Genomic DNA, 143,863 nt, shown 5'->3' with positions numbered 1-143,863 from the left:
CCATGTATAAATTTATAATCACATGAAACTTGAAACCTTGAGTTCAACACTAAGAATGGTTGAGAATCAGTTAGATAAGAGTTTAAAAACTCTAAGAACTGACCGAGGACAAGAATATCTCTCTGATCAATTTAAAAAGCTCTATGATGAAAAAGGAATCAAAAGACCGTTAACGATGCCGAGTACGCCACAACAAAATGGTGTGGCGGAAAGGAGAAATCGAACACAGCTTGAGATGGTTAGGTTAATGATGGTGCAAACAAACCTACCAATTTCTTTTTGGGGGGATGCACTTTTGACTGCAGCCTACATTCTTAACCGAGTGCCTTCCAAATCAGTAATTTCCACCCCATATGAACTATGGACCGACGAGAAACCCAATTTGAGTAACTTGCGGCCATGGGGTTCAACGGGTTTTGTTCATGATCTTTCTCATAAGTATGGGAAATTAAGCCTTAGATAGAAGAAGTGTATCTTTATAAGGTACTCAGAACACTCTAAAGGGGTATGTGTTAATAGGTGAACAAACTGATGGAAGTATAATTGAAATTGAATTACGAGATGTGGACTTCATTGAAAATGAATTGCCAAGTAGAGGTGAGGTTGATAGGAGTTTAGAACTTCATGAGATTGTGGAACAAGAGGAAAGTGCTCCAAGGAATTTAGTTGAGAATGAGGAAGAAATTCTTCAAGCTCTTACAAATGATAAAAGGGACTTAAATTCAAGTTGGAGCACACCGCTTGTCAATCAATCACAACAATCTCAACCGCGTAGAAGCATACGTGAAAGTATTCCCCGTCGTCGTTTTGAGATTGAAGGGGAAGCTTTTATGGTAACTCTGCATGATAATGATGAGCCTAGGACAATTCATGAGGCTCTCTCATCTTCTACTAAAGATGAGTGGATGAAAGCTTTTAATGATGAAATTAAGTCTATGAAGACAAACCAGGTCTGGGATCTGGTTGATCTACCGACAGGGCGTAAGACTATTGAGAACAAATGGGTTCTTAAAGTCAAACGCAAGTCGAATGGATCGATAGATAAGTACAAAACTCGCTTAGTGGCGAAAGGATATACCCAGCAGGAGGGTATAGACTATGTGGAAACCTTTTCACCAGTTGTGAGATTTGCTTCAATTCGCCTGATTCTAGCTATAATAGCAAACATGGATTTGGGACTCTACCAAATGGATGTTAAGACAACATTTCTCAATGGAGAACTAGATGAGGAGATCTATATGGATCAACCAATAGGTTTTGTGGTCAAAGGTCAAGAGCGCAAAGTGTGCAAGTTCAAACGATCAATATATGGCCTAAAACAATCATCTAGGCAATGGTACCTCAGATTCCATCGAGCCGTTCTTTCGAATGGGTTTACGATGATCACAGAGGACCATTGTGTCTATGTCAAAAGGTCCAAGAAGAGTTTCATTATGTTGTCATTATATGTTGACGACATACTACTAGCTGGAAATGATAAAGGGTTGATAGTCACCACAAAAGAGTGGTTATCCTTCAATTTTGAGATGAAGGATATGGGTGAAGCAGAATACATTTTGGGAGTTAAGATCTACAAAGATCGCTCAAAGAGACTTTTGTGTTTGTCCCAACAGACTTACATAAAGAAAGTCCTCGAGCGTTTCCTAATGAATGAATGTAAACCCATTGACACCCCTGTTGCAAAAAGCGAGAACATATCTAAAGAGTTGTGTCCTAAGACTCAAATAGAAAAGGAAAAGATAGCCCGTGTCCCTTATGCTAATGCTGTGAGTAGTCTGATGTACGCAATGATGTGTACTCGGCCTAACATATGCTATGCAGTTGGCTTAGTGAGTAGATTCCAATCTAACCCCAGACTAACTCACTGGAAAGTAGTCAAGAGGATTATGCGATATCTCAAGGGAACTGCAGACTATGCGATGTGCTATCAAGGTTCAGATTTGCAGCTAAAAGGTTACAGCGATGCCGACTGGGGCAGTGACCTAGATGAGCGTAAATCAACCACTGGATATGCCTTTCTGCTCAATAATGGCGCCATTACATGGAGCAGCAAGAAACAACCCTGTATAGCTTTTTCCACCATAGAGGCAGAATACATAGCTTGTTCTGCAGCGGTTCAAGAAGCTGTTTGGTTACGGAGATTCCTCAAGCATTTAGACATTGGCACGGATTCTTCAGATCCGGTGACAATATTCTGCGATAGCATAATTGCTCTCGCATATGCTAAGGACTCTAAGTACCATGGAAAAACCAAACACATAGATATCAAATATCACTACATCAGAGACATGGTAGCGCAAAAGGAAGTGGTTCTAAAACACCTTTCTACAAGTCGCATGGTTGCTGATCCCTTAACGAAGCCCATAGCAAGATATGCCTTTGAGGCTCATATTAGGAATCTAGGACTGTGTAGACTGTAAATGTATTTTGTGTTTCAAATGACATTAAGATGTAACATTTCCTTTGGGATATTAATACAATATGATTTAGTTATTGTCTTTATCGTATTGTCTTTCTAATTCACACACAATATATGTCAACAGGTTTAGATCGGCTCACTCACATGAGTGATCGCCTCTAGCGCTTGAGAAGCGAGTAGAGATGGGACATTGTGTTCTTACATACTTGTCCAAATGGATAAGTTAGTTGACACAAAGATATGTCGTTTTAGTGGGAGCTAAGATCAGGTCCAATGAGAGGACTATGCATGGGTTACCCCACGACCTATGTAGCCTGTAGTTAGCCAAATGTGAGATCCTCTTTGACACATCGAAGGCGAGCAAATAGAGGAACTCGGATTAGACTCTTAAAGAGCGGCTAGACTAAGATCTGTATGGTATTGATTAAGACATATGCTCTTTAAAAAAGAGAAATCTACTGTAGTATGTGTTTCATACTATATGTGCTTATTCGACCAAATGAGTAAGTGAGTAAATGGTTATCCTCTTTCTCACTGTGTGAGTCTTATTTTTTTTAAGTGTCCTTTACTTTTGACTATGTCACAAGATGAAGGTTATAATGTCTGCTACTTTGGCATGTTGTCTATGGCCATGATTAATACGATCTAAAGAGGCATTGCTGGGAAAGCGGTTTAACCAAAATTGAATTATATGAGTGCAAATGGAAGATTCTTCGATATCGTATCTTCGATAGTATTTGCTAACATCAAACTATGACGCTACATACTGGTAGCGACTAAGGTTGTGAACATATTGAAATGATTTAGAGATAGTCAAGCATTGTTCTGAGTTTTCTGGAACTTAAGAGGTTTTCGAAAATGTTTGAACTGATGCGATCAAATAAGTCTAAGATATAACCAAACACTTTAGGGATGTTACTATGCTAGTCTTCTTTGAGAGAGATTTAATATATGTACTCCCACCTTTCTATAGATATGCTTGGTGGTCGCACGACTTATTTACTTATATGAACAAAATTGAGAACATTAGAGAGATGCTGACTTGGAGTCATGCCCACTGTGTGCGAGTGAGAGATGTTAATTGGAGGGACGCCCATATGGGGCAGACCCCTCCTTTACTCTGCCTAACGCATGGCTTAAAGCCATGTGTTATTTGCTATAGCGCATGGCTTAAAGCCATGAGTTTCTACCAAATAAATTGCAGATTAAGGCTGGCCTTTAAGGCCAACCGTATAGGGGGTTATATATAGCCCCCCTCTTTTGATTCTGGGTAATGATCAGAAAAAGTAAAAATCTCTATCTCTTTTGTTCTTTTTTAAGATAATATTTAGGTTGTGGATTGTTAAAGCGTGACTCTAGTAGTACGCTTTACTACTAAGTGAAAATTTTTGTCGATTTGGAGAAATTTGTAGAGCAACTTTATAAGCTAAGCTTAAGGTATTTTCTGTTGTGCATTCTAACAATTATATTTTTAAAAATTGTGGTTAACCTTTTTACAAATATTGGGCGGACTTATGTATTTAAGATTTGAACAGCCAGTAGAGAGTGTCGGCCGAGACCTGTTGTTGCCGTGTCTTGGGGCTGACAAGTTGGGGCCTGTGTGAATGGGTCTTATTCAAATAGTTCAAAACAAGTGGATAAATTTAGGGGTGGGCAGCGGGGCCCCGCACCCCGCTACCCCGCCCTCGTTCGCCCCGCCCCCGCACGACGGGGCGGGGTACACCGCCCCGCATGGGCCGGGGCGGGGGCCCCCGCCCCGCATCTAGTCCCCCTAGCGGGGGCGGGGAGGGCCCAACCCCGCCCCTCATTTCCCCTGCCCCGCCCTCACCTATATATATATATTATATATATAAACATAAATATTTATATATACAAAAACATAAATATATGTTTATATATATAAATATATATTTATATTTTACAAATTGTGTACATATAAATATATATATTATAATTTGTTAGACTTGTTCACAAATTATGCATTAGCAAATTTAAAAACTATATAGTTTAAAAACTACTACACTACAACTTACACAAAATATGCATTAGTAAATTTAAAAATTACATCATTTTTAAATTATAGTCATATTTACAAAATTTAAATTTACAATTTAGATCTAAAAATATATTTTTTATCACTTTTAGATCTAGAAATAATTTTTTAAAATAATAAAATATAGTTAATATTTTAAGTGAAAATAAGGCGGGGCGGATTGGGTATCCGCCCCGCACCCCGCCTAGCGGGGCGGGGTACCCCGCCCCGGGGATGCGGGAGCAGGTGGCGGGGAGGAAAATCCCACCCCCGCATAGTGCGGGGCGGGGTGCGGGGAGGGGGCTACCCCGCACCGTATGGTGCGGGTAGCACCCCTAGATAAATTAGGCCGAATAAATCTACACTCTCGAATCACGATCGGGTCCCGATGTAATATATTTTTTTAAAAGTGATTAACAAAGTATTTTCTAAATAATGTTGTATTTAAAATATATATATATATATACAGTTTTTAATATATAACTTATCACAGCCATCCTCGTGCTATACCCATGTAGCACGGCTCAATTAGGCCGGGTAGATCCAAGTAGTACATATCCAGCTTCTGCCGCTAGCGGCTCAGCTGGGTTTACAGATTCGTTTTTCCAGTCCGTAACTCCATTTAATAGCATTCCTATCCGACTCCCATTTCTTACCATCTTCAAAATCATAAATGTTACTTACAATTATAAACTACAGAATTATCGCATAATTCTTTTATAAAAACTAAATAAATATGAGATATATAAGAAAATAAAAATTAATTTTTTTAGTAATATACGATATTTTTATATTCCACAACTATATATAATATTATTCTTGTAAAATATAGTATATATTTTGAAAAAATGGTCCATTCCACCCTCATATATAGCTAAACAAATTAGTGTTTGGTTATGAGGATGCTACAATAGAACTCCATATTTCAATAATCTAATTATTACCTAATAATTATAATTTTTGTAAACTTTTAAATGAAACATAAAAAGTAATTTAACATTTTCAAAATTTTAAAATAAGAATAGTATTAAAAAATTATATTTAATTTTTTAAAATTTTATAATATCTCTATTCAATTTGTTTCTACTATTTTTCTAATATTTAATAAAATAATTTAATTTAAATTATTTTATTATTATTTATAAACAATTTTATTATTATACACAAATATTTTAAGAGGTCAATTTTATATATAATCAATCGAAAAGGCAATAGTGCTTTTGGTCCCATTTTTGCTTTCCATTTCTGTCCCTCAATTTTTCTCTTATTTACTTTGTGCCCTTGTTTGTTGATTTGTCTTCCCGTTTCTCTACTCTGTGTCTTGCATTTTTACGTTTCTACCCTTGTTTGATTGCCTGTGTACATTTTTGCCCTTGCTTGGTTGATTTTCGCTTTCTTTCTTTGTCCTTTTGTTTGCCGCTTTTGTACTTTTTTGCCCCTATTTTGTTTTTATTTTGTACTTTTCTCCCCAATTTTGATTTCATTCGTACGTTTTCCATTGGTTTTTGGTTTTGAATTTCCTTCTTTTATGTTTCGCTTGTTCTGACAGAGTGTAGCTTCTATGTTTTTTTTTTTTTTCTTTTTTTTCCTTCTCTTTTGTTCTGGTCGATCGGTTTTATTTTTTGTTTCATTGAGAATGAAATTGGTATATTTTGCATTTGGTTTTACACTTTTGGTTCTTGCACAATGGATTGGTGGGATGTGTTGTTAGGAGAGTATCTTTATTAGCCGACTGATGGGAGGGTTGAAGGCTACTCTTTTCGAGCTTTAGTTTTTGCTGGCAATAAGAGGAACATCGAAGGTGAAGCACTAAAAAAAAGCTTTTATTTGTTTCTGAGTACTTTCTATACATTCATGTTTTCTCTCATTTTATTGTGTTTTTATTCTTCATGTTTATCATTCTCTTTATATTGTTTCTTTTTCCATTTTCCTATTTTTCATTTTTTTTTTTATGTTGGTCGTGTTGAAGAATCTTGAAAGTGAAGTGCAGAAGAATCAAAGGTGAAGTGCCGAAGAAAAACTTTCATTTGTTTTTGGGTATTTCCTATACCTTCATGCTTTTTCGCATTTTATTATATTTTTGTTCTTCGTTTTTGCCATTCTCTTTGTCGCCGTTTCTTTTTCCATTTTTTTTTCTTTTTCTATGTTGGTTATGTCGAGGAATCTCAAAGGTGAAGCGTAGAAAAGGAATCTCAGAGGTTAGGATTTTCGATTTTCAGTTTTTACCATCGATCAGAAGAATCTCAAAGGTGAAGCATCGAAAAGAATCTTCCATTTACTGTAGGATATATGCTCTTTGGTCTTTGTGGTGCCATGTTGTTATGCCCCTTTTTATTCATTTTTTTTGCTTTCTACGTAATATGAATCTAACGGGTACTTCACTTACATTGCTAGGTGGTTTGAGATTTTTTGTGCTTTTATTCCATTTTTCTTCTTCAATTTTTGTGTTTTGTCTATCGCTTTTCCTTTGTTCATTTCTAATGCTGGATAGAATAGAGATTAATTATGATAGGTAGTTTTAATAAATAATCGAGACGAGGAAGACGAGAATTTACCCAAAACATAGAGGAACAATTCTGATGTTCAATTCAAAATTATTAAATCTAAGAATGTCGAAAATCAGCTCACAAGTCGGGGATGTAATAGTTGAAAATCATCCACATCAAAATTTTTCAAAAAATAACAAAATTTCAATAATCATGTCAAAATTAAATGCGTAATAAAATAAATAATTTGCCAAAAATTTAGCCTAAATCAGATTCAGATTTCCTAAATGATAAATGAAATATTATTATAAAAGAAAAAAATAACTAAAATTAGAGATTCGAAATGGAAAACAATGAATTTTTACTTCGAAAAACATGCACACCAAGCATAGCTAGAGGACACGTGTGTGTATAAAGAAAAGCTTTTCAAATTAGGATCAAATGTGCAGTTCTAGTACTTGTAGTCAAAGTTATGACCAAAATAACGAAATGTACCAAAAACTCTCTCAATTATGTGAAGATCATGGTTTCTGTCATCTTTACACTAATCTGCCAACTCAAAGTATCTTATTGCCATCAATGTGCTATCTAACAACTTAGCATCATCTGACTCGAATCATCCTGGGCCGATTTCTCTGTTTTGCATTTATTTTTTTTCATGTTGATTGTGTTGAAAGTAGTTGAGTGTGAGGGTACCTAAAATTTTTTATTTCTGTTTCTTGTATGTCAATATTATGTTTTGACTTGATTATGAATTTATATGGTGGGTCGTTAGGATTTTATTGAATTTCATTGTCTGTTTAATTTTTTTGAATTTTTATTTTTTCTCATTTGGGTGTCACATTTTCATTCTTTTGAATGTCGATAAGTGCAAGTTTGGGACCTCATATTATATACAAAATTTTTATTTAATCACATTTCATTACATCTCATCTTATTTTTAAATAAATAAAAATTTTTTAAACTAATCATTACAAAATTTTCAAACTTTTAAATTAAAATAAAAAACAATTCTAACATTTTAAAATTTACAAACAAAATTGTTTTATAAATTCTAACTTTATAAAACTATGTTCCTACAATGTTTTAATTTTATAATATTTTTTCTTTAACTTTTTGTTAAACCTAAGATTTTAAATTTCATATAATTATATATCGACACATTGATTTTGATTATAACAAATGAATTTAAAGAATAAAGGAGTTTCAAACTCGAGTTGTCTACACAATGGAGTCAAGTATATTAAGGAATCAAGTATGAGCAAGAAGAGAACAAATTTATATTAAAACTCAAAGAATAATTCTGTAAATCTCTTAAAAATTTGAAATTAGAATTAAGGTTCAAAATTAATGTTTTATCATAAAACATTAAATTTTTCACATGTGAATGATATTTTGAAAAATATTTGATTGTCATTTTTCATATGTGCATGACATGATTAAATGTTTGAATTTTGAAAATATTAAAAATAATTGATTGCCATTTTTCAAATGTGTATGCTTTATTTAAATATTTTTAAAAGTGATTAATTTTTTTTTACTTATGCTAAAAGTAGATAATTTTGTTTGAAAATTTTGAAAATATTAAAGATGATTGATTGTCATCTTTCACATGTGCATATTTTATTTGAATATTTTCAAAAGTAACTGATGTTCTTTTTAACTTAAGCAAAAGGTAGATGATTTTGTTTAAAAAAATTAAAAAATAAAATGTACTCCTTTTGTCATATGTAAAAAGTAAAAAGATTATATTTGAAATTTTTGAAAAGTGAATTATGTTGTTATTGACAAATGAAAAAGAAGAAACTTTTATTTGAATTTTTTGAAAAATGAATGATGTTGTCTTTGACATGTGAATTTTTTTAAATTTGAATATAAAGTCTCATATGCCTATAAATAGATCATTTAAAAGTTTCAAATTTACAACATCAAGAGCATACAATATTCATTCAAAACTTTTATTCTCTCTTCTCTAAGCATTGAGCCTTAAACCTTATTCATTTTGAGAGAGATATACTTTGCGCTGTATTATTTTTATTTCACTCATTGAGAAGTGTTTTCTAATAACATACTCACTATCAGCTATTGTATCAATAAAATGATGTGTATAACGCTTGTGCATGTAGAAAATGTTCTACATACGGAATAGTTGAATCACTACGTGTGAGGTGATTGCAAGTGTAGAGGGTATTCTACACGGATCATTTGTAGTGGTGTTGTTTAAATATGTAATAGATTTCTATCTCCACCTGAATGAGGTTAAATAGTGAATTTAGAGATCCTCAAGGGATAACTTAAGACGAGGACGTAGGCAGTGGGGCTAAACTTCGTTAACATACTGAGTTTGCTTCTCTCTTACCCTTACTCTTTATATTTATTACTGCTTCATATTTTGTTTATATTTTATATTGTGTATTTAATTTATAATTGTTAATTTTTTAAATATAACACAATTCACCCCCTCTTATATTAGTCATCTGGGCAACAATTGGTATCAGAGTAAGGGCTCTGTTATAAGATTAACTATCTTTTGAATTAAGATCTTATGGCTAACATTCCAGCCTCATTTGGTGAATATCAATCTAGCAGTCGGCCTTCACTCTTTTGTGGAGACAATTACTCATTCTGAAAAGTTAGAATGTAAATATTCCTTCAGGTACAAGGTCGAGAAATCTAGAAATGCATTGTTAATGGACCTTATATTTCAACAAAAGTGGTTGATTGAGTAAAAGTCAAAAAGAAAGAAGAAGAGTTTGATCGTGAAGACGATAAACTTTATACATTGAATTTAACTGTTATGAATTTATTATATAATTCTCTCAATGGAAATGAGTTTAATAAAATAATGACTTGCGCTACAACAAAAGAAATTTGGAATAACTTGACATTTATTTTACGAAGGCATTTCGTAAGTCAATGAATAAAAAATTTATATTCTTACTCATAAATATTAAATGCTTAATGTCAATAATGATAAATCTATTTCTAATATGTATATTCGTTTTACTAACATCATAAACAGTTTGACAGCTCTTGACAAAATTTATTCCAAGGTAGAAATAGTAAGAAAAATTCTTAACTCTCTACCAAAACTTTATAAATCAAAAGTGACAGTGATTTTTGAAATTATAGACCTCAAGAAGTTCAAAATGAATGAACTCATCGGATCACTTACCACCCATGAGTACACATTGAAAAGAGGAGAAGAAGAAGAAAAGCTTGACACATAAAAATATTCCTCATACAAGTGAAAGTGATGAAAATGAGAAAAATGAGGATAAAAATGAAGAAGTTGCGATGATAACAAGAAGAATTAAAAGGTTATTAAAGAAAAATAAAACTCATCCAAGGAAATTATTGAAAAAGTTTTCCAATAAAGATTCAGGTAAAAATGACACTTTAATTTGTTATAAATGTAATAAGTCTAAACATATCAAACCAGATTGTCATCTGTTAAAGAAAGATCGAAATAATGACAAGAAAGTAATGAAAACTATATGAGATGATGATTCAAGTAACTCAGATAGTGAAGTAAGCAATTAAGAATCAGCAAATCTTTGTCTTATAGCTAAAAATGATATTGAGGTAACAAATCTTGTTATTATTGAAGATCATTTATATCAAAAATTGAAAAATATTTTAGAAGATGTATATGAGGAACTTGAAAAACTGGGTATCAAGTATACTGCTTTGACAAAGAAAAATATTCTTTAACAATCGAAATTAATGTTTTCAGAAAAGAAAACATCATTTTGAAAGAAGAAAATATTGAGTTGAAGAAGAAGAAAACTGATTTATAAAATATTGTTGAAAACTTTACGAATGGAAAAGGAAATTTTGAAAAATTTCTTGGTAGTGAAAGATGTTTTTTTGACAAGGCAGCCAAAACAAAAATACAAATCTTATAAAAAATTTTTTGATAATATTTCTACATCAAAATCCAGTATTCAAAATTCTTATCATAAAAATAATTTTATCAAAGAAAAATACTACTATAATCACTTAAGTTTTTTATATATATCACATGCTATTTGTAATTTTTATAATAGAAATGATCATAATTATCATAGTTGTTCTATTAGAAGAAATCATACAATAACTATTAGGGTCATTTGGGTACCTAAACATTTTATTTCTTCTAATATTAATAAATAAATGATCCAAAAAATTTGGGTATTAAAAAAAATCATTTTAATTGTTTTTATAGGTATGCATAAAATCATCCACACACAAAAACAAGTAGTTTTTAGATAATAGATATTCAAGACACATGACGGGAGACAAGACTAAGTTTTTTTTATCTTAGATCTAAATAAAAAGAACACGTGATATTTAAAGACAACTTGAAATGGAAGATCGTGGAAATAGGTAAAATTAGTAATGAATCTTCTCTCATAATTGAAGATATTTACCTGTTAAAGGTCTAAAGTATAATCTTTTGATTATAAGTTAATTATATAATAAAGGATTTACAGTTACTTTCAAAATGGATAAGTGCATTATTTTGAATGATCATGATTGTAATGTTTGCTTTATTATTTTCAAAAGTAACAATGTTTATACAATTAATTTTGAAGAAATTACTTTACAAGTTATCATTTGTTTTTTAGCTCAAAGTGAAACATAGTTGGCTATGGCATAGAAGACTAGGTCATGCTAATATGGAACTTATTTTCAAACTTTCAAAAAATGATCTTGTGAGAGATTTACCAAAAGAAAATTTTCTTAAATACAAAATTTGTGATGCATGCCAATTTGGTAAACAAACAAAAACTTCATTTAAAATCAAGAAACATATTTTCACTACTGGACTACTGCAACTGATACACATGAATTTTTTTGGACCAAATAGAATTGCAAGTTTAGGAAGAAAATATTATGCATTCGTTATTGTTGATGATTTCTCTAAATATACTTGGGTCATTTTTTTTGCTCATAAAGATGAGGCACATAATGCTTTTACCAAGTTATGCAAAAGAATTCAAAATGAAAATAGTTATACTATTTCAAGTATCCGAAATGATAGGGGAAAATAATTTGTTAATAAAAATATTGAAACTTTTTGTTATGAAAATGATTTATACATAATTTCTCTGTTCTTCGAACTCCTCAACAAAATGGGATAGTTGTCAAATGGATTGAATAACTTCTAAGTAAATAAATATATACAAGTGTCTAAAGATAAATAAGGAAACATAGAGCATATCACGCTAACATCCCCCCTCAAATTGATGCTGGGCGGTCAAGAAGCATCAATTTGCTGACAAGAAACTGATGATGCTGTCGTGTCATGGCCTTTGTAAACACATCGGTGATCTGGAGATTAGTAGAAACATGAGGAAGCGTAATTATATGAGAGTCCAAGATTTCCCGAATGAAATGACAATCCACCTCAATATGTTTGGTACGTTCATGAAACACAGGATTGGCAGCAATCTGAATGGCACTAGTATTGTCAGCATGGAGAGGGGTAGGAGAGGACTGAACACAACCAATTTCAGCAAGTAGACCCCGAAGCCAGAGAATCTCAGAACACGCAGCGGACATTGCACGGTATTCAGACTCAGTAGAAGATTTGGAGACATGATCCTGTTTCTTACTTTTCCAAGAGAGTAAGGAGTCACCAAGAAACATGTACCAACCTGTAACAGATCGGCGCGTATCAGGACAACCTGCCCAATCAGCATCACTGTAAGCCACAAGACGAAGAGGAGTGCCAGTAGGAAAGAACAAGCCACGACTAGGGGAACCTCGAAGATATCGAATAATACGACGAACAGCAGCCAAGTGGAGATGACGTGGAGCCTGCATGAACTGACTAACCTGCTGGACAGCAAAGGAAATATCAGGGCGAGTAATAGTCAAATAATTCAGACTCCCCACTAACTGTCTATAGAGAGTGGGGTCAGAGAGTAGATCACCCTCTTCCCGACGATACTTCGTATTCACTTCCAGAGGAGTATCCACAGAAGAAGTATCCTGAAGGCCAGCCAAAGTAATCAGATCCTGAGTGTATTTATGCTGATTCAAAAAAATGCCAGAAGGATCAGTATGGACTTCCAACCCCAAGAAGTAAGTAAGAGGACCAAGATCCTTCATATGAAAGGAGGCTTGGAGATGATGCTGCAATTGGGTGATCAAAGCAGAGTCCATCCCAGTAATAACAATATCATCAACATAAACCAGAAGAAGAACAATGCCAAGAGATGTCTTGCAGAAAAATAAAGAAGAATCATAGGCACTCTGCTTAAAAGAAAATTGAAGCAAAGTGGAGCGAAATTTATCAAACCATGCTCGGGGAGCATGTTTCAGTCCATACAACGATCTTTTCAATTTACAGACATCTGAGGAGGAAGATGAGGACAAACCAGCGGGAAGGGTCATGTAGATTTCTTCTTTGAGATCACCATGAAGAAATGCATTTTTGACATCCATCTGATGAAGAGGCCAGCCTTGAGAGGCAGCAACCGAGAGAATAGTCCGAACTGTAGTCATCTTGGCAACCGGAGCAAAAGTCTCCTCATAGTCCACCCCATATTCTTGCCGATTACCAAGTGCAACCAACCGGGCCTTATACCGATCTAGAGTCCCATCAGAATGTAGCTTGATGGAATAAACTCATTTACAACCAATGGCTTTCACCTGAGCAGGACAAGGAACAACATCCCATGTATGATTATCTTGAAGAGCTTGGAGTTCCTCGGCCATCGCCGCCCACCAACAGTCATGTTTAGCTACCTCAGAGTAACCTGACGGGATGGGAATGGAGGACAAAGTAGCATGAAGAGAGGTATGAGAAAAACCATACCGGTCGGGTGGGCGAGATACTCTGGTTGAACGACGAGGAACTATGGTAGTAGGCAGATCACCAATAGAGGATGCATGCTGAACAGGCTCAGATGGCGGACCAGGCTCAGGAAGGGGAAAAGGAGGACGTCGTCTTTCATATACAAGTCCAGATTTGAAATGATCAGGAAAAGAAACCGGGTCATCAAAATTAGGCAAAGCATGTATCTCAGGTAAAGACTCAACAGAAGAAGGAAAGAAGAACTGATTCTCAAAGAACACAACATGACGAGAAATACGAAATCTGTTAGAGCAGGAATCAAAGCAAACATAGCCTTTGTGAGAAGCACTATAACCCATAAAAGCGCAGTGAACAGATTGAGCAGATAACTTATGTCGTTCATGAGAAGGCAAATGAACAAAGCAGACACAACCAAAAGTATGCATATCAATATAGGTAGGATGTCGATGATACAAACGAAAGTAAGGACTTTCAAAATTCAAAACATTGGATGGCAATCTATTAATTAAGTAAACTGCCGTAGATAAGGCTTCGACCCAGAATTGAGGTGGAACAGAGGATTGGAGTAGTAACGTACGAACAACATCCAACAAATGTCTATTTTTCCGTTCAGCAACACCATTTTGTTGAGGTGTATACGGACAAGAACGTTGAGAAACAATGCCTTCTTGATTAAGAAAATCATGAAATTCACGAGACATGTATTCACCACCCGAATCAGATCTCAAAATTTTAATGCGAGAAGAAAATTGAGTTTCAACATAAGCAGTAAATTGTTGAAAGATAGAAAAGACCTCAGATTTTGAGCGAAGAAAATAAATCCAAGTATACTTCGTATAATCATCAATGAACGTAACAAAGTATTTATAATTTGCATGAGAGATAACAGGAGAAATGCCCCACACATCACTATGAATCAAATCAAAACAACGTTCAGCATGAGTACTATGAGAAGGAAAAGCAAGAGACTTACTTTTGCCTAATTTACATGTGGAACAATCAAAAGAGAGAGAAGAAAATTGATCTTTATTGCCCAACAAACCAGAGTTTATGACATGAGATAAAATAACAGAATTAGGATGACCTAACCGTTTGTGCCACACTTCACACTTATTGTTCACAGTGTTACAAGCAAATGAAATGACATCAGGAATGGAAAAATGTAAAGGAAATAAACGTCCAACTTTAGGCCCCCTCGCGAGTATCTTGCCCGACACCTGATCCTGCACAAGACAACCATCACGAGAAAAACGAACATCACAGTTGTTATCAACTAGTTGATCCACGGAAATAAGACTAGTAAAAAGCTGAGGAGATACAAAAACATACCTAACAGTGGAATCCATATCCCCAATAGCATGAATAGGTAACTGACTACCGTTAGCAATCCGAATGTGTGTAGATCCAGTATAAGGCCGAATATTGCTAAGCGTATCAGAAGAACTAGTCATGTGATTAGATGCACCCCGAATCAACAAGCCATGAGAGAGATAGGGAACCGTTACCTTGCAGCCCTAAGGCTGAAAAAGCTGAAAGAATCATCTGCTGAACCTTCTCAGTAGTAAGAGTAGATGAGTCATTAACAGGAGTAGAAGAAGCGGAACCCACCGTAGCCTGATAAGAATGAGCCTGACGATTTTGGGGACGTGTAGGACAATCTTTGATAATATGTCCAGGCTTCTTATAGTAGTTGCAAGATTTCCGTGCACAATTATTAGCAATATGTCCGTATTCTTTGCAACTGAAACATTGAACTGTTCGCATGTCTCGTCCCTTGCCTTTTCTGTGAGCAGCATAAGCAACAACAATGGGTATCATTGTGTCGTGCTGATAAGTAGCCTGAGTGGCAAGTCGCTGCTCCTCACGAAGTAATTCTCCAAAACAAATATCCAAATACGGCACAGGAGCACGATTCATCAAATTAGAGCGAGTGACCTCAAATTCAGGACGTAACTTCATTAAAAATTGATCGCGCTTGCTTTGCTCATGAATTTCCTGCACAACAAAGAGAGACTCTTCTGGTACAGTGGCATAAATTATGTCAGTAAATTCTCCCCAAAGATTATTAAATCCAGAAAAATAATCCTAAATGGAGAGATTGCCCTGAGTGTAACTGGCAATTTCATACTCTAACTGAGACCGTCGAGCCGTATGGTCTTGATTATACACCTTTTTCAAATATTCCCACATAGATTTAGCAGTTTTATAAGGCCTCAAATTGAGAACAATGAGAGGATCAACCGATGCTAAAATTCATGTCATCACCCTAGCATCTTTGATCTACCACTGAGCTAATTTAGGAAGCTCAGTAGGAGCCGGATTACTCTCATCAATATGATCCCATAACTCCTTTCTCATAACAAATAAACAGAATTGAAATTTCCATGCAGAATAATTTTTACCCGTAAATTTTACGGTAAAAGACTCGGAAGACATGAGACTCGTAAAAAATAAGCACACGCCGAATTAAAAATAATACCTGACCAACCAAAAAACTGCCGACAATCCAAAGAAATAAAGAAGCTGCCGAAAGCTCCAGAAACAACTGCTGCCGAGACCAAAAAAAATGACAAGCGCTACTGCCGATACCCAACCCACGAAGCCGAAATGGAAAGAGGCAGCAGAAAAACACAAACTAGCAACGGAAAAGGCAACAGAAAATGCCGACTAGAAGCCTGGAACCAGAGCCACGCAAAAGACTGCTGAAAGCCACAGGAAAACCCGTAACCCACAACCAGACTGCACCGAAAATCACCCAAGGAGGACCAGACTGCACCGAAAATCACACAGAGAGGACCGAAACACCAGAACACATGGAACCCATAGCCAAAAACCACCCAGAGAGGACCGAATCACCAGACCAGCACCGAAAGACAGCACAGATGCCGCCGAGAACACCAAAAAGAAAGACCCGAAGGAAAAAAAAAACGTAAGACTAGTAACCTGCTCTTGATACCATGTCAAATGGATTGAATAACTAGCCCTCTGTACAAATTCTAAGTAAATAAATATATACAAGTGTCTAAAGATAAATAAGGAAACACAGAGCATATCACGCTAACAATAGTAGAGAAGAAAAATAAATATCTTCAAGAGATGGCAAGAATAATGTTCAATAAGAACAACTTACCTAGTTATTTTTTGGTCAAAACGGTAAGTACTGTATGTTATGTTATAAATAGAGTTATACTAAGGTCTAAATTAGATAAAACCCCTTATGAGTTTTGGAATAAGAAAAAGTTCAACATTGGTTATTTTTATGTATCTGGATGCGAATATTTTATTTTTAATGACAGAGATAATTTAGGTAAGTTTGATATAAAATTTGATGAATGTATCTTTCTCGAGTATTCTACTAATAGTAAAACTTATAGAGTATTCAATAAAAAGATTTTGACTGTATAAGAATCTATGCATGTAGTATTTGATGAATCTAATTCTCTAATTTCCAAGAAATCCGTTGATGAAAAAATAAGATGTATAAATAACACGGAAAGTCTCGATCTCAACAAATAAAACACAATAGAGGAAGTTTAACATTGAGATATCATGAAAAATTATCAAAATTTAATACAAGATACAACTAAATAGTGAAAATTTATGAATGATCATCCAGTGGAACAAATTCTGGGAGAACTTTCACGAAGTGTAAGTACTTGGTCATCTCTTAGAAATATTTGCAATCATACTGCTTTTTTATCTCAGATTGAATGTAAAAATATTGATGAAACACTTCTTGATTAATTTTGGATTCTAGATATGCAAGAAGAGCTGAATCAATTTGAAAGAAATGATGTTTGGACACTTGTTCCTATACCCAAAAATCATACTTATTATTGGAACAAAATGGATTTTTAGAAACAAGAAAGATGAGTCTGGAGTCATTACTAGAAATAAGGCTCGACTTATAGCTCAAGGTTTCAATCAAAAATAAGGAATCGATTGTGATGAGACAGATACACCAATCGCAAAATTAGAACCTATTTGAATGCTACTTGAATATGCTTGTTATAAAAATTTCAAACTTTCTCAAATTGAAGTTAAAAATGCTTTCTTAAATGGTTTTATAAATGAAAATGTATATGTTGAACAACTTCCTGGTTTCGAAAATTATATTTTTCTAAATCATGTTTTCAAATTCACAAAAGTACTATATGGACTCAAACAAGTCCCTAGAGTTTGTTACGAGAGACTCAGTGGTTTCTTGATTGAAAATAATTTTTCTAAAAAAAAATCGACACAACTCTTTTAATCAAACATGAAAATGATGATATTCTTTTGATTCAAATTTATGTTGATAATATAATATTCGGTGTTACTAATAAAAATATGTGTCAAGTTTTTGCTAAGAGTATGATGAAAGAATTTAAAATGAGCAGGATGTGAGAACTTACATTATTTATTGGATTGTAAATCAAGCAAGCAAAAAGTAGAATATTCATCAATCAATCAAAATATATTAAGAAATTATTCAAGAAATTTGGGATAGAAGGTGCTAAGGAAATTGAAACACTAATGAGCCTATCCACTAAATTTGATAAAGATGAAACTGGTAAGTCAGTTGACTCAAAAGTATATCAAGATATAATTGATAATTTATTATATTTGACAGCTAGTAGATAAAATATTATGGTCAGTGTGTGCTTATGTGCACGCTTTCAATAATTTCTAAAAGAATCTCATTTAATTGCAGTTAAGCGCATTTTTAGATATTTTAGTGGTACAATTGACCTAAGGATTATGGTACCGTAAGCACACATATTTCGATCTAATCAGCTACACAGATGCAGATTATGCTGGTTGCAAAATTGATTGAAAAAACACTAGTGGAGTATGTCATTTCTTAGGTCGTGCATTAGTTTCCTGATTTAGTAAAAAGTAAAATTCTATTACATTATCTACTGCTAAGACAGAATATATTACTGCGGGTAGTTGTTGTGCTCAAGTTCTTTACATGAAGCAACCTTGAAGATTTTAAACTCATGTATAATTGCATTCCAATCAAATGTAATAATATAAGTGCTATAAATCTTTTAAAGGATTCAATACAACATTCTAGAACTAAGCATATTGAAATAAAATATCATTTTCTTCGAAATCATGTACAGAAATCCAATATAGTACTAGAGTTCACAAATACACACTATCAGTTAGCAAATATTTTCACAAAACCTTTACTAGAAGATAGATTATGTATGATTAGAAGATAAATATGTATGATGTATGTTATGAAGATCTCTTAAAAGACAGACCAGAGTCAATACAAACAGAGAGAGCATTTTTATAAATACTTTTGTACAAATTTGAGGTTCTTAGCCTCATGTTTGAGACGCTCATTCTCTTAATATAATATTATGTTATCCCTATCCATGGGAACTGGCAAGCAGAATTAAGAATCTAATAGAGATTTCAAATATTTGTTCTTCTGCTGAAGGATTCCTTCCCTTGTGTGAGACTCTTGAACAATTTGCTGAAATACAACAATTTATTTTTTAAACTTTTCAACATCATGATTTTTGGTTTGTGGCCGTTGGGAAAGAGCAACTATAGAGCAGGAGTAGCGGGTCCCGAGACTCACCAAGTCGTAGATAACATTAGAATCTGACTTATTAGTAAAATTATTATTCTCTTGTTGCAACATAACACTAATGGTAGCTGTAGAAAGAACAAGAGATTGAAGTGCAGAATAACTCATGGATGAATCCAGATGAATATTAGAGGAATGAGCAATTGAGAAAAGAATTGAAAGCTCAAAATAAGAACATTGAAGGAATACAGATGAGTTATCGAGATGGGAAGAAAATTTGATGCGGATTGGATAAACTTTAAAACTGATTTTATAAAAATAGCATAAAGAACAAGACAAGCTATCATCCAAGTCAAAGAGTAATGTGATTTCTTTTTGGTATCCAATGGATAAAAATGATAATTTTTTCAACAACATCAGGAGATTTTTAAAATGTACAGCCACACTAAATTCATAGAGTCAGTCCTCAAGGCTTTGCAGTACTTGTCGAGTTACGAACGGTTCTAATTTTTTAATTATCTATAATTTCTACTAATACATCGTTTTCCTCAGTCCATTTACTTGCTGCATATCATTTTTTAATGATGGCAAAATGGGGAGCAGTTTTAGATTAGAACATTAACATTATTTGAATTGTTAAACTTGTTATATATGCTTGAAGTATATTTATACTTTTGCTTGAAAAACTAACGCACATTCTCAGGGGGAGTTTAGGTATTAATATAGGTTTCAGCTTTTACCAAGTATTTGTCATCATAAAAAATGCAAAAATTGTTGAACCCAAGGTTTCAAGTTTCGTATAATTATATATTTACACATTGATTTTGATGATAACAAATAAATTAAAAAAATAAAGGAGTTTTGAGTTCAAGTTGTCTACAAAACAGAGTCAAGCATATCAATAAACCAAGCATGAGAAAGAATGGAACAAATTCACACTAAAACTTATAAAGCAATATTGTAAATATCTTAAAAATTTAAAATTAGGATTAAGACTCAAAATTAATATTTTATCATAAAGCATTAAAATACATTTTTCACATGTGCATGAATATTTTAAAAATTAAATTTTAAAATTTTAAAGATTGTCATCTTTTACATGTGCATGACATGATTAAAGGTTTGAATTTTGAAAATATTCAAAATGATTTTGATTGTCATTTTTCACATGTGCATGATTTATTTAAATATTTTCAAAAGTAATTGATGCTCTTTTTGACTTATGTAAAAGGTAGATAATTTTGTTTGAAAATTTTAAAAATATGAAACATGATTAATTGTCATCTTTCACATGTACATGCTTTATTATAATATTTCCAAAAGTGATTGATACTCTTTTTAACTTATGCAAAAGGTAAATGATTTTGTTTAAAAATTTTAAAAAGTAAAGTGTACTCATTTTTTCATATGCAAAAAATAAAAAGATTATGTTTGAAATTTTTGAAAAGTGAATGATGTTGTATTTAACAAATGAAAAAGAAGAAACTTTTATTTAAATTTTTTGAAAAGTGAATAATATTGTCTTTGATATGTGAATCTTTTTAAATTTAAATATGAAGTCTCATATGCCTATAAATGGATCATTTGAGAGTTTCAAATTTACAACACTAAGAACATACAACATTCATTTAAAGTTTTCATTCTCTCTTCTCTGAACATTGAGTTTTAAACCTTATTCATTTTGAGAGATATGCAGTTTGCACTGTATTATTCTTATTTCACTCATTGATGAATGTTTTCTGATAATTTACCCATTATCAGCTCTTATATCAGTAAAATGGTTTGTATAACCCTTATGCATGTAGAAAGTGTTCTACAGAGGGAATAGTTGAATCACCACGTGTAAGATGATTGCAAGTTTAGAGGGTGTTCTAGACGGATCATTTGTAGCGGTATTGTTCAAAAGTGTAAGAGGTTTCTATCTCCACCTAAATGAGATTGAATAGTGAATTTAGGGATCCTCAAGGAGTAGCTTGAAGCAATGATGTAGATAATGGGGCCGAATCTCGTTAACATATTGAGTTTGCTTATCTCTTACCCTTACTCTTTATATTTATTGATGTTTCGTAATTTGTTTATATTTTATATTATATATTTGATTTATAATTATTAAGTTTTTAAATATAATCTAATTCACTCCTCTTTTATGTTAGTCATCTAAGCAATACTTTCTCTATCTCTTCTTTTAAACTTAAAAAATAATCAACTCAAACTATCCCTCTACTATATATAAACTATTTTACTACTATTTATAAAATTATTATCTCATCTTATTCTCTAAAGTAAGAGTTTTGTTACATACAAGTACAGTCGCGCACTAATTTATGTACCAATACTAATCTATTCATACTTAAAATTTAAATTAATACTGTTTTTAATAAAATTTATTTTTTGACCAATTACATCATATTGATATATAGATTAATACATAATTATATTTCCAACTATATTTTTTCCTAAAGTAAACCTACTTGTTTTGAATTAAAGACTTTGGTCAAGAAAGAAAAAACATATTTTTGACTGCTACTCTTCACCCGTCGTATTCATTAACCGATTGATATTCAATTCAATCAATTTCAGATTTTTATACCAAGTTTTTATCCTACCATTCTTTATCCTATTTTCAGCTACACTTTATTTACTGTTTATAGATAATATTTCGAGGATTTTTTCAATGAACTGAAAAAAGTGCCTTGCACGTCGCTCCATCTAACTGGTTATAAAGTATACGTACGAATATGAGTTTCTCATTTAAAAACTAAAAACAAAAAAATAAAAAACTTGAAAAGGCATGCATATATCACAGTTGCCACGTGTACGTATCTTGACACGTGTTCGGCTAAAGCTGAACTTCATTTAGGGCGAAGCTATTCTCTCTGCAGCCGGCAACAATTTAGTTGGCTAGTCGATAATAACGATGGGCATTTAATAGCAGCCCAACTACCCATATGGGCCTCCATTTAAACCTATACTCAGGAATCAGCCACCCTGTTTCATTTACTGGACGAGTCCGTCTTTATCTGAACCGTCCAATGGGAATAGAAGATGACGTGTGCGGTCCAGATGCAATTAAGACCCCTGCTTTACTCTCCTGTCATTCAGTACTGAATTGCCAGCCCATTAATACCCCGAGTTCTCCTCCCTCGGTTTTCACATCCATCACTCATGTCCATTGTTATATAGCACAGCAAAGCTTTTATTGAAAAAAGTTTCAGCTCATTTTCGACCGTGTGTTCATACCTAACGCAAAGAAACCCCGAGAGGATTTAAAAAAAAAATAAAAAAATGAAAGCTCAATCTCATATCGTAACCCTCTTCTCGTTTTTGTTTTTCTTGTTGTTCTGCGGTTTAGTTTGTAAGGTTGGAGCGGCTGATTTGGTCAGCAAGTGTACCCAGGATTTCACTAAGGTGACGCCGTGCCTGAACTACGTGACGGGAAAAGCAGGGACGCCGACGAAGGACTGCTGCTCTTCGGTGAAGGAAATAAGGGACAGTACCCCGGAGTGCTTGTGTTACTTTATCCAGCTGACTCACAATGGTAGCGAGCAGGTCAAGAGTTTGGGCATCCAAGAGACTAAGCTGCTCCAGCTTCCTACTGCATGCAACTTGAAAAACGCAAGCATTAGTAATTGCCCCAGTGAGTTCTCTCTCTCTTTCTCTCTCTCTGGTTCTGCAGTACATGAGATATATACTGTTATGGATAGTGTTATGAATAGTTTCTATGCATAGTCTCGTTTGCCTTCTCAACATCACGATCGGACTTGTTAATTACTGCCTCTTGCAGGCGGTTTTGTTAAGTTGTTATATTTTTGTTTTACCATAGATGCAACACATATTAGTCTGCAATTTAAAAATATGGAAGTAATCTTGTTGTAAAACCAATCTTAGTTTCTCACTAAAATAGATAGTCTAGTTGATGTCAGATCGATTACGCCGCTATGGCGGCAACTAATTCTCTGTCCAAAACTAAAATACCTAAGTACAGACTCGTTGAAATCTTTGGAGGAAAAAAAAAAAAAAAATCTTTGGAGAAATTATCTTTGATCGGCCCATTCACTACCTGACTAGGCTATTTAATTACCCCTTCAACTGTGTGGTTGAAGATATAGTTCACCACAGCACTGCATGGCTGTGGTTGTGCAGAGAGTTTCTACTCTTTTTACTAGAAAATTGGAGGAAGTGGGAGCAGTTGATCTTCCACAATCATAATGTTCTCAACTACATATTTCGTTTCCCATTCTTCTGGGTCAAGATTAATCACTCGACAGTGGGTAGACGGCATTACTCGATCTAAATTATGAGCTGGGCCGTAATTCTTAAATGCCCACCAGCCGACCCTCTATGGAATGCGGAAATGTCAGTGGAAAATTAAATACCTGAAGTGATGGAAAATAATAGGGTCTTCTTGAATGAGAATAAATGTTGACCTCACCATAAATCTAATGCAGATATATTTTTTTAAAGAATGCATGGGCCACCAGAAATAGAGAGGGACCCATAACTTCACCTATTTAATTAGTTTTCGCTTACTTCATTTGAGCAGGAAAAAGAGCATTGCTTGCTCGGTGTTTTTGGACTTTAGTGGCAGTTGCAATAGCTTAATGCCTAAGTTAGAAGCAATTCCTTTACTTTCATTCACTTTTTAGGCCTTAAATAAATGATAAAACCACAAGCATTGGATCACACAGTTCCAATACCAACTTTGAGTTTTGTAGTTGTTCATGCTTTATCTTTATTAAAGCAGTTAGAAAGAAGAAAGATGCTCTTTTGAGTTGCAATCCAGAGAGAGTCAGGTGTCCACACTTTGCATTTAATAGATCTGGAGACTTTAATGATAAATTCTCTTTTCTAAGTTTTAAACATGATGAAATAACTGTTGCTAATTATTTACAACTTTGCATGCATCTGCCCTAATTGATTTGTACAGAGCTGCTTGGACTATCACCTACCTCCCCAGACGCTGCAATCTTTTCATCAAATGCTTCAACAGCGACGCCCACTACTACTCCATCGACAGGCACACCAACGTCGGCCAATGATGCGAATGTTGGAGACAGGCTTGAACCCCACTTGGTTGGCTTGGTGGTGATGGCTTTTATAACCATCTTTCTCTTTGCATTAATCCCAGTTGGGTCTGCCTCCTCCCCTTTTATTCACTCACGAGGATGAAGGGTTATGCTATCTAGCTAACACGAGCGACACTGAGCTTGCAATAAGCTCCATTGTCTCTGTTGTTTTGCTCCACCCTTTTAGAAGTTGGGACCTTGATTTGTCTTTTGCATCTTCTTCTTCTTCTTCTTGTGTTCTGGCTCGTAAGCACCTCTATCTTAATTTTGCTGTGTGTACCGTTCCGTAATTATCAAACCTTTTTTTTTGTTGACATTTGTAGCAACTGTGTTCTGTTGCATTGTCGCTCTGGTCTTTATTTTGATCTTCACTGCTTAAGGATGTTAGGCTTGCAAAAATCTATGTTGGAGATGAGGTCTGGCCCACAATTTTCTACCAAGAATTGGGCCCTATGGCCCACGATCTTCCAATAAATTCAAGATCGTCGAGATTGGTGGTTGTTAAATTATTAATTGGTCGCACAAATCTAAATTGCTCAAAGAAAAATTTCTCTCTCTGATTATTATAATTTTTTTAAATTTTAAAATAATAATATTAAAAAATAATATTTTATTTAATTTATAATTTTTATTTTATCTCAACTCAATATTTAAACTGCACATTAATCTTGTAAATCAGATTAGGTGGACCGGTTAACTTAGGAAACACAGGTAATTAACGCCAAGGACAATATTATTGTGCTGTCTAATTTATATTACTTACTCGACGGTATCATATTGCTTTCTGTATTTAAATTAGGAGACATGACATCATTTTTCTTTAACACTATAACTATAAATAGATTGCCGCACTCCGGTAGAAGCCAACCGGTTATGGGTGCTACCATATCAGGTACCCACCGCAGGGCACAGAAACTGGGTACCTGGGATGCTTGTCCAGGTACTTTGTTCTGTTTGTGGCTATTGATCGATGAAAACGTGCAGTAGGAGAAGCTATTTCAGCTTTTCAACCTTTGATAAATTGTGAGTTTTAGGTCATGCTTGAACGTTGGGATGATTTCAACCGATTTATAAATAATAATAAAAATAATAATAAATAGTAGCGAATCATTAATGCATGGTAAACCAAATACAGCTTGACTAGTTTGAATATTCTACTATAATTTATTATTTTATTATTATTTTTTTATCTATTTTATATTATTATTTTTTATTATATAATATTTATTATTTATTACTATTTATAGAATATCTAAACAATCTTATCTAGTATCCTCATCTGGTTTCCTAAAACACCGTATTTTTCATAATTTGGAATTTATTTTGGGGTTTTGATCAAAATATTACCCACATCCAGATCTTTATTTTAGGAAAAAGGTTTAGGGATTAAATAGTAAGTCCCCATATTTTTATCAAATATTTTATTCTAATATATCAAATAAATAATTTTTATTTATCATCTACACTATCAATAATTTAGGGACTTACTATTCATTCCTTAAATTATTTTTATCAATATTTTATTCTAATATATCAAATAAATAATTTTTCAATCACCTACACTTTCTCTCATACTCATATTTATTATAGTTTTAAATAATAGTTTTAAAAATAATTTAATTAATTACGAAAATATAAAAAAATTAATTTTAAAAATATTCTCATATTCACAAAAAAATAATTTAAATTTTTGTTTAAAATATTCACTAGAGTAATAGTTCAAAAATAAGAAAAAATATTGAGAAGTTAAATTTATAAATAAAAGTGAAAGAAAAAAGTAATAAAAAAGAATAAAAAATATTATTTAATAGAATAGAGATATGGATAAAGAATGAGATGTAGGAAGTTTTTGAAAAATGAATAAAATTTAAAAAAAATTTAAAAAAAAATAATTTTGAGTTAAATTATAAGAATAGGATAAAAAATGAGACGTGATACTGAAACCACCTTATCATCAAAAGCAATTGCCAACTGCCAACTAGCGTCCGGCTAGAGTCCTGCTGGATTCCAACAATTGCCAACTGGAGTCGACAGATTTCAATGGTCTCCATAGTCCATCTTGAGCGATAATTAGATTGATGGTGCTTATTTTAGGTAATGCCAGGGTTATGGCTGTAGGTGGTTTAGAGATCTTACACTCAATTAGTTACACAGATGAAATATTTTAAATAATAATAAATAAAATATTATTATAATAATTTTTTTTAATATTAATTTTATATTAAAATTTAAAAAAATTAAATTATTTATTATATTTTATATAGAGATTTAAAAAAATTATAATGATAAATTGAGATAAGATTTTTAATTTTGTGTAATCAATTAGGTTAGAGTTTATGTTTTTATATTCTATTGCTTCCATTTAGATTTAAATAATTACATGCGATTTGAAAGTAACTTTTAAACGATTTTAGAAATTTTTTAATTTATGTTTTGAAAAATTGTGCATGTCTATAAGATTTTTTTCGTTTGTGTTACAATTTACAAGTCGATCAGCGCAAGAAAGGGCATTCCCAATGTGTTTTTAAGTACAAATACAATTTCTCATACCCCTTTGGATGCTGAGGTATGCATTTTTTTTTTTAAATCTGATTTATTAATATAGATATTGGCCTATTGAGTGTAAATAAAATATTAAAATATACCAATTCACATATTATAAGTCCAATTTATTAATGTGTTAAAAGCATAGAACAAATAAAAAAGAGGAAAGTAAGGGTGAAACCAAACAACTGACAATGCATAAAATTAAGAATGACATATTATGAAAAGAGTAATTTTATATATAATTGTAAAATGTATAAACATCACATAATCTCTTTGTATGCCATTTTCTTCAATATTTTCTCCATTATCACTGTAATAGAGATCATAAAATCTTATTAGAGTATGTATGATCACCATGAATTAAGACTTCATCTTAAAAAACACAGACAATATGTCAAACCGCGTCATTCTCGCCGCCTTCCTCTCTTTTTATTTTTTTTGCACTTATTTATTTTACGAGCTATAGATGAGCAGTCTAAGCAACACCACCCTCCGAGTATCACTGTGGATAATTTGACATCTTGCTAGTAACCATAGACTATAGTTAACAAGGAAATGTATCAACACTAAATAATGATATACTTAATTTTATTTTATAATTTGACAATCAATTTACTCACTCACTTTATAAGCTTATTGAGCTTCTAATTTTTGATATTTTTAATATATTTCATATAAAGTTATGAAACATATTAAAAAAAGTATTAATGTTACGAAAAAATCTTATACTACGTACCTTTATTTAATTAATATATAATTTATTATTTTTGTTATTATATTTTAATATATACATATTTAACTAATTAAATTGTTTTACTCGTTATCTATATATCATTTATTTGTTATAAAAATAAGAAAAAAAATTAAAATATATATAATGAGGGATATACGGGATGATAAATAGAATTATTTTTTAAATTTCTCTAATTTCCCACTCGCATATCCCAAGTTCCTCCGGGCGAAACGCACTAACGGTGCGCCTCGTGTATCGGACTCGGACCCAAGTAATCACTTTTGCCCAAACCGTCTTTGCCTTGGCTTCCTAGGGCGAATTCTGTCGCGCTCGAATCCTGAGCAAGTTCCGTTCTTGAGCAAGATTTCCGTTCTTGAGCAAGATCTCACGCCCTCCTCACTATGTCTCAGGTTATTCTTGCCTAAATTCGTCCATTTGCTTTTCGTTTCTTCGTTTTATTTATATAATTCGAAGGATGAACAACGTGATACTTGATAGAATAATGAAAATTAGTATATTGTAATGAGATCGTATTTTTAAACCATTTGAACGCTTTGTGAGTAAAATTAAGATTGATATTCTTCTTGGATGTTATAAAAATCTTAGGCAGAATCACTATTCATTTGAAATGTAAAGCTTCTGGCTTCTCTCGAATTGATGCCTCTATTTTCGGTTACACGTCCCTGTGGACGTGTAAACCAAATTCTCAGGGTTTGAGTACTGAACCGAGCTACTCTCCGCAATCTACTGCATGTAAATAATTGATTTTTTGGGTGCTTCAGGTAGATAGCAGAAATTCATCAGCAGCCAAGCGTGCCAGAACTGATGGTAAGCTCTGTTTTTATGTGGTTGTTCAACCGTTCAATTTTGGTGTTAAAATATGATGTTACCATTGAATTAGGCTAATGATTATTTGTGCGTTGCATGCAATGTACTGCCTTTTCTATTTATATTATGGTATTCAATACCAATTAGAGTATAGGATTTGTAAGTAATGCATGGAATTGGCTGGATACATCAACCAAATGTGATTTGATGGGTCTACTATAGATCTTTGTCAAGTACAGTCCAAAAGCTCAAGTTGAAAGGTGTGGCTTGTCGCTAGGATGTAGACCACCACTCACAGTGATGGTTAAAGTTATTGGAATTTGGATCGGGTCATATATCTGATTTACATCTAGATTGTAATTAAATCAGAGGAATGGTATGTATCCTCGAAGAAATTATATACTGCAACATAAGCATGTTCAGTATAGATGGGTTCACTGACTAGATCAATTGAATGAATGAAAAACACAAAACCTGGATGTATATGAGAATTGACTTTGAAGTATGGGAATCGGCAAAAAAAAAAACCTTTGGATTTTTTATATAGTACATATAGTATCATAAATTAGTTAGATTCATGCTTGGTAGCAATAAGCTGTACTGTTCTGTCAAACCGTAATTGAATATTTTTTTTTTTCTTTTTTAATTTTGCTGTGCTAGGTATGCATCTTTGTTCACACACACCAATAGCAGCTGCAGTAAATCTGGTTCTGGTGACATTTCTTGTTTAGGTGGATTTATAAAAAAAATAAATATATTTCTTAGTTAAGTGGTTACTGATAAAATGTTACTCATGCAATTGTGAGAGCCATAACATTTATTATTTAGCTTAGGTGATGATATTTCTTGCTTTTGGTACTGATAATGGGATGCATCCATTAATGTGTGTTTTTCAGGTAGTCGTAGGGAAGATGATTGGACCTGCCCTAGCTGTGGCAATGTCAATTTTTCATTCAGGACAACTTGCAATATGCGTAATTGCACTCAACCAAGGCCTGCTGATCATAACTCAGTAAGATATAAACTAAAGCTGCAAGATTTTATCTAGAGTGAATGGTTGCTTGATTGTGTCATTACACTGATGATTTGCTGAGAGTTTGGCTTATTAGGTTAGAGCTACATAATGTTTCTTGTGTTATTTTTCATACAGGATATGTTATTGTGTTTCTTAATTGTCTTCTTCAAGCTACATAGGTGCTGATTTTATTTAAGATCATCACAAGCGTGCTATATACTATATATGTTTGATTGTATGTGTATTTACTGTGAATTATACCTCATCAGATCATAAATTCAAATTAGTAGATTGTTTTTTGGTTCCTAGGTATCGTGATTTGGCTTTGGATTCAGGTTGTTTCTTTTAACAGTATTTCAGTTATAATTGATAACTTATAAAAAAAAAAAGTTATAATTGATAGAGTTTTTTTTTATAAGTATAATTGATAGAGTTAATATGAAATTTCGGTTTCAGATCATGTCGAGACACTTTATTTTTTGTCAAGATTTCAGAGATTAAAAGTAGCTGCAACCATTTCAGAAAGTGAAAATTTGAGAAAGTGACAAGTTAGATTCTTGGAAGTGCTCGTTTTTGTTCTTTTGAAGTGCTCATTTATGTATGATTTTTTATATGGATTTTAAGTATGTTACTTGTAAAATTTTCTTTTCTTGTACTGCTTATAGCCTTCATTGTAATGTATGATATTGAAGGCACCCTATGATTTTGTTGATTAGGTTGCCATGAAGTATTTCATGGCTGTCTCTCTATGTGTCTCTTTTGTTTCACCTTTCCCACCTTGCTTTTTCCTGAATTGTGTTTAACCCAGTTCAATTGTCTTATATTCTAAAAGTTGCCTATAAAAAAATCATATATATATATATATTGTAATAAATGCTCTCCCTTTCTAGAAATCTGCTGCCAAGCCTGTGCAAGCCCTGCAGGGTTACTCATCCTCAGCTCCTTACATAGCTTCTGGTGCGCCCTCTTCAATGTATCTAACGGTGCCTCCCTACGGTTCTTCTATTTTCAATGGATCGTCTATGCATCCGTATGATGTACCCTATTCTGGGGCTACAGCATATCACTACAACTACGGAAGCCGCCTTTCTGCTGGCAGCCCTTACAGACCGCTACATTTGTCTGGACCAACACCTTACTCAAGTGGATCCATGATGGGAAATGGTATCTTCTGCTACATACGTTCTGCCATGATTGTTCACAGTCACCCTTTCCCAAAAGAATAAATAAATTGAAGTTCTCTCTATATTATTGTTTATGACTCCTATTTTGCCCATGTTGCTATTGATTTATGTGCATTAAGTTTTAATTATATCTGAGATACTGCCATTGCTCTTTTCTATAGTTAGTGATGTTTGTGTATGTGTAATTGTGGGAAGCTCTTGTATAAGCTATATTTATCCAAACGGAGCCTGAAACTGGTCTCAGAATTCCTGAACTCGCTTTCAGGCAGACTACCATTAACAGAGAAGACTATAAGAAGGCATGTTTTCAATCTGTAGGACATCATCCATAAGAAGTTCGCTTTTCAGTTGAGTCCAAGTGGACTTTAGAACATCCTATACAATTACACACTGTAGTCAGAATCACTCAGTATAAAGTCCCATAAAATTAATTTCATATATATAAAATATATGACAAAATCATCATAGTAAAACTTAGAATAAAGCAAATATGAATGTTGTAAGCATAAATAAAAAGGAAAGCATGGTTTCCTCACATTGAACTCCATGTATGTAGCATTTCTATCGAGCCATTGCTTGTCCATTAGTGTTTTAATCAATGTTTCAGTTCCTTTTAAATCCTGACTTCCATTTCTTTCCATGTATTGACACAGGAAATGTATTTCATTTGTATGTTAGATGGTTTCATCTTTCAAAATTTGGAGGGCATGATGTGAATATCATTTAGTTATTATTATGCACCGGTTTTTACTTACCAAAAAAAAATGAAGAAGACCTCTAATATTTTTTTATCTCTTTGCGTTTAGGCCTTGCATCTGTTCATAATCATGTCTATTTTATTTCTTTTCTTCATGACCCTTTTCAGGTGGGATGTATGGTATGCCCCCTCTGATGGATTGTTATGGCTTGGGTATGCCCATGGGCCTTGGTACTATGGTATGTTGCAAAGATTAATCAATTGTTAGGATTGGGAACTGAGGATTCATATGCTACAGTTTTCCCTATCTGATAAGTTTATTAGAATCTCATATCTTCTGCCATAATTTGTTTGCATGTGCAATCGGTTAAATTTATGCTTGCTATGATAAGTACTGTAATGCACTTTTGTGGTGCTTCTGATAAGTGGCCTTCGAATCCATCTCCCTTTCTGTGTTTTGCTCACACCCTTTTGCTAGAATAAGGCAACAAATCTCGGGGTATTCGCTTCTTTAATGGAGCATATTTGATTTGGCTGAAATTTGTGTGAACTGAATGTTATGGAGGTGTGGTTTAGAACTAATGAGCATCTTTGTTTGCCCAGGGGCCAAGGCCTGGATTTTTTCCAGTGGATAAATATCAAAAGAAGAGTGCAGGTTTGTCAGCTTTAGGCTGTTGATAATTAGAGTACCTTGGCAGCTTCCCTGTGGACTAACTTTGTCTTTCTCCCCCACTTTAAATGCACCTCTAGATGCAACACGTGATAATGACTGGACATGCCCAAAATGTGGAAATATTAACTTTTCATTTAGAACAGTTTGTAACATGAGAAAGTGCAACACACCAAAGCCTGGATCCCAGGTATGTGCCGACATTACCATACCGTGTCTTGGTTCTTATTTTAAGCCTTTCATTGTCAATTGGCACCATAGTTTACATTTTTTGTGAGCATACTTCCCTTTTTCAAAAATATTTTTTCTTCTCTATTTATTTATAATGTATTTGATGTGTAAGCATGTTCTCTTGCATATGCAGGCTGCAAAATCTGACAAGAATTCTAGTAAGTTGACAGAATGCATCTCGGCACATCAAATACCGTTACCTTCTTTTAGACCGACTAATGTTGGTGGTATCATGCTGTAAATTTGCTACTAATATATGTTTTGTCTTTCAGAACAAAAGATGCCTGATGGAAGCTGGAAGTGCGAGAAATGTAATAATGTAAACTATCCATTCAGAACCAAGTGCAACAGACAGAATTGTGGGGCTGACAAACCAGTTGAGTCAAACAAGTCCCCTTCACCAACCCCAGATGAAAATAACCAGGTTTGTTTGACATTTTCTTTGCGTCTCCACTTGTTTGACACTGTCACCAAGTTTGATAATATTTGTGTACACAACAAATGTGTTGAACTTACAATTCTACATTTTATTGGATCCCTTACATGGGCTCTCTCTCTCTCTCTCTCTCTCGGAAAATTTTCAACTGATCTTCCATTTTTATTGCATTGGTTAATTTGCAATTGTCTAATGTTCCAGTGAGTACTAGTACATATTTGGGTTGAGAAGGTCCACAGTTGTCGTCCAGCATTGCTCATATGGGTGTCTGAAAGTCAGTCTTGTCGTCCTCATGTTGCTGCGGTTGTCGAGTTACTCTACCTTCTCACGACCCGTGTCAAGTTGTATTAGCTGGAATGGTATCTATGGTCTCCATGAATGGTTCTGATTCATTATGTGTCAGCCAGCTTGATCTGGCAAGGATTTACAGGATGGTTCTGGTTTCTGTAGTTAGGATTTTTTTCATGTGGATTCAGTTCATCTATCCCAGTGGGTATGACTAGATAGTTATTAGCGGTATAAGGTTACTGCAGGCTGTGATTTCTAGCTTTTATTTCGTTCTACATTGTCTGTGTCGTTGAAGTAACTTTGGTTTTACAGATGCTTCTGTTTAGAAGCTTATGACATTCCCAAGTTCTAAAGATCACGTTGAAAATGGGGGACTAGAAAATGTGTCTTGTAACTTGTCTGTCGCTTTCTGATATTTACGTATAGGCTGTTTCTTTCCCAGAGGTGGCACTGGCACTATAATGGTGCCTCCATGTGTCTCCAAAGGTTCTGGTGTCACGCTTGACTACCAAAGATGTGGTCTGTTTCGTTGGTATTTGCCATCAGACTCATATATGGGTGGGTTCAGAGTGACTCACTATCCTGTTATGACGTCAGGCCGCGCCCTTGTGTTTTCCCAACGCCCGTCTCTTTCCTTCCATTACGTTAGGACTTCGTACCTGCGTTGGCTTTTGGGTTTTTGTGGGTGAAAGCCCATTCGTACCTCCTTGACTCTTTTAAGTCGACAGTTTGAAGTGTGAAATGCTGCGTATTGATGTGCACCAGATTCTTGTTGAAGTCAGCTTTCCGGCTTGAAGTTTTTTTCAGAAGGATAATTACTGTTTCCTGACTTTTCGGTAGGATTATATTTATCAATGCATCGTGTATATATATATATATATTTATATAATAAAAGATTATACACAAAGTAAGTCTATAAACTGACGTGGATTCATAAAATTCATTATATCTATTTTATAATAAAAATAGTTTTAAAATTTGACATCATATTAAGTTATATTAATTTATGAGTTTATTTTTATTTAATTTTTTTTATAGTTAAAGTATTTATATATATATTTGGCTGTTCCTTAGTCCCAACCCGAACATTTCGGTTCGGGCGAAACTTCAGCAATTTTAACTTCTTGCGAGGACTGAAACGATTGGATCTAAGGCCCGGTTTCCCCTGCCTGGCCTGGTGCGGTTTCAGCAATTTTAAATATGGTTTTAAAGTGACTTTTAAGATAGTCGTCCTTGACATTCGCTGTTTGGTGGTTGTCTTGCCCTGTAAATAAATTAAGAGAAATTCTATTTATAGTTTTGAGCGAGCGAGCGAGTGCGTGTGTAGTTTTATAGTTTTATTGATGAATGAGTGTAAAAAGAAAAAAAATTATTTTAAAAAAGATATTATTATAATTTAAATTTTTTTTAAATATAACTGTAAGAGTTTACATGAGCAGTCTTCACAATTAAGGAGACTGCAGGTAGACTAACTCATAAAAGTTTGAAAATAAAATTCTAGTAACCACTCATTATAGAAGAAGAGCTTGGGAAAAGGTGCGAGTGGTTACTTTAGCTGAGGTTTATTATTTTAGAATTTGAGAAAGTTAAATTATTTATTATATTTTATGTGAAAATTGATAAAGTTATAATAATTAGATAAGTTGAAGTGAGTTGAGGATCAATCTGGTTGAGCAACCAACCCTTCTCAAAAGAGATGCTAATTGTGGCTCTTTTTCGTCTCTCTTTTTATATTAAAATGAAAGTGATGTACATGTGACAAAGTCGCGTAAATATATAAATCTTTTGTACGTTTTTTGTGCATACAGGTAGCATTACTTTTTAAAAAATAAAATAAAAGGTTAACGTCTTATTTCGATTTTATTAATATAAATATTTTTTATATTATAATGAAAGTGATGTACATGTGAAAAAAGTCACGTAGATATATAAATTTTTTTGTACGTTTTTTGTGCATACAGTTAGCATTACTCTTAAAAAAATAAAATAAAAGGATTGGGTGCTGCTACGTACGGGCACACGCAGCCCTATGATGTGGCAACACATTAAGTCAACATTTATTTTATTAAAAAAAAAAAGCAAAACAGAGGAAGAAGTAAAGGGAAAACTTTTAAGAAATACTTTAAACCAGAGACTCCTATAAGTGGAGAACAACAGAGACCAATTGGTCTGTGCCACATAAGCGTTAAAATTTAAACTTGCTGTGCTGCAATGCAGGAAAAAATTCATGCTGAGAACAATGGATCACACCCATTTACTCTCTCTGTCTTGAATTGAAATCCTCTCTCTCTCTCTCTCTCTCTCTCTCTCTCCCTCCCTGCCCTTCACGAACTAGTATACAAATTCATCTACTAAATCTGAATGTTCCAAGCTGGCCATAGAGTATTGCAAGCAAGCAACACCTAGAGACCAAATTCCTGGGACCCCAAGCTCGTCAAGGTAGACCACCATTTTTTATTATTTTGGTCCGTATCATTTTCTCCTCATTTTCCCAAGATCAATATATCCAATATCAAGACAATTACCTTTAGTCTTATGGGGGAAGCCAATTTTTTTTTTCCTTTTACAGTGAGGTAATTTAAAACCGAAATGGAAAGATTTAGAACAAGAACTTATCTGCATGCTGTATTTACTCTGTTTTGTTTGATTTGTTCTTCGAAAGAATTGAGGAAGAGTTAGGGTTTTATGGGTTTTGGTTTCACACAAGAGGGAGGGAGGGAGGGACGTAAATGAGTTAAGAGTTTTATGGGTTTCGATTTTATGGTGGAGGGAGGGATAGGATAACACTTTTTTATGGGTTTCGGTTTCATGGAGGAGGGAGTGAAAATGGTTTCGTTTTGCTTGGATGAACTTTGAAGGAAGAGATCTTTTGGGATTTTTCGTGTTGAGAGAGAGAGAGAGAGTAGGGGTGGGGAGGGAGGGTCTGGATCGGTGGCCAGAAGTTGAAACTGAGAATGGTTTTGTGTTTTGCCTGGATAAACTTCAATGAAGGAACACACAGAGATCTTTTCGTGTTGCATGAGAGAGAGAGAGAGAGAGAGAGAGAGAGAGGAGGGGGTGGTGTCTTCTCGTGAGGGGGTCACATTAGAGTGGTTTTCCTACAACGCGGGAGAGATGTTTGAGAATGGAGCCCTTACGTGACTTTCCTTTATTAGTTTCCAATAAAATAAGAGTACAGGATAAACCGGTGAGAAGATTTACTCAAAACTTTTTGTTTTCTAAGCAGAGTTTTGTACAGGACTTCATCTCGCCCATTTTCTTTCCGAACTGTATCCCCAAAAAAGCTTCAGAACCAAAAGGTCTGTTTGGAACTTTGTATAGGATTGCTCTAAAATTTTTCTTCTACTTTTTCTTTTTGAGTTTTCTTCTTCTCTTACTGCTTTTACCCAGTTTTCATGCTATTAATTACTTTTGGATTTATTTTCCGGATTTTTCTTCTTGAGGGCTTCTTTCTTCAGCTTGAATATATACCCATTGCTCCATGTGATTTCTTTTTGATCTTTTGTCCATAAAAACCAACTAGTCAAAATAAATTATATCCTAAGTAGCGCAATGTTCACAGTAAAAAGTTTTGGTTGATATTTTGTTTGGCTGTCAAGAAAACTCAGGAAAAAAAAATGAAAATTAGTTCCAAGTTCCAACCGGTACATTCTTAAGATTTTCGGTCTCAAGAAACTTAGAAAAAAGTGAGCTAGATTTCGATGCAAAATATACATGGTATCAAAACTCTCATCAATGAACATATAGACTAGGGAAAAAAATGAAATCTAAAATAAAAAGAAAATAGACAGCAAGTCTTTTCACGAAGCAGGTGGAATCGTTTTCAAAATAAAAAATGATTAAAAGGGCTAGAGAAACGTTTTATCGAGTGGAGAAAGAAAGAAAATGCGGCAAATGTTGATCTTGAGCAGAGGAGAAAGAAATTGATAAGAGTACCTAACGTTTAAAAACATACCGTTTTTTCTAATTTCAAACAATGATGTCGTCGTATTTTGCCACCTCAGCTGGCGTGCACGGGCCTTCTCCCTGCAAATAGACTTTTTCATTTCAAAAGCACACTCGTAAACTTGCGTTCTGAGAACTTCGAAGCCCATCTTCTCGGGATCGCTGTGATACGTAAAGCTTAAAAAACTCGTAGGTAGTTCGAAGCGTTCTAGCCACAACCGTGTTTTACCCTGGCTGTAAAGCAGTAGCAGCAGAAAACCATACAGTTAGTATTGTTATTTTTGCTACCTGGAAAATCCTTGCTGTATAAGGGTGAGAAGCATTTGTATCAACTATTCATTTTTTTGATACATTTGAAGAAGGGAGATTTCAAACTCGAGACCTCCATTTTGGAGGCTGGGGGTTATACTAATTAGGCAATTAGGTCACTGGCCTTTAGCATTTGTATGAACTATTCGCTATTTCTTGCAATAATGCTTATAGTCATGAGCAAATTTATTTGAGAAGATATGGAAATGTCATGTTGCAATATGTTTCCACACATATTCGTAATTCCTGACAAAACTTCGGATTTTCGTGTGAGAGAGAGAGAGATTGTTTTAGCTTTGGGAATCAACTCCCAGATGAATCGCATTAGCCTGTCTTGCATATATGCATTTACAGGTCCGTTAGCCTGCTAGGTTTTCAAGTGGTTAATCCAACTGGTTGGGATAAAAGCCGAACTCGTCTGGTGATCTGAACAGCTGGAAGTCTTGAAAATGGATGCTGCCGTTATTAGGTGGAGGAGTTAAGATATGTCCTCGTGAGTCAGTCGACGCTTGTTGGGTTTGCCAGTGGTCCGAAGAAACATGCAGCATACCTTGGGTCACCTGCATTGCAGGCTGCAGCATACCAGAATGAGTTGCATGGATGGCGTGTGGGTGTGGAGCTGGTTTTGACTCACGGGAACCCCAGGAATTGGTTGACAGAAGAGAGAGAGCACGTCGGAAATCTGGCCCAGCATCCTGCTGCGCAGAGATCATGGGTTCTTCTAAACCTGCAAAACGTAGTCACCTAGTATGTTACATGGACATCTTCAGACAACAGGGAATGTTTACAACAGAATTCCTTTTCTATAAATTCGAAACTGTTCCAGAACCTTAAGAATTTGGGAACTTTAATTTCACCAACTTATTTGCCTCCAAAATCTTTTCTAAATGGCAATCTATGGTTTCTCAATAGTACACTGGTTTTTCTTTATCGCCCTTCTTGGATGTGCCTGCAGAGTCGATTGACCTGTTTAAATTATTTTAACCAACTTCCTTAACACCAAAAGCTCTACGTGTTTGCCACCAGACATTTTACAATGGTCGGTGGCTGGTCGCCACTTTCCCATACATCTTATTTTCATAAATACGCCATCAGTTTATTGTATGATTTTCTTAACATGACTAGCATTTTCTTAATTAAACCTTTGCCTTTAGCCACAAATCCCTAGACTTTTAGAAACACTATTACTATCAGGAATCTATCCACTAATGATCTTCAAATTTACTTCATCCAGCTTACAATCTCACTTTTTCTGAATTTCTGATTCACCAGTCACTGTTATAACTCTCCCAATCTATATTGTGTATACTACATTTGATAAATCAAACTTTTAGCTTTACAAATGCCTAGATTTGGACACGTTTCCGACAAAATTCATTTATGCTGAAAGCTGGTACATGAAGTAAGACTTTTTTGCACAAGTACATGAATGGGTTTCACAAGATCATCTATTTATCTAACAAGGCAAGCTATAGTTAGTTTTTTTATTGTTCCTTCTATTGTGGCATATAAGATACTCAAAGGCTATCTATCATGTGGTAAATGCGTTTATTTTTCATTTTTCTAATGGATAATGTTAGTGTCCTATCAAATGTGCGCACGAAATATACACAATAGTATAAATAAGTTTTTTTATTTTTCTTTTAAGCATTTTTTAAACACTCTAAACCATTAAAAAATAAATAAATTCACTAAGAAAAAAATTGTGTGTGTGTGTGTGGGGGGGGGGGGGGGGAGGATGGGGGTTGTAATATTTGGTAGTCATACTATCAATTTTTCCTTTTATAATTGCCATTCAAGCATGCATGATAGCTATTGCATAAACAAACGGGCAAACTTTGACATGGCCAGATTTTAAGACCTCTACGACCGTGTAAGCAAAGTCTGCCAATTGAAAACCGTTTCTTACATTAATCTAAAATCAATTGAACTTTACGTAACAGTAAAAGCCTAAAAAAAAACTTGCTTGAGAACCTCACCTACGGTGCCCTTGGATGGCAAGAGCCTACTGGAATCATTACGAAGCGTAGTGATTGCACATGGCATATCATTGCCTGGCAAATGCAGCTGCATATCAGTGTCTCTCGCTTTTGCAGGCTTCAGAGGATAGTCTTTTGTTTGGGTAAACTTGGATCTGCACATGTCCTCCCACGTTAAACTATCAGCAGCGCTTGAGTAAACAAGTGGGCCTCTGTCAAAGACAAGACTCATCTGCTGCTTCCCATCTGTGGAGGTCATCACAAATTATAACACACCCATTCTAGTTTATTAATGACTAAGATTGCATTACCAAAAGTGTTCAGCTGTTAAACCTTGTATTAACTAACAACCATAACGTCTGGGCATGCATCACAGAGTAACGCATTCGGCAGAATAACAATTGTGCTAGTAATTGGTAGTTAAAAATGGCATAACGTAGAGCAGCTCACTTACGCTATGCAATACAACAAACATGATTGAATACAGATTAAAGACAACATAATAGCAACAAACATGATTGATCGTATCTAATCCCGAGGAACAAACCATATAACTACTAAAATGTCAAAACAGATTACAGGGTAGGTGCAGCAGACATCGAACGTCCTAAACAATGCCTACCTTCAACTTTTGTTTGCATCGTTACAACACGTAGACCTACATTTTTTCATCTTTGGTCTACCCCCTTTTAATGCACAGATTGCAGGTGTATGCTAACAGCCACTAAAAATCACAAAGCACTTCTCTTCCAACAATGCCCCTACAAAGTATACCACTTTTTGCCAACTACCGACGTACAAGTTCCCCCCTTCCCTCCTTTCTTTCATCTCTCCTAGTAAAAAGAAAAAAAGAATACATTCAAGCGCGTGTTGCTGAAGTAAGTATAATTTTTGTTTTTGCAAGTATCATTCACAATCATTCTAGAACACAAGCATGTTAAAATGTAAGAGCAGCGGATACTGTCCTGCCCACCAAATTCTGCATTCCGTATTAAAGTGTGGAGGATGCCAAAATTTCATTGTGCTATTGTAAAGTGGGTTTGTCAAGGATAAAATTGCACCGTCCAAGTAAATTGTAACACACTTGCCATGTCCTACTTAAATTAGACGTAAATGAAAGCACTACATACCCAAAAACTCATCAATAGTTACAGTTGAACAACATATCGCATAAAAGATATTTGAGTTGAAATCATTTTATCACAAAGTGTTTAAGAAATCACCTTAATATACAATTTATGAATTCAAGAAAGTGGACAAGGAATCAATACTAATACCAATTCACTTCATAGTATACTCACATGAGAACTTAGTCCAAAATAGAAAAGGAAACAAAAAAAAGGAAAAGTTTTTTTAAAAAAAAGGAAAAGTTTTCTTTTGCGTTTGAAACAGGTACCATAAAGTGATGAAGATAGCCTTGCTGGATTTAACCGGACTGCTTCTGGCTGTGGCTTGCGTCGCCTAGCATTATGATCAGAAAGACGCCTGCGACAGCTTCGCTTCTTTTCATCAAACTCGGAAAGACCATGGAATCTTCAGCAATAAAAAAAAAAATGTGGTCACTGAATCAAATTTGAAAACTAGGACTTGAAGCTGATCTTGATTGATCAAATCTAAATCAGGATAGGACTGGAATTATTATTATCCAAGAGACATTTGGATAAAAGAGGGACTACTGGTAGATGATAAATTAATTAGTAACAAACTGTTGGTGGATTTCATTACCTTCTGACATATAACTACCACTTGTATTTATTCATCCAAAAAAAAAAAAAGCTACCACTTTATAAGAAGCATTTACCTGCTACACTGCTGACAAAACCGACGTTCCAGACTACCTACAATGACCTTTGGGGATTTGGAATGACTTTCGCAAACTCTATGTTTGCGATGGTAATCTTTAGCCGACGAGAGGTCAAGATTACAGCCTTCAACTTGGCAGTGTGGTACCTGTGTGCTCTGACAACTCGACTTGCATTTCTTAGCTGCGGTGGCTGATGTCATGGGAATAGTAGAAAATTTTGAGGTCTCTGTATTGCTGCCTACACAAGCATCTTCAAAGTACATTTGCTTACCAAGCTTTAGACTGAGCAATGGCTCACCAGAGCCAGATGAAGGCTCAAGTGTTGGAGAAATTCCATTTGTATCCACCCTGGCCAATTCTTTCTTACTGATGTAATCATCTGGAAAATCTCCAAAGGCCTCAAAAGTGAGCTTTGATGTCTTACTTTCACCAATTGAATAAGAATCTGCTGAAGCTGATTTTGAGCTATTTGACAGAGAAGCATGTCTCAACGTAGGGCCTGACCCACCACTACCCCCACCACCCCCAGATGAATAATAAGAGCCAGAGTTTATCCTTTGATCTCCTTGCATAGCCCATTCTGTAGGTTGCAACTTAGAATTTTCAGCTGCTTTTGCACTGCACAATAATAGGTTATCCCACTCCCACTGTGATGGGGATTTCTCATTCCACTCCATCAGCAAGGAGCTCATAAATTGGTATCACGCACCCTTCCCCGTATGACACATAAGCAACCGGTCACCACATACCAGAAGTGTTACTCAGGAACTAAATTTGATTTTGTTCAGATTCTACAGAACAAAATTAAAGAGCTCAATAATCAGAAAAGCAGTGCCAAGATACTCCTATAGTAATTGAAAAACTCACACCAAACAAGAAAGAAGCATCTAGATAAACCAAATCAAAAGCTCATATCTATCAAGAGCAGGCATTAACTTCATAACTCACACAATGAAAGAGAGAACCATCTTTTCTATTCCGGACGATTGATATATCACAGAAAGCAACAATGGCATTTTGAGAAAACAATTTCAAAGTGCCTGTCTTGTTCCCTCCCTAAGTACGCAGCTTAAAATATGCAGAGAGAAAACTCCAACTAGAAAAGGATATGAAACATCTCACTAGTAGAAAATATAACTCTTTGGCTCATAAAACTACAGCGGGAAAAAAATAATAATAATAATAAAAAAAATCATCCCTACAGCGGGAAAACAAGCCCGGATTTTTTAAGCAACCACAGAAGCAAGTTACAACCACAAGATAACCTGAAAATATTTGCTTTCTATTTTATACAAAATTGAACTCTTTGGCTCATGAGACTACAGCGGAAATTAAAATATTCATCCCTGTAGGCTAATCAATCCCACCGGATTTTAAGCCACCACAGAAGCAAGTTACAGCCTCGAGATAACCAAAAAAAAAATTTGATGTCTATTTATCATGACGGAGAAAGAAGCAAACCACATAAGATCACACGTTATCTGCTACCTTTTGTGTTCTAGAGATCCCAGCCATGACTTCTGAGTCCGGTACTTAAAGATGAGTTCCCCACCATTCAGAAAATACAATCACCTTTTAATTCCCAGTAAAGACGGTAAGCGTTCCCCAATTCCCTGCAACACTTACCGTCACTCTACTTCCTACAATTAATTTACAGTTACTCACCTTCACCACCCTTCATGCAACACAGCTCTCTCTCTCTCTCTCTCTCTCTCTCTCTCTAATAATTTATATAAAATACTACACGTTTATAAGCAATGAGAAACGGCACTGCCGACTTTCGCTGTCTAACAATTCACATTCATACAAACACAGAACCTACCTTCCAATAATTCACATTCAATATTATCACGGTATAATCACAAGTCGTTCGTTGAAGAAGACCCACAACATTTAGGAAAGGGATAATCACAAGTCGTTCGTTGAAGAAGACCCACAACATTTAGGAAAAAATAAAAATGAATAACAACCACAACAAACCCATCAACAAAAAGTTACAGACCTGGAAAGATTAGACAAACCCCACAGCACATTGCCTTTCTTATGCGATACATTGGGAGCCCTTCTCCCACCTACTCAAACACGCCAAATACCAATCAACAACTCGATTATGAAATAACCAAATACAAAATTAAATACCGTATCAATCATTGAGTTTTAGGTCCCAAAAATAACAATTTAATATCATTTTTTTCATATTCCTATATTTGCATAAGGAGAAAAAAAATAAAAAAACACATAGCATTGAAGTAGAATCGGGACAAACTAGAAACTCGCTTTTCAGCGAGAACAAAATTTATTACCCAACTGTCAAGGTTAATGAAATGTCAGTGTTAGGTATAGGAGCTGGTCCCAGTCCACTGTGTTTTTGTAGCTTTGGGAAAAGTTTTGGTCCCCCTTCCTATAGCACCGTAGACTCAACGAGTAAAACAGAAACAAAACGATTTTCCAATCGAGAATTTTTTAGATAGGAAAACGGCGTCGTACCGCTTTTCTCTGCAGCCACCACTTTCCCGAGAAAATCGAGATCAAGAAGAAAATAAAGGAACCACATCTTTTCCATTTCCAAGGCCCAAACTAACAGCCCGGAAGTTTCCAGGATATAACTAACAGATTACAGATGGTCGTCCAAATTTAGGGAAAAAAATATCGCCAACTCCACTCCTCATTTATCATTATTATTACTATCACTCCTATTTCTATTTATTTTCTCACCAGAAATAAAAAAGGAAAAAGATCTCCAACGGATATTTCCCAACAGATCACTGCTTCGTTTTTCTTTTCTCTCATCAGTCCCGAGAATAACAAGGAAAAACGCGAAACGAAAATCGGAATCATAGGAAAATGGATTTTTTCTTTTCTTTTTTGGTTTCAGATTGAAAGCAAAAACAACAAAATAATAAACTTCTGAAAAGGAAAAAATAAATGAGAGAGAGAGAGAGAGAGAGAGCGCAGAGCTTACAAAGTGCCAACTGCCAAACGAGAGAGATAGTGACTGATTCGGGATGGGGAATTGGAGGAGGATTTCGGATTTATGCCATTCCGTTCCGAAGCGACATGTGGAGGAAACAGGAAACTTGCCTCTATCGCTCACGCGAATCTTATGCAGCTGAGCTCTCTTTGCCTCTTCCCTGTCTGTTGTTTCTTTGTAATTGTACGTACTCTTTGTTGGAATCGAAGGCTTTAAAGAGAGAGTCAGAGACACTGAAGCAGAAAGGTTTGGCGGGTCACGGCGAGTCGACTCGACTCCAAAGTTGACGGCACAACCTCTCGGTCAACCGAGGCTGTGCAGTTAAAAATAAAATAAAAATATTTTACTATTCATTATCATATTTATTTATTTATTTTTAAACTAATTAAATTCTTCAACTCATCATTTATACATTATATATTTAATAAAAAAATTATATAATATGTAATATGCAGAAAAGATGAACATAAATTTCTCTTTATATATAAAGTGGCTATCTAACGGAATTTTATTGGTTTAACGGTTTTTGTTGTTTTACCGTTAAAATTAACGCCGTTAGTTACATGAATAAATTAAAGTGACTCTCTCTTCTTAAAAGTTCTTAATTTTTTAATCTCTCTCTCCAATCACTTATGAATAAATTCATAATTATTAAAATTCATGCAGCATGCATAATCTTGTAACCTATGCATTGATGATCATTTATTTATGAGGTATATTAGATATCTATATATATATATATATATATATTCTATTATATATATCTATATAAATTATATAAATATATATTCTATATTCTATTATATATATGATCTTTTATATAAATTATAATTTATATATCAATTTATTTATGTGATTTAAAATTTTTATTCATTCCTTATATAAATAAAGAGAAATGTAAAATAATTAAGTTTAAATATATTTACCAACTACATTTATGAATACAATTATCCTAATAAAATATTATTTATTTATCAATTTAAATTCATTATGAAACATTAAAATCAAATAATAATATCTTATAAAAACCTTAGTATTTTATTTCTTTATAAAAATTATGTTACTTTTTAAAAATAATCGCTTTATTAAATTAAGAAAACGTGCTATACACGTTCCTTTACTGTTAACAGTTTATCTCCTGTGCTGTACATGTTTGTTTCAAGATTCTTTTTTTTTTTTTTTTTTATAAATTCTAAATGCTTTAAAACTGATTTAAGTCTATCTTACTATTTGATGTTAGAATTTATATATTTTTTTTCTAAAAATATTACATTATTATTCAAAATTTTTTCCTTAATAAAAATAATATTTCTATACACTGGACGAACGTCCCTTGGACGTTGCCTAACTACTAGTTATTAAAAACATAATCATGTGCGATACAAAGAAGAGAGAAAAAAAAATCCCATGCCAATTTCTAACAAAAGAAAAAAAATGACCATTCCCTTTTTTAAAAATTAAAATCTTTATTAAATTCTCAAAATTATTCAAATTAAGGATTCATATTCATAATTATTAAATTCTGATAAATTAAACCAACATAAATGTCAGTAAAATTTTAATAATTCATAAATACAAAGTGTATATATTTTTCAAATGAAAGAGTGAAAAAGTGACAATTAGGCCTACGAACACTTGAACTTGACTATCGACTAGAATAATATTCTCGTCCACTTATGATATAGATATAAATTGTAAGCTCGTTATAATGGTCAATATTATAATCACCTGTTGAAATTATTTAAATGTCGCAAATGTTTCTGCACGACTACAACTTGGACAAGTTGGCATTATGATACTAAAAAGGAAGAAGAAAGGACGTCCAATTGAAGGGATAAATAAGTCCAAGTGATCAACTTATAAGGATATAAAAGGAAAGGCATACATTATTTTAGTCATAAGGGTGTGAGACTGAGGTAGTAGGGAACAAAGTGTTTTAGTAACGTAGACATCTCATAAAAATAAATTTATAAATTAATATATATATTGGATCTATTTTAATTTTATAAAACTTATTTATGACAAAATTATTTATTTTATTATAATTTTATTAATTCTTTAGAAACTCATTTGTTTATGAATGTTAGAGTAGTAGGGAGGGTTTTTTTTTTTTTTTAATTTTTTTTTTTTTGGGTGGATTAAGGTTGGCACCAGGTCGATTCAGTCAGGTGAGAGAGATTGTTGTTAATTAATTTGAGATTGCTAAGTTCTCTTTGTTTAAGGATCAAAGCAGGTGGTCCACGTGAGCAAGTTTTAGAATATTATTAGTTTACTGCCTCTTAACATGTTTGACATTTACCTGGGCCGATGCCGCGCCACTGTCTGATAACCGACAGGAAATCGGAAGGTTTGGTTTGGTTTTTTTTCCTCCTTCAAAAATAAAAATTGTTCCACTGAATGATGACCACATGTTAAGATAAGAAAATATTGAATATTTGATGAAAATAAGTATTTTTAATCTTTTAACTGATATTTTAAAATTGGGAAATGCTAAAATATGTGCCGAATGATTTTTTATTTTTTTTAACTTAGTGGTTAATTATGTAATTTCTAGTGATGTTGTGAATTTTTTTATTTTTAAAAAAATATTTAAAAATATAAAAAAATTGAATGAAAACAAAATAAAAAAGAAAAAAGAAATAAAAACTAGCCTATTGGGTGGGTTCTCAGGTTACATTTTTCAGTTGATGTAACACGACCTTTTAAAATTTATACAGTGAAGGATTTAGATTGTATTTGGAGAGTTGAGTGATTAAGATAAATAAAAATAAAATAAAAATTAAAAAAAAAAAAAATAAAAACCTATTGGGTGGATTCTCAGATTATATTTTTCAGTTGATGTAACAAGATATTTTAAAATTTATACAATAAAATGTTTATATTGTATTTAGACAGTCGAGTGATTTGAAATCATATAATTTTATTATTATTTTTCATTTATTTTTCATTACTTTTTAAGAAATCTCACGCATGAAATTAAGACTAGACTGCAATTTAATTTTTAAAATCTATGACTTAAACTCAACCAATGGTGTGGTGACGAAGCTTTTTGAAAAATAAAATGCATTTTTCCTAGCCACGGAACTTTAATTATTAAAGTTGAAAAGCCAAACAATATCTTAGCCTGAACGTAAGATGTAGAAAGAATCCTTCCCAACGAGATCTGAGATTTTAGAAGGAACACGGTTCTTTAGGATTAACCATTTATTTTCGATGAATGATTTTTGTTTTTTCTTGACCTTTTTAATAAATGCTTTGAAAGAGCCCTTGGCCAGCAACCGAGGATGTGTCACTTTCTTGTTTTCGTCTTCTTCCTGCTTATTAGTCACTTTATTTTGGGCCTAGTTTTGTGTCTTGAAGGTGCCTTATAAATTCACACGTCAGAACGACCCCACCATTCCTCACTGGATCTGGACGTCTCGATCTCTCATTGATTCTTTTTTGTGGGCCCTTCCTTATTGAACAACATATTGATATCGCTACGGGCTTTGCTCTTCCCAATGAGCATTTGACTTTTATTTTTTTCAATTATTTGAAGCAAATAATAGTAGTAACATCAAAAGTTACGAATTATTGAATGCATCTTACCAACACAAGTGCTACGGTCCATAATTACAAAAAGTTTTTATAAATTCACGTAATTTTATAATATATAATATAATAAAAATAATTTTATAATTTAATATTTTATATTAAATTTTGTCAATTTATAAATTTATATTTATAAAATCTCTTTATAAATAAGGTTAGAGATGCTACAATTATATCAATTTACGGTATGACTAATGGACGTGGATTTGCACAGATGTACTTTTCTACATCCCTACAAAACCTGGAAAAATCATGAAATTTTCATCATCCTTAGAAAATAATTGGGGAGATCAGATCGGATCCAGAAGAACTGGTCTCCCATGTGCCAGCAAGAGGGTGGAATTCCACTCCAAAGCTATGTGTGGGGGCCTCGGGTTAGGTGACAACACAAGGTTGAGGGAGGGGATGTTTTCATAACAACACTGGATCATCCAATGTGTTGAAAAATATGATCGCCCCTAAAAGCAACACAAAAAGTCAAATAAGTCCTTAACCTAACACTTAAAAATAAGATTGAATTAGAGACAGCAAAACAATGTTATGTATATTATAAAAATAATAGAGTACAAAGTTGATAACATTGTTTCCTGTTGGATGATGTTATGTGTCCACAATCACTTAATTAGGAATATGAATTAGAATTTTTTATATTTTGTCCTTAAAACTAACTATTAATGATATCCATACAATACTTTCCACAACATATTTTATAATTATGTTTCAAAATAAATATATTTTTGTAAAGTGATGTTATATTTATGAGATATGTTACTAAAATACCCACATGATTTAAAAATTTAATTGTGTAAAATGTTGTAAAAAGTATTGTGTGTTTATCCTTTCCCAAAACTCTATGGGTGAACTGAGGAGAAATTTCATTGAATTTTAAAAACACATAAACAAGGATTACTTAGTAGAGCTTCATATTGCAATATTTACCCAATTAGTCATAGCCAGACAAAAGTTATCTAGGATGGGGTACATTTTATCACGAACTCTTAGTTGAGTAGAAAATTCAGGCAAAATATGTTATTTCAACATTGGATTGAGTTTGGAGTTGGAGAGATTTGCCCGCATCTCTTCTATCATCTTATCTTTAATAAGCCTTCTCATTATTTTTCCAGAAGGTGACTTTGGGATTGTGTCCACAAATTGCACCACTCTCACTTTCTTGTAATGTGCAACACTCGAGGCAACGTAATGAATGACATCTTCTTCACTCTCCTTTGCACCTGGGGCCATCACAACGCTTGCACCTGGGATCTCCCCTGCCTCCTCATCAGGCAGCCTGAAAAAAATCCAAAATATGAGAAAGCATTGTGAATTTTCAGTCTTCAAATTCTAAAAAAATATATAATTAGCTAGAAAAAAAAAAAAAAGGACAAAAAAATATTATGATGACTATGCTTACGGCACTACGGCTGCATCTTCAATTGAGGGATGAGTGAGAAGGATGGCCTCAAGCTCAGCAGGAGCCACCTGCACATGGCATATTAATTATGTCCACCAAATATGAATTAGTCCAACTCTTCATTTAGACTTCTAATATTCTCGAGTTTGTATGTTATGATTCTAAATTAGCTATGTGAACCATCAATCAAGTATAACATAAACATGCAAACATGTCAAGGGGCAACTTACTTGGAAACCTTTGTACTTGATTAACTCTTTGATGCGATCCACAACGAAAACATCACCCTCATCATCTATGAATCCAATGTCGCCTGTGTGAAGCCACCCTTTCTTGTCGATAGTTCGGGCAGTCTCCTCGTCATTATTATAATAACCTGAAAAATTTAGAGATAGAGTAATGGTACACCCATAACTATTTTACAACTCAAAAGAGTTATTTGCCATTTTTCTAATAATTAACATGGAACTATACCTAAATATTAATATGACATGCTGCATGCAACTATATCTTCCTTACCTTTCATTACACATTGGCTTCTAACACAAATTTCGCCTGGTGTATTCGTGGGTAGGGATTGACCAGTTTCTGGATTAATAAATTTTACTTCTAAATTTGGAAGAATGTAACCAACCGAGTTCTTCTTTGATGGAGAGCTAGCAATTTTAGGGTCCGCAAGAGTGAGGGTGATGCAACTATGCTCGGTCAATCCATATGCCTGTTAACAAAGACATAGTTTAGCACAAACACCTATCAACTTATTTGAGCAACATGGTAAAAGGAGTTTATGCTGATCACCTCTTGGACATGTACTCCAGGGAACTTGTTTTCAAAGGCATTAAGAAGCTCGGGTGCTAGTGGAGCAGCTGCAGACATAATGGCTTGGAGTTTAAGCATATTGAGATCAAATTCCTCGACTATTGGATTCTTGACCAACTGTAAGATAATTGGCGGCACAATTGGTGCAAATGTGACCTCCTCAGTGATCAAAGCATTCATAAATGTTCGAAGTTCGAACCTTTCCATCACCACCACTTTTCCCTTGTTCCTAAGGGTAGCACAACATATTCCAGTGATTCCATAAATATGGAAGAAAGGAATTAGACCTAGTGTAGTAACTTGGCCTACCATTTCTGGTCTTACACTAAATAGTGTAGAACACAGATTAGCTACCAGATTTCGATGAGTTAGCATGACACCTTTCGATAACCCTGTGGTGCCTGATGAGAAGGGAAGGGCACAAAGATCATTTTGGTGAACATCCTTATTAAAAGGACTAGTACCCGCTCGGTCTGCCGCTTCGAGCAATTTGTTCCAATTCATGGCACCTTCAATGAGTTCTTCTCCCTGAATGATTACTGGTATCCCTAAACCTTTAACCTGTGATTTTCAACATAATATATATCTTAGATTTACCATACTCATTATACCTAAATTGCCATCCCTTAAGACTCAAAAGTATTAATATTTAGTACCATTACCTTCTCGTAGTTTGGCCCATTTGTGACAATTAACTTGGCCTTAGCAGCCTCCACTTGCTTCTTGATTTCTGATACATGTGAAGAGGGGTTTGCACCAGAAAACACACCCCCAGCAGTCATGATTCCCAGAGCAACAATGGCATACTCTGCAACATTTGGAAGTACAACAATCACCACTTGCCCCTTTGAAAGGCCGAGAGACCTCAAGGCCTTACCAAACCTCATTGTGCCTTTAACCACATCACTGTAAGTGATTTGTTTTCCAGTCACAGCCTCCACAAATGCAACTTTGTCAGCATATAATTCAGCATTTTGAAGCACAAATTGTGGTAATGTCATGTCATTAGGCACCGTAACATTTGGAAATCGGCTTTTGAAAACATGTTCTTCATCTTGTTTCAAATTTTGTGCGTAAGTTCCCATAATGAGTATGTGGATATGCAAACAAATGGAGGATTGAACGGTGCTTTATAAGGAGGATGAAAGAGTTGTAAATTTGTAATCATGTTTTGTGCATGGGACTTGGGAGCATTGGGTTATTAAGGGGTAAGTGGAGATGAGTTTATCGATGGCCCTTGGTTGGTGAGACTTTGTTGAATCATGCCACTGTCACATGGCAACAACATTCTTTCTATATTTTGCTTTGCAACAACTTGTACTGTATAGATGATAAATAAAGCAGAGATATATTCTTCTATCTTTAAACCAAAGAACAAAGAGGCATAATGGTTCCATATCTTTACATGTGAACTAAAAAACTTGGAGAAATGTTTGGTCTAGACATAATAAAGTTGACCTAGCGTGCACGGTCTTGGTGATCATGTGGACACAAAGCCCCATATCTTTGACACGTGGGGCCAATGAACCTTTTTGGGCTTTCGAAGAAAGGCCAGATATCAGTTTGACTAACGTGGGATTTTGATATTTGAACCCCCATTCTCCATGAGATGCTCGCACTCATTGTTAACGGCCCAGCTATTTAATGTTTGGATGAAAGAAAGTGGATTGAGATAATAGTCTCCACTGCGTTAACGTGTAATGGGCCTAATTCAAGATGCGAATGGGCCAAATGATCCAATGATAATAAGTGGCCAGTTGGACTGTTGAGTAGATAGTTGAGCTATAGAAATGGCCGAATTATTAAAAAAAAAAAATCTGATATTCGTGGTGCACTTTAATGGTTGACACGTATGATTTTTGTCTTATTCTAAACTCTATTAATACCGGCTACAATTGGGCCTTTCCTCACTTTTGGTGTCCAACAGTAAGCCCACACGAGAGAATAGATAATATGCCAAGAAGTTGAGATGTTTACAACATCGTTTAGTGTAAGATTAATAAACTTTTTGTAAGCTCGAAGTACATGAGATGAATGGGAAGAAGGAAACCCGGATTCAAAAAAGTAGAAAAAGAGTAAACAAATGAATGCACACGTAAAAGAAGGGAATCCATGATGATGATCATCATCATGAGCTATCATTCCCACCAAGGACCAAAACCTCTCTTCCCTAGACACAAGAAATCATTACCCACCGCTTCCCCATCTCCCCCCACCCCCTTGGTTTGACAAACCTAATCATTCAATTCAAAATCTTCCTTCCCCCAATTACCTTCCCCTTTAGCCTCTCTCTATCATCATTACTCTCATCTTTGCCAAACTGTCCACTTTTCTCCCTCCAAATTTTTCTCCCATACCATTTCTTTCCTTTAATTTTTCTCTCACCCGTGCTTCTTCATGATTTTGTGCATCCCTTAAATTCAACTTCCCCCAAATATATAAGGGAGAGGAAATACATAGTAAAAAAAACGAGCCTACCTTTTTGAACTTTGGTTCCTTGAACGCCCTTTTCCATCATCGATCGGCATAATAAGCTTAAATTTTCTTGAGAAGCAGATTTCGTTTCGATTCACCAACTTCATTGCGCCAAACCCATCCATCCAAACAATTACAATTGAGAAATAGGGAAAAGAAAGAAAACCCAGTTCATAATAATTTCTTGTATTGTGTTTAACCTAACATTAAAGGCATGTAGACAATGCCCCAAGTGCTACGTTGAAGCAACATCCATATGTATTTTGCCGTGACCATGACTTCCGGGTCTTGTTGGCGAAGAGTTGCATTAATATGGGGTGTATGACAGTTTGGTTGTAACCGTTCATTAGGTAAATTGAAGGTGCTGGCTTTTAGTACAAGGATCCTTCAAAATTTCTGTGAGTATTTTGAAACGCCTATTGTCCATAGAACATGGGAATTGCAATAAAGTAAAAAGGTTTGTTTCGATTGAGATATTTCGATTATATAAAAATTTTATGTATAGACATTTTTTCGTACTTCATTTACAAAACTCTTGATTTTCTACATATATATATATATATATATATATATATATATATATATATTACTATCGAGATTCCATTTAAGGAAATATTGCACATATAAAATTATTTATCCATTTAAGTTCTATTAATTTGCACGGTTATATATTGTATTGCCCTTTTATATTGATGCAATTCCATCCGTATATTTTAAGTAGATAAATGTTTTTCATAAGTGTCAAATAAATAAATTTCAGATAAGTTTTTATGAAAAAGTAGACCCCACATAAAAAAATGTAAAAAAAAAAGACTATTCTTTATTAGTAGGATTTACTTTTTTACAAATAATTTTTCTATTTAAAGTTTATACCTAACATTACTTGTTGATTATTTGAATATTTTTATTTTTGGCAAATAAGAGTAATACTTTCCTATGATCTGGTTTAGTTCCCCAACATCATTATGGGGACCCAAAGAGAATAAATTATAAAAGGAAATTACTTCAATTTTTACTTGAATCAATTTAATTGCTTGAGTTTAATGAAGCTTAATAAAAACAAAACTATTAGGTGTAGTGTCTATAAAGAAATAAAGACCCATCCATCAAGAAATAAAAATATATATATTTATTAAAAAAAAAAAAGATGTTAGGAAAAGGGCATTTATGACAATTGAGTAAGAAGGGGGAAGTGGGCATTGATTAGTAGGTACTTCCGTAAATCTAACAAAATCATCATGAGAATGGAAAAGTGGTGGGACAATCATACCGTGAACGTGGAAGAACTAGAAGAACGAAGAAATAAAAGTGAATTGGACATATTTAACCTCACGCGTTGATTTTTTCTACAAAAATAGCCCCTTCAAAAACGTTTTTCTGAGTCATCTTTGGCCATAATCATTAATCAACCTTGTGTAAGTAGGGTATCAAATACGACAACGTGTTGATATACCAGTTTTACTTTTATACCCCACCGCTTGTATTCGACTAAACCCGATCCCCCATTTTCAGCCGGACACTGTCCACATTAGCATAGATTTAAAAAATATATATATAAATAATTAAATTTATTTATTTCTATTAATTTAAATTTTTGGAGCATACAGTAATTTAACATGGCCATACAAATTGTGGGACGAGATAAGTTATAAAAAGAGTGTTGTTTTTTGCTCCTTTTAGTCTCACACTGGTGGGAAATAATAAAAGGGTAGATTTTTGAGGTTATAAATAAGAGGCTTAGCGTCTTAGTTTAAGTGTACCAGTTGAAAGCTTATTTAGTAACTTTTGACTTTAGTTAAATTCCTCTATTAACCTTTTGTAAAAGGAGAAGAGGTGTAGAGTTAAAGATTTACTAGTGGGATAGCTTTGTGGGTGTGGTGAGGAGAAAAATTGTGTAATTGTAACAATTTTTCACATAGTGAATTTTCTTCTCTGGGTCTGGTGGTTTTTCTCCTATTTTGGAGTTTCCACGTAAATTTCTTGTGTTGTTATTATTTCTCTATTTTTCTTGTTATTCCTGCAAAGGGTAGATCTTAGGGAGGGTGAATTTGGAGGTCCAAATTCCCAACAATTGGTATCAGAGCCACTAGGTTCTTTTTGTGGGGTGGAGCTTTGATGTGGTAGTGTGGATACGTACAGTCTAAGGAGGTTCTGTCTAGGAGATTGGAAATTTTAAGTGTGTCCATTGTGACCCTCTAATCTTTCCTGGGAACTGACTTAGTGAGTTACTATTCATTTCTACAGTAAATTCATCAAAGTAATGTCAGGAAGTAGGCCTTTAAATCTTGTCAAATTTGAGGTGGAGAAATTTGATGGGAGAATCAATTTTGGCTTGTGGCAAGTACAAGTCAAGGATGTCTTGATTCAATCAGGATTACACGAGGCATTGAAGGGCAGACCAACACCTGAAGTCAGCACTGGTACTAGTGTGACTGGTGAAATGAGCAGATCTAAAATGAGCGATGAAGATTGGGAGGATCTGGATTTGAGAACAGCAAGTGCGATACGTCTGTGCCTGGCCAAAAATGTTCTTGCAAATGTGCATGGAATATCTACGGCAAAGGAACTCTGGGAAAAACTTGAAGAGTTGTATCAGACGAAAGGAGTCTCAAATCGTGTGTACCTGAAGGAGCAGTTTCATACACTGCGGATGAGTGAAGGTACAACTATTTCAGATCATTTAAGTGTTCTCAATGGCATTGTCGCTGAGTTAGAAGCTATTGGAGTTAAAATTGATGATGAGGATTAAGCCTTGAGACTCATCTGGTCTCTTCCACTTTCCTATGAGCATATGAAACCTATTTTGATACATGGGAAGGAGAAAATAATTTTTTCAGAAGTTACCAGTAAAATCTTTTTTGAAGAGAGAAGACTAAGTAGTGGAAGTAATGCTCCACTTGAGAACTCAGTAATGGTAACAGCTGGAAATGGGAAGATGAAGAACTCCATGAAGAAGAAAGTAGTCTGCTGGGAGTGTGGACAATCTGGGCACGTCAAGAAAAATTGTCCAAGAGCTGGAGCAGATTCGACAAGTGGCTCCAAGTCAATAAATGGAGATACTGGAAATGATGCTAATATTGTGTCTCTCTCCATGGAAGATTTTGCTCTTTAAAAAGAGACATGTACATCCTCATGGCATGTCGCTAATTCCCAAAGTTGCCATGATAGAGGATGTGTTAATGTTAGCGGGTCCACAAGTTTACACACAGGCATTGGTTTGGCATTGATGCAGGGTGTGTGGTGGAAATTCATGTCGATGGCTGATGAACTTCTAGGAGAGCCAAACGTGGAAGTTACACCATAATTTTCAGCAAGGTTATTTTCGACATGGGCCGAAATGAAATGCTTGGAATTAGTTTATTCTGAGTGGGTATGCTTTTATGGTGAAGCATGATAGCGGAAGTTATGAAGATCTTCATTGAGGTGGAGTTTGGCTGTGGGACCAGTCAAAGTCGCAAGGTGGAGATTGTTGTTTTTTGCTCCTTTTAGTCCCACGCCGGTGGAAAATAATAAAGGGGCAGATTTTTGAGGTTATAAATAAGAGGCTTAGCGTCTTAGTTTAAGTGCACCAGTTGAAAGCTTATCTAGTAACTTTTGACTTTAGTTAAATTCCTCTATTAACCTTTTGTAAAAGGGGAAGAGGTGTACAGTTAAAGATTTACTAGTGGGATAGCTTTGTGGGTGTGGTGAGGAGAAAAATTGTGTGATTGTAACAATTTTTCACATAGTGAATTTTCTTATCTGGGTCTGGTAGTTTTTCTCTTGTTTTGGAGTTTCCACGTAAATTTCTTGTGTTGTTATTATTTCTCTATTTTTCTTGTTATTCCTGCAAAGGGTAGATCCTAGGAGGGGTGAATTTGGAGGTCCAAATTCTCAACAAAGAGTACATACATTTCATATATGTAATAGCAAATGCTAGACTCGTATTTTAAAGTCTAACTATACACCAATCTATATTGAAAAAAATATATCTTTAATCATGTAGGTTATAACTCTTTTATTGATCTCCTAAATATTTTGGCTATGCATTTCTCATGAAAGGAAAAGTGCATCAATCGATTGGATAAATTTTAGTGCATTCGGTATTAACAATCCAATTAGATTATTCGTTATAAAGTCCTAAGTATTTATTCATTCTAAGAATATGTTTGGATATTTAGAATATTTCAGTATATCTATGAATATTGAGAATAATTTCTAATCTAAAAATACCTTAAATAGTTATGTTGCCAAATAGAGCTTGATAGTTTTATCCGATTCAATTCTCCATTTCTTAGCATACCCTCCTCTCCATGGTTAGCTAATCCCATAAATAGTAAACAAGGGTAATGCTACAAATGACTCTTAGTAAAGGCCAGTGCAAGGGTCATTGAGAGGTGTCTCAACGCTGCCCACCTATCAGTGCATTTGTATTTTTTAATTTTGTGTATTTTATTTCAAGCAAATTTTTTAAAAATAGACAAATTTATTAAAAATAATTTTTTTAATAATTAAGTAAAAAAAAAAAAAAAAAAAGACAATTGGGAGAATCCCTCCATGGATTTAACTTTTTCCTTTATTAAATGCTTATGGCAAGTTTGGTAGATGATAATTTTCATCTTAAACTTAAAATTTTCGTCTTATCATTATAATTTTTTTAAATTTTTTATACAAAATATAATAAACAATATAACTTTTTCAAATCCTAATACAATTTTTTCAAATCTTAAAACAATAATAATACTAAAAATAATATTTTAAACTCTCATCTCAAATTTAAAATTCTCATCTCTACTCTCAAACCTCCCTGACCCTACAAGTATGAATTCCTAAAAGAATAGCAGTATCCTTCCTTTTTTATTTTTTTCTTTAGATAGGGTTGGCTTAGAGTATGTAATACGACTGGCACAATAAAGATATTAGACACCGCTCCAATTGTGTTAGAACTTATGCGCATTCTTCATCAATTCAATGCATATTTATTCAAGATAAAAATATTTATAAAAGAGTAATACTACTTATTATCTATTTTTTAAATTATTTTTATATTATTTTATGATGTGATATTAAATGATTAAAATTTATTTATTTTATTTTATTTGTAAAATTATTATTTAATACCACGTGATATGATAATAAGAAGATGATGATAAAAAAAAATGATAAATAAATTTTTTCTTTATAAAATAAAGCTTTAAAAATGGCTTTCAAGTGAGCTTGGAAGATTCTATCAAGGCCAAAGGTTGGTTCATGCAAATGGTAGTTTCCTCATTTTTCTTCTCCCAATTTATCCTAATGATCTTCCTATGGAATGGGTGATTTTTTTGGAATTTCACAAAAGCGGGTTGGAGATAAAGGGGATCGACCCGACCCGCGAGGAGAAAAAGAAATGGGAGGGGGGGGCAAAAGGGTAATATTGCAAGGATGAAAATGAAGAAAAACAACACGGGATAATCAGAGGGCAAGTACTCCAATGTTGCGTGGGAGTTGGGGGTGGGGGTCAGGACTCAGGGTCGATATAATTACCACTTATCGACAGGGCCTGTAACAGAGAGAGAGAGAGAGATCGAAGAGGTAGGACTTCTTGTCCTCGGTGGTTTATTTTGTATTTTTTGATATTTTGGGTTTCTAGTCTTTTAGTTTCTTTCGTTGAGAGAAAGAAAGAGAGAGAATCGGTGTGGGTGACCATTGGCTGGGGCATGGAAGAGCTGGCCATGCTGAGGCAGCTCGTCGGTCAGCTTCAAGAGCTATTGGAACTCTACGGCTCTCGTCCTCCTCATCCTCTTCAACCTCTTCATCCACTGCCTCTCTCCCAACTCCACTCTCAGCAACACAACAGGTCTCTTCCCCTTATCTCTCTCTCTCTCTCTCTCTCTCTCTCGATCTTTGCGGGCTTTTCCAAAATCTATGCTGTACACCGACTATTTTTGCGATTTATTTATTATTCTGTGAGATTTTACTTTTACTTCTTTTTGGAGGTGGGGATATGCGTTCTTCTGAATAGGCATTCTGCTTTCCTTAACTTGTTTGATTTATTCTCGTTTTGTTTGTGAATTGTGTTTTGTTCCTAGTTTCTTGGTGAGTTTGGTAAGTTAAATTGTTTTGTCATACTTCTTTCATTATAATGTGACCCTTTTTCTCTTCCTTTTTTTATACAAGAAAAAAAAGTAACGCTTTTCAGCTCGAAACCTTGGGTCAAATCGTTCTTAAGAAGGACAAAATTGACCGATAACTTTGTCCGTATGACTAGATTTCTGCACACATCCGTGCCGTTCTGTGCTAGCTGGTTATGCAATACTTTTCCAAATACGAACTATTAATTGAAATGTCCTTTAAATTAATACTTGCAATGCAACTCAATTTGAAATCCACTCTGAATGTGAAATCGATGACAGACAATTTTAGCCATGCCCAATTCACCATTTTCTTTCCTCTTACTCAGAAATTAATTATTTACATAAGCGGAGTCATCAACGATTTTAAAGTAAAAAGTCTGAACGAAGATGTTTGAATTGTTTAATTAGGTTTGGTTGACTCGAGTGGTTCATTACATCGAACTGGTTATGTATACTAAATGAGGATTTCATAATTTTGAGCTCTGGCTATCTTCTACTTACGGTGGAGCATCCTTGTCTTCTTTTAGTGCATAGACTTACCACCTGTCATCCCTGCCCCTCTCCTAACAAATTTAAAAAATTAACATGAAAGAAGAACTGTAAAAACTAGGTTTTAGCTATGCCTGTATTATCTTGGAGTTGTTGACTTGTGTCCCCATACACAATGAATATCAGACTCGAACAAGTTGTGTGGAAGTAGTTTCAGACCATAAGTACTTTCAATGTCACAAATTCCTTTAGACTCTTGCGCATAAACTTCAGACAAGGACTTCTAATAGAATTGATACTGAGGTTCAAGAAAATTGCAAACTCTCAGCAGCTGAAATTTTTACAACTGTTTAACATCGTTAGATTTGCTTCTTCCTTAGTATGCCCAAGCTGTTGTCACTAAGACTATCTCTAGCCTGGTAGAAAGCATGCTAGAAAGGATAGAAAAGGGAGAGGTTTAGTTTGTCTGAAAGAGTTAGAGAAAAAGGAAATGTTTTGTTGGTTGTACTCCCATTACACGTTGATGCATATTTTTTCTCTCTCCTTTTTTTTTTTTTTTTTTCAATTTCCTCCCAAATTGCTTGGAAGACAAAGTGGGAAAAAAAAAAACCCTGAATAATTGTGGATGTTGTGCCAGTTATATATCTCAGTTGCTCAACTTTTTTTTTTTTTTTTTGGGTGTGTGTTTGTGGGGGAGTTTCCTTTTTTTTTTTGTTATGTTTTGACATCATTTTCACTAGGTTTCCTATTAGAATACAAATTGTTCTTCCCATTTCCTTTATTTCATATATTTTGGCCTGGGTATTCTTCTTCCCTTTCTTTTCCCTAGGTGATATTCTTTCCAAGCATGTTGATATATAACTTCTCCCTCCAAATAGTTATATTCCATTTTGCTTTTGAAATACACATGTGATCAGTGCAGTGATTTCTTGATTTACTAAATTTTGGTGTTTCCTAATCTACTCATTTCATATAATTAACACTTTGTAGCAAGTATATAATCCACCTTGTTTTATTGCTCTTGAGTTTAAGGATATCAATAATGATAAGGACCACTGAATATTTGTAGCATGGGTGAAATGATAGAAGTTGCATTTAATGTTTTAACTTCATCTCAAGGTATAGTGGCTTGATAGATGTTCCAAATTATACTCTTCCAAACCCGGTAGAAGTTCAGGAGACTATAGTCTCTTCAGTTCCTGTTCAACTTTTGTGTTTTAGTTTGACATTCATCTTTATAGGAGTTATTGCAAATGCTACGTAAATAAATAGCAGTCTTTAATGTATTTTAACATGTTAAAATTGAATGCTTTTTACTTTGTCATGAATTTTCCAGCATTCAAATTCAAACATTTCGTTGGCTTTTATATGTGTCCTTTTTTTTATCCTTTTTTCCCCCCCTTTTCTGTGAAATTATTTGGCTCATATGGCTTGGCATGGGCACAGCACAGCAATGCACCTCCAATATAAGATATACTGATGACTTCATCCTTCTTTACACAGGTGGTGCTTCCTCAATGTCGATGATGGTTCTACAGATGATTACTACAGTCTTATAATGGCAGCTGGAAAGTCTGGAAGTCCCAAGATGTTGGAGCCTTACAAGCCTCCACCTGCTAAGAAATTGCAGAAGGAGCGGACCCGGGGAAAATCATCTGGGACCGTCAATACAGTTGAGGTGATGGAACAACAAATTTGGAAGGATTTTCCAGAAGACCTATTTGAAGCTGTTATTGCAAGACTTCCCATTGCTACTTTCTTCCGCTTTCGCTCAGTTTGCCGGAAATGGAATTACTTAATGAACTCTCAAAGTTTCTCTCAGTACTGTGCCCAAGTGCCACAAGGCAATCCCTGGTTTTACACCATTACCCATGAAAACATGAATTCTGGAGCTATGTATGACCCTTCCTCGAAGAAATGGCACCATCCCTCCATTTCTTCTCTACCAAATAAAATTATCATTTTGCCAGTGGCTTCAGCAGGGGGCCTGGTCTGTTTTCTGGATATTGGTCATAGGAACTTCTACGTGTGCAACCCCCTGAGTCAGTCTTTCAAAGAGTTGCCAGCTAGATCAGTTAAGGTCTGGTCTCGTGTTGCAGTGGGGATGACTCTGAATGGGAATTCAACCATTGAGGGTTATAAGATCCTGTGGGTAGGGTGTGATGGGGAGTTTGAAGTTTATGACTCCGTAAAGAACTCTTGGACCCGTCCAGGAAACATGCCCTCTAGTATTAAGCTGCCGTTATCCCTGAACTTCCGGTCACAGGCTGTTTCCAGTAATGGAACACTTCACTTTATGCGTTCAGATCCTGAAGGGATTGTGTCCTATGATATGGCAACTGGAGTTTGGAAGCAGTACATAATCCCAGCCCCGCTACATCTGACGGACCACACACTTGCTGAGTGCGGGGGCCGGATCATGCTTGTAGGGTTGCTGACAAAGAATGCGGCCACGTGTGTTTGCATATGGGAGCTGCAGAAGATGACGCTTTTGTGGAAGGAGGTTGACAGAATGCCAAACATATGGTGCTTGGAGTTTTACGGAAAGCACGTTAGGATGACTTGCTTGGGTAACAAAGGCTTGCTCATGCTGTCCTTGAGATCAAGACAAATGAACCGATTGGTTACTTATAATGTATCAAACAGGGAATGGCTGAAGGTTCCTGGATGTGTGGTGCCACGTGGGAGGAAGCGGCAGTGGATTGCGTGTGGCACTGCATTTCACCCTTGCCTGACTGCTGTTGCTTAAGTTCAGTTTCTCGCAACAGTGTGTCTAATGAGTTCTTCATTTCAGCACTGTTAAAGCATGGTTGGCTTAAGCTTTTTCTGCAAATTAGTTTCAGCCACATTTTCATAGTTGTTTAAGTTCAAAAGTTGGTACTATGGGTTCTATGATGATCAGCTTTCCTTTTTTCCATGTACAAACTTGACACAAGGTACTATTTGGTTTCAGAATGCATGGTCCAGAATGCCCATTTCCCAGTCAGCAAGATGTGCATCCTGTATAGTCTCTGTTTAGATGGCGAACATCGTCTGCGGAGAAATCTATTAGAATGAAAAGCATAATAGTTACTACTTCATTAGGCTGCTGAGGCTGACTCGGGGATAAACCTTCATTAGAGGCAGGCCCTCGGGCGTCTTTAGTTGCTGCCCCTCATGTAATCTAAACAGCAACCAATACAATCTTAGAACCACACACACACACACATATTCGTGTTCAGCAGTCTTACAACCAGAGATTTTACAAGGCACCTAAATTGTGATTTCAGAGAAGTGTAATCAACTTTTTCGTGCACTTAATTTTTTATTTTTTTTATTGACACTGAATGTCTGGAATGGTCCAACTAGGAAAATCCTTACACCGGTCCGGCTGCTATTAGCCAAAGAATAGCCTGCCAATCACATAGTAACCCGTAAGCTTTCTACCACAATTATCCTGAAGCAGCACTATACCAGAAAATGGCAAGTTTATATTTTGTCTTCTCTTCATTTTTTTCTTTTTTGCTGGGTAGTTTTTTTTTTCTTCGCTCTGTTGGGGTAGGGTTTTATTTTCATTCCGTTCATTGTCTTCTTGGTTTTATTAGTTTTATTTTTTTCTTGTACCGGTGCAACGGCTTCATTTTTTTTTTTCCAGTTTTCATTTTCTTTCATTAGCTATTTCTTTTGGTTTTCATTTTTTTGCCGGAGACTTTTCTTTCAGTGTTAGTTTCTTGTTAGGCGGACGCTGGACTTCTCTTTAGAATTTTTTTTTTCTTGCTGATGTTTTGGCTCCAATTTTATATTTTATCTTTTTTGGTTTTCACCATTTTTCCTTCTTCATTTTAAACTTTTCTTTTAGGCTTAGTTTTATTTTTCTTGCGCTAGACCGTTCAGACCGTTTGGTTTCGTTTTCATTTTTCTGGGTTTTATTTTAGTTTTGATGGGGTAGAGTTCTCAAGATTGATTTGAACTTAAATCCGAAACTTTGCCTTTGCATTGAAAACAAAAAAAAGTCGAATTAAAATTGATAGAATCTATGGCTGGGAAGCCATGAAAATGGACCAAAAAAGTTAATTTACTCTATGTAATTCGGTTGTAGAGCTCGTTGGTGTTAACTCCATCGATCTCAATGATGTCGAAGTAGTAGTAGGAGGAGAACTAGCGGACCGAGGGCGGTGCAAAGGGATGCAGAGAGGAAGAGGGGGGCAAAGAGGGGCGGGCGGTGCAAATGAGAAGGCAAAAAAGGGTTGCACTACATACGACTGTGATTCTGTATTTTTCTTATAGTGTATTTCTTACGTTGAGTTAGCTAAATGGAGGGCTGTTTTTGTGGGATTTTTAGCCCAACTACTGGGAAGCGTTTCTCGTCCAACTAATCCTGGAGATAAACAGACCCTCTCTCAACTAGGAGTTTCCACAAGTGCACAAACCCTCTTAAGATTGGTGCGCATAGACTGAGCTTTTAACTTCATTAACCTATACAAGGAATGCGAATGAAAACGACTGCTTTCATTCAGATGCATTGGCACTCGTAAGAGGCAATCATGTAACAAAAGCAAGCATTTATGCACAGGTTGCTTGCGGAGACCTGGAAAATTGGAAGTCCACACACAAATTGCAAACGAGGTCATCCTGATTCCTTTCCATAGAAGGAAAGTGATATAATTTCTCAGAGAAAGAAACAAGATACATTTATATGGGATAAATATAAATATAGTACAAGCATAGGATAGATTATCATTTATTAAAAGTTCTTGACTTCATCATGACATGAGCGAACCCTAATTGATATTTGATATCACATCCATTTTCTAGACAGCTAACAAAAAGAATAAAAAAGACATAACAGGAACACATTTGCTGCCATCTCTCAAAGCCAGGGTATGTTTAAGCCATGCCTCCACTTGTTGCTGTTCTAATTATCTGAAAGAGAGCTGTTTAAAAAATGAAAAGATGAAATCAGCAAGCCTCAAAAGGAACCATTAAAACGTGGGGAATATATATATATATATATTAGTGAAATGAACGTTAAAAAACCGTGACCCCACTGGGCAACCATACAAAGAAAGCCCCAATTTTACTTAAAAAGGGTGGGAAGACAAGGTCAGTTTTCAATTCATCTGATTTGAACAAGAGCTTTGGGTTTCATGCTCACCCATCACAGTGTAGGGATAAGTTGTAGACTCAGGTATCTTGGAATCGATTCTGTACAAGGAGTTTCCCTGAATTGCTTGATACACAGTCATGACGGATGGGGTCATGAGCCCGGGATTACTCCCTAGGTGTGGGTTTGAAGGGCATTACCTTGCTGAGATTATAAATCATAAATAATAGATATCCCATGTATTCATATTCATAAAACTAAGATTTCTAAGCGGTCCCAACTCTTACACAGTTCCAAAGATCATCAGCAGATAGCTGCATATATAAATCTTCAAAACCAGCATAGCTTGATTTTTTACTTTTTTTTTTATCGGTATTTTTTTTTATTCACATTTTAATACTAGCAATAAATGTTACGGAGCCATTCAATCCACGTGCTCGTCAATAGGCTAATCATTTAAGCTCACAGTTGACATGAAGGCACGAGTTCTTTTGTACTACCGACATTCTCCAAGTCAAAATTTTTCATAAGAAAAGGCATGTCCTTGAATGAAAACAAAACAAAACAGAGATAAGAAATAGGTACAAAGAGGTTACTAAGGAAAGAGAGTCTTACATGAACCAATGACAACAAAGATGAAGAAGCCAAGCAGAACAGGACCGACAGGATAGTCCTTTCCTTTTTTCGTGGTTGTTTCGGGCACAGCTCCTCTCTTCATAATGTTCTTCTCAAACCTCTCCACCTTCCTGTCTGCAAGTCGCCTTGATGTTGTCTACACAAACACCCCGAACAACACAGATTCATTCATCACCAACTAAGAAAATAATACTTCCAATTTTCCAATTTTACCTTGAATTAAGATTTCAATATCTGGCTGAAAACATCTTAAACACTTCAAATCAAAGTATATATGCTGAGAAAGCACAGTGCACTACAATACAAAAACTCATGGTTTCTCCCATACCTATGAATGAATTATTATTCATAGTTCCAAACTAATATTTGTAATGCCCCCAACAAGTCCGACATTGTATGGGAGATATATGAATCATATAAATAAGAATGAAAGGGAGTTTTATAATCATTTATTATCAGGTGAAACTGAGCTTTAAAATGATTTTGGGATTTACCGAGTATGTTACAATAATATCATCTAGATGCTTTATCATCATATTCATTGAAATATAGATCCTCTGGATTTCCACGGTAGATTTCTTAAAATGCTAACCGTTATTATTATTATTTTTTATAAGTAACTAACCGTTATTTCTGATTAAATAGTTCGTGTTTTTATCACCTAAACGTTTGGAAAGTTTTAAGAAAATCTTTAAACTTTCAATAGCGTATGGTTACAATAATAAAAGCTGAGCTGCGCAGAGAAATCTAGAGGATGCTAATCTTAATTGTGCCATACCATTTAATGAAAAAAGAAGAAGAAGAAGAAGGAGAAGAAGAAGAAGAGGGTAGTGGCATGTGATATACGCCTATCATTTCTCAAAAGATTGCAATTATGTTACATCTCAGCGAATCAATAATGAAGCTTCTATGCTCAACATAAAAAAATATTGGCAGAATCTATAAGAGATCCTTCATTGATCCTAACCATTCTAGCTAAACTCGGCTAGATCAGATCGATCTAGCGATCAAATTATACGGCATAAGAACATATCAAGAAAAAACCACGATACCAGCAGTATAATTCAAAAAATAAAATAAACAAACAACTCAACCAGATCCCGAGGATAAAAAAATAACGAATTAACACTAAAAATTGCTAGTAGCAAATAAAATTACCATGATTAATGGGAGATCCGGTGGCCGCTAAAGTATGAAGAACGAGAGCGTTAGAGAATTACAGGTGATCCCTCCCCTTTCCTTCTCCTTCCTTCTTTTCCTTCCGGCTCGCTGTCTCTCGTAATAAAACACCGGCTTCTATTTTCCGCTTTTATAGTTGGAGCTGGTGAAGAAAGATATTGCTAGGATTCCCGTGCGTAGCGTCACAACCGCCATTGTGATTGGATAATGAGCTGACGCGTCGTAATCTTGCTGGACAATGAGATGAACTTAGCTCTAGTTGGAATAGGAGTTTGCGTACGGTGACAGGCGGCGTCCTAGACTCCTAATTAACCACTGAGTACGACTTTGTACAGATTTAGGAACATCCGATTCCAAGCGCGTTAACCTTATCGTCTTTACATTACACATCTTAACAATAAAAAATAAAAATAAAAAAATAATATATAAATGAGTACTAATTTTTTTTTTTATATAAAAATAGTACCAAATATATAAAATTCATTTTATCAATTTTTTTTTTAAAATTTGAATTTTAAATTTTATAATCTTATTTATATGTGGAAAATTAAGTTCTTTTTTTTTTTTTTTTTCCCTTCTAAACTCTAAACAGGGTCAAACTAAGATATTAACAAATAATCAATTATTACAAAGATTTGACATGGTCAAATGTGTTTCGCTCGTCATATTACTCCAATTCATGTCATATGCAGTGAGTGACAGCTGTTGTTTAAAATAAAATTCATTCTAACTGTGATGATTTTTTTTATACCTATAATCATTCAGATAATTATGTTTTAAATTAAAAATATAAATATTTCCATAAAATAATAATATTTTTATAAATTATTTTATAAAAATACTTCTAATTTAAAGAGAAATGCCAAGTGTACTTAATAAAAACTTAATTGTCTACGTGTCAATTATTGATATTTTAAAAATTATAAAATTTGAAATTTTAAAAGAAAATTGATAAAATGAGTCTTATAAATAAAAATATTATTAAAATTATAAGTACATGTAACATAATTCTAATTTAAAATAAGGTTGTGAAAAAATATTGTATATGATCATTTTCTTTTTTAAAAAAGTAATTTAGATTTAGATTTAGATTTTTAATATTTAATTTTGTCACATCAATAATATTTTTTTAAGTGGACCAATTCACCGTATTTTAAATAGGAGATATGAGAATAACATTAAAAGTACGTCCAAATGCTAAAATCTTTTGGATAAATTGATAATATTTTAGTTTTTATTAAGAAAATTAAAGATCGAATCCTCGCTCCCATTATATAAAGAAAAATAAAAAAAGTCGGCCCAAATAAAATATCTACGTGGTCCTTCAGGCCCAAGCTGAAACTCTGAAATGAATATATTTTTTAGTAGATGTTATGGCGACATATGAGGCTTTTACAACTGGGGGTGCTATTGCTAATGGGCTAATGGCCTAGAACTTTTCGCCTCGAACACTACAAACTTGCAACGGGAAGAAATAGCTCCGCGACGCTCTTAACAATTCTTCTAATCTCTTCAAGTGGATTTCTTTCCTACGGGGCCTGAGTCCTGACCCTGCTACCCAGCAAAGTCCAGATCCACTGTAAAGCACCTGAAACTCAATCCGGCCGGACTCTTTTTTCACACCAGTCTTGAGTTTATGGGCTCCAAGCCCAAAGAGAGGTTGCTGTGTCGTTTGTTTCCCGAGCTCGTATTCTTTTAGAGTTTGCTACTTACAAGCAGAAGTGAATAAATAAATTACTTACTATTATGAAATGTAGATCACTTATACAAAATTCTATAAGATATATTTTGAGAAATGCTTATCATAAAGAGATTAAAAATAATCTTATAAACTGATATAACTTGATGTGATATACATTAAATCTATTTTATCATAAATATTATTTTTATAATTTAACATATTATATCAAAATACGTCAATTTATGAATTTATTTTTATAACTATAACTCGATTTTATATATTTTTATGTTGACTCGTGTGACTAGCTTCTACATTAATGATGGGTTCAATACGACAATACTGGAATTGCAAGTAAATTTTTTTTCATCCCCCCAAGTCAGTTTAGGTCTTCATCATTGATGTGTCATAATTCTTTGGCCCCATATTTGATGTTACTTATATATAAATATATATATATATATATATATATATATATAAATAAAATGAAGGTTAGGAGAAAACCTATGACCCCACGGTTTTCAAACATGAGCATATGGCCCATCAATAATGTTGAATTGTCGAATCTAATTTGTCCCATCTGCTAAAATCAACAACCAATGCGTTTGTTTATTTATTTATTTTTACTGCTTATGAACATGTTTTGCCAATACTGGCAATTAGGGCATTAGAAGATTGTTCTTACAAATGAACTTGGACCACTAGGTTATATGTTTCTCCACTTTCTAACCTTTTTACATTCCTTAGCTTGGTTGGTAGTTTCTTATCAATTAGATGTGTTGCATGTCATGATTATGATTTGCCAAGTGCTTTGTGTTTTTTTTCTTTTTCTTTTTCTTTTTTTTTTCCCCTTTATCCTTTTGGGTGGTGTTCTCCTTTTCTTTTACTGAAATAACAATGATTGAAACAACCATTTGCCTGGCTTGCAGATTGTGACCAGCTTGGCGGACCCATTTTTAATATGCACAATTTCAAAAGGTCCTGTTGATGGATTCTTTCGTCACTGAGCTTAGCTAGTTGAGGGATTCACAAGTGGGAGTGCTTCCTACGCCAGACATTGTGCCGTCCGTCAACTATGACACGTGTGATAAGGAAAAATAAAAAATAAAGTTGCACCATTTGTGTTTTTGGCTCATGGGTGCCATCATGTCCAAACAAAAATCTCATGACACATGATGTTAAAAAAGGAGAATTTGAGAAATGAAATAAAATAAATAGTTTGGTCCCATATTTTCTTGATTGATCCAATACTGAAAACAAGGTCTTCATGAAGGCGATTGATTCCTAAGTCTAGATTATTATTAGAGTGTTATGATTTGGCTACCATAGTAAAATTTCAAAGCAGAAGGATGTACTGTTATAGATTGTTGTGAGGAATTAGGCAAAGAACTACACTTTTCTAGGATATCGAGTGTGTCAACTACAGTTTTTTCAAGCCAAACGTGAATAGAAGCATATCAAATTAATTCAGGGTTTAAGAGGCTCTTATGATGCCGTGTGGGAGACTCGTGGAGGGGATAAAATATACCAGGTTCAAAACAAGTTTTTAAGCCCAGACCCAAGATTGAGGGTCTCATTAAAAAGGAAGTAAGAGAGAATGAAGACGGGGACAAAGAGCTTAGGAATGAAAAATATGTCAAGAGGAAAAGTGGATATATAAGGTAAAGAAGAAAAGATAAGACATAAAGAAGGGGGCAGCCATATGATTTTTAGGGGAACTTCAACTTCTCATTCAGCTTTTTCAACCTCACGACAGTCTGAGGCTTCATACAATATCAATTGAGGTCTGAAGAGTTTCAGCAGATCGAGAATGACTCTTTCTTTCATTTTTAACTTGTTGCACTATTTTCAAGTGTTAACAACTGGCATGCTAGTCGAATTTGTTGGGTGAATTGTTAGATTGGTAGCTTGGGACTGTTAGTAAAGACAAATGTGACTTGATCGAAATCCAAAAGTGATAGATGATCAATTTTTTCCCCATTCTAGGCTTTGGGATAGGGGGAAGGAGAGGGTGACAGGTGTCGGAGCTCCTCTCTCTCCTCTCTGATAGATAGATAGATAAACAGATGATGGATGGGCATTTTAGAGAGAATATTCGGAGAGTTCAAGAGAGAGTAGCAAATCAAGTGAGTTGCTGCACCTTTGTTTACTTACTAAAAGAAATTGGTGCTGCTTTCCACTTGTCATTATCGACTTCCTCTCTTTTGTCACTCACTAGCTCTAGTGGAGGGAATTGCTGTATTATCCAGTTTTTGAAATAGGTCGTGCAATTTAAAGCTGTTAAAAACAAGTTGTCCATGTGGAGCTAAAAGGTTTTAGTGCATACGGTACCCCCCCGGAGGTTGGAACTACTAGGTTTGAGTGCTTTTGCCCCGGCCCTCACTTTAGGACTTAAAGGTGGGTCATCTAAGTCAGCAAGACACTGTTGTTTTGGGATGAATTTCACCACCTTTACTTTTGTCTCAGAAAGTGTCCCATTTAAAATTAAAAAAAAAAAAAAAAAATCTCAACAATTAAAATTAGTTTGTAAAATCTGTTTAGTCTATATGAACCAAATATGATTTATCTTTCGTGTGTATGTTTTCAACCTAACCTTGTGCGTGAATTCTCAAACAGGCATGATATATAGAAGATATTATTGTTGAAGAAGCTCTGAAAGAAAAATATCCATTTCTATGTTATATATGTCAAGTTTAACACTCAAAAGTGAAGTCCTTGATTTTTTCTATTTTTTCTCAAATTACCTAACCCTTTTTGGTTGGAGAATGGAGATGGCTTCTGCTTTGAGTCACCCACTCGATGATTCCAGCACCTTGATCGTCGGGTCATTGTCTGAGTTGAAAAGCATATGGCTGGGGACATGGTTCATGCTGCACTCTGTCTCTGGGACACAGATTTTTCTTTGCCACAACATTTTTGGCAGTCATAATACTTGCAGTAGGAGATATATTATTTGACCATTTGATTTAAGTAGGAAAACAGTGAGAAAAGAGATAGATATAGACATAGACAGAGACAGAGACAGACTGAATCATAAGTGAAATCTAATTCAATCCAATCTAAGGTGGGGGTTCACGGGAGTTATTAAACTGTAATCAATGCGCTCCAGGTTCTCTTATTATATATCCCACGCCACAGGATTTTCAATCAAAGGCCCTGAAGTTCACAATCAATGCCAAAATTAAAGGGGGGACTCCTCGTGCTGTCTTGCATTTTTGTACTATTCATGGAGTTTATCCTGTAGGTGGATTGAGCCATTCAAAGCTCCTCTCTAGAATAATAAATTAGGTCCATCATTGTTAGTTCTCATCCTCCTATCCTTTATTTTTCAGCTTTTAAATTATGGTGTATTTATAAAGAAAAAATTCTATTAATTATTTCTATATGTCATATATTATACTTTTATATATATATATATTTTATTTTTTTCTTATAAAATATGTAGTATATAAATGATGAGTAGAATAATTTAATTAATTAAAAAAAAATAAAATTTAAAAAGTTTAAAAAATTTAAAAAATATAATATATAGCGTGTGAAAATAATAAACAACAAAACTCTTTCTACTTTTAATTTGATTCAAATGACCTCTGTGCTAGTGGAAAATATACCTAATTAGTCTATTTGAATTTAAATTAATTGTTGTCACATCATCCATAATTATTTAGTTCACACCCATAATTTATTTTGATCTGACCGCTATAAGCGTATCTGAATAATGAGATGGGATGAGAATTTTATAAATAGTAAAGAAATAATTTGAATTAAAATATTTTATTGATTTTTAGAAAATAATAAAGAAAATAATTGAATAAAAATATTATAAAATTAAAATATTATTTGAATATAAATTTTTAATATAGTTTTTATTTTAAAGAAAAAATTATTATTTTTTTAATGTTTTGTTTAGAAGTTTAAAAAAGTTGTAATGATTAGGTAATAATTAGATAAAAAAAATTGAAAAATTGAAATTAAAAAATATTTTATGTTTTAATGATGTTCGAGAATAAAATTATGAAAAATTTTGAGATGAGGTAAAAAATATCTAATTAAGTGCCCAAACATAAACTTAATCTAGTTTGTTTGTTGCGGCGCATGTTCAGGTTTCATGATGTTTTTATTTTTTCTTCACTAATGGATCCATCCCACCATCTTCATCACTCTCTTCCTCCCCTTGTATTAGCCGAAAACAATCTTTTATTTCTCTTGCTTGTAATTATCATTACCTCGTTTACTCAATGGGTATGGCTCTACTTGTACAAGTGTAAATAAAGTAATCGGAAAGTTATTTCCCCTTTCAAAGTTAAGATTAGTAGTGCCTTATCATTGGTTTGGTTACTGCGGTATGAGTCACCATGCTAGTAGCTGTATAAACAACCCAACACAATGATTTTGAGGATGCATGCGGTGCTTTCTTAGACATGTTCCTCGTTTTCCTTTTTCAGTTACTTAAAACTATATATATATATATATATATATATATATATATATATATTTATAGGTATAATTAAAATTACTCATATAAATATTAATTTTTAATGATTATTATTTTATGATAGAATAAAAAAACTACTTATTAATATTTTAAACTAGTTAATAATTACTCATATTAGACAAAATGGCTCAATTTAATTGATGAATATTTAATTTCTTCAGTACCATAGGATCATCATGTCATGTGGAGGCATCGTTATCGCACAAACACATAATGGGCTTCTTGGTCCACCATGGAAATGTTCTTTGCGCAGGTACACATTTTTTAAAAAGTAAAATTCAATTATTATTAGTTTTTTATTAACCCCACTGAATCTATATAACCGGTTGAGTTGTTTGAAGAGGCTGATCCCTCACGTTACATTACATCCTCCCACGTACGCAGCCGTTGATCGGCTCCGCAGACGCCACGCGTGGGGCCATGACAGTGCCTTTGGCGTCAGCCGGCATCCAAACTTGGCCTGCAAGACCTAAAACCCAAAAAATATTAATTATAAAATGGTTAAAGAAAGAGGAGGCTACTTTTGTTTTGGGAGAAGAAAAAACAAATGAAATTCTTTATTCTTTTGTTGATGACATCATCTGGTCATACGTTTTCGTCGTGGGTGGGTGAAACGCCGTAATCTCTGACGTCTACTTTGTATGTTAATGAAACGGGGGTAGAGCTTGTGATTGCTACTCGTCTGATTAATGAATATAAATTGTGTAAGTGTTATATATATTTCTTTTAATAAGAGTAAGGTGAATTATTAAAAATTTTTTAATATTAATTTTATATTTTTTTAAAAAAATACGAAACACTTATATACTTTATGACTGAAAATAATATTTATTTCAATAATTAAAAAAAAAGTGTAACATAGACAAGATGGGTAGTATTAAGAATATATAACATTAAATATATTATTCATTGTATCGGCTTTCTTTATATGTATATATATACATTTTTTTTTTTACTTTCGTGTTTTGATGTTCCAAGTTAAATTTCCTTGAACGTGATGTATATATTTTGTTACGTACACAATTACCTAAGCAAGCTTCCTGCTTTACATTATTTTACATTAGCACGTTTTCTCTGTAATTTGTCATTACTACTTTGTCTTTCTTGCTTGTAGTTCTGGATTTGCAAGTAACTCTCTAATCTCTCAAGTCCTTGAATTGACACGTGCGCAAAAGGAAAAATAAAAATATATTTAAACCTTTCTGGTATAAATAAATGTTGATAGAATAAACATATATGCCATGACATATTGCTATTTAACCGAACCCAGAAGAAAATTTCCAGTTGAGATCTGACTATCTGAACCAGCCGACACGTAATCAACACATAAAAAGTAAAAAAAGAAAAAAAAAATATTAGTGAAGGGAACAAAAATACCTCAACCGTACGTTCACATAGTCTGAAATGGACTAATTCTGTTCGAACCTATACTTTAGTTGGATAGTTGCTGTCGACTTGTCTGGACAAACAACTTTTATAGTTTATGTAAGGCAGCAGGATACACAACTTCCCATTTTCCGCAATTAGACTTTAATATATTCACTTGTTGGAAATTAATTAGTCATGATAATTTATTTCTATAGGGAGTGTTCACTGTTATGTTGGACCATCAGATTATTGAACATTTTCAACACCCTTTTATTTTAGGGAGTGTTTCGTTCCAACTTCGGACTTGTCTTTTTATATTTTGATCTTTTCAATATATAATACCACCTACTTAGGTCAGCTTGTTTAGAAATGAATAATACTAGAATGTGTAATCATTGTATAGTCATTTGGAAAAATAGTAGAGCCTACTGTTAATTTTTTTTTTTTATATTAGTTCTGTATTTATTCATTTTTTAAAAGTGATTGTGCATTACTTATATAATCACGACTGCAACCATAATTTTTCTTTAGAAAAATAGCTCACCTTGGTATCCTTCCGACATAATGTTACTAGAGATATATAACATAAACATTATTCCTTATTAATATTAGTTCTTTAAGGGCTTTCTATCTAGCTACCATTCTTCATTATAGTTCCAATATTTATAAGAACGATAAGACTATATATGATTTGTACAAAAGAATATAAATATATTTGATTGAGGGATCGATGCTAATTATATTCTTCATTCTAAATGCTGTCATTTTTAATTATACATGATTATGTATCATATTTTAAATGGTTACTTCTATCAATCACTTAAATGAGACTCACTTAAAACTTGCCACATTACCATGTCATGTGAGGATAACAAGGATTGGCATGAAAAATGATATGATTGTATTTCCTTTCCTCAATTGGGATAACAAATTATAATCTATTCATTTTTATAATCAGAGAAGGAAGACCAATAGAATTCACTAGGATAGAATGACCCTTTCTAAGGTATGTTATGGAGAGGATGTGATTTGATCAAATGTGGATTGGTTTTGTTATGAGATGCGTCTGTTCAATTTCATACTCACTTATTATTAATGATGTTCCACAGGATAAATTCATTCCAACTAGAGGGATTATGCAGGATAATACTCTATCACCATGCATCTTCATCCTTTGTTATGAAGTTCTTAGTAACTTACTTAACACAGTGGAAGCCATTGATTTGATCATTGGCCTACCACTGGCTAGGGGTCGATTGCATATTAATCATCTCTCTCTCTCTCTCTCTCTCTCTCTCTTTTTTTTTGGTAGATGACAGCCTCATCTTCCCTAAGGCTAATTCATTGGAGTGAAGTAGGTTGTTCATGTTTTTGGAATCTTATGAAAATGCTTATAGTCAAAGGCTCGACAAAGACAAGACCTCCATTTTTTTCAGCAAGAATACCCAAGAAGAAACTAAGCAGATCATCATTAGCATTGCAAGAATAAGGGCCACCACTTCTTATGAGAAATACTTGGGATTACCAACACTAGTGGGGAGATCTAGAGCTACTTCTTTCAAAAGAATCGTTGACAAAGTGGAGGTCAAGTTCAGGAATTGGAATACTAAATACATCTCACAAGCCGGTAAGGATATTTTTCTAAAAGCAGTGGTGCAAGCAATTCTCACTTATAGCATGAGTTTGTTCAAACTTCCTAAACTCCTGCTATAAACTCTTAACAAAGCTATGAGCAACTCTTGGTAAGGTCAACAGACACAAGAGAATAGAATACACTGGGTGAGATGACAGCAAATGATAAGAGCTAAGAAGCTATGAGGTTTGGGACTTAAGAATTTGAGAACTTTAATACTGCTATGTTGGCCAAGCAAGGATGGAGGCTTATTTAAAATCTCAATTCCCTTGCTGCTAAAGTTCTTATAGCAAAGTGCTTCCCAGCCACTGATTTCTTAAAAGCTAAATTGGGCAGCAATCCCTCTTATATTTGGCAAAGTATTTTATCTGCAATACCTCTTTTGGAGGACAGTCTTTTATGGGGAATTGGCAATGGAGAGACAGTTAGCTAGTATATGGACTGACAAGTGGCTTCCTCAACATACCACATTCAAACCTCAAAAGCTCGATCAGGTTTTTATAGGTTGATACCAAAGTTTCTAATCTTATTGACTCAGATACTCATCAGTGGAATGAATTACTGGTCATTGTCACATTTTCCAGCGAAGAAGCAGCAATTATTAAAGCCATCCCTATTAGTCACTGCAACGGGCCTGATAAGAGGATTTAGAGGTGCACTATTAAGGGTAATTTCACTATTAAAAGTGCATATCATGTGACGCCCCCAAATTCCGTTTGGGATCGGACGAACATTTGAAGCGTCGAGACATGCAACACAAGGTTACCTGCCCCCGTTCATGACATATAAGATGCAATAATCCTAACATGCATCTAACATTATGCAATATTCGCAGCGGATAATTTTTTTCTTTAGCAATACTATGCACCAAACTGAAAATATCCCAATACTTAAAACATACTTCATACATAAAGATCCATTGAATAACTAAGATCACAGCACTATTCCAAAATAGTTATGATCCAAAAGTACTGGAGATACAACTCCATCGTACAAGTAGTAATTTAACTACTATATTAACATTAACGACGCACCGTCGTTCAGTCGACTGTGTCTAGTTGGTCAGCTCCTGGTCCACCTTCAGATCCTGTAACAAGATCTACCATTCGGGAGGAATGGTAGTTGGGACTACCACAGTGAGATTTGATTACAAATCTCAGCAAGTTAACAAAAAACTTCCACACAGACTAATGATGCATGGATGACAGTAAAAGCATAAATGCATAATCAAATTCATAAGTAATTAAAGAATAACTTAGCGTACAACATAGCATAATTGACATAACTTAAATTGAAACATGAACTGAACTTGACTTATCATAAACTTGCTTTGAAACTTGAATTAACATGAAAAATACATACTCCACAGTTGTTGTGGCCCCATGTATTCTACACAAACTTGACTTAACATTAAAAATACATACTCCACAGTTGTTGTGGCCCCATGTATTCTACGTGTAAATACATACTCCACAGTTGTTGTAGCCCCATGTATTCTACACAAACTTGACTTAACATTAAAAATACATACTCCACAGTTGTTGTGGCCCCATGTATTCTACACAAACTTGACTTAACATGAAAAATACATACTCCACAGTTGTTGTGGCCCCATATATTTTACGCATCACAATTGTAGTTAAATACATATTCCACAGTTGTTGTGGCCCCATGTATTCTACACAAACTTGACTTAACATGAAAAATACATACTCCACAGTTGTTGTGGCCCCATGTATTCTACGTGTAAATACATACTCCACAGTTGTTGTGGCCCCATGTATTCTACACAAACTTGACTTAACATGAAAAATACATACTCCACAGTTGTTGTGGCCCCATGTATTCTACGTGTAAATACATACTCCACAGTTGTTGTGGCCCCATGTATTCTACGCATCACAATTGTAGTAAAATACATACTCCACAGTTGTTGTGACCCCATGTATTCTACACAAACATAATGTACTCAAGATGAAACGTGACTTGAACATAACTTGAAATACATGACCAACTTGAAATAGAAACATTTCGTAACATGGCATAACATATAATAGACAACATATTTAACATGACATACTTGCAACAGTGAATATTACATGACTTGACATACATGTAATAGATGACATACTTAGCATGACGTACTTGTAATGTACAGTAATACATAACAGAATATATTATGTAACAGATAAAAATTGATGACAAAATAAATTCTGTATAATAAACAATTACGTGATAACTTGGCATGGCATGACATATATGATAACACACATACATACACTATAGTTCTTTTACTTAGCACACATACACAGTAGACTGCTAGTAAGTTAAAAGCTAACTTACCTCGATCTCCGCGTTTCTTATAAAACCTCAAGCGCGATCACGAGGAACTGTAATTAGTGATTCTAAAAGTTAGTACTAAATCACTAATAATTTGAAATATGGAAAAATACTAACTTAAAGAGTAAAATTTCCATTTTACTTCCTACATGTAGGAAAATGACCGTTTTACCCATAACTTAAGGATTTTGCATACTAACTCCAAAAGTCACCAAAATTTACATGCCTCATGTAAATTTTATCCTCAACTCAAATATCAATTTAGAAAAATTTAAAACTAATCACAACTATTAAAACTCCATAGGGCTGAAATTCTCATATGCTATTTCTATTGATTTTTGTTTCTAACTTGTTTTGATCAACCTTTTGATCTATGACTTATAAATATGTGATCTTCAAACCAAACCATCACATGGTTTAAAACGATGTCCTAAAACATATATAAGCTTCTAATTCAAGATCACATGGTTAAAAATTAACCAAAACATAAATTTAGCCAAGAACATCCACACTTTGGCTTATCTGAATATCTCTTTGTATAAAATTTCATATCTTTGAAACTAACATCAAATATCTTCAAAATAATAATATAACATGTATATAAGATGCTTAGGATCCTCCAATAAAATTATCAAAGTCATTAGAATAGGTTTAGACCACCAAAGAGTTAAACTTTCTCAAAATAGAAACTGTTTTTCTTCTTCCAGTTTCTAAGTTTCTAAATCTAAGCAAATATTTCATCAAAACCTTCAATCATGCAAAAATCCTCAACCAATAGTCATATATACATGTTAACAATACTCCATAAAAATTTCGGACCAATATCTATCCATTAGCTTGGTAAAAAACTCCAAACTATAACATATTCTCCAGTTTATCTCCTAGAATGACCTTTCTATAGTTTACACAATATTTGACTGACCAAATGATCTTCAAATGGGGCAAATAAGATATCCATGTAAACTAGACTAAAAAAGGAACAACTTATATGAAGGAGACTTTATGATAAAACACTTACAACAGCTTCGAAATGGGCATGCAAAAGAACTCCTAAAAGCTGTCCGAGAGAGAATGTTTGATATTATTTTAAAGAAACGTGTAAATGAAGATAAGTTCGTGGGTGATGGCTGGAGATGCTTATGGAAGAGATAAGGGAGATGATAAGGCTGGAGTTGAGAGTTGAGTGTGGTTTTCTCCTACCCAAAATATCTATAAAATATTATCTCAAAATATTCTATCCAATAATATCTATAAAAATCAGCTCAATATATTTTCCAAATGTGGAGTAGACTTGGAAGAGTAAGGTGGCTAAAATCTTTCTATGTGTATTTTAAATCTCTATTCTTAAGATATTTTCCAAAATGTGTATTTTGCTTAGGTGTCATGATCTCACACCTTGATTTCCTTCACAATTCCATCTAATGGTTTCTCTTTGTGCCAAGTATCTAATACTATTCATTATGTGTGGTTAAGATCTTGCCAAGTGTCCAAATAAAATATCGTTATCCTAATTTGGACATTTCACACTATGATTTTGAAAACACTGCGCTCAGTACATTTACCGAGGTTACTATTCACTCCAAAAATAAACGTAATAAACTTAGTACTGAAAAATTCTAAATATTTAATTAAGCCTAGTGGTGTAGACTATAATGTATTCTGACACTTTTAACTATCTCAAATAATTAAAATCGCATTTCTAGCACCATAGTGAGTGATAACACTAACTATGTTGACAGGCTAAAATTTATGCGATTAATCGATTCGTGTAAACTTACAGAGTTTTCACGAGGTTCCTAAAGTCAATAGAAATTCCTTAATTGAATTTCTAGCGGGCTGTTACATATCATCTCTATGATGAACTTCAAGATCATGACAAAGGCCAGTCCTTAGCCCTATAGGCTATAGCCTAGCAAGATGAGTGGACCAAGATTTGGCATCTGGAAATCCCTAATGCCAATAAAACCTTTCTTTGGAGAGGCTGTCTCTATGCTCTTCCAACAAGAGCCAATTTATCTATGAGAATGGTTCTTATTAATCTTTAGTGTCCATTTTTTAAACAACATCTTGAGACAGTAGAGCATATATTGTGGGAATGCATTGCAGTTAATGATATGTGGGGACAATGCACAAATAGTATTCAGAAAAGTGGATCACACATCCAGGTCTTCAAGGAACCAGTGGAGAAGATGTTTGTTGCTTTGAATTAGTTTGATATGAAGGAATTTCCTGTTGTCTACTGGTTGATATGGAAGAGAAGAAATGATTACATTTTCAAGAATAAGTTTACTCATCCTTCTAAACTAGTGTAGCAAGCCAATGATTTACTGACTGAAATTAGATAATTATCTAAACCCTCAAGTTGCACTAAATCTAGTATGCCCATAAATGAAGCATGGTAGGCCCCTCCTTAAGGTATTTTCAAGTTAAATTGGGATGCTACTCTGGACAGTATTCATTGCAAGGTTAGGATAAGAGCTGTTATATGTGATTGAGAGGGCACCATCAAGGCCACACTCAAGATGAAAAGGACTTGTTTCCTGACCCTTTTCTAGCTGAGGTAGTTGGTTCTATGCCATAATCTTTTGTCATGACTTGGGTTTTAGAAATATCATCTTGGTAGGAAATTCTTTGCAAGTAGTTCAGTGGCTCAAAAGTTCTGAAAAAATGGAACTAGAATTCGCATGATATTGGCAGATATAATATCACTTTTGGATAATTTTGATACTTGGACAGTGCAACATACTAGAAGAAACAATAATAGAATTGTTCACACTCTTGAAAAAGATGCTTTGGGTTTAAATAATTCTCTTATTGTATTAATGGAGGACATTCCTCCTTCTATTCTCTCTCTTTTATAATAAACTTTGGAATAAGATAAAGCTATTCATAAAAAAAAAAAAAAAAAAGGCATTGCATATTTGTATTCTTAGAAGTATCTAATAATTACTATCTTTGAAGATGGTTAAGAGTTTAGAATAATAAAATTCGATCAAATGATAACTGACAGTTGCAAAAGGAATCGTTTCTCGACTGGTAATATCTGACATACATACATACATACATACATACATATATAGTTTTTGTTGTTTTGTGAAGTTGTAGATTTAGGCATGCGGTAGAGGGAAGCATCAACCGACGGCATGCGTCATATTTTATATTTTCAAGACCTACGGCTTCTCTTTTGATGGAGCCCATACCTCGTAAAAGAATGATGCCTTGACGATACTACTAACATATGACGTATATATAATAAGCCTAGCAATAATGGGGACGTAACTGGGGACCCAGTTCATGCAGTACTCCTACTTACTACTCTATGTTTCTAATTAATCACGTACGACATCAAGGTATATCATTCCAAGCTGGATTCCCGTAAGAATTCAGATTTACCGATCCCCTTGGCGTTGGATATGGACTACTACTATTTTGTGGGGAAAATAATAATTATTTCGACATCATGTAAATTGACAGTCATTTTCGAAATGAAGGACTGGCCGTTTCTTGCACAGATCAATATCATAGTCATGACTACTGATATATCATGATCATGTCTTTTCTTGATGTCTTTATTTATCCAAGCATGTGCATTTATATATGTATTGATATCCTCATAAATTATATTGCTACAACTTTACATTAAGCAATAAATATATTACTGCTCTCAATAATCATTTGGATTTGTTCATGTTGTCGTATTTATTCAATGATGCCAATAAATGGTGTCCCCAACCAATATATATAACTGCTAGTGCCCGCTTGTTGCTCGGCAAAAATATTTGCATGTGAACATGTATCTGGATGTTCTGAAATTTCCTGTTCAAAACTGTCGATAATATTACTTAATGCCCAATGCCCATAATTATATAGGTGGCCGCACGCATTCATACTCTCTCGCCCGCGCATTCTGGCTGTCCGAATTATCGACAGTACTTCTGAATATATATACATATATATGCATAAAAAATTATTTGATTTTTCGACCTCTAATTGAGACGGCTGCTGGAAATGTTGTGTTAATGTTGCCTCAATGGTATAATCGATCGATCCCTTTTGAGTACCATAGATATACATAGCATGGACGAGCATTTTTTCTCCCAAGGTTACAGCATATATATATATATATAATATATGTATGGAAATATTTTAGATACAAAAATATTATTATATAAAAATATTCTTACAAATCGATATAATTTAATTAATATAATATATTAAATTATAAAATTATTTTTATTATAAAATAAATCTAACAATTCTAATAAATTATATAAGTTTATAAATTTATTTTATATAATTTTTATATAATAATTCTTATATATATCCGTACGTTGTCATCATGACAACCAGCTGTTATGATTGAATAATGTCTCTGGATTCTTCATGTCATATATATATATATATATATATATATATATTTATGGTTGAATCTGTACAGGCATGTCATGCCCCGAAAGATGCGTGCATGCATGTTTATTTATTTTTAATCAACCCCCACATTAACAAAGATCCAATATATGATAGAAGGCCAGAAGCGGAGATCAGACAAACAAGATATTTTTTATGTTCAAAAGGCCGCATGATCATCTTCATTTTATGATGATATGGATAGTATTCATATAATATTAATGTTTTGATCATTTTATTTACCAATCTCACCACTTTTAGAAACATAATGTATAACCAATATGTCTTATATTTTCATTAAACTATCTATCAAATTTCAAGTAAAGTGAAGGAAATCGTCTTTTCTCATATAGCATATATGCATAATTGTTATAAAACTTGTGTTTTATAGTTACAAAATTATGCCAAGATTTAATAAAGAAATCACTGTTTAATATCCTATATATATAAGGCTTGTTTACAGAAAACAACAACACGTACTTCTTTCTGTTTATGACAAAAGAAATAACAGAATGCTCAAGATTACATAAGAAACAATATATATACATATCGGCTATGATCACAAAACCAACATTATACCAACACAGATCCAACTATCAATATATCAGCACCTTCCAGATCAGTTATAACGCATGGATCAACAAGATAGCAAGAATAGATATATCAGGAGATTACAAGAATCATATATGAACAAGAAAATAAAAGGAAATAAGAAAGCAAGGAAAGAACACACTGAGATACGTGGTTCGACCCTAATGGTCTACATCCACGACAGGAATGGCCTCAGAGATCTTTATTGATGAATCAAATCAATCACAGAGAAGTCTCAGTTCAAATACATACAGAAACACTCAGATCTCACAAAGAAATCACACCGATTTCTTCCCTCAAGCACAAACTCTAGAATCGCCCCCTTTCCCTCTCTGCCTCTTATTCTCAGCCGATACACACAAATGAAATCTGCTCTTAGGGTTACAAGGAACAAGATGTATATATATGGTGCATCAGGATTGTAACAAGTGTATCGGATCCAACGGCTCAGCTCATATACTCGGATTAAAGGCACCAGCTCCCCACGTGCCTGTTGAAAGCAGATTTAAAGCTTCACGGGACCAGTTCGAGCCACAAGCTCTTCATACACTTAAACATAGAATAAACCATTAGTAATTAAATAACCAACAGATAAGAAATGATTTGACATACATATTACAATAATACTTTTAAAAAACTAAGAACAATTATATATCAATAAATTAATTCGGAACTCAAATTCTTTGATTTAGTTAAGGAGTTCAGATTTTTTGGTTTTAATCCAAACAAATTAGATAATAACTACTTATTTATTTTTATCTAATATATGTGCTTTAAAAAAATATGAGTAATGTTATATACAATACTATTATTTTACTTTCATCTTATTATATAAAATATAGATTATCTAATGGTGATAAATAAAAAATTATACACATTATACTACTATCTTATTTTTATCTTATTATGATGTGACATATTTCTTACCATTAAATGATTATTTATTACATATTTTTTTATTATTTATGATTATAAATAAGTTACATCTTATTTAATATGATGAAAATAAGATAAGAACGTGATGTATAGTATTATTCGTGATAAATATATCACATTTTATATAATAAGATAAAAATAAAATGATAACGTGGTATATAGAATTTTTATATATATAATATTTTTTTGAACATAATAACTTTTCATTCATTATTTAAAGAATTCAAGAAAAAATTCGTATCAATTTTTTTTCAATAATTATAAAAATCACTTACGATCATGTCTATAAGAATAATAACTTACCAAAATGAGATAACTTGTGAATGTGAAACTATTTATTTATTTTTTAAAAGAAGCGGAACTTGTGTTGGTTGACAGCGCAAACTTACAGAGCCGACAGGCGACAAGCCCGTCCCGCTGTGTACACGTGGGAGTGTACACGTGGGAGGGAGATGCTTTCAATTTTATCCCTTCCCCACAGTTGACACGTAACTAGGCAAAGCCATTTCGGGAAGTACACGTAGCCCGAACCGATTGGTCAGAGCCAGAGAGAACCGGTGCGCTGACGTGGGACGTCGCTGTCAGACAGAGCTCCCCAGACCCCAAAAAAGAAGTGGGTTGTAGTGATGGCCTAATCACTTCGTGACGAGCCTTGATTAAAGTGCCACTTATACCTTTGCCACTGCTTTATTCCCAAATTACTATTTTGTCATTTATTGTCGTCGTCTAACCCACCTTTTCCCCGTTCCTCTCCCTCACGTAAAATGACCATTTTGTTCTCCAACCCCAGCTCTTTTTTACATCTCTGCCTCTCGTTACCCCTCTTGTAGGCTTGTCCTACTCATGCTTCTCTTTGTTTCCCATACAGTAAACAACTTGTAAAGAGCCATAAAGGTACCCAACCTATTCCCCCTTAGGGTTGGGGGTTGGTTACAACTACGTTGCTGTACTATATATGAAGTTATTCTTTTATCATTTGGTGGGGCTTTTACTTTTAACTTGTATATGTATGTGTGTGTATATATATATATAAAAGATGAAATGTCAATATCACTGAAAAACCAAAAACTTTAAAACTACTTCATTTTGGACTGTAACATTCTTTGATAAAATATGCAGAACCGGGGTGGGCATATGGTTTTATAAAAAGAAAGTTGCTACCAGGCATGTTTTTGAAATTTGAGGACAAATTACAAGAAGAACATATGCGTTTCTTAAGGGGAGCCCATGATGTCTCTCGACTGTCCTGCTTTTTTTTTTTGGGAGGGGGCTTACAATGAATTTAGAGCTGTATGCCTATAAGTTGATTCAGACTCCAGCACAGGGAAAAAAGAAGGTAAACACACCTTGAGAGGTTCTTATCATGGCTTTGCCTTAAAACTCTTTACCTACTCTTTTGACTCTTGGTCTCTCTGGTAGTAAATTCTAATTAGAAGAAAAGTATGGGGTATCTAATGCCAATAGGATAGAGAAGTGAAAATTCTGTTTCCATAGGAGGGTAATTTTGTGATATAAGAAGTACAGCCATGCAAACACAGAGTTAACAACTTAGCGTGTACAAGTTGTCTACTGGTCTTGGATAGATAAGGGATGTGAACACGAAGGAAAGTCGAAGAAAAGCAGTGATTTCTGCCAAGTGGAAGTATACCTTTTCTGCCTTAGGAAAAAAAAAAGTGTGCAGATATATATAATATATTATATATTGTTAAATATATTAAATGTTGAACAAATTGTTTGTTTTTGGGGTCGGATAGTATGGACTCTGTGGATAGAGATAATGGCCTGTGCTAGCAGACATTTCTACCACCATATTCTTCTCCAACCTTTTTTCATGATTTTTTTCCCTCAATGTCCATGAATTCACTCTGCTCAGCTTCTTTCCTTCTTCCCTTTTTTTTTTTACCTAGCGCTGCTTCTTCAACAACTACCATTTCTGGTTCTTACTGCGCTGCTTCTGTGTATAGGGTCTATTAAGGTTGGTTTACTCAAAGAGTCCAACTTTAAAACCCACATGCTTAAATTCCTTCTTGTTTGATTTCATGAAGTTGAAAGCCATAAACTAGATCTCCTGTCAGGTTCTTTATTGGTGGTCGGTTTTCTGATTTTGGTTTAACTAAATATCGAATCTTCGTTGGCTAGTTTAGCCCATTTCTTGTCCCGGGTTTTGGTTGGTAGTTAACAGATAAAATCAAATTGTTTGGGATTAGAAACTCAGAATCCTGGGATTCGTTGATTCCTTTTCTAGGTCTGTGAATTCTTATCTTCCTTAATCTTGGGCTTACTCTTGCATTCCCAATTTGAAGCTGTTTGAGTGGATAAGATAGCATCTCTCCACTTCCACTTCAATCTACCTGCTTTTAGTGAAATCGGAGGCGGGTGAGCTTCATCCTCCATTTCTTCTCCTTCATCAGCTTCTTCCAAGTAATTTTTTTATTTATTTTTTAACTAGGAAGTTTCTGTGGATTTGATACTGGGTCGCTCTCTCCCCCACCCCCCCCCCCCCCCCCCCCCCCCCTTTTTTCTCTCTCGCGCTGGAAGTATCAAGAAGTCAAACTCACTTCGTATTGTTACTGTTTCTTGTTAATTTGTGTTGGTTACTGTTGTTGATGAGTTTTCTTCACGTAGTTGGGTTTGGTCTAAATGTGGGGCATCTCCTTTTGATGCTATGTTGCTGGATTGTGCCTGTAATTTCCATGAACTGGTTCATAAATAGTGCAATAATGGACACTAAGACTGGTTTGCTTGGGGATAGTGACAAGATGTGGCTCAAATGGTGGGAGAAGATCTCAGAGAACAGTTGGAAAATTCAGCATCACTACTTCCAGTATATTGGGTCCAAGAGAGTCGCGAAAGCATGGTGGAGGAAGCTTTTGATTGCATGGGTACTTGGTTGGACCGTAGTGTCTCTGTGGATCTTCTGTTACATGAGGCTACAAGTTACTGAGAAGAGGAAAGAGACCCTTGCTAGTATGTGCGACGAAAGAGCTAGGATGTTACAGGATCAGTTTAATGTGAGTATGAATCATATTCAAGCCATGTCCATTATGATCTCAACCTTCCACCATGGCAAGAACCCATCTGCCATTGATCAGGTAAATTCATCTACTTCATATTTGAGCAATTTAGGATAACAATATTTGGCGAATCCATTTTTTTTTTTATAGGTGTATATTTGGCGAATCCATAACCCTCCAGTATAAGTTTGCCTTCCTTCTAACTTGTTTCTTCCATTGATTCAGTCAAGAATGTTAATTTTGAGGCATATGGCTTAATTCACAACCATATGTCAGCTATTTGTCTAATGACCTCATTTAATTTTAACAATTTATAGTAGTTCTTAATCATTTAGCTTTTCATTGATACAACTTCATTGCATAATTCACGTGATCCATTTTCTTCCTATGGGAGTTTAATTTGAGGTGTTGAATAGAGAAAATTCATATGAAGTCTCAATTCCGGATGTTAATTTGGTTAATTTAACTATATCTACAACCAGATCTGAGTTCTTTTGCCTATGTTCACCGGCATCTAGTGAACAAAACAATCTAATTTTCTAAATCTATAGAGGACTTTTGCGAGGTACACGGAAAGAACTGCTTTTGAGAGGCCCATCACAAGTGGTGTGGCATATGCTGTAAGGGTGCTCCACTCAGAAAGGGAACAATTCGAGAAGCAACAAGGCTGGACTATTAAGAGGATGGATACTCTCGAACAAAACCCCGTTCATGAGGATGATTATGCCCCAGAAGCCTTAGAGCCGTCCCCAATTCGGGAAGAATATGCTCCTGTCATCTTTGCACAGGATACTATTTCTCACGTGGTTTCACTTGATGTGCTCTCGGGGAAGGTAAATTTCTTTATATCTTCTGCATATTCTCTTGTGATTCATTTTTTTTTTCTTGGTTGCTGATTGGCCATATTAAATTATTAGTTTCCAATAAAACAGAATCTGGTAATGATTCAGAAAGCTCTTCTTTGGAGTCTTAAAATCTTGAACCATTTACCACTGCTTTATGAAATTATTTGATTTATACATGATTTTCAATCAGAAAGTTTCATCCAGTTATGTACCAACAGGAAGATCGTGAGAATGTGTTGCGTGCAAGATCATCAGGAAAGGGGGTTCTAACTGCACCTTTCAGGCTAGTGAAAACAAACCGTCTTGGAGTTATATTGACATTTGCCGTCTACAAGACAGACCTCTCCTCAAATGTTACACCAAAGGAGAGGATTCAAGCAACTGATGGGTATGTTTCATCAGATAAATGCAAAAGTTGATTTGAAAAATTCGTTAGGGTTACTTATCAGAGATAGAGAGAAGAAAAACTCATTAGGGTTTCCGAATTCCTCAAAATTCCCCCTGCCCCCCCTCCTTTCAGAGAAAAAGATGAATAACAGCGTTAAAAGCTGCTTTGCATGTTTGTGTGTGCATGTATGTGTGAAGAGGGAGAGATGCCGTAGTAATACTCAAATTCACTATATGCATTGAACTTGTTTTGGTAAGGTTAAGACCCATACTGCTGATGCCATGTGGAGTATATGGAGGCTGTAAAATAAATTTATAAAAATCAATAAGAAACCTTCTCACCATTGTCTGCTGCCAAGCAGGTATCTTGGTGGAGTATTTGATATTGAATCACTTGTGGAGAAGTTGCTTCAACAGCTTGCTAGTAAACAAACCATCCTCGTGAATGTGTATGACACTACCGATCACTCACATCCAATCAGCATGTATGGTTCCAATGTATCGGATGATGGTTTGCAGCATGTCAGCACCCTTAATTTTGGAGATCCCATCAGGAAGCATGAGATGCATTGCAGGTAATAATAAACTCTTCTCTGTGCTGATTATTCTGGGTTCAGCTTCTGTGTCATGTAGACCTCTTTGGTTTGTTTGTAACTAATTAAGTGTCATGTCAAGATTCTGGAAAAGTTACGTCACTTGCATCATAAAAACAGATAGTGAGTTTCTGTTATCGTATGGCTTGTCTGTCTCCAATAAGTTGATGCAACTCTGCTGTTACTGGTTTCCAAAGAACCAGTCTCCCGTAGCTTCTGAGGAAAATTACATCAATAGTTGAAATTTAGGAGTTGGAGACTAAACCTGTGTTTATTCCCGGTACAGGTTCAAACAAAAACCACCATGGCCTTGGCTTGCAATAACAACTTCTGTTGGCATCCTCGTGATTGCTTTACTTGTTGGATATATATTCCATGCAACTGTGAATCGAATTGCCAAAGTAGAAGATGATTACCATCAGATGATGGAGCTCAAAAAACGAGCTGAGGCTGCTGATGTTGCCAAATCTCAGGTATTTGATGCCTTTAATTACTCAATACAACCTTTTTTAGGGTGCTTTTATCATGCACATGCGACCTAACCAAATTTCAACCCTCTGTAGTTCCTTGCTACTGTCTCCCATGAGATCAGAACCCCAATGAATGGTGTTCTCGGTGAGTGTTTGACAGTCCTTTATTAATAGTGAATAATTTATATGTTTCTCCTATGTTCAAGGTAGAGGTTTTTGAGCCATGACACTATTGTTTTTAATTTTTCAGGAATGTTGGATATGCTTATGGACACAGTGCTAGATGTTACTCAACAAGATTACGTTGGAACTGCACAGGCCAGTGGAAAAGCTCTAGTCTCACTCATAAATGAGGTTTTAGACCAGGCAAAGATTCAATCTGGAAGGCTTGAGCTTGAGGCAATGCGGTTTGATCTACGAGCAATTTTGGATGATGTTCTGTCGCTCTTTTCTGGAAAGTCTCAAGAAAAAGGAGTTGAGGTAATAACTGTTTCTATTTTTGAATTATCTTTCATTAATTACTTCTACTTTCTAATAAATTGATGTTTGTATGGCCAAACTTCTGGGAAGAGCAGCTGGCAGTTTATATCTCAGATCAAGTTCCTGAAATGCTAATTGGTGATCCAGGAAGGTTTCGTCAAATCATTACCAATCTTATGGGTAACTCAATGAAGGTAAGTACAAAGTAGGTCCTAGAATTTTGTTGAACATAGTGGAAAAACTGTGCTGAAAAAGCAAAAAATATGTTTTCTGCTATTGTAGAACTGTACATATATACAGACGTGGGGGGATGCTTGATCATGAAAATCTATTCAGTTTTTACTCTATGAACCAAAGTTAGTTTTGATATTTAATAGTTTGCCTTGTGGAGAAAGAGTAAAATGACGAAATTTAGTGGATCTAGAAAAGAAACTTGGCAAAAACTGATCATTTTAAGTCTATTACAGTTCACAGAGAAAGGACACATATTTGTTACTGTTCATCTCGTGGAGGAGGTGATTGGTTCAATAGATGTTGAGACAGAATCATCATCAAAGAACACATTGAGTGGATTCCCTGTTGCAGATAGGCGACGCAGCTGGGAAGGATTTAAGACTTTCAGTCGAGAGGGATCCACTTGTCCTCTATCATTATCCTCCTCTGACCTTATCAACCTAATTGTATCTGTGGAGGATACAGGAGTAGGGATCCCTCTGGAAGCACATTCTCGTGTTTTCACTCCTTTTATGCAGGTGGGTCCTTCTATCTCCCGAACGCATGGAGGCACAGGTATTGGCCTAAGCATAAGCAAGTGCTTAGTTGGCCTAATGAGTGGGGAAATTGGTTTTGTCAGCATACCAAAGATTGGCTCTACCTTTACATTTACTGCAGTCTTCACAAATGGCTGCTCCAATCCAAATGAGTATAAAAGCCAGCAAATCGACAATAAATCCAATCCTGCATCCTCCGAATTTCAGGGCATGACGGCATTAGTTGTGGACCACAGACCTGTCCGGGCCAAGGTGTCAAGATATCATATCCAACGCCTTGGAGCTCATGTTGAAGTAGTTTCTGATTTGAATCAAGTTTTGCCCTACATAAGCGGTGGCAAAACAGTTACCAATATGATCCTTGTAGAACAGGAAATTTGGGATAGGGATTCAGGCATTTCAGCTCTTTTTACTAATAATTTAAAGAACTTTGATCGTGGAATTCCACCCAAGTTGTTCCTTCTCGCTAATTCTATCGGTTCATCTAGAACAAATGCTGCAACTTCAAGTGTTTACACACCTCTAATTATCACGAAGCCCCTGAGAACAAGCATGCTTGCTGCCTCATTACAGCGAGCCATGGGTGTAGAGAACAAGGGGAATCCCCGTAATGGGGAGCTCCCTGGTCTGTCTCTCTGTAATCTTCTTCTTGGTAGAAAAATCCTTATTGTGGATGACAATAATGTGAATCTCAAAGTAGCTGCTGGTGCTTTGAAGAAGTATGGAGCTGATGTGGTCTGTGCAGACAGTGGGAAAAAGGCAATCTCATTGCTTAAACCACCTCACCAATTTGATGCCTGTTTCATGGATGTCCAGATGCCGGAAATGGATGGGTATGTTCTGCTTGATTTATTGTAAAGTTTCTGGTATGAAGTATATTTTGCAAGGCAAAGACTTTCATTAACAAGTCATAAATAAATCAATATATATCATTCTAATGATGTCAGGATAGAATCCATACTTCTAGTTTGCAAGTTAAGCATTTAGATAATTGTAGTCTGCCTTATATGTGATGGGATCTATAACCTCAAATTTGCAATCGGTTATGAGCAATCACTCTTCTTGGGCTGCACGTTTCACTCTCTCCATTGGTGATATTATTTGATTTTAATAAATTTTAGATGTTATTGGTAGATCAATTACTATATTTAAGAACCATTAATCTCCCTCCCTCAGGTTTGAAGCTACCAGAAACATTAGGTGCATGGAACACAGTATCAACAATTGGATTCAGCATGGGGAACTATCTGTGGAAGCTTATGCTAATATTTCAAATTGGCATGTTCCCATTTTGGCCATGACGGCAGATGTGATCCAGGCTACACATGAGGAATCCCTAAAATGTGGAATGGATGGGTATGTTTCAAAACCGTTTGAAGCTCAACAACTTTATAGGGAGGTTTCACGCTTTTTATGATCAGCTTCAAATGGGAATCCATAGAGAACTTCTATTCTAAAGGCTTGCTGCTGAGGCAAGCATGACTAGTGTACTCGCGTGTGCTTACTAATGCTTAAATGGGTACAGAGTTCTTCCCAATGTAAGTTCTCTGGAACTAAACTTTTACTTGTGATTTTATAGTTCTTCCTCTTGAATAGTCATAGTTTCCTTTATAAAGTCAGTGATTTTGAAGTGAGGCCAAAGGCTCTGACTATATTTCCTTTTACTTCATTAAAAAAAAAAATTGTAGTGAGGCCAAAGGCTCAAGTCAAATTATTGTAGTCTGTTGATTCGTAGTCTTTTTTTCAGACTTTTACAATTACTAGTCTGTTGACTTCTGCTTGTTATATCCAGGGAGACATTAGCTTTTTGGTGGAAGTGTATATAGAAGCCATGCTTGATTGGTTGGGATTGAGTTTTTGTTGATTTTCTTATGAGGCAGATATAGAAGACGGTTCATTTTTCACTTGTAAAGTTCATCTCATTTCCAAGCTTTTCGTCAAGGATCGGTTGTATGAGATTTATCTGCTAGTAAAGGCTCTCTGATACACCTCAAATTCAGAGATACTAGTTGAAAATGGTCAAAAGAAACATCCCTAGACTTGATGTATCATAGAACATGTGGGGTTTCGTCCTCCTCCCTGTGCAGTAATTAAAGTTTCGATCATTGAAGAGCTCTCACTTCTCTGCCGAGTGTCATTGCTTGTATTATAGTAATTTATCAGTTGAAGGAATGAGAATATAGCTTCGCAGCAACGGGAGAATGCATCTTGTATATTCAGACTTCAATAAAGATGTTTGATGTGTACTGATAGAGCATCCTTTTCTTTACATTTTTTTGTGTCTAACAACGAGAAAAGTTTGTTCGACCGAGGATTGATGTAACTACGACATTGTATAAATTCTGAGTAATGTCACAATTCTTGCCTGATCTGTACATTTCTTTGAAGCACTTGCTTATTATGATCTTATACTCTGAATCAATGGCAACATATCTAGTCAGATTCGATACAAGCAATGGTTGAGTGTTCTGTGCAAAAGCATCTTTGCTTGAGTAATGAATTTCAAGCTGTAGGACATCTCTTTATTCTTCTTCAATTTCTATAAAGATTGGATTTCTGTGGAAATAGATTTCAAAAGAGGAACTTTAGCACAAACTCAAATGAGCTCTGATAAGCTTTTGGCAGGCAACAAGGTGCTTTAATATCACACTATCCTTAAAAGAAGACCTAAACTTTCTAATGTGATAAACTCTCCATTTTCTCTAGGAAAAAGATAAGGAAAGCCGTTGAGGGAGGTGGAGTGCTCCACCTCCTCTCCTCTATTTTTTTTTTTTTTGGGTTTCTGTTTGCTGAGCTGTGATTGTTTCTTTAGGTAATAAAAGCTGTTTCTATTTCTGTTTGGCTTTGTTTTTGTTCTGTTGAAAGGCCATCACCAGGCCTTGTACCGAGTCTTCTTCATAAAATTACCTAGCTGGACGGAGAGACATTCTATGTTGGAGGTGGAGGATTTGAGTTTCGTATGGCCAGCGTTCCTGACCGATTTGAATTGGTCTCCTGAGGGGACAGCAGAGAGGGTTTACGATGTGAGTTGGTTAGGGAGTCTAACTCTTGGAGATAGATTTTAGCTTGCTAGTTGGGGTGCTCTTCCATGGGGTATATGAACTTTGTTTTATCCATGGAAAACAAGAATTTTTTTGGGGATGCATGCCAAGCTGCATGAAGAGGATAAAGTGTCTTTCGGGGTGGAACCCGGCTGTAGCTCATGATGGATGTTATCAGGGATGGTCGGAGCTCAAATGATGCAGAGTCAGACAGTTTTCTCGATTTTTTTTTTCATTTTATTTTTGTTAGCTTTGTTTTCTCGATTGTTAGATCTGTTAGCTTTGTTTTGTTGTGGATGTCTGGAAATAAGCTCCTAGTGGCTCTGTGCATGGTCGTTAAACGAAGATATGGAGGTTGTTCGTCTCTGGGTTTCGTTTATGCCAGCCCAAAACGGAGGTTGTCCCGATCGGAGGTTACTGGTAATTGGAGAGGATGATGGCGACAGGCCTGGAAGCAGTGGGCATGGGCATGGGGATGAGCACGGGTAGTAACTTACTGTGCAGTTGGTGGAGAGCTTGGGGACGAGCATGGGCACTCCCGATTAGAAGTGTACTAGAGCATATGGTGCAGTTAGTGGGCATGGGTAGCAGCGTACAATGCTTTTTGTTTTTTTTGTCCTTTCGGTTAGGGTTGTTAGTGGTGTTTTTATTCGTTATAACATGTCTGTTAGGTTAATGAAAATAAATTAAAATAGGCAATTCTCTTTCCTCTTTTGGAGGAGTAAGATAGTGAGTCCCTGTCCTCCTTTAGAGGATGAGGGTGGGGTGAAATGAGTTGTTATCTCACAGACAAGTCGAGATGGACACCTATGTTTGTACAGAGTCTCACATCTCAGAAAGACTGTATCATTAGAGAATTTTTTTTGAAATTTTTTAGACAGTGTTCGGCACAATGAAAATTGTATACGGGGGAGCTTATAACAGATGAGTAGTTGGCTTGTAATCAGGATTTGTACCGAGACTTATTAGTCACAACTGTAACTTTCTTCATTCATAAATTGAATTGAAGTCTATTTTAAAAATATATATATATCACACTATCCTTGGTTGTAGCATAAAAATTTCAGGTGGAAAGCATATCTAATTTCATAGGATTAGTGTTCTGGACATGGCCTACCAACATGTATGACTTGGAAGTTTTCTTGTTCTTGCTAGCTATTATCGTTGTTTTGTTGAAAACTTCTCCAAGATAAGAGTTCCCTTGACCGCAGAACCAAGGAAAGCTCAATTCTCACATCCGCGATCCCATTCACCATCTCCTATACTTAACAATTTGGTCAGCTTTTGGGGATCAACCAATCCGGAATGGCAGAAGCGGAAGTTCAATATTATTAAACTGTTGTTGCCGTCACCAAATTAATAATAAATTCAACATATAAAAATAACATTATCTACTTAATCCTAATCTGGATTATCTCAAACATGTATCCTTCGGAGGGTCAGATATTGATATTCCGAGCCTTCATCTTTTGTTTTTTGCTGGGGTCGGAGAGACATTAAACCGAAAACCAGTTAACTGAAAAAACAAAAAGAAGGAAGAAGAAACCGACAACTACAACGATAACAGAGCTTTAGCAAAAGGAAAATCTAAGAAAAAGGAACGTCGACAGCAGGGTTCGAACCTGCGCGGGCGAAGCCCAACAGATTTCAAGTCTGTCTCCTTAACCACTCGGACATATCGACTCTCAGGCCATTTAACTCTAAATTCAATATAAATACAATATTCATATATAGCCCCTATTTTTCTTTTCTTTTCTATTCTTTCCCGTAATTAAAAATATTTGGATTGATTGTAATGTTGCGTTCCATCGTAGATTTTATAACATTTTATCATTGTCATGTCTTAAGGTCTATTTATTTATCTGTCTTTGAATAGACTTATTCTTAAATAATTGGTATGAACCATTTAAATTATGGGATTTCAATTTATGATTGTAATGAGACATTCAAAATAAAGAGTGCCATTTTTATCTCTCTTAGTATTATCCCTATTTCTAAAATTTATAAAATAATCATTGTGAGATTTAACAACAGAAAATTCTACTCAACAGCCGTAGACTATATACTTGTCGAGAAAAAAAAAAAGATAAAAAAAAAAAGGTTATATACGTAGTGTCACAATATAATATAAGATTGTTGAGTAGAATAACTCTTTAACTTCGTAAATGCATATGACTCAGTCTCAAAAATTGATGCCATTGTAAGTATATGGGGTTTGGCTGTATTTGAGTGTTGAGAATATCTCAACACTTCTTAACATTCTCCGCTATTAATTATTATTTTATTATTATTTTTCATATATTTTTTTATTACTTTTTATTATTATTTAATATTCTATTATTACTTTTCATTTACTTTTTTATTACTATTCACAAGATACCTTAACACTTTTTTTAACATCCAAACCTAATCTAGTTTCAATTAGGTAATAATAGGTGCTTTCAGGGCTTTGTTTCAACCTTACAACTCAAGATAACAATGACTTCTATTTTTTTCTGTCAAAGATAACAATGATGAATACCATCCACAAATCATATTAATTTACTGTGTTTATTAATAAATTTTAATGTTTAAAATATGAGTTTAGTAAAAATGTCAATTCCCAAATCATATTCCCAAGGACTTAAAATTATATCGGTCACATCATTTATATGATTCACTTTTTTCTTTTCTATAATTTGTTTAGTTAATTAAAAAAGTTATCGGGTCGCTGAAAATAATGTTACGAAAATAATATTGCGAAATAATGTGCTGAAAACAACTATAGCACATTCTGGCGTCATTTTGAAAAAATAATAAAAAAAAAAGTATTAGGTTGTTATTCATTATTCTCTTAATTAAATTTTTATATAATTTTTTAACATGAGTAAAAAATTATTTATTATTTTATATTTTTTAATTATTTAGAGCTCTTTTAAATTTAGAGAATGTTTCGTCTCATCTCATCTTATCATTATAATTTTTATTTAAAATATAATAAATAATTCAATTTTTTAAAATCTTAACTCAACTTTTTTAAATTTTAAAATAATAATAATATTAAAAAATAATATTTTATTTAATTTAAATTTTTAAATAATTTTACGTAAAATCGTGAAGTGCGTAAATATTAAGTAATTGTTTTAAAAAAGAGTATGATATATAATTAAAAAATTAATTTTTTATATGAATTCTATATTTTATTTTAAAATAATTATATGACAATTACATAATTTACAATTATATATATATTTTTTAATTTTTATTTAGAACAATCTTATCTCGCCTCACTGTAAACGAGCACTTACAATTACATATCCAAACGGTTTATAAACGGAAGAGTGATATACAGCATACGGAGAAGCGTATATACCAAACGCTCAGATTTCCCTTCGCGGCAAGATATATTTATAAATTCATAATACCTCTTTTTTTTTTTTTTTAATCAAATATTTGATATATAGACGATTAGTAAAAATATTTAATTAATTTAAAAAGAATAATATTTAAAAAAAATTAAAAAAAAAATGTAGCGCATCAACATATGCGCAGCAGCTCCGCAAACGTAGCAAGGATTACATAAAAATAGTTTTCAATTTCCAACATCCCTCTCTCTCTCTCTCTCTCTCTCTCTCTCTCTCTGCGTTGGTAATAAGCGGTGGAGGGGGCAGTGATCGGGTGCTGCGGAGATGGATCCAGACCAGTTGGCGAAGGCATTCGTGGAGCACTACTACACGACATTCGATGCGAACCGTGCGGGGCTGGCGAGCCTTTACCAGGACGAGTCGATGTTGACCTTTGAGGGCCAGAAGACCCAAGGCTCCCAGAACATCGTCGCCAAGCTCAACAGCCTCCCCTTCCAGCAGTGCCAGCACAGTATCACCACCGTCGATTGCCAGCCCTCTGGCCCCGCCGGCGGCATGCTCGTCTTTGTCAGCGGTAACCTCCAGCTCGCTGGCGAACAGCATGCCCTCAAATTCAGCCAGGTATCCCAACTGTTATCGTTTCTATCTCTTTTTCGCATTCGATTGCTCCTTGATCCGATGCTAATTGGATCGAGATCGCTGGTTCTTCTGGATTTTGATTATGCTTATCGTGCGTATATTACTTATATCCAAATAGGAGTACTAAGGCTTCTCTGGGTGTGAGTTTTAGATCTACTTTAAAGTTTTTGTTTTCTTTGCAAAATGGACGATTTTGTTAGGAAATTGGTGTTCATGGCGTTCTCTGGTGATTTAATTTTGTTTCTATTGGCAGATCTACATTTCGTTGTCGAATAATCTTTTATATCTTTTATAGCTGGATGAATATATCGCTTTCTTGGTATTTGGTACTTATCTTGTCATATAAGTAAATTTACAAATTTATATATTTTCTTATGATACGATATATGTATTTTATAGTTTAACAATCTAACGTATCACATCAAACCACGATAGGTTGTAACTGGTGAGTTTGCTTTTTGTGCGGTCTCTTTGTGGTTAAAACATTTATCAAATATAAATAGTTTAGCTGCATGTTAACTGACGTTGGTAGTGATGCTTTTGCTTGACAGCGGTATTCCTCTTCCTTCAAATGAATCATTCAAGTGTCTTCCTCAATTCTTTGCCTTGGTGGTTTTCAGAACCGAATTACTTTGCTGACAACACAATATATGTGAAGGAAATATGTTGTTGTGTATTTTTCTTCTTGAGCTTCTTTTACTTGGTTGTGTATGTTACTAAACTCTCTTGTATATGTCCCATGTACTTGGGGTTCTTGCTACTCTTTTGATTAGGGGTGTTAAAAAAGAAAAGAAAAGGGAAAACCAGTTTAACCGACCAAACTGGTGGATTTGGTCCCGTTCATAACCATTCCGGTCTTGTATCGGTTCTTAAGAACCGAAACCAGTCCTAAACTGGTTTGGTATCAGTTTTCAAAACTGGTTTGAACTGGACCAGACCAGTATATGTATATATATTTTAATTTTTTATATTATATTATATACTAAATTGCTAATTAATATAACATGAAATTTTAATCTTATTATTCAAGTATATTAATCTTATAACATAAAATTATTATAATATTTGATATAAGTTAGACATTACTTATACTATACTAGTATAATTAGACACTAATAATTTAGTAAATGTTAATAAATACTAAATTCTAACAATTAAGTTTAGTGTTGAAAAAATTATAATACTAAATTTAGTGCCACACGTGTAAACGGTAAACTGGACCAGACCGAAATTGGAAAAACTGAAAGTTCTGATTTCGGTGATGAAACACTCTATCAGTTCTTAAATTTCCAAAACTAGTGTATATCAGCTCAGTTTTAAAATTTGTTCAAAACTGGATCGAACTAGACTGGTTACACCCCTAATTTCGATCAATAAAAATTTGTTTACCGATTAAATAAAAGTGTGTGTTAGCTGAAAATTTGTAGATTTTTTTGAATCCCTCTCCAAGTTTTCATTGTAATGAGCAAGAAGCAGACTAACATAGCCACGCACCCTAGATTTCAGAATGCTTTGCCACTAACATATTGTCAAAAATACACCTGGACAAATTAACTACATTTTATAGATAGAAGAGCCCCTGGTAGGAAATGTCCAACTTCAAATCAAAACCATTTGTATGCAGGCTGAGCTCTCATTGTCTGGCTTTTTGAGTATGCTTCTTTTGTTTATGCTAATTTTATGCATGCATTCATACTAACCTGAAGTTTACGATTATGAGAGCAGCTCTTGGATAAGCTTATCAAGGGAATGTTCAAATCGTTAATTAAACTTACTGGGTTCTTAAATGTTTCCATCTATTGAATGGTACCAGTCTGCAGCAAGCAGCTGTACTATACTTCTGATGTGATCGAGTGACAAGGATGCAGACAGCTCTTTATACTTCGATTGGTTTAGTGACCGGACCTGTTTATTAGTTAGCCATGCAAGCATTTCATGTTTGGCAGTTCTTGAAATGTTTCAGGGTGCTTTATGCTGCATTAAATATACAAACCTAGGACGATTTCAATCTTTTCATTGAAGCGAGTTTACATGTGCCATATATTGGCATTTATTTTATTATTGCATTTTTTTGGTTCTTGGATATGATGTTGAGAGAGTGATCACAATAAGTTATTTGTTTATTTGTGTGGCAATTGGATCTTGCTCAAATGGCATCTTCTCTTGGGTTGGAGGGTGAGGTCTCGAGTTCAAGATCCACTCAACTGGAGGTGTAAATTATAACGAGAAACATTATTCTTTATTTTTGATGTTCTTTTTTCTAACTACAGTTTTTTTGTCATGCTTTCTGCAATCAGATGTTCCATTTGATGCCAACGCCACAAGGAAGCTTTTATGTGTTGAACGATATATTCCGTTTGAACTATGCATGAAGACAAGATTAAACTCAAATTCAACAAATGGCGGAAACGTGGCCAAAAGGGCTTGTTTGCTTGTCACTGTTCAGTTCTGGACATATTAAATCGAAAACGGGCTTTCGTTGGACAATTATTATGTTTCATTTTGATTTTATGTCTCATATGTCAGAGATTCTTGCTTGTGATTATTTGGATGAAATATACTTTCATGCACAACCGTTTGAACGAATTGGGTATTAGAGGTTTGAAGACCTTTTACTGCAATCTTCATTTCCAAAAGTTTGGGTAGTCCCAAATGTTGTTATTCTCGGGAGAGCCACAGATACATTGGTTCTGATTCAGGTTATTTCATGGATGTGACATAAAAGAAGATTTACCTGAACCCACTTGTAGGTCACTTTGTTAGCCGGAAGGAAACACAACAGTTACAGCAAGACTGCTTAAACGTTGTCACGCAAAGCTTTACTTGAGCAGGAGATTGTTCTGGCTTGTTACTTGTCCCCGCGCAATTGTTTAGTTGTTACACTATATATATGGTTGGAGCTCAAAAAACCTTTTGACTTGGTCGTATTCGTTTCCTGACGAAACGGGGATAACATGTAGTAAGAGAGAGGTTCTTGGCAAAATTTGTATCCTAACTTTCTCGATTATACATATTTTTTACGGAACAGTGTTATCATAAAATTCTAACAGAAATCTCTAAAAAGTTTTCAGAAATTTCAAAAAAATCTTCAATTCAAAGAAATCATCTAACTCAGAGATGCCCCTGTTCTTGACGACTTCATTATGTCCGTATATTGTGTTTTTCATGGACTCTTTCCGATTCCCGCAGCGACCTGTCATTACAGGTCTTCCGTAGTGGCAGGGCGTGAAGCAGCTCAAGAAACGCTTTTGAATTCCAATACAAAACTTTCATAGTTGAATCAACATATTAACAGTTACACCACAAGCAAAGACATCCCTTACATATCTCGTCTTTCAAACATCTCAACAAATGAAATTAGAGTGAACATGGTTTGCTCTAGAAGCTTTGTTCATACTTCAACCATTGCCAGATCAACCAGGCAGTATTGCGCTCAAGACCTTAACTCTTTTGGCTTCATATCAAACCAAACTTTCATTTATCTTTTGAACCATTTAAACCTAAATCTGGTAAATCCATATGGGGGATTTCTGGAATTTTGAGAAGTGGGAGTGAAGGGGCTTCACTAGGCAGTTCTTTGGTCAGCGAGGACAGTTTTTCTGTGTCTTGACCATTTGTAGCAGGGCCTTTCAGCATCCCTGCAAGTAAACTTCCGACGGATCTAAATGGGTTGCTTAGTCCTTTTTTGACTTTCCAAATTAAGGTGACTTCGGATAATTGCCAAGCAACGGTTAGTACAATCATGGCCGAAAGAAGACAATGAGTTACAAAATTCTGCCTCTTCACCTTCTTCAGCTCCTTCACTATCTCTTCTGCCCCGATCTCAACGCCACCACGGTCAACCTGACGGGCATTCCCCATATTTACGTCCACAATACCAACTGCTGGAGAAGGATTCTCCTCCTCCACCTCACTTAAAGCTTCAGATTCCTTAAGTGCATTATCTCCTTCCAATGATTCCAACTGTTCATAGATGTAGAAGGAACATGAGTTTGCCGCCAAATCACGTACAAGTACTACTCATTAAACAACAATGTGATACAGTTGATCTTGTTATTCAATGCCTAATACTTTCCAATATTCATTGGTAAATAAGGCCAAAGATCCAAAGTCCCAGTGTGAGAGTGTGAATGGAAGAAGATATTGATCTTCATGACGTGCGTGCATACCCAACGTTCATCCATAATACACAACAAGGCATCGAGATTTACAAAGGAAAAGTAGTAAACATAGTCATGGATGAGCAATATTGGCGTAGTCAGATTTTTTTTTTCCCTCAGGGAGGCCAATATTTGAACACCATGAGTGTACTGTGCACGTGCAGGCGATTGAATGGTGATTGAACAACAAAATCGTTGAGTTCTTTCAATTAAGAAAGAAAGATATAAAAACTAGAACAACTCTTAGCATCAACAACGTATATTAAACCCTACAATGATGTTATATAAAATCATACCCTATGTCATAATACATTGACCAACCATTTTTGTTGTCGTTTCACTTCAGAAACACTACCGAGATTGTAACGTCAGAGTGATCGCTAATAACAATAATAGAAATAAGTAACCAAGAGATGTCGTGTAAGGATCAAGATGTCAACTCCATTTTATTTTTGAATCGGATTGAATAGAATAATAGATAGCGACAGAGAAAGCAGGAAAATATAAAGGACCCTAAGATCGGCTTCTATAGCGATAATGAGGTTTGATTAAAAACTTCATCAATCATTTGAGAAAGAGAGGAAATGAACCTCAGAGAGCAATCTGGAGAGGAGAAGGCGATCATCATGGTCGTCTTCCACGAGGCCATCGCTGGTACCGCTGACTGGCTTGATCTTCTTCTCCTTTATAACTCTCTGGATCGCGATATTTATTAGCTCCAGTTTGTTGTTCGAATCCATGACAGAGATAGCAGTGAGGGATTGAACTCTGACGACAAAACTAGATAGAACTTCGATTCGATTTTGAGTTGGAAGTCATAACCTTCAGATGATGCACACGTGGCCATTGAGCCAATCGTGGCATATGGGCAGAGACTTTGGCGTTTGCGGTTAAAAAAGTAGTACTGCAACCAGCTCTCACCACCTTTCTTACTTTCAGATTCAGAGCAACAACCGGTACGTGTAATAATTGAAGGCAATCAACCGATTAATTATTATTTTTTGTTTAATATTTCGATCAGTGGTAAATATCGTATAATTATTTTAAAAAATAATATAATATATTATTAAAAAATTAATTAATTATTTATTTATTTTTATATAAAATCTTGTATTTATTTACCTTTCTAAATGATTATACACGTTACTTACAGTCAACACTGCAACTACTATTTTTCTATTTATTTATTTTTAGACAAATCGACTAATTATTGAGTAGGAGTAACTACTGAATACTTTTTGGAGTGTAAATTTATTATTAAAATTTCTATTTAAGTAAATAATTTTAATTACATGATGGCATATAATAAGCTTTCTTAGCAAAGTTTCATTGAATCAAGAGGATGGAGATACAATGAAAACTTTAAAGTTTTTATTTTTATTTTTTTATGTAATCCAATTCAGAGGGATTGTGGTGTTGTGACAGAAGGTTATTAACTGGTAGCAACGCACTCATCCTTTAGATACTCGAATATGGAAGTATGAATGGAAATAGGATACCTCCGAAGCCTCAGAACTGTGGATGCAACTAATGCAGCAGAGAGCGAGGGCGCATGCCGGGATGGCATGCATCACTTTTGGGAGACGAGTAAATCAATTATAGGACCCATTCAACCCCTCCTTTACAAGCCATTTACAGAAATTGCATTTAGCATTTACATGTGATCATATAGGCTCATTAATCACTTTACTGCGAAATCCGACCCATTAAGCACAAACTAAATCTGGAGACTATCAAGCAAAGTAAAAATGGGCCAACCTAATATTAGTTAGGATGATTAACGGATGCTTCTATGGGAAGTGATACATAACTTCATCTTTCATACTGGATATGCGACCTAGAGAAGATGATTCCATTACTTCACTGTCTGTGCTACCAAGTTCAGCCTGCATGAATAGTTGAAGAAATCGTTAACTTACATACACAACCAAGCAAATGGAAATGTCAATATGAAGAGACCACAACTTTTAGGCTAAAATGTTAAAATGATTATTCACAAATATTTTGGAAATTGAAGTCGTGTAGATCTACACAACCTGCCTTATGTGCTTTGGGCAAAATAAGAAATTAACTTTCTCAACAGAGCATGGATCTGAGCTGGAAACCAAAAGGACGCCAAGTGAACCAGTTGATCATGACCGTATAAGATGGAAGCAAGACTTGGAACTCACTAATCTTCTACAGCTCATTTAAGGAGTAGTTACACTCCCAAGACTTTGAATTTGAATTAGAAGAGAAGTGTTGGGATTATGGTCAGAAGGGGGACACATGAATAGGTTTTGATCATAAACACAAAATTGAATGCCAATTCAAGATTCTAGCTTACCTTTTTTTTTTTTTGGATAAATTCAAGACTCTAGCCTACTTACCTTAGCTTGCCGGTATCTTTGAAGCACACGACGATATTGCCAACGGGCCTCTGGAGACTCAACCATGGATATAACCAGAGCAACGGCGTCATCAATAGCCAAATCCACTTTCTTCTTGCGAAAAACCCTGAGAATGTCTTCATCTTCAGTTTCATCAATGGTATCAATCCCACTCAGGAAACCTCGCAAACCAACTCCCTTCCGTCGCCATCGTAGTACAACCTTGTCTAGAATCCCAACAGCCCAACAGATCACCTTGTAACTTTTCCTTACCTGAAAACCTCTCACATGAGCCTGCAAAAGCAATAGAAGTTAAAATTCCCTCACACTACCTAATTACAAAGGTTTCAGTTAAAAGGATATGAACAAGTCACTGTCATCAAGAAAATAAAACAAAAGGAAAAAGATACACTTCATATACTCCTTTACTCATCAAAAAAGTTATCCACCATGCAAGATGATAAATGTACAGGAAGAATCCCCACCTTACAAAATCATGAGAAATCCTAATTTTCAGTATATCAAATGCAACTACATATTAGAATTAACATATTATATAGAAAATGTGATACCTGTATCTTCACAACTTTCTGACGAATTGCTAGGAAAACCTTTCGACCTTTCCAACCTCGATACTTCTTCTGAATAGATAATGCAGCTGAATTGTATTTACGTGGGTTACGAAATACTAGGTTTGACAAAGCTGACATGTCAACAGCAGATTCTCTCTGAAGTCTTTTCCTGAAAGAATGAGCACGGAAAGCTGCTTGTATTCGTGCAGCAGCCTGAGCTGCATTCCGAACAGCAGCTAATGTATCTTTAAGGGAGAGCTGATCTCCATTATCTGCGAGACTCCCATTTGAGATGCTATTCACAGTCATTTCTGCTTCAACCTCCGCGGAGCCTTTAGACAGCTCACTTTCTTCCATTGTGAGGGATGACAGATGGCTAGTTAGTGCCACCTCTGAAAGATAACCTGCAAGTCCCTTGTGCCCACTGGTAGCTGCGATGGATGCTGGGGTTTTGCCTAGTGGATCTTGGGAAGTGGGATCAGTCACAGCCCCAGCTGACGCACCAGAAGCAATAAGTGCAGCAACCATTTTTTCCCTATTACAGAAGAACAATAATTGAATGCTACATCTCTTAAGAACATAGAGGCATTATAATTTATACCCGATGTAGAGGGTTAAAAACAACACAGAGATCAACAGCCTTAGCCATTATATGGATAAACATCTACTGCATATAAATTCTTCACTCAGTGATCATCCTTAATACTAATGACATACTACAACTCCACTTCTGGCTGAAGTATTCCTATTTGAGGAATGTATTAACCGTGCTGTTCACATTTACTTGGGGGAAAATTCTAAATACTACACCCTCATCTCGCTCTTATCCTACTATGATGAGGTGGCATTGTTTATTAACCTTTGATTTTTCTTTTAAAAAAAGTATAAGAGATGATATGGGAGTGATAAAAAGTGCCACATTTACATAGTGAGTTCAAAGTGGGATAATAGTGTAGTATATAGCATTAAGCTTATTTAGGTGATGAAAACTAGCGATATGAACGTTGCTATGACAATATACAAAGTTAATTCCTTCCTGGTTCCGCATAATGAAGCAAAATGCTAATCCTTTCTCGCCAGTTCCAGAGTGTCCACATTCTCAGCTACATTATGTGTATATATATTTGACTAGGTATACTGAATATCAACTAAGGTCATAGATTTCTCATGAACAAGTAGGGAAGTTCAAATATCCATAATATTATGTAACAGTTTTAAGGGACTGCCACCCAAATGTGAGAGAAGCTCTCATTTACAACCAAATCTTCAAACTGAGACAATTAGAATATGAAATCCAGGGGTGTACAATACTATGCTTACCTTAAACATACGAGTATTTGGTATAATTTAATATATAAAATTCTGTAAATAACATGTATCTTTTTCATTACTGCATTATGCTTCTTCAATTTCTTTAAAAGCTACAAATTTTTACTTGGTTGAAATATTAATTCTTTTGAATGGATCAGGTGACAAGTTCATTAAATACACCAGGATGACACTTACCTTCCAAAATGCGCAGCCCAATGAACAGCAGTCCATCCATTAATGTCACGGAAATTTATATTGATTCCACTACTGAGAATAGGGTTTACAGCCCACTCAAAGCCCAACCCGGCAATCATGTGTATTATTCCTTGCTCTTTCTTTGACAAGGAACAGTCTGTCTGGTCACGTCCTTCCTGGGATCTGGAAGAAAGCCACTGGTGCAACTTGTCTTTAAGAAGCTCTTGAAGAACCCAATCAATGGTATCAGATGAAGTTCCACTCCCAACTAATAAAGCCTCTATGACATGACTCCATGAATCATCATCAGCTTTGATTCTTCTCAATACATCATTTTCAGATTCCACATTGTCTCTTTTATACATCAATGTATCAGACAGAAGCAACTGCACAAATCTAACAAGTAACAACAACTCTTCTAGACTCTTGTTGGCTTCTGTATTAGTTGAAGCACAATATGTGCAAGTTCTTGTCTTCATTCGATACTCAAACTCTCTGACTTCACTGCAGGATTCCCGATTACCAGAAGTAATGCAGAGAGTCACCTTTCCAGGAAGGTGAGATGGAGCTTCGCAACGGATGACACCTTCCTGAATGATCTGAACAGGAACTTCAACGTCACCAAACATGCAAGCCCAGGTAGATTCCAATGGATCACAGAGGAAAGATCCAATGATGACGACCTGCATTGAGAATTTTGGACATCAGAACTTGAACTTAAGCTCCACAAAACAACCTGTATCAACAAACAAAATTATAGCAAAAATATATCATATGATAACTCCACAAAACAACCTGTATCAACAAACAAAATTATAGCAAAAATATATCATATGATAGAGAATCCACATGGAGAGTGCATGCTGGATCATCAGATCTCAATCAACCTTATGTAGGTAGATTAAAATCCATTTAGCAAAACATTTGAATTAGACACCCAGTTTTAGAAACTTTTTCTACCTTTTGAAAAATTTATGAGGCCACTCCAGAATTTCTGGGGTGGACCTAGGTTAAGTCCATGCCACATGCACTAAACCAACCATTTTGGTGAAAACAAAATATTAAGGTTGAATTCTTACTAAACCAAGTTATACGTTCAACAGCATCAACAGTCTCTTAAGTTGGACAATTACTAGCATGGCAGCAAATATGGGAAGATTGGCAGCAACAACCCATAAAGATGCCTCAATTTTGATTCTATATGAAAACCAAGTCAAGGATCGAACTAATCATGCTTCATTCAATGTAGGATGAATTGACAAGGTTTTTGAAGAAATAAGAATATACCGTTGTAGAATTAGGATTCCATTTGACCACTCAACAGATGCAACCTTATTTTAGATGCTAGAGAAATCATAAATCCCGTATACAAACCAAATATTCAGTCGTGGAAACAATACCACTGTACTGAGGAAGCATAATAAATCCAAGGAAAAGGCACAAAATACATGGTATGACATGATACACACCTTTGTGGCCTCAGTTTCATAACCCCATTCGGGGGATATTTCCTGAATGGTGAATTTCTGTTTTTCGGCAACAGTCAAACTCGAATTTGCTTCAAGAAGCATTCCTGTTTGGTCTTGTCTAAGCAATGTCGTGTAGTAGTCAGAAGTAATTTCATGAGTTTCTATCGCTGAAGAATATTCGGGAAATTTGAAGCTGTCAGCATCTTTATGCGGCAACAAAGAAGCTGGAAACACAATATGGTTGTCAAATCTTACTAAAAATTCACTAGATGCCAAACCCTGTCAAATTAGTATCAGAAGTAGAGGAAATCATACTGTTTTCAGCATTATCTAGATTGAAATTCAGCCAATCACTATGCTCCTCTTCCTTTGGCACCTCGCTTGAAAGAGAAAGATTCTTTTCCTGATGTAATAAGAAAAAGTGTAGAAATGAAAAAATGTGTGCTGATTTGAAAGGATGATTTAGGAAATACCATAAAGGTGGAGAGGTGGAGAGACAGTATAAAGGCATATTTGTAAATGTTAAGTGTTCTGGTAAGTGCATTAAAATTAACTACTAATGCAACCAGGAGTTAATCTGAAAATAGATGTATTATGAGAGACATAATAGAAGTGAACTAGGAGTCATAAAGAGATTCTTTGTAGTACTCACGTTTACATCCAATGTATACAAATGCTTCTGCTGGGACTCGACATCTGATGAAGTGTTAAATGACTCAAACACCACTTCCCAAGATGAAGATCCTTTACTTTCACCTGCAAAATCATGTCCAAAGATTGGTTGTGATGTTTCCTATGATTCCATCAGCAGCTCTATTGGTTTCTTTCCCAGATAATTATATCTTTACAATGGCAAACGAAAGAAGAGAAAGCAAACTAATATTGACTTGTAAATGTGAGAACATTATGACATTTTTCAAGCTGGAAACTACTGCAAGCACACAAACCTTTGGGAAAAGGAGAAAGAAAGAAGGCAGGCAATTCATTATTTGAGGTGACCAAATCATGACGGAAAATGAAGAATCTGACACAGAAAATCTAGAAAGTGGACTTAACAAGTTTAGGGGCATAAACACCATTTTTGAAGCAGGAAAGTGGCATGAGATTTCAACAGTTTTTTCCCTTAATATGCCTATAGTATTTTAAAGAAAATAATTAGTCACATGGTGAAAGGATGGATGCCAGATTCCCATTCATTAGTTCTTACATGTTAACCAATCAATTTTGATGTTTCAACACATTAGAATGATGAAAATTTTGGCCCTCGACATACCCTTTGGTAGGGCCTTGCAATAATATGTTGCTTTACATATTCATGTGATTCTCCTTGCAGTACCCTCATGTTTTTAGAGCTTGTGCTCTCACACAGAGTTGGCTACCTAGGAAGGGAGTCATTTTTCTCATGCTAAGCAATACTTGCATGGGAGTTTTTTAAACATTAACATTCCCTGTTTTCAGAAACTTCAATCACAGCAAGCATATAAAGTATTTCCAAGATTCATATAGAAACCAAGCAACATTTCTCTTTTATTATGCTCGAGTTCACACATGGAGTTATTTTCAAAAGCTATGTCACAACACCCATGTACATTTTTTTTTTGTCCCCAGTCACTTTTCTACAGTATGTCACAATAGATCTATTTTATATGATGTATATTTTTCAGAGGCCGAAAAGGAGAACATCAAAGTTATGAGAACTAGAAGTATCGAAAATCAACACTTCAGCTCAATAATGATAAAGAATTTGCATGTGCTGAATTAAAGCAAACAAAAGTTCATCACAAAAAATTCTATGCACCAGATGGAAGACGCGAAAAAAAAACAAAAAAAAACCTGCATTATTATGAAGCTCAAGTCTGTTTGAGTTCTGCACTCCATGTGGCTCATAGTACAGACCAATATATTCTGGCCCGTGCGGTAAAGCTGCATGTTCATCCTGCCTGGAGTTCTCAATTTCATATTCTGTAATATCTGAATCATTTGGATTTTCACACTGATTGTAGAATAGACTAATATCTTGGAAGCTCTCTTCATCCAAACTTAATTGCTCCTCAAGCCTTCGCAAAGCTTGAGTAACCTGAAGCTCATCGAAGTTTTCTTTCTGTCCTGTTCTACCCACCCTCTCCAGGTCATCCACACCATTATTCTTAATGGCTATCTCAGAACTAACTTCTGAGCCTGAACTAGATAAACTCTTGTAAGGTTCAAAGTCGCTAGGTTTGGAGTTAGAGCCTGGATTTTGAGAAATATAAGAGGTAGGACTCTGACTGTAGCTAGAAGAGGATCCTGGAGATAACAATGCAAAAGATCCAGGACTGTGCTTTCCCTGCAACCCAGAACACAAACATTTATGTTAGTTTGAAGCTTGATCTCTCTATTGCAAACATTGAAAGTATTAAATAACAGCCAATCAAAGAAATAGCAGTTAATGTTTTGCAAACAAAACAACATCTACAATCCTTATTGGGGCCCAACCATTCAACCCCCCCCCCCCCCCGGTGGGGGGCCCAACAAAAAAAAAAGGGGTGAGGACGTCTATCATGCTAGGTTGAGTATTAAGACACACTTAGATCAGTATACAAGAGATAGTGACATGGCTGACATCTGGTACAGAAGCACCCAGAAAAAGAGAAGTTTACAGCATTATCAACACAACCTGGTTCTGTGATGTCACTGCTCTGCTAGAAACAGTTGGCAAGCCCTTCATTGGTGCTTATGACCCACAATAGATGGCAGTTTCAGCCCAGTAGGTCTTAAAACCATGCTTGGGCATGCCGCACAGGCCCATTGCAGTGGGATAAAGCAACCAATGGCTGAGAAGCATTGAAAACTAAGCTGATGAAACGAAGAATATATAACTGGGAAATGCAATCGATTGATCTAAGCCATTATAAACAACTCAGGTGAGGCCAAAACAATTTGGGTATAACTAAAATGCAGACAACCTTGGCTAAAACCATGATCCAAAAACTCACCTCAGTTAAGTCTCTATAATGTACCAGAACAATGTGCTCATATGCCCTGCCAAGGAAAATAGCACGTAAGTAAATATGAATCTCCAATACATTAATCCAATAATTGAATTTTGTTAATCGAAATGTTAAGCTGGCAAAATATATAATACACAAAAGCGCACATTGAAATTTCAAGGCCTGTCTAAACTTTGCATAACAAGAGTCTGTATAAACAATCTTCAGAGTAAAAATCACTATCCATAGCAGGAAATGGAAAGGTATTAGAAATATACTGTCCTAAAAAATAAATTTCTACTTACGGATCCAGCATCCAATAGCTACGCCTCTGAAAATTGGAGTTCTGCTCTCCATGTGCATAATAACAATTTAACGCTTCAACATTTCCAACCTAGCCATGAAGGTAAACGTCATCCTCCAACCAAATAAACAATATAAATAACTCCATTGAGCTCAGAACCAATTGTGGGTACATGAAGTATGCATTGAAGTCATACAAAACAAGACTTCTATCAATAATGTCCTTATTCAACCATCAGCAACCTTCTGAATTAACAGAAAGCAGCCATTATGGAAATTACCCAAATAGAAATATCGTTGAATAAAAAGTGGAATAATATTCACTGTAATATAACAAACACATTACGAAGTTAAACATAACTGATCTCCAAAATAAACAAATAGTAAGAAATATGATGATGCACTGAAATTGATGAGTCAACAGCCTCTTCATATCCATATAACATAATCGTAGACAGACCATGAAACAACTAAAACACATGTCAGGGTAAATGAACAAGTGATATGCCAAATCAAAAACTAAAACTAAAATAAAAATTGAATCAATCTCTCCCTGAAAATTAGCTGGATCGAAAAAAAGTAGAAAAAAGCATCCATGTACCTAATACTTACACGTGTAACATACCTTAAGGCGTTCATGTGCTTCCCCAACAGTTCTTCCATCCTTCTTTTTCCGCCAATTATGACCATCTCTTCGGAAGAACCTAAGGACTCGCTTATTAAATAAAAATAACGATCCACCTGTCCATGAATCACCAGTCAGGAATATGGACGGCCAAGAACGTGTAGCAAATTGAAAAAAAAAAAATCAGATAGGTAGTTATTTCATAGGGATATGAAGATTACTAGTTGGCTGTCGAGGGGGCTCCTCGGTTAGCTGATACTTCTCATGGTTCTGTAAAATAAAGAGAACTTCTACTGGCTTCAGCCAACGGGTTTGAGCTTCTCGAAAGAGGTCTCTAATATCATATCCTGAGTTTACTCAGAGAATAGCACTCAGACACGAAAAGGAAAAAATAACAAGAAGCCAAAAACCTTGGTTAATGCAATTTTAGATTTTATTAACACAAAAGCAGAAAGAAAAATACTCAGCGGCGTAAACATTAGCGTAATGATTACTTGGTCACTTGTAACGAACTTTTTGAGATCCAAGACGAGCGTAATCGACCAGTACCAACTATAAACAATATAATACAACTATTTTTTAGTAATTTCTCTTTTTCTTTACCATTGACGCCACCGAATTAGAAAAAAAAATTGTTGTTTAAGAAGGCAAAGATATTCGGTGGCGAGTCAAAGCAAAGCAATTTCAGTAGAAATGCGTAATACAGCATGCTGCCGGAGTGATAAATCGTAGAGTAACTGGAAGAAGAAGAAGAAGAAGCAAACGAGCCTTACCTAATTGCGTCATATTGAATTTCGAAAACAATCAAAACTGGACAAATTGCAGGATAAGCGGTTCGGTTGTGATCATCTGAACCAGAGGATATGTAAGATTTGTCCTGTGCTACACGAACAGAGAAAGTCCAGACCGGAAGAGGAAGAGAGTATTTCCAGTACCGGATCGCACACGTCCCGGTTCAACCCCGAAATGAATCTCTGGCAGTCAAGCGAAGCAAGAACATAGAGAGTGCTTGTAGTAGGAGGGAGACGGGGAGAGAGAGAGTTTGACATCTACTGGCGCTTCTGTACGGTTCGGTCATGTGAGCTTAGCAAGGTAGGAACGGTGCGTAAGACCATCTAGGGAGAGTACCGTGGGTCCGTGAGGCAACCTGATGCTGGGGTGGAGATAGGGCTTGCATTTCCATTTTACAGGACGTGGTTAGACTCTCTATTGGATAGATACTTCAGAGTTTAGAGGTAAAAGTTTAAATTAGTATTATTTTAGATAAAATTTACTTTTGATCAATTATATTATATTGATATATATATTAATATATAAGTATATTTATAATTAGATTTTTCATAGGCTAATAGAGATTATTTTACTATTATTTATAAATAATTTATTACTATTTACAAATTAATTATTAATCATAAATTATTTAAAATTATCTCAACATCCGTAGTAAAGGAGAAACTTGAAATAGTCTGGACCGCAGCTGAACGTGACCCAAATTCAAGCCAACCGGGTGGATGTAGCATGTATTTTTCCTCGGAGCCAGGCAGCACTACCGGTCCACTGGAGTCTGGAATAACCGTGCGGGTGTGTAAAGACCGACTCTAACCTGGTGTATCCGTCATTGGAAATTTGGAATACTCGGCATGGGATATTATGGTTATCTCATCATCCAGCGGTTGACTCTCAACCTCGGCCACCTAACAGAAGTTTGGTAGACACGCATCTGAGTTTTGATAAACTCTATTTTTTTTTTTTTTTTTAAGAAGTGGACATTATCATAATTTTATTAATATACCTCAATCATGGGATATTGTGGTTATCTCATCATCCAGTGGTTGACTCTCAACCTCGGCCATCTTTAAGAAGTTTGGTAGACACTCATTCTATGTTTTTTCTTAGAGGATATTACCTTAATTTTATTGATGTTCCTTACTTGTAATAGAAGAAAACCGTAATAACAATTCCGATTCCTAGGAATTACATATAGACATAAAACCAAAATCAGATCTCCAAACCAATATAAACCAAAAATTATTTTATACATCCCAAATAAAATTATTATATTCGAAAATAAGGTAAAACTCATCTATCAGTATAAGACCCCGAAACTGACCTAAACCATGAAAGAACCTAGATTCGTTGAGAAACTCGTTTCAAGAACTTAGATTATATGAAAATCTAAACTTGTTAAAAAACCTGTCTCAAGAATTTAGATTACAAAAGAAAAATACTACAAAGGTTGTGATTTACTTTTGATAAGTTCAATCAAGAACAAGAGGAGATAAATTTAACTCATAATGAATAAAATTCAATAATTTTCATAAATTTTCACATATCTCTAAAATGAGACAACAATAAGTATTTAAACTAAACCTTCACAAAACTCTAGGCTAAAATAAAACCAACCTTTTCTAAAAATACCCTTGATAAATAGTGCAGCAGTACAATTTGTGAATAGTACCGCGTTACAGTAACTTAATATCTTAAAATCTTAATTCAACAAAATAAAATATACGTGGGCTAAGCGTCATCTCCAGAAAAATCCAAAGACACCCTACCTTCTTTTGCCAAAAAAATCTATCTATCATATTTTGTTTCACGAAAAGCATGTTGCACATTTGCATTAATCAAAAAGACAGGCTCTATTTTCAAACCTCTATTGATGCGACGTCAAATAACAATTAATATTATGATTAATTTTTAATCATTTAGGTTTGTTTATATACAAAATTTAGATAAGATAAAATGAGATATTTTAAATAATAATAAAAATTTTAAGTTAAGATGAGATAAAATAATTTGTAAAAAAATGTATATTTGAATAGTGCGATGAAATGAGATATTTTTTTATTTTTAGAATTTAAAAAATGTGTGGGTCCTACTATTTAATAAGGATAGCCAAATTGTCTATTGTTTATGCACTGTTCACGTCTGATTATAATGTTTATGTACTGTTCATATCATATTTTCACTATTTATGTATTGTTCATTATTGCTTATTTAAGAAAATATTTTTAAAATTTATAAATGAAATATAATGTGTTTGGATATGAAAAACTAGTGTACGGTATAGATAAGATGAAAACATCCGATCTATGTTGGCCATCCAATTTGCTTAAGTCTTTTTGTTTTGAATTTTAGTTTTTTGGAGAGTTTCAATTATATTTGATTTTTAATAAGCATTTAAATCGATCAGTCTATATTTTTTAAACGAGGAGACTGATTCTTTAAACGTTAGGCTTTTCTCGAAGTATTGCTGGAATTTGATCTTTGGCATTTGCTTAGGATTAAAAATCTTTAATTGTATGCAGCAGACCATAGAGTATTTTTTCAAGGTCGATTATTATTATTATTTAAAATTTATAATAACTTCAAGTTTTATGGGGTTCGGTGTGAACCTCCTGATAATAAAAAAAGAATCTGTGAGTTAAGGAAAAAGGCTCCCCCTTTTACTACAGAGGATCGGGTATGGTGCGTATTTACTTTAGAAACAATTCAGAACCGATCGGATGCCCTTTCCCACTTTACACCAGTTAATAGAATCTCACCGTATAGGAGATCATTTATGTATTTTATAGTTTAGGCTAGTTTTCTCTTTTTCTCTGTCCTCTCCGCAATCTCTCATTTCTCATCTCCCCTCTTCTTTCTCGTATTCCATCTTTCCCTTTGTCTTTGACCTCCCCGTGCCATCCCCTTCTCCTTTCTCCTCTCATCTCTTCTTTTCCCTTTTGCCCTTTAGTAAAACTATATTTGTGCCGTTTTAAGCTAAAATATGCATAGAAAATTTTGGGTTGTTATTGATTTAATTTATGGTTTTTATTTCACTTTAAACTTGCTATGGCTATTAATGTGTAATTCATGTGGTTGTGCTCATATGCATGCGAATGCTTTTTGAGGAGTGCTTTTACCTCAAAGAAATGTCAGGCGAATGAAGGTGTAGGTCCATTTTTAAATCATACCCAAGTTTCTAAATATGTTTTTCAATTCAGGTTAAGCATTGTGATGTCTATGGCTATTATTATTGACATTCTGCAGGTTTAGTCATGTTTAGAAGAGTATAGCCTTGTTCTATATCTCTCTCAGCATTCATATAATGTGTGGATGGGGTTCACATCTATAGACTTTCAGATATCCCACATAGGCATGCACACAACCTTTTAGGCTGTTTCTTTTGTTGCAATGGCAGACTTTTTTGTTTCAAATTTATGGGGTTCAAATCTAAGTAACTCATCAGCATAGGCTACAACGTCTCTCTCGACGACCTTGAGGGCTCTGACGATCTGATGATTATAGATGAGGGGAGCAACAATGGGAGGTCAAGGAGGCGTTTTGAAAGAGATTGTTCTTCAAAGGAGATAGAAAGCATATTTGAGAGTTTGAGAGAGAGAGAGAGAGAGAGAGAAGGGGGAGTGAAGTGACCGGGTGGGGGGAGGAACAAAGAGGGAGAGGGAAAGTGATTTTATATTTTTCACACAATCAGCTGCATCGAATGTAATCTCCAGTTTACTACACCATACATGAGACCTCCTTATTCGCTAGTGTAAAAGGGAGAATCACACCCGACCGACAGGTAGCGTTTCCCATTAACTTTTGTTATTCATGTTTTCTTTAATTGACCTTTGGCTTGGCCAGAATTGAAGGATAGTTAAAAAGGCGGTGCTACACACACCGCTGGGGCTCCCGCAAGTTGTTTAAAATTTTTTATTTTTTTCATATTTATTTACATATATTTTTTTAATACATTTAAATATTTTTAAAAAAATAAAAAAAAAATCACAATATTATTAAAAAACTCTTACTTAATCATTAAGTTAAAAAAAATAATAAAAAAACAAATAAAACATAGCGGTAGAATCTATTGGTAGAAACTAGCTGTAAGACTAATATTTTCCTAGTTAAAATTTAGATAATTTGTGTAAAAACAACTTTATATTGGATTGGGAACCTCTAAAATAATTTAAATTTTAGTTATAATATTTGATCAAATATTATTAACTACAGTTGTTTCATCAAATATTAAAATATTCGTTTATCATTACAAACAAATAAATTAAATTAATTAAAATATAATTAACATTTAACATTTAATAATACTTTTTTAACATTAATTTAATTAGAATACAATTATTATTAATATTTAATTAATAGAACTACACAATGTGATAAAAATATATTAAATAAAAAAATTATTTAATTAATAATATTTTATTATTATATAAAAAGTAAATAAATAATATAATATAATAATTAAATTTAAATAAAATAAATAAATATAAATTGATCTGATATTAACTAAAATTTGAATATGCATTTGGACAATCTACCTAGAATGCTCTTAGATCTTCCAGGTGGCTACGTACATCAATGGCTTTGTCTTATTCTGTGTCCTTAATTATGAGAAATGGTTTATTTGACTATCCATAGGTGGAAGTGGAAGTAGTATTACTATTACAAGTAAAACATCATATGTAGAATTACTGAATTAGGCCCTATAATTTTCCTTACTGAATTAGGCCCCAGAGAAGCACGCGCGAGAAGCAGGTTGTCGTGCAGAGCATATTCCTCTACTCATTCAATTGTAGACCCCACGTGGCAGATGTGAATCCGACCTGTCAAACACATTCGGTTTTTTTAAATAATAAAATAAAAGTAATATTATATAATTATGAAAAAATAATACTAAATATAAATCTCAAAATAAATAAATTTTATACAATTTTTTTTTATAAAAAAGTGAGTCCCACTAAAAATATTATTTTTACACTTTTTTAAGTGGAATAAATTTTTTTACAAAAATTTACTTGAAGCTTGTCTATTTAAGATGTGTATAAATTATTTTTTATTTTGAAATATACCTCATTAAAAATATGTTTTGTTTTAGACTAATATTAGATAAAATTCTCAAATAGATAAATCTCATATAAATTTTTTATAAAAAAAAATGAATCGTACTAATAAAAAATAATATTTTTACACCTTTTAAAGATGTGATCTATTTTTTTTATAAAAAGTTGCATAATGCTTATCTATTTAGGACTTAAATAAATTATTTCTAATTTTTATATGAATTATAAACTTATCTATTTAAAAAAATATAGGAAGTTATACGTCTTAAAATTATAAATTTAGCTGATTTATCTAGTGAGTTGAGTTGAAATAAATTGAAATGAAAGTTAGAAGTTGAATAAAATATTATTAAAATATTATTATTTTAATATCTAAAAAAATTAAATTATTTATTATATTTTATGTTTGAAGTTAACAAAATTATAATAATTAAATAAAATAAATTGAGATAAATTGAAGTGAATTGATAAACTAAAGGCAGCCTTACATAAAAAAATAATAGCTCGTGCCGGTGACGACCGCTCATTCTCGATTGAAAGTTGAAACTATTACGTACGTACATGAGTAACTAAAGAAGAATTGGATTAGAAAAAAAAAACCTAAAGAAGAATTGGGCAGCATAGAAGTAAAGGAAGCTGCTTTCTACGCGCTAATCCTACTACTTTTTTTCTCTTTTCCATGTATCATGCAATGATATAGCACTGAAAAGTTAAAAAAATACAAAAAAAATGGAAAAAGAAAAGAACGCGATGGGGTTCCTTGTGGCGTGGCTGATTAATTTGAGGAAAAAAACCTAACTTCGGCTTTGGCTTCGCGTATCGTATGGACAATCATGGGTGTTTGATTGTTCGATTTTTGTAGCGCCGTGGGGTCATATAATCATTCCTCCTTATCAACAAGATAATCACTTGGCCGAAAAAGAAGTAAGTGTTGCTGCGTGGGATCCATATATATATATATATATATATATGAGTTCATGTCATGCTCTTTTCAAAGTACGGAAATGTTTTTGTTTTTCTCTCTCAAATGGAGCATATGCAAAGCATGCTTCGTAAAATAGAAATTCTCCAGACGGTGCATCACTGGTTTTATTTTGTTTTATTTTATTTTATTTTAAAGTTTTTTTAAATCACTTTAAAGATTTAAAAAAATATATATACAAACTCATACTTCCTTAACAATTAAGTAAAAAAAAAAAAGACCCAAATCAATAGAAATTATTGGTAGAAATCTTCGGTGACCTTATCATTTTCCAAGTAAAAATTTTAGTGATTTATCATTTTTACATTTCTATTTAAATTAAAATATTAATTAGTCTAATCCATGATGTTAATGATCCACTGATCTAATATTGTGCGTGATGTTTTGTTTAGTAGTTAGAAAATTTTATTCCAAGCATTATATGACATTCCAAGTTCTGAATTTGTTTTGCTTTATATAATTATGTTCATCTTCATCAACAATATGTCATTGTCAAGTGTTGTTCACGTTATATATAAGCAAGTTCTTTTTAATAATTATTTGTACTCGTTTAGAATGACAAATTTGATTTAAGCATTTTGTAAAAGAAAAAAAAGTGAACCACACACTAAAAAAGTATACAAAATTACTTTTATTACCATTTTAGAACGGGCTTACGTTAAAGTTGTGCATGAACCTAACATTTTTTTTTTTTTTTTTAAGTTAAATGAATGTAGGGATCGAGTTCTCATAATTCATTTTCGATTCATGCAACACGCGCGTTTGACAAAAAGAAAAAAAATATATCTAAAACAAATTAAACTAATATAACTCAAGGTATTAATTTTAGAATAAATATTCTCTTCAAATAGTCCACATATTCTACACCACATACCTTAACGTGGCAAAACGGATTCACGAATGAAATATAAAAACACTCAAATCGGCCCCAAATCCTCCCCTCGTTCATGTGTTTTCTCTGCTCTTCTCTCTATAAGAGCATTGGCAATGGTCTAGTCAAATGCCAATATAAGTCCAAACTTTAGCTAAATGACAGAAAAAGCTTTCACATTGGACTAGTCAAAAGTCTAAAACTCAACACTTGAACTACAGTAAATTAATGGGACTCTCCATTGTTGGAGAGTTACTATTCAATCTCTATCTAATTATTTTATTATTTTCATTAACTTTTTCCTCTCTTTATCATATTGAAATAAATCATATAAGTACTACATTGAAATAAATTACCACATTTTATGTTTTAATAAAATTATTAATTAATATATGAGGTGTATTTGTAAAAAAAAAATCAAATATTATTAAAATATATAATATTATATTATTATTGAACTTATTTAACTAAAAATTGATATTATGGCCAAAATATGAAATTATAACTAAATTTTAAATTTGGTAATAGTTAGGCCATTTTCAATGCTCTAAACCCACAAATTAATCTCTAATCTATCTTCATCTCCTCAGCTCGAAAGACTCCTCTCCTCTACTCGTGCTTCATCTCCTCGTGCACAAAGTCATCCACTGAAACACTGGCTTTTCTCTCCTTGTTGTGCTCCCCTTTCACTTCCTCTCATGTTACTCTCTCTCTCTCTCTCTCTCTCTCTCTCTCTTCTCTCTATGATTCTAGGGCAAAGCCATGCGTGCTCCTATCTCTTTCGCTTCCTCTCGTGCTCCTATATCCCTCTTTACTCCATATCTTTGTCTCTTTGTGAATCAAGGGCAAACACAGACATTTATGGGCCATGGGTTTGTGACTTTGTTTGGAAACTAGCACACGGAATAATGTTAAAGTATTATTGCGTCCAAATCTGCAAAAGAGAAACCGTGTTCCAGATCTGCAGAAGAGAGCCTGTCCCTTCACCTCCCTCTATACCCAAACAAAAACCATAATACAAAACTTAAAGAGGAAAAAAAGATCTCAAAGGTTACATGAGAATTTGAAGAACTGTGCGGAGGAAATGGTAGGGCGCCCAAAGAATTTTCACACGAAGAGGAAGAAGAAGCTGAGACTTCAGCAATATGTAAGAATGCAAGTAGGGATAGAAGAAGAGCAAGAAGATGCTGAGAAGGGGAGAGATCGCAAGGGAGGTGGGAAATTTTCGAAATGGGCTACTATATGCACATTTCATCAAGTTAAAAAAAAAAAAAAAAAAAAAAAAAACCACGTCAATGTCAATGGTGTGTTGTGTTAGGATGAACGGTAGTTAATGAGTAGATCAATTACCTATTTTTTAAGACATGGGTTACTGCTGAAAATTGAAGACGTGTCTGGTGGTGTCCACAAATCTAGAAAACTGATGGATTATTTTAAGAATTTTGTTATATACAAACACAGTTGTTTATTAATCTGTATACTAATACTGATTCATTCATACTTAAAATTTAAATTAACACTGTTTTCAATAAAATTTACTTTTTGATCAATCACATCATATTGATGTACAAATTAGTACACAATTGTGTTTGTAATTATATTTTTCCTTATTTTATATAATAGAGGAGGTGAAAATGACTTTTTTATTACAAAAATTATATATATAGTTATTTTTATGTATTTTTATATATTTTATTAATATGATTAATTATATTTTTTTTAATAAAAAATATTTATTTTAATCAATTATATTAATAAAATATATAAAAAAAATACACGAAAATATCGATAGGTAATAGAATTCTTTCCATTATTTTAGGTAAAGAAAAGATAGCTGGGCTGACATTTGCATCCCTTCAACAAATCTGAGGGTGGAATTTATCCAATCCCTTCATTGCGAAGCGGTCAAGGTAAATGGGTTGGGAAGCAATCAACAGGAAAGTAGAGTCCATACATTTGGGTTTGAGAAATAATTTGTATAAATTTTAAATAGAAAAATCTCTTATAAACTCTCATAAAAAATATACCTCACTTTAAAAAAATATAAAAAATTACGTTTTTATTAGTAAGCTTTACTTTTTTATAAATGACTTGTATAGTATTTATCTATTTAAGATTTGTATTTAACATTATTCTTTGGATTTATAATGTCAGTAATATTAGATACAATTATGAGTTATACAAGTGTCGTGCATTTATTTTAAAAAAGAATAAAATTTATCATTAAAAAACTTAATTTTTTCATATAAATCTTATATTTACTCTTTTTTTTTTAAAATGTGCAATACACCGGCCACTATATACCTACAAATATCATTTATCAAAAGTATAAAAACACATCTTATGTGAATGGTCTAATCTAATTCCTTACGCATTTAATTAGCTTCCACAATACATATTCTGTACAAAGGTACTGCAATCACAACGTACTTTTTGTTGAAAGAAGGAATGGGAAAGAAGGCATGGCCAAGACGTTATTCCCCCAGCTTTGATGTGCCAAATTAGCTAGCAGTACTACTGGATCTATTATCCAAGTCGTCATGACCAACGCTGCCCCACAAACATGACTCTTTTTATCTACTTTCCTTTCCTCCAAAGTCTCAACTTTCTCTCCCAACCCTAGCTTTCCTTGTATAAACTCCACTCAAAAAACTCCAATTCCTTCAGTACTGATCATCTCGATCGATCTATCTCTTTGTCTCATTAATTAAGCGCCACTAACCAAGGCACACAGTTTAAGATATCATCAAAGTTAGCTCGAAGGATGTCGGACTGGGGTCCAGTGTTTGTGGCTACGGTGCTGTTTGTGCTGTTAACTCCGGGTATGCTTTTCCAAGTGCCTGGGAGCCATGGCTGCGTCGAGTTTGGCAACTTTCAGACCAGTGGTGCATCCATACTGATCCACTCCCTCCTCTACTTTGCTCTCATTGGCATCTTTTTGCTGGTCATTAAGGTTCACTTGTACATTTATTAATACCCCCAACCAACGATAATGCCGCGGTGTTAATCGCTAGCAGCTTGTTACATGCATAAGCTAAGTCATGTGTTAATTCTTGCTAGCTAGTAATAATATTGAGAAGGGTTCTTGATTTGAATCCTCGAATCATGTGTCTACGTACGTATTTTGTAATATTATAACATGATTAATTTGTGTAGTTAGCTTCCTTGTATTATCGATATTCCGTGACGACTTGTGCTCAAGTTGAATCTAAAATCTGCAAATCCAAATTCCATTGAATCCAAAATTGTGTCTGCGCGCAAAGCATTTTATGTCAACCGGATTTCATGCACGTGTTGTTTAGAGAATGCATAGGGAATCTTCCAACTTGACAAAGTATAGCTTTCGATTAAAGGGTAACTTAAGACTGCAAGATTGGGACGTATATACATTTATTCTTTGGCATGCTTAATTTACTTGTTTTCATTCATATGTACACCAAATAGCATTGCTTGCTTGGAAAACCTTTTGAATGTCGAAGATTGTAATGACGATGATTTAGGAATATTGTGTTTTATCTCGTTTCCATAATGCCTGAGTGAGAAATGAGCATTGTATGTACATACAATGCCTTTCATGTTGAGCAGCTGTTGTTGCTGGCCGGCCTTCAGCAACATGATCTACGTGGGTGGCTTTATTGACACGGAATGCGCCTTATCTGTTGTTGATTGGCTTAGCTTATGAATGGATTAAATGGTCTTTTTCCAATTTGACTCGTGGCTAGGCTGATAGCCAGCTCAAAAAAGCATGACCACACAGAATATATGGACATGCAAACATTGTTAAAATAATGCATAAAAGTATGTATTCTCATAAAAACAAATATTATTATACGAATTATATTAGAACGTAAGAATGTATCCCATCTCCCCAATTGACATACTTTTTAATAGTTGAAGAAAATGTAATTTTTCAACCGCTAACATAACTGATGTGGAAGATTTTCATATCATCGGACCATCGGTGTGTTAAAAATGAGGTTTACTATATAGATTATTTTTAGTTAAAATGATATGTTGTAAGTACATGATAAGTACTTCAGATCAGTTGTACGTGCCCAAGGCAGTTCATGTTCCAACTGTCGGGGATGTTTGGAAATAGTTTTGATTTTATCTTATCTCATCTCATCCAATCTCATTTCCTTTTTAAACATCACTTAAATAAAAATATCTTCAAACTAATCATTATAACTTTTCCAAACTTTCAAACAAAAAGAGTAATGATATACATCACACCATCATCCGACTTGCATCTTACTATATATGATGTGGCGCATTTATCATCATTTGATGATAAAGAAGCATGCAATAAATGATCATTCAATTATAGTAAATGTGTCACATCTTACTTAGCGGAATGCAAATAGGATGATAGTATGGTATACGTATAGAATTTTCCTTTAACTATATAATATTTTTTATTCAACATTTTCTCTTTCATTTCCCAAATTTCAAACTATCTCGTTACTATTTACAAATCATCTCATTACTATTTACAAAATTCTCATATCATCTCATTCCCTAAGCATCTCCTAAGACTTCGTTTAGATATCGTTTTCAACCTATTTTATCTCATCTTATTTTCTTCCCAAAAATCATTCAAGCATAAACATTTTTCAATACCAAATATTTAAATTTTTTTATCTAATCATTACAATTTTTTTAAACTTTTTTAAAAAAAAAAAAAACATTTTTAAATTCTAAAACAAAAATAATATTAAAAAATTACACCTGACAATATTTTAATTTTATAATATTTTTATTCAAATTTTTATCTATTCTTTTTTAAAACTCAATGAAACATTCTAACTTAAAACATTTTATTAATATTCATTATTCACAAATAATTCCACTATTTTTTCCAAACAACTTCACTATTATTCACATATATACCGTCTCATCTCAGCATTCAAATTAATGATGTACGCATGCATTTGCCGCATTGCTATGTCTTCCCATCTATAACAGGTCAATTTACCCGTCCATGCCTTATACCAATCAGAATTGTAATTCTTAGACCCAAGCTGGTCCCTATGATATTGAATTTTGAGTACTTTAAATTCTGAGTACTTTTTATCTCAATCAAGTGTCTTAAAAGTGCTATTTTGCTATGTCTTCCCATCTATAACAGGTCAATTTACCCGTCCATGCCTTATCCCAATCAGACTTGTAATTCTTAGACCCAAGCTGGTCTCTATGATATTGAATTTTGAATACTTTAAATTCTGAGTACTTTTTATCCCAATCAAGTGTCTTTATTTTGCAACCAATCACCAATGAGCAAATGCACTAAAATCTTCTATCTTTTTCTCGCAATGACAGTGAATTCCATTCGGAATAAAAAGAGAGTCCATTCAATCCAAAAAAAACAAAAAAACAAAAACAAAACAGTCGAAATCACTCGGTATAACAAGGAACACAACCTACACCAACAAGGCGGACGTGCACGGTGGGGCGCAGAGCCCATCGCTAAATTCAAATCTTGAATTGGAAAGAAATAAATCCTACTAAAGCCGACAAGGAAGATGTGCTTGATGGACCGAGAGCCCATTACTAAATTAAAATACACATCCAAGGCCGAGGCCCATCACCCCTTCCTGTCGTACGTACTTCTTTCTTTAGTAATATTATCCTGCCGATAAAAAGTACGTATCTATAATATTTGAAAAATATCAAGTTATAAATTTTTTTTAAAACTCTATATTAAATTAAATATATTTATTTTAAATTAATTTTTTAATAAAATAACATGTTTGTAATAGTTAATTATTAAATAAAAAATAATACTAGATACAGTTTAATATATACAAATTCTACACTCTTTTTTAAAAATAATAAAGTCTGCTATTAAAAGATAATTTTTTATGTAAATTAAATATTTACTTTTTTTTTAAAGAAAATGAGCAGAACTTATAATTGTAAATATTATTTTTTTAATATAATTTTTTTAAAAAACTATTCAAGAATTTTAGCTGCATCACACCTGGCCGGCACTAATTAGGTTGCAAAATAATAATAAAAAAATAGTAACATACCGTCTGAATTTACCCCTCATTTTGATGACTTATATATTTAAAAATAATAATTGTTTTACTTAATGATTAAAGAAGTAGATTTTAATATATTAATATTTTTTTTTTAATTTTTTTAAATATTTAAATATGTTAAATAAAAAAAAAATTATGTTAGGCTGCCTCCAGCAATGACTCATAATAATAATAGGAAGAAAGCCCCCAAAAGCGGAAAAGAGACAAACTGGCCACCAACCTGATCATTACTTATGGGAAAGAGTTCTATTCCACCCACTCTTATCTGACTGGGGGACAGATAAGCAAAGCTTCTGATTGAGAATCAGAGCTCTTTGGCAGCAAAGCTTACGTTCTCATCCCCCCGAATTCACAACCAACCAACCAACCAACCTTATCGTTGATTCAAGCCTGTCTTTTAACATTATTATCTATTTTTCTCATGCTTTGTTATTAATACTTGCCGCAACAGCCACTCTGCAATAACTGCACAGCCAACTCCCCAGCAAACAAAAATTATGGTCCAATAAGGGAACTAAATAACCCACAGACGAGAAAAATAGTTTGGACATGATTGACAAGAAAAATAAGTAAATAATATGTTCAAAAACTCTATTCTTGTCAGGATTTGGAACACTGTTACTTTCAGAAAATAAACAAGCAAACATGAGTGACCATTATGATGCGGAATAGTTACAATTGTGTATATATATCCATTATCCAAGAAAGAAGATTAACCCGTAGTAAAATGAAATATAATTGAAGAAAGAAACTGGGAATAGCTCCTGCTACTTCCTTCTTACAACTAGGAATTCAGTAGGCAGTGGTACATGAAAATCTTTGACAATTCTCTATATCTATTACTATCCACATATCTAGTAATAGATAAGTCAACAATTATCCACAATACCTGCATCAATAAGAAGCTCAGTGTTCTAATTGTCCCTATGGTTGCTAGAAGGAGCATTATACTCAGGAACATCGCCGCTGCCCAGATCCTTCCCGACATAATTCAATCTTCTCTCATAACCATCTTTTCTCTTCACAAAAATTTCCATGCTGCAGCAATGAGAAGCCATAGAAGAAAAAAAAAAAATCAAACAGAAATCTTCCAAAACAAATTTTTTTGGTAAAAGCCTACTTATTCATCAAGCAGGCAGCTCCACACGCACACCACTTTTCCTTAATTTTTAATGGGAGAAGCGGAGGGTGCCTAACGCACCTAACCCAAGTCAGTCCATGCATGTATACGAATATTTTTACACTTCTGTCATTCTCAAGTTAGGAATGAAGAGCAAAGAGTGTATAGAGAAACAGATAACGAGCAGATGAGCAGATGAGGAAAACCAGATCTAGTCCATGGAGAGAAGCAACATAGCTGTTTACTCATTAAAACAATGTGCAACGCAATGTCCCACAACTAATCATGTTTATGTATTCCTAAATACTCACCCAATGTAGAACTTGACGTTCCCGATCAGCATCATAGTACAAGGAAACACTCTCAGGTATTGTACGTGCCTCATAGCCATAGGTCTTCAAGGTTGGGAAAATAATATAATCAACAATTAGAGATCACCAATCATGCAGTTTTTGCCTTCGTGCAATTTCATTTATAATTTTTTCAATATACTAATGTCTGCTAAATGCCTTTTGAATTAACAACTATGCCCGCACAATAAAACACCATCACAAGCAGAAATACAATGGGGGAAAAGAGACAGTTGCTCAGCCTTTTGGCCTTAGAATGTATAACGAAGACGTTGATGTCCCAATCATCAACAAGTAAGCGATAATAAAACACTTAGATGTCCTGATCATTTATCTGGGGATCTGGAATAACATAATCAAGCACGCTAGCATGCATTAATACTTATCATCAACTATTATCATGCTCTATACAACAGCTAAAAGCACCAACAAATATGAGGATGAGAATTAAAAAGATACTCCATTCTACAGAGTTGTTAACTACAAACATAATGTATCACACATCACTGACAAAATAAGACGTTCTAAATTCTTGGTAATCAATCTAATCATGAACCAATCTCCGATAAGTTTCTTGACTCTTCCTTCTTCCTCTCCTTTTTCACCTTCTCCTTCGCTTTTTTAAAAAATCACAGCAGTTCCATATCCAAGAAGAAGGAACTGTGCAGAATTTGCTTGATAAGATATACATATAGCAGAAAAATATTTAGAATGGGGTTGATGAAGCTGGGCCGATTGACAACTATGGTAACTTTTTGACCTATGAATGGGAAAGAACAAAGTAAACAGCACCCCAAAGTGTCATATAATTCTGTCATATAATCCTAGGACTTCAAAATCCTAGGACTTCAAAAGCCATTGGGAAAGCAGCAGAATAAGAAATTAAAAAATTAGAGCTTGACTATGAACAAGCAGGATGAAAGAAAAACCAATTCCTAGCAACATTAGCAAGAAACAAACGCATTGAATTCAATCATAAAGACAGAAGAAACAAATCGGCCAAAACAAACATTAATTCAGACGAACTCAACACATAAAAACCCTTGAAATTGATAATATCTCTTACCAGGAACGTCCTTCCGCGGCGTGGGCGGCGCCGTGGCGTAACAGAGAAGGGAGCGGCCAAGCATCGAGACGGTCGAGACGATTCCAGCCACGTACAATACCATGACCAGCCCGAGAACCCATGGCATCAATATGAAGCCAATGAAGAAAGTGACCGATCCGCAGAGCATCAGGGCCAGAGAAATCCCCAGCAGCAGCGAAGCGAACCCCGCTGGCGAGATCTGCACCGCCGAAGAAGGCCGCCGGGAGGCTGACGAAGAAGATGTTGTCATCGCCGCCGGCGGAGAATTTTCGGAGAACGGAATCGGAGACGGTGGGGATCGGAGGATGTTGAGGACCAGAGCGGAGAGCTCGTAGAAGATCCTAGATTGCTCGTCTTGATGCTGCCTTCTCATCATTCTTTTCCCAGAAAATTCGAGATTTTACGTCAAAACCTTACAGACCAAACCCAAACGACAAAAAAATTATAAGAGAAAGAGGATTCTTTATAAACTTTAAAACCAAAAAAAAGCTTTCTTTTTATTTTTTGTCCAGAAAACGAGGCAACTGGATAGACTCAAACTTTATCTACAGCGGTTCTGTTGATTGAAGAGGCTTTAAGTTAACTACATGTGGAGAGTTGTTACGGGCAGCGATTTGTTTGTTTCCCAGGAAGTTCTTCCTATGAAATCAAGAAGAAAAAAACCGAGAGAGAGAGAGAGAGAGAAGGACGCGGCGGTGGTATTCTGATTGCACAGCTCCGCGATTTTTATTTTCGCTTTATCTTACGCTTTTTCAAATTCAAAGTGTCTCTTATTAGTTTGGATAGAGAGAAAATTTTCAGATATATGTGAAGAGAATGTGCGTGCGTGCGTGCTCGCTAGCGCCAAGAGGGTTGAGATGGAGGTGCTCTCTGTGTGGATGGGAGATGAGGCGCGCACGTAATCATGGAGCGTGTAACACGCGATTCATGATTGGGCGTGGGTGTAAACTGTGTTGATTTGGTAAGACCATCTGTCGTGGTACCCTTATCTTCAACGTAATTAGTGTCAGCCTTCATTTGTAAGCGCGTGGTGTGTTTTTTGAAGTAAGCGCGCGCACGTGGTGGTGTGTTGACGTTAATTATCCGATCCAAATAAATACATTTGTACGAGTCGGGCTGTATAAATTTGAACGCGAATGTTTGGATGAGGTATTCTCAGAATCAAAGTCTCAAAATCGTATTCCGGGGAGGTGTAGGAGTAGAGATGAAAACAAACATGAGGTATTCTCAGAATCAAAGTCTCAAAATCGTATTCCGGGGAGGTGAAGGAGTAGAGATGAAAATTTTAAGTTTGAGATATGAGTTTAAAATATTAGTTTTAGTAATATTATTGTATTGAAATTTAAAAAAATTATATTAAAATTTGAAAAAGTTGAATTATTTATTATATTTTGTATAAAAATTTGGAAAATATGTAATAATGATATTAAAATTTTGAGTTTGAGATGAGAATTTTTAATTACCAATCCTGCCAGACTATCTGTTTGATTTACGTACTAAATACAAAGCCTCCTATATCAAGTTATTTAATAATGAGTCGTTATAGTAAATGGTATCACGTTACACCGCTACGCTTATAAATAGTATAATTTTAAATCTAAATTGAAATAATAAACACATAATATGGTTTTTGCAAATGTTTAATGTTGTCCTGTCCATGAAACTCGCACGTGAGATAGTAGATGCAATAAATTAAAATAATTTCGCGCGCATGGTGCATGCCCTGACTGACTATTTTAACAAAACTAGGTTAAGTTAAATAAGAGTGGAGTTGGGATCGTCTAAGAGAATAATTAAGTAATAACTATAGACAGCGAGGGCAAGGTGCTTGATGAAATTCCTGATCATGCCGTACGTGAGAGTGCTAAGAGTCATCTTATGTACTGATATTAGTTATAGAGCATATTAATTATAACAATAAAAAGATGTATTCGATCGTTTATTTGGTAGACCATGCGACATTATACATGATAATTATTAATACAAGAAAAATGCTTATTTGATTAATATATATATATAAATATATATAAGATTGAGAATGGCTACTGCATGATGAACTTGTGATTTGATCTCCTGCCCCAATCTGATTCTCAGGTTAGCCTTATGTGAAAGGTCCGATGATTTTCTGTAGTTTTCTTTAATTTTCAATTATATCGTGTGGCAGATTATAACTTCAAAGTAGTCAACCAAATGATCAGTCAGGTTGCACAAAATGTTAACGCAGAGATTGTTTGGAAATAATCTCATTTAAAAATTTTCAATTTCATTTCATCCCATCTTATCTTTTTTCTAAATATAATTTAAATACAAAATTTTTAAATTAATAATTACAATTTTTCAAACTAATCATAACAACTTTCTGGCCAAACTTTCAAATATAAAATAAAAAATAATTTAATTTTTTCAAATCCACAAACAAAAATAATATTATAAAACTTTCTAACAATATTTTAACTTTATAATATTTTTTATTCAATTTTTTTTTTCTGATCTCATTTCCCAAAACCTAAAAAATATTCAGTTCAAACTATCTCATAACTATTTATAAACTATCTTACTACTATATACAAAATTCTTATCTCATTTCACTCCCTGAAAGAGCCCTAATTTTCATTTTTATTTTTTTTCCAGATTTGAATTGGATCAAACATGCAATATAATTAAAGAATAATACTACATACAGCCATATAGTACGTAAATGCCGTATAATCATTTTAAAAAATAGTAAGAGTTCACTATTAAAAAATTAATTTTTTTTTTCATGTGTGTGCCGTATTTACTTACTTTTTTAAAGAGGTTGCACATTATTATGTATTTCAAGATTGTATGTTGCATAGTGTTGAACCCAAGGTTTCAAACTTTGTGTAATTATATATCTACACATGAATTTTGATAATAACAAATGAATTCAAAGAATAAAGAAGTATCAAGCTCAAGTTGTCTACATAATGGAGTCAAGCACATCAAGGAAACAAGCATGAGCAAGAAGGGAACAAGTTCACATTAAAGTTATAGAGTAATGTTGTAAATCTCTTAAAAATTCGAAATTAGGATTAATGCTCAAAATTAATATTTTATCATAAAGCATTAAAATACATTTTCCACATGTGCATGAATATTTTTGAAAATTAAATTTGAAAATTTTGAAAGCTGATTGATTGTCATATTTTACATGTGCATGTCTTGATTAAAAGGTTGAACTTTGAAAATATTAAAGATGATTGGTTGTCATCTTTCACATGTGCATGTTTTATTTGAATATTTTCAAAAGTGATTGATGCTTTTTTAGACTTATACAAAAGGTAGATGATTTTGTTTGAAAAATTTGAAAAGTAAAATGTGCTCCTTTTGTCATATAAAAAAAGTAAAATATTAGGTTTGAATTTTTTGAAAAGGAAAGTGTGCTCCTTTTGTCATATGCAAAAAGTAAAAGATTAGGTTTGAATTTTTTGAAAATGAAAGTGTGCTCCTTTTGTCATATGCCAAAAGTAAAAGATTAGGTTTGATTTTTTTGAAAAAGTGAATGATGTTGTCTTTGACATGTGAATTTTTTTAAATTTGAATATGAAGTCTCATATGCCTATAAATAGATCATTTGAGAGTTTCACATTCACAACACTAAGAGCATACAACATTTATTCAAAACTTTTATTCTCTATTCTCTAAGCATTGAGTCTTAATCCTTGTTCATTTTGAGAGATATAGTTTGGGCTGTATTGTTCTTATTTCACTCATTGAGGAGTGTTTTCTGATAACCTATCCACTATCAGCTCTTGTATCAGAAAAATGGTGTGTATAACCCTTGTGCGTGTAAAAAGTATTCTACACGGGGAATAGTTGAATCACCACGTGTAAGGTGATTGCAAGTGTAGAGGGTGTTATACACATATCCTTTGTAGCGGTGTTGTTCAAAGGTGTGATAGGTTTCTATCTCCACCTGAAAGAGGTTGAATAGTGAATTTAGGAATCCTCAAGGGGTAGCTTGAGGCGAGGACGTAGGCAGTGGGGCCGAACCTCGTTAACATACTGAGTTTGTTTCTCTCTTACTCTTACTCTTTATATTTATTGTTATTTCATATTTTGTTTATATTTTATATTATATATTTGATTTATAATTGTTATTTTTTTAATACAACTCAATTCATCCTTCCTCTTATGTTAGTCATCTAGGCAACATATAGTACTTGACAATTAAAAGACAATAAAAAAGAGAGAGGCGGCTGTCAAAATGTAATTACAACGAGAGTGATTCACATGAATGTTCATAATAAGGGATACAGATCGATCGACTGAAATATATATATAGAGAGAGAGATAGGGATTGAGTCTATCTCTATTTGGATGCTCATGAGGAATTAAATATGCATATATATGGGATTCATTCATACATGAATTACGTACCTTTCAAGGGAATTCATGTAGGTGGAGGTGGACCAGAACTACCTTTCAATTAGGGAATTCATGCAGCTCAAGCGAAAAAAAAAAAAGGGTACGTACCCGATCATATGGTGTCAATCTTCTTCATGTATTTAAAAGCAGTACTCGATCGATCTCAAACTTGACTCGTATAAAATTCTCTCAACACAAATATGTGCGCGTACGTACAACTTAATAATGAAATAAGTTAAATTAAGTGGGCCACAACTTCATTTATTGTAGACAACACATTATATAGTTATTGTTGGGTTGCGGCCTTGATCTTCAACCCTACGTACGTACAAGTAGACAAAATGTATCCTAACCACCTTAAATTCTTATCCTGATGAATACGATTTCTCTAATATTAATTCCAAAAATATTCATGATATTGTAGAATAATCGACTCTCTGTCTTTTTGCTCTCATGTCTTATTCTCTCTTTTTTTTCTTTTCTTTTTTTCTCTTATTGCCATGACATGTATATATAGTACTAGGCTACAATATCCATATATATCTATATATAGGCACCCATGATCTGATCATAATTCTTCAGCTGTAAATTCACCTAACACAACCCTTATAATCAAGTCTTGATTACGTTTAGCTCCAACTTTTTTTTTTTTTTTTTTAGTGGGAATTAGTCTTCGATCTCTTTTTATAATTAACGTGCTTTTCCTACCATTTGAGAGAGACAATTTTCAGCAAATTAACATGATCATCTGCTTAATTGGTTATAACTGCAACAGATCGATAACTCAAACTCGTGAATTTCTTAGGCTATTCCAAATTGTTGCGGTGCACTCGAAGTGTCTGTACATCAGGCTGACGATGTCATCACCCGACGAAATTGTGGCTTGTGAATTTAGTCACCTGGCTTTAAGCATTGGAATGGAAAACCCACAAAATTGGGTATAATACTAGCGAATTTTTGTTATTGGTTGCATTGAATTTAAAACGTACGTCTTGTCAAGCTGGCTTTTGCTTTCAACTTTTGATTTTACGCATTAATTTACACCAAAATAGCTAATTAATTGATTGTTCACAAATGGCATGCATATATCTCCCTTGTTTCTCAAGGCATTGAAAAAGAGAGAAGCAAGCTTTGAGATCGAACGTCTTTATTACATATATATTTAATATATAATCAATAGGTAAGACTTTTGATTGCATTATTATTCACGAGGAAGAGTGCTCCTTCACATAAAGACGTCCTTAATTCAAACCTTACCAGCTACGCCCACTTTGAAATCGATCTTTTATTATATTAAAAACCATTTACATACGGTGGGAAACGTAGCCTAATAAACACCACACAATAAATTACTGGTAATAATAATAAAATCAAAATAAATAAATCAAAAAATTATTATAATATATATCTATAAATTAGGTTTCTTTGACGTGATGATCGAGAATAATAAGACAAGCGTAGACAAGATGTTTGTAAAAGACACTAAGAGAATTGAATACACATTACTGCCACAATTTCATCTCATTTTCATTGAGGATTCCACTACTGTAGGTGTACATATTTCACTACAAGATATTTTGGTTTTCTTTAAGCAGGGGATTCGTGGCAAATAGTCATTTTTTTTGTGGGAAATTTCTTTTTCCCACTAATTCAGCCCGTGGGAAGCTCGTGGCGTAAAATTCGCCGCAAAAAATATTATTGCCCACGAAAGGTTTAAGTTGTGGGCAATACCTATGTTTTCCCACGACACATCCCATGGCAAGAGCCGATGAAGATCGTTGACAAAGTACATCCATTTTCGTTTATGTGAGAATAGGAGCAAATGCCACGAGAGGTACTGGTGGGTATTAGTATTACCCACCAGTACCTCCCGTGGAAAAAAACTTCTGCCGGCCAAAAAAAAGTATTTGCCATGAGTTGTCTTCATGCAAAATGCTAAAAGATTTCAGAAAAAAAATTACTAATTATAAAGGCAAAAACAGATGAGACTGAGCCAAAACTCAAGTAAAAAATGATCTAATATAAGCCAAAAATTTATATACAAACCAACGTAACCATGAAATGCAATAAACCACCATCCATTAAAATTGAATACATAACAACCGACACACCAATGAAATGCAATAAAACCACTTTCAACATAGTCTGTCCAGCTGTTATATATCAATCTATAAATGTTCTTTCAAGCTTCATACACACCAACAATAATCCCAACCAACATATCACTTCAATATTTACCACCAATTCACATCATTCCACTTCACACTCCCATATATATAACTCAAAATCTTGCATTGTAAGTCATATCAACATGATTGCTGCCCATGTAATCCAATCCAACACAAAAGTAAATATTTTATTCAAATAAAACTTGAGTGTTTGAAATGTGTTCATTACATACAACATAAATACATTCGCCTATAGACTGTTAGTATGCTAATAAGTCAGTATTTGTGATAAAGACATTGGCCTATAGACTGTTAGAATGCCATAGCATGTCCCAAAGAACAAGCACCCATGTGAGCAAGATACTTTATTCAATCCCTACCAATATGCAAAGCAATCTATTAATTAATTTTCACATGTGCTCTGAACAGAAATCCCACATTTTACTTTGAACAGAAATTTTTTATTCAAATGTAAAAGATGACGATAAAAGGTAACATGAAAACCAAATCAGACTAAGATCTGCTATGGATGGTTGAAAGCCGCCAAGCAAGAAGTGTCCATTCCCAAGTCAAACCAAGTGGCCAAATGATAGACAAAAGCTTCTTCTCCACCACATTCCTTCTGCATCATTGTTTGTAACAGAGCAGTCTCGATGAAGCTCCTTTGTTCTTGGAAAGCTAATCAAAGTTGCCTCATCATTGTATCTTGAAAAGTCTCTTCAATGTCACAACCAACTTCCACTCCTCAACAGACAGATCATCCTGCATATTATATAGAGTTACAAAATAAGCAACAATTTAAAGACAATGCATGAAGAATGGCAAACCAAGCCACCCGATGCCACCCAGGGGTTAGCGCGATGAAAGGTCAGTATACAACTCGATGTGTGAGATTCAATCACTTACCCTATAATTAGCTTTAAGTACATCAATTGGCTTCCTCGAGATGTGGCTGACAAGTTCATCCTCAAGCTCAAAGTGCCTACCAAACATCTTTTGCTACTCCTCAGGATTGGTGCCAACTATCTGAAAATGTCAACTAACATTATGGAAGCAAGGGCATTGCATTGAGACCAAAAATTCCCATTTCTTATGTTCTTTTTTCTTTTAAGATTTTTTTTTATCAGTGCAATCAAATATTTCTTTTTATCAATGCAATCGAAGATTTTATTAAAAAGTTCAAAAGGAATAGTCTGAGTTATGTATACTAGAGGAACACCAATTTTTTTTTATAGGTACCAAAAATAATTAGGATTTACCAAAAAAAAAAAAAAAATCACTTTCAAAAGCTTTTTGATGTTACTGAATCTTGTAAAAATCGATTTATGGAGTTTGGTGATTTCCCAAGAAATTAAGAAGGGCCTGGCATATTTATTTTATTTGGAAATGCTAGTGTCTCAATGATGACGTGCACATGGCGCAGAACAAAAAACTGTATGGACTCTGAGAACAATTTGATGTAAGAGTTTTAGAAAATTCAGCACTAGACTAGGTTTGTTTATAAAAAGATTGAATCCTGCATCATAGGTACGAACATATACCTTAATTGCAACCTTCTGCCCTTTCTTTGCAATATCCACAGGTTTATGATTATTTTCATTGGATGCAATTCGTCCAATATCAATAAAATCCCTCTCGGGAACACAAATCGGAGTCCCAACCTGTGCAGAAAGCAAATGGCATCAGTCGTGCTACACAAACTCTATGGGCATCTGATAATAAGCATCATCTGAAGCCCACAACTAACCCACAGTTATAAAAGTCAACATTGTAGAGAAATTTCAAGACTAGTATTCATTCACATCAAGACAACTCAGGAGTTTTGTGCCATACATGATATTTACAAGTTTACAACAACACAAGCTGTAAAATCAAACAAAAGATCAGGGAAACTAAGTTGGCCTCAGTCAAAAAAGTATATAGACAAGATGGAGCATCCCAGCCTCATGCCTCATTCAAGCCATAGAAAGAACTTAAGCATATACACATGAATTCTAGAGCTGGTAAAAAGTCATGATAAAATAAGTTCAAACCCTTTAATCACATTATTAAGATAAATGACAAAGCATACTACTGCGAAAGTGTTCCCAAAATTTATGCTACTTGATCTACAAGATCTTGAAATTTTAGAGTTTCATAAGCATATTATAAGGAAAACAAATAACAGAAGTCCCATATTTAGACAACTCTGCTAGGTCATACCATTTACAATGGACCACGTCAACCCTTGAGCACAGAAAATAACAGAGTAGCATCCACGGTCTCTGTATCTGTTGACTACTATCTGACCAATGAACAAAGCCCCCAAATCATGCACAACTCAACAAGCTAACTAATTTGATATTATCATCATTATCACCTCCTGACTGTGTAGTGGTAACATTTAGAACTTTAGCATCTCCTCCTTCCTCTTACTTCTCTCCTACATGACAGCATAAAGAAAGGATAAACTCTCAATTCCCTTTCCTTTCCCGTCTCTTTCCTTCATTTTTCCATCCCTATCAATAAAGAAAGGACCTAGTTTTTTAATGTAGTCATTTAAGAAGCTCTTCCTTTTCCTAACCTTACCATGGGTTGGAGATTCTTGGGTAACACGTTAATGCTACAATATTTATAACGGCATAAATTTTTTGCATACACCTTGGGTAACACCATTCAAGTTTCCGTGGACTACATCAACGTTTTTTTTTTTTAATCGTATGCAACTATAGTTACAATAAGTCCTTAATGCATACATAAAAATAAAACATAATTATAATTGGTAATAGAATGTAGAAATCAAACATTGAGATGAAGTACTGTACTTGGGTGAAAATCAGAGAGGAGAGACGAGACTTCCTTGAAGCTACCTTCTGAGGCGTTGGGTTGTTGGCGTTGGGGGCCTCGGTTGGGTCTCAGCGTCTCATGGTGGAAAGTTCACAGCGAGGGAGGGACAACATTGTCGGCTTGAGGGAGGCGTTGGGGGTGAGTGTGGGTTGATCGGCATAGGAGAAAGTGAGATAGGAATGCCGAGGAGCTGTGGGTCACCATGGTGTCGTGTCATGGAGGTGGCGGCGGCGGAGCCCTAGTCTAGAGAGAGAGACAGAGAAGAGAATGGAGGGGAGAGACATCTGAGAGACGGAGAGTCAAACCGAGAGGGATGAGTGGCGTCACGTGGTGGTGGCATCGTATCTGTCGTGGTGGCACAAACGAGAAAGAGCGTCGCGTGGTGGTGGTGCTGCATCTATCGTGGCGGTTGTGTGTGTGTCTGTGAGAGAGAGAGAGAGAGAGAGAGAGAGAGAGAGAGAGAGAGAGAGAGAGAGAGAGAGAGAGAGAGAGAGAGAGAGAGAGAGGAATTTTCGATTTTTCAGAAGGGGATACGCGGGTGCTTGGAGGGAGGGAGGTGAAAGAAGAGCGAATATGCAGGGAATTAGGGAGGGAATTAGGGATCTAAGTGATCCAACAGTGGAGATTAAACTTTTTAAAAACTACTTATTTGCTGCGACTTCATGTCGTCGCAAAAAGTGGCTTTCCTCACGAAGTCGAACGTGATTACGAGGTAAAATGTAATTTTCTTTTCCCCATGGATGCTGTTTGTAACATTAAGTAAGTATTTCCCACAAATTAACGCTCGTCGGATGTGTTTTAGTGGGAAAAGGTATATTTATTTCCCACGGATAGCTTTCATGTTATAAACTAAATATTTGCCACGGAGGTAGATTGTGGAAAGCAAAATTCATGGGAAAAGCCCATATTTCTTATAGTATTTATAGAGGAATTCTTTAACAAATTCTGAGAAGGTGTCCATAGAGTGCATGACACCTGTCCTATTTCTTACACATTCTGTTATTTATAGAGATTCTAGAATATTATGCTATACACAGAGTTTGTTAGTCGTGGATGGTGCTGCTGCATTATTTGATGCTTTAATACCCTCCTGCGATTCAAGCGGCACAAACTTGAGAGTGAGGCTTGATCGGAGTAGGTGAAAGCGAGGTGTAGACAGGGGCTTTGTCAGGATGTCCGCTAGCTGATCTTTGCTGGAGATAAATGATACTTGGAGTGCTTTTGCAGCAACCCTATCTCTCACAAAGTGATAGTCCAATTCTACATGCTTTGTCCTTGAGTGAAGTACAGGGTTGGCAGATAAGTAGATGGCACCAATGTTGTCACACCATAAAGTAGGGGCTGTTGAAAGAAAATTCCCAATTCCTGAAGTAGTGATTGAATCCAAATAATCTCACAAGTGGTATTGGCTACTGATTTATATTCGACCTCAGTGGAGGAACGAGCTATGGTGGGCTGTTTTTTTGAGCCCCACGAGATGAGATGGGGGCCAAAGTAGACACAAAATCTTCCTGTTGATCGTCTGTCATCTAAGCACCTGGCCCAATTAGCATCAGCAAAGGCTGATAGGGAAATGGTAGAGAATGGGGAAAAATGCAATCCGAGAGACTGAGTGTTGGTGAGATATCTTAAGATACGTTTTACGGCTTGCCAGTGGGGCTGCCGAGGTGAATGCATGTATTGACAGACTCGATTAACTGCAAAGGACAGATCAGGACGGGTGAAAGAAAGGTATTGAAGACTTTCAACTACACTGCAATATAGATGGACATCTTCAAACGAATTACCATCTAAGGCTATCAGCTTAGTTGAAGAGGACATAGGGGTAGAAACTAGTTTGGACTTAAGCATGTTAGTCTTGACAAGTAAATCATGGATATATTTAGACTGTGACAAGTAGAGTCCAGATGAGTCTCTGGTAACCTCGATGCCTAAAAAGTAATGGAGGGATCCTAGATCCTTGACAGGAAAATACATGCTGAGAGATACAATAAAATCAGTGATGAGTTTGGAACTAGATCTTGTAATAAGAATGTCATCTACGTATATGAGTAAATAAATTGCATCAGTTGAATTTTTGAAGACAAACAAAGATGAATTTGAGGCCCCTTGAGACCATAAATGGATTTGAGCAACTTACAAACATGCGTAGGATGATCTAGATGTATGAACCCAGGAGGTTGGCGCATGAACACTTCTTCTTCAAGGTCCCCATGCAGGAAGGCGTTTTGGAAGTCAAGTTGGTGGAGGGGCCAGTTGTAGGTGACGGCTAGAGACATAAGCAACCGAATGGTGACTGGCTTCACGAAAAGACTAAATGTTTTCGAAAAGTCAAGGCCAAATTGCTGATGGAACCCCTTGGCCACTAAGCGTGCCTTGCGGCGTTCCAAGGAGCCATCAGCTCGATGTTTGGTTTTAAGGATCCATTTGGATCCAAGGACATTGAGATGAGGTGACTCAGGTACAAGAAGCCATGTTTTGTTGTCGAGAAGGGCTTGAAATTCCCTGTTCATGGCTGAACGCCATTCAGGGTAACGAGATGCTTCGGTAATGGAGGTTGGTTCTTCTGGGGTTGAGTTGGCAGCAGTGATAGGATGTTCTATGAGGGAGAGGTGGGGTTTGGGATTTGACCATGGAACGGTATTGTCTGAGTGTATCCGGGGGCAGAGAATATTGGATTTAGATCTTGTGACCATCGGGTGAGAAGTGGGAAGAGAGTTAGTGATTGGTAGGTCATGAGTGGAGGTTGAGCGTGGATTGGAGGTGGATGATGAGTTCGGCACTGAGGGGAGGGAATGTGTTTCGGAAGTGTCTAGAGAAAGTGTTTGAGATGAAACCCTAGGATCCGAAGGAGGTGAGGATGTGGGTCATAGGGGAATGGGTGGAGTTAAGTGGGCCAAGTGTCGACGCTGGAGTAATGGGTTCGGTTGAGGATGTAGAGGATTGGAGGGGAAAGGCTTGATCAACGTGGGCCTGAGAACAAAGTGTTGTGGTTATGAATTGAGGAGGTGTAGGATTTTGACCGGGTGACGAAAAAGGAAATGCAGTTTCATCAAAAATAACATCACTGGAGATGTATGTACGTCCAGTAGGAGGATGAAAACACTGATAACCTTTGTGGTCAGGGGTATAGCCCATAAAAACACATGGTTGGGATCTGAAGTCGAGCTTCTGTTTGTTAAAGGGACTCAAGTTGGGCCATCATAGTGAACCAAAAACCTTTAAACAGGAATAGTCTGGTGAGCGGCCCATTAAAACTTGATAAGGAGACTGATTTTGTAAGATTGGAGTGGGTAAGCAATTTATTAAAAAAGTGGTTGTTTGGAAGGCCTCAGCCCAATAGATTTGAGGCATGGAAGAATGGGATAAAAGGGCCAAACCGGTTTCTACAAAGTGCCTGTGGCGGCGTTCAACATTCCCATTTTGTTGATGGGAGTATGGACAAGTGATGCGATGTACAACTCCCATTTTTTGAAGGATAGAGTGAAGGGGGCGAAATTCACCCCCCGAATCGGATTGGATGAATTTAATTTTGGATGTAAAATGATTGGTGATATAATGTGAAAATGCAATAAAGATGGGAGACACATTTGAGTTTAATTGTATAGGAAAAATCCAAATATATTTGGAGTAGTCATCTACTATGGAGAGATAATATCTACATCCATTTGTGGAAAGAGTGGGTGCTGGGCCCCATACATCTAAAAACAAAAGTTCAAAAGGCTGTAAGGACCAAGTAGAGGTAGGTGGGTGGGGCAGTGTGTGGGCTTTAGCCTGTTTGCATGTTGAACAGGAAGAAAGACCATGAGCAGAGGTGGGAAGTTGAGACCGTCTAAGAGTGTAGGCTGTTATTCTGGGAGAGGGATGGCCTAGTCAAATATGCCAAATGTCAGTCGTGATTTTTGTGCCGATGTGAGCTTGAGGTGAAACGGAAGGGGATGAGCTTGTCGAGATGGAAGTGGTGGAGGATAGTGCGTATAATCCTTCTTCAACGGGGCCCTTAAGAAGTACTTCCCAGGAACAAACATCCTTCACAAGAAAAAAATTGGAGTGAAACTCAAAGAAAACTTTATTATCATGGCAAAACTGTCTTACTGAAAGTAAATTGCGTGAAATTAAAGGGACATGAAGTATTTGGTTCAAGAGAAAATTGCCAGTGGAGAGGAGAACAGGGCATTTTCGACATGATGAATGGGCAAAGAAGAGCCATCACCAATGCTGACTTGGTCTGATCCCTGGTATGACATTGTGTCACTATTGAGGTTGGAGAAGTCCGATGTGAAATGATGTGTAGCCGCCGTGTCTGAAAACCAAGTTGAGGTGTTGGTTGGTGGTGTTGATATTCCAGTGAAATGGGCAGCTAAATGAGGTAGAGGAGAAGCCTGATAAGATTGATTGAATCAATTATAGTAGACCATAGCAGTATGACCATATTTATGGCATACTTGACAGAGAGGCCTGCTGTTGGTTTGATCAGTGAAGTAGTTAGGTGGACCACGCCCAGAGGTTGATCCACATCCAGAACCTCTGCCTCAACGACCTCCTCTATAATTAGAATGGCGACCTCGACCAGGAGAGGGTGATGGGTGAGTGGTGGTGTGGTTGGCTGAGAGTGTGGAATCGAAAAGAATGGAATGGGTCTGATGCGAGAGACAAGATTCGTGGTTGAGGAGATAGCTGAAGAGCTGATGAGGAGTGAGTGTATCTGGTCTGGTAGTAAGAGAGGTGATGAGTGTGCGAAAGTGCACTCTATATACCCTATTATTGGACTAAAATGCTAAAATGTGAATAGAAATCATAGGAATTAATGTGTATTCTTAAATTGAATTTCTATTTACGTTGGGATACTCCTAAACAGTTTTTTTATGTCTAATTTCAGAGTTTATAAAAGAGCAAGTCAAGCCCAATCAAATTCAAAGGAGGACATTCATGGGGTTTGAGAGTAATTTGGAAGAAAATAAAAAGAAAAAAATAACAAAATGAAACCACAAGAAGTCCAAGTCAGAAATTTGCTAGGAAACAGTCTGGACATATTTTAGTCTTTTGACTGTATCTTTTTACTCATATATTGGATTGATGCAAATCTTGATGCATTGGAAAGCTATCTTAAAGGGCTATAACTTTGTCTCTAATAAGGATTTCCAAATTCGAACTCCTGAAGACTATACATGGCTGCCAAGATAAGTCCTAAAATTTAGGCGATTTTTTTATGCGGAAATCAAGAGGACATTAGGGTTTCTTTCTTACCCTATATAAGCATATCATTAGCACGAAATGGAGGGGGGGAAGAGGCACAAGAGGCAGATCTGAAGAGATGAGCAAATCACTTCCATGGCCATCGTTCGCTTCAGTTTTCTCTGGATATTTTTGCTGTCCATTATATTTATGGGTAACTAAATTTTCAAGTAGGGTTGTGGATGAACTTGCACATTAGATGGTATTTCTAATTTATTGTTAATTCATGTATTTGATTTTCAATTGCTAAAACTCTTTTGTTTTATCATTCTCAATTCATCGTTGATGTTTTCTTCTCCGAATAATCATAGACTTTATTGTGTTTATGGATTCAGTCATGCTTTTTCTATTGAATGGATTAGTTCTTTGATTATGTTTGGATCAATTATTTATCTATATTGATTTAGTTTTTTGCTGCAATATCGCTTCCTGAGTATATTGTCGTCATTGGATTTTATCAATAGGGGTAGTAATTCACGTTTTTTAAAAGTGGTGAATGTTTTTTCAAAGGGTTAGATTTGATTTAAGTCTGGTTTATAAATCTATACCTTCCAATTGGGAATTGCGGGAATTGAGTTCCTAATTGAGTTATCCAATGAATTAAGAATAATTAAAATACCAGATTTGTGCAAGGGATTCCCGACGCTCTACTGTTTGTCAAATTTGAGTATTTTTTTTGTTAATCACTTTGCTTCACTTGAATTTACATTTAAAATTAATCTTTGTTCTCTATTACTTATTTAATATTTTTTCTTTAGTTTCTTTAGTTTCTTTGTTCCTCTTACCATTCTTTTAATTTGTCTTCCTGTGGAATCGACATCCCAAAACTGTGCTACAACTACCGCGTTATTCTTTGGGCGTAATCAAGAGGTGACAAGAGATTCATAATTCGACCCAACCTGGCTAGAAGATAGATAGAAAATTGAGTTTCTGAAAGGGGATGACCAGCAGTGCCGAGTTGTGAGGAAAGAGTTTTTGCTTTGTTGTAGTATTCAGTTATGGATTCTGAATCTTTCTTGAGGGTAGCAAGTTGGTAGGAGATGTGCATTATATGTGCAGAGGACTGAGCTTGAAATAGGTTTTCAAGGGTTTGCCAAACTTGCTGTGAGGTGGTACATTCGAGTACTTGAGAAAGAACAGATTCTGAAAGAGATGAGTTAATGGTTGAGATGACTAATTGGTCTTGAAGAAGCCATTTAGAGTAATCTAGGTTGGGTTTGTCGTTGACAACTGCGGTTGGGATGGGTTGGGAACCATTAATGTATGGATAGAGTTTATGACCTTTTAGGAATGACACTATTTGTGCTTTCCATAAAAGATAATTGTCGATAGTGAGTTTCACCGTGACTGATTGAGAGGCATTGGTGGTGACAAAGGAAGTGACGGTGGGAATAGAAGATTTATTAGCCATGGGAAGACGAACGTGAGTCCTTTAGGCTCTAGAATCTAGATACCATAATAAGACAAGCGTAGACGAGATGTTTGTAAAAGACATTAAGAGAATTGAATACACATTATTGCAACAATTTCATCTCATTTTCATTGAGGATTCCACTACTGTAGGTGTACATATTTGTAGAGGAATTCTTTAACAAATTCTGAGAAGGTGTCCATAAAGTGCATGACACCAATCCTGTTTCTTACACATTCTATTTTTATAGAGATTCTAGAATATTATGCTGTACACGGAATTTGTTAGTCGTGGATGGTGCTGCTGCATTATTTGATGCTTTAATAGAGAAGGTGTGTGTCGTAACTAAGGTGAGCGAATAGATGGGAAGGTATTGGATGCTGGGCCAAGATTATATAGTACTGTTAAAAAAAAAACATTTATAGGCCGAGACCACCAAGGGGACGGACTTGTTACTTCCACCGAGAGATCTAGAATCCTCACTAAATATGTAAATTTTATTTTTTAAATATTTGTTTTAATTTTTTAGGGGTATAAAATTATTAAAAAAATTATTTTTTAATAATTTTTTAACCATTAAATAAAAAATATAAAATCCAATCGATGAGTTTTGCCTATGAATTTTGTAGATGGGAGTAGAGTCAATTAGTTAAGTTACATAAATTTTCTTGTTTTATTTTATCTCATTCTATTTAATTATTATAATTTTTCAAACTTTTAAATAAAATATAATAAATTATTTAATTTTTTTAAATATTAAAATAAAAATAATATTAAAAA

At 34.6% G+C, this 143,863-nt stretch overlaps 12 protein-coding genes, 2 long non-coding RNA genes and 1 other non-coding gene across 22 annotated transcripts; 6 read left to right on the top strand and 9 right to left on the bottom strand.

The window, feature by feature from the left end:
* Nucleotides 1-14,751: 14,751 nt before the first annotated feature.
* On the bottom strand, nt 14,752-15,345 carry LOC122311450. The gene is made up of 2 exons (XR_006242790.1): nt 15,251-15,345; nt 14,752-14,968 (listed from the first exon to the last, which is right to left on the bottom strand). It is a non-coding gene; the product is annotated as an uncharacterized LOC122311450 (long non-coding RNA).
* Nucleotides 15,346-22,415: 7,070 nt separating this feature from the next.
* Nucleotides 22,416-24,652, top strand: LOC122311373 (non-specific lipid transfer protein GPI-anchored 1). Its single transcript, XM_043125921.1, has 2 exons — nt 22,416-22,909; nt 24,200-24,652. The coding sequence occupies exons 1-2, from the start codon at nt 22,558-22,560 to the stop codon at nt 24,439-24,441; spliced, it is 594 nt and encodes a 197-aa protein (XP_042981855.1). The 5' UTR covers nt 22,416-22,557; the 3' UTR covers nt 24,442-24,652.
* A 3,163-nt stretch (nt 24,653-27,815) lies between these two features.
* Nucleotides 27,816-33,361, top strand: LOC122309539 (ranBP2-type zinc finger protein At1g67325-like). Its single transcript, XM_043123052.1, has 10 exons — nt 27,816-28,028; nt 28,401-28,446; nt 29,343-29,458; nt 30,352-30,625; nt 31,511-31,581; nt 31,946-31,997; nt 32,093-32,202; nt 32,377-32,401; nt 32,516-32,667; nt 32,881-33,361. Exons 1-10 carry the CDS (start codon nt 28,020-28,022, stop codon nt 32,881-32,883), a joined length of 858 nt encoding a protein of 285 aa, XP_042978986.1. The 5' UTR covers nt 27,816-28,019; the 3' UTR covers nt 32,884-33,361.
* A 4,012-nt stretch (nt 33,362-37,373) lies between these two features.
* On the bottom strand, nt 37,374-44,178 carry LOC122309538 (squamosa promoter-binding-like protein 3). 3 transcript variants are annotated; one of them, XM_043123048.1, is made up of 6 exons: nt 43,967-44,177; nt 43,007-43,076; nt 41,002-41,795; nt 40,597-40,733; nt 39,201-39,446; nt 37,374-37,948 (listed from the first exon to the last, which is right to left on the bottom strand). In XM_043123048.1, the coding sequence occupies exons 3-6, from the start codon at nt 41,694-41,696 to the stop codon at nt 37,605-37,607; spliced, it is 1,422 nt and encodes a 473-aa protein (XP_042978982.1). In that variant the 5' UTR covers nt 41,697-41,795; nt 43,007-43,076; nt 43,967-44,177; the 3' UTR covers nt 37,374-37,604. The 3 variants fall into 3 exon arrangements, with proteins under 3 accessions (XP_042978982.1, XP_042978983.1, XP_042978984.1); XM_043123049.1 differs by lacking the exon at nt 43,007-43,076 and having other exon boundaries at nt 43,967-44,178; XM_043123050.1 differs by lacking the exons at nt 43,007-43,076; nt 43,967-44,177 and adding an exon at nt 42,493-42,813.
* A 4,242-nt stretch (nt 44,179-48,420) lies between these two features.
* LOC122309438 (4-coumarate--CoA ligase-like 1) lies at nt 48,421-52,509 on the bottom strand. 3 transcript variants are annotated; one of them, XM_043122926.1, is made up of 7 exons: nt 52,275-52,509; nt 50,459-50,731; nt 49,776-50,357; nt 49,497-49,695; nt 49,208-49,353; nt 48,978-49,045; nt 48,421-48,854 (listed from the first exon to the last, which is right to left on the bottom strand). In XM_043122926.1, exons 2-7 carry the CDS (start codon nt 50,681-50,683, stop codon nt 48,596-48,598), a joined length of 1,479 nt encoding a protein of 492 aa, XP_042978860.1. In that variant the 5' UTR covers nt 50,684-50,731; nt 52,275-52,509; the 3' UTR covers nt 48,421-48,595. The 3 variants fall into 3 exon arrangements, with proteins under 3 accessions (XP_042978860.1, XP_042978861.1, XP_042978859.1); XM_043122927.1 differs by having other exon boundaries at nt 50,459-50,604; XM_043122925.1 differs by lacking the exon at nt 52,275-52,509 and having other exon boundaries at nt 50,459-51,991.
* A 5,228-nt stretch (nt 52,510-57,737) lies between these two features.
* Nucleotides 57,738-61,841, top strand: LOC122310626 (F-box only protein 6). Its single transcript, XM_043124698.1, has 2 exons — nt 57,738-58,089; nt 60,359-61,841. The coding sequence occupies exons 1-2, from the start codon at nt 57,950-57,952 to the stop codon at nt 61,602-61,604; spliced, it is 1,386 nt and encodes a 461-aa protein (XP_042980632.1). The 5' UTR covers nt 57,738-57,949; the 3' UTR covers nt 61,605-61,841.
* Nucleotides 61,842-63,548: 1,707 nt separating this feature from the next.
* Nucleotides 63,549-65,891, bottom strand: LOC122310627 (stress-associated endoplasmic reticulum protein 2-like). Its single transcript, XM_043124699.1, has 3 exons — nt 65,733-65,891; nt 64,554-64,710; nt 63,549-63,768 (listed from the first exon to the last, which is right to left on the bottom strand). The coding sequence occupies exons 1-3, from the start codon at nt 65,733-65,735 to the stop codon at nt 63,722-63,724; spliced, it is 207 nt and encodes a 68-aa protein (XP_042980633.1). The 5' UTR covers nt 65,736-65,891; the 3' UTR covers nt 63,549-63,721.
* A 19,016-nt stretch (nt 65,892-84,907) lies between these two features.
* On the top strand, nt 84,908-92,131 carry LOC122309311 (histidine kinase 3). 2 transcript variants are annotated; one of them, XM_043122764.1, is made up of 12 exons: nt 84,908-85,577; nt 85,827-86,293; nt 86,767-87,048; nt 87,279-87,448; nt 87,810-88,022; nt 88,327-88,513; nt 88,604-88,655; nt 88,761-88,990; nt 89,086-89,184; nt 89,458-90,593; nt 90,937-91,298; nt 91,553-92,131. In XM_043122764.1, the coding sequence occupies exons 2-11, from the start codon at nt 85,862-85,864 to the stop codon at nt 91,175-91,177; spliced, it is 3,042 nt and encodes a 1,013-aa protein (XP_042978698.1). In that variant the 5' UTR covers nt 84,908-85,577; nt 85,827-85,861; the 3' UTR covers nt 91,178-91,298; nt 91,553-92,131. The 2 variants fall into 2 exon arrangements, with proteins under 2 accessions (XP_042978698.1, XP_042978697.1); XM_043122763.1 differs by having other exon boundaries at nt 84,908-86,293.
* Nucleotides 92,132-94,402: 2,271 nt separating this feature from the next.
* TRNAS-UGA lies at nt 94,403-94,484 on the bottom strand. The gene has a single exon. It is a non-coding gene; the product is annotated as a tRNA-Ser (tRNA).
* Nucleotides 94,485-96,345: 1,861 nt separating this feature from the next.
* LOC122310618 (nuclear transport factor 2B-like) lies at nt 96,346-99,405 on the top strand. Its single transcript, XM_043124682.1, has 2 exons — nt 96,346-96,766; nt 99,082-99,405. Exons 1-2 carry the CDS (start codon nt 96,470-96,472, stop codon nt 99,154-99,156), a joined length of 372 nt encoding a protein of 123 aa, XP_042980616.1. The 5' UTR covers nt 96,346-96,469; the 3' UTR covers nt 99,157-99,405.
* A 625-nt stretch (nt 99,406-100,030) lies between these two features.
* Nucleotides 100,031-101,808, bottom strand: LOC122310617. Its single transcript, XM_043124681.1, has 2 exons — nt 101,535-101,808; nt 100,031-100,747 (listed from the first exon to the last, which is right to left on the bottom strand). Exons 1-2 carry the CDS (start codon nt 101,682-101,684, stop codon nt 100,259-100,261), a joined length of 639 nt encoding a protein of 212 aa, XP_042980615.1. The 5' UTR covers nt 101,685-101,808; the 3' UTR covers nt 100,031-100,258.
* A 724-nt stretch (nt 101,809-102,532) lies between these two features.
* Nucleotides 102,533-111,935, bottom strand: LOC122309922 (calmodulin-binding transcription activator 4-like). 2 transcript variants are annotated; one of them, XM_043123712.1, is made up of 13 exons: nt 111,531-111,935; nt 110,979-111,104; nt 110,758-110,873; nt 110,135-110,223; nt 109,836-109,881; nt 108,694-109,186; nt 107,513-107,616; nt 107,176-107,263; nt 106,861-107,084; nt 105,392-106,074; nt 103,886-104,420; nt 103,314-103,607; nt 102,533-102,830 (listed from the first exon to the last, which is right to left on the bottom strand). In XM_043123712.1, the coding sequence occupies exons 1-13, from the start codon at nt 111,541-111,543 to the stop codon at nt 102,735-102,737; spliced, it is 2,907 nt and encodes a 968-aa protein (XP_042979646.1). In that variant the 5' UTR covers nt 111,544-111,935; the 3' UTR covers nt 102,533-102,734. The 2 variants fall into 2 exon arrangements, with proteins under 2 accessions (XP_042979646.1, XP_042979647.1); XM_043123713.1 differs by lacking the exons at nt 109,836-109,881; nt 110,135-110,223; nt 110,758-110,873; nt 110,979-111,104; nt 111,531-111,935 and adding an exon at nt 109,517-109,640.
* Nucleotides 111,936-120,878: 8,943 nt separating this feature from the next.
* LOC122311620 lies at nt 120,879-121,698 on the top strand. The gene has a single exon (XM_043126232.1). The coding sequence runs from the start codon at nt 121,218-121,220 to the stop codon at nt 121,425-121,427; it is 210 nt and encodes a 69-aa protein (XP_042982166.1). The 5' UTR covers nt 120,879-121,217; the 3' UTR covers nt 121,428-121,698.
* A 3,421-nt stretch (nt 121,699-125,119) lies between these two features.
* LOC122311486 lies at nt 125,120-127,925 on the bottom strand. 2 transcript variants are annotated; one of them, XR_006242800.1, is made up of 3 exons: nt 127,034-127,925; nt 125,929-126,012; nt 125,120-125,535 (listed from the first exon to the last, which is right to left on the bottom strand). XR_006242800.1 is itself a non-coding variant. In XM_043126059.1 (2 exons), the coding sequence occupies exons 1-2, from the start codon at nt 127,428-127,430 to the stop codon at nt 125,519-125,521; spliced, it is 414 nt and encodes a 137-aa protein (XP_042981993.1). In that variant the 5' UTR covers nt 127,431-127,914; the 3' UTR covers nt 125,120-125,518. The 2 variants fall into 2 exon arrangements, 1 of the variants encoding a protein (XP_042981993.1); XM_043126059.1 differs by lacking the exon at nt 125,929-126,012 and having other exon boundaries at nt 127,034-127,914.
* A 6,254-nt stretch (nt 127,926-134,179) lies between these two features.
* Nucleotides 134,180-135,247, bottom strand: LOC122308922. Its single transcript, XR_006242285.1, has 3 exons — nt 135,153-135,247; nt 134,518-134,637; nt 134,180-134,373 (listed from the first exon to the last, which is right to left on the bottom strand). It is a non-coding gene; the product is annotated as an uncharacterized LOC122308922 (long non-coding RNA).
* Between the last annotated feature and the right edge of the window lie 8,616 nt (nt 135,248-143,863).

This window comes from Carya illinoinensis, chromosome 5 (assembly GCF_018687715.1).
Source record: "Carya illinoinensis cultivar Pawnee chromosome 5, C.illinoinensisPawnee_v1, whole genome shotgun sequence".
Taxonomy (NCBI): Eukaryota; Viridiplantae; Streptophyta; class Magnoliopsida; order Fagales; family Juglandaceae; genus Carya; species Carya illinoinensis.
Note: the sequence above shows the minus strand (reverse complement) of the source record. Positions and strands in the feature narration are given on the sequence as shown.

Bases quoted from the DNA above. Each gene is read 5' to 3' on its own strand.
- LOC122311373 (XM_043125921.1), top strand. From the start codon at position 22,558: ATGAAAGCTCAATCTCATATCGTAACCCTCTTCTCGTTTTTGTTTTTC. The intron at 22,910-24,199 runs GTGAGTTCTCTC...TGATTTGTACAG, and splicing joins AAGCATTAGTAATTGCCCCA to AGCTGCTTGGACTATCACCT.
- LOC122309539 (XM_043123052.1), top strand. The intron at 29,459-30,351 runs GTAAGATATAAA...CTCCCTTTCTAG, and splicing joins GGCCTGCTGATCATAACTCA to AAATCTGCTGCCAAGCCTGT. The intron at 30,626-31,510 runs GTATCTTCTGCT...GACCCTTTTCAG, and splicing joins TGGATCCATGATGGGAAATG to GTGGGATGTATGGTATGCCC.
- LOC122309538 (XM_043123049.1), bottom strand. From the start codon at position 41,696: ATGAGCTCCTTGCTGATGGAGTGGAATGAGAAATCCCCATCACAGTGG. The intron at 39,447-40,596 runs GTACCTGTTTCA...TGACCTCCACAG, and splicing joins GCTATCTTCATCACTTTATG to ATGGGAAGCAGCAGATGAGT. The intron at 37,949-39,200 runs GTGAGGTTCTCA...TACGTTTTGCAG, and splicing joins GCCATCCAAGGGCACCGTAG to GTTTAGAAGAACCCATGATC.
- LOC122309438 (XM_043122925.1), bottom strand. From the start codon at position 50,881: ATGGGAACTTACGCACAAAATTTGAAACAAGATGAAGAACATGTTTTC. The intron at 49,354-49,496 runs GTAAGGAAGATA...TAAATTTTTCAG, and splicing joins AAGCCAATGTGTAATGAAAG to GTTATTATAATAATGACGAG. The intron at 49,046-49,207 runs GTAAGTTGCCCC...TGCCATGTGCAG, and splicing joins TCAAGTACAAAGGTTTCCAA to GTGGCTCCTGCTGAGCTTGA.
- LOC122310626 (XM_043124698.1), top strand. From the start codon at position 57,950: ATGGAAGAGCTGGCCATGCTGAGGCAGCTCGTCGGTCAGCTTCAAGAG. The intron at 58,090-60,358 runs GTCTCTTCCCCT...TTCTTTACACAG, and splicing joins CACTCTCAGCAACACAACAG to GTGGTGCTTCCTCAATGTCG.
- LOC122310627 (XM_043124699.1), bottom strand. The intron at 63,769-64,553 runs GTAAGACTCTCT...TTTTTTAAACAG, and splicing joins CTTTGTTGTCATTGGTTCAT to CTCTCTTTCAGATAATTAGA.
- LOC122309311 (XM_043122763.1), top strand. From the start codon at position 85,808: ATGAGTTTTCTTCACGTAGTTGGGTTTGGTCTAAATGTGGGGCATCTC. The intron at 86,294-86,766 runs GTAAATTCATCT...CTAAATCTATAG, and splicing joins ACCCATCTGCCATTGATCAG to AGGACTTTTGCGAGGTACAC. The intron at 87,049-87,278 runs GTAAATTTCTTT...ATGTACCAACAG, and splicing joins TTGATGTGCTCTCGGGGAAG to GAAGATCGTGAGAATGTGTT.
- LOC122310618 (XM_043124682.1), top strand. From the start codon at position 96,470: ATGGATCCAGACCAGTTGGCGAAGGCATTCGTGGAGCACTACTACACG. The intron at 96,767-99,081 runs GTATCCCAACTG...TTCTGCAATCAG, and splicing joins ATGCCCTCAAATTCAGCCAG to ATGTTCCATTTGATGCCAAC.
- LOC122310617 (XM_043124681.1), bottom strand. From the start codon at position 101,684: ATGGATTCGAACAACAAACTGGAGCTAATAAATATCGCGATCCAGAGA. The intron at 100,748-101,534 runs GTTCATTTCCTC...ATCTATGAACAG, and splicing joins TCTCCAGATTGCTCTCTGAG to TTGGAATCATTGGAAGGAGA.
- LOC122309922 (XM_043123712.1), bottom strand. The intron at 110,224-110,757 runs GTATGTTACACG...CTTCATGGCTAG, and splicing joins AAGCACATGAACGCCTTAAG to GTTGGAAATGTTGAAGCGTT. The intron at 102,831-103,313 runs GTAAGTAGGCTA...CTATTCATGCAG, and splicing joins AAAGATACCGGCAAGCTAAG to GCTGAACTTGGTAGCACAGA.
- LOC122311620 (XM_043126232.1), top strand. From the start codon at position 121,218: ATGTCGGACTGGGGTCCAGTGTTTGTGGCTACGGTGCTGTTTGTGCTG.
- LOC122311486 (XM_043126059.1), bottom strand. From the start codon at position 127,430: ATGATGAGAAGGCAGCATCAAGACGAGCAATCTAGGATCTTCTACGAG.